This window comes from Mya arenaria, chromosome 17 (genome assembly GCF_026914265.1).
Source record: "Mya arenaria isolate MELC-2E11 chromosome 17, ASM2691426v1".
Classification (NCBI taxonomy): Eukaryota; Metazoa; Mollusca; class Bivalvia; order Myida; family Myidae; genus Mya; species Mya arenaria.
Window position 1 is genome coordinate 42982233 of NC_069138.1, and position 144179 is coordinate 43126411.

The 144179-nt window shown below is 36.5% G+C and overlaps 5 protein-coding genes, 1 long non-coding RNA gene and 1 other non-coding gene across 12 annotated transcripts; 5 read left to right on the forward strand and 2 right to left on the reverse strand.

The window, feature by feature from the left end:
• Positions 1–17604: 17604 nt before the first annotated feature.
• LOC128223510 (ribosome-binding protein 1-like) lies at positions 17605–18087 on the reverse strand. Its single transcript, XM_052932789.1, has one exon. The coding sequence runs from the start codon at positions 18085–18087 to the stop codon at positions 17605–17607; it is 483 nt and encodes a 160-aa protein (XP_052788749.1).
• A 2842-nt stretch (positions 18088–20929) lies between these two features.
• LOC128222728 (uncharacterized) lies at positions 20930–37305 on the forward strand. Its single transcript, XM_052931825.1, has 9 exons — positions 20930–21035; positions 21862–22108; positions 28576–28728; positions 32249–32328; positions 33473–33547; positions 35038–35215; positions 35559–35724; positions 36011–36142; positions 37015–37305. The coding sequence occupies exons 2-9, from the start codon at positions 21943–21945 to the stop codon at positions 37283–37285; spliced, it is 1221 nt and encodes a 406-aa protein (XP_052787785.1). The 5' UTR covers positions 20930–21035; positions 21862–21942; the 3' UTR covers positions 37286–37305.
• A 1678-nt stretch (positions 37306–38983) lies between these two features.
• Trnam-cau (transfer RNA methionine (anticodon CAU)) lies at positions 38984–39055 on the forward strand. Its single transcript has one exon. It is a non-coding gene; the product is annotated as a tRNA-Met (tRNA).
• A 2191-nt stretch (positions 39056–41246) lies between these two features.
• Positions 41247–49133, forward strand: LOC128222742 (uncharacterized). Its single transcript, XM_052931846.1, has 11 exons — positions 41247–41341; positions 41490–41547; positions 42090–42311; positions 42686–42767; positions 43611–43782; positions 44135–44281; positions 44667–44911; positions 45511–45768; positions 46109–46283; positions 46663–46808; positions 47391–49133. Exons 2-11 carry the CDS (start codon positions 41496–41498, stop codon positions 47698–47700), a joined length of 1809 nt encoding a protein of 602 aa, XP_052787806.1. The 5' UTR covers positions 41247–41341; positions 41490–41495; the 3' UTR covers positions 47701–49133.
• A 2359-nt stretch (positions 49134–51492) lies between these two features.
• LOC128222881 (protein PRRC2C-like) lies at positions 51493–91806 on the reverse strand. Of its 4 annotated transcripts, none has more exons than XM_052932049.1 (40): positions 91668–91806; positions 90990–91161; positions 90413–90553; positions 90156–90259; positions 89502–89637; positions 88964–89167; positions 88429–88751; positions 87923–88005; positions 84492–84689; positions 84015–84071; positions 83224–83335; positions 81808–81912; positions 79822–79914; positions 79060–79332; positions 78549–78680; positions 78043–78337; positions 77665–77863; positions 75791–76000; positions 74726–75072; positions 74182–74342; positions 73819–73922; positions 72851–73644; positions 72452–72605; positions 71373–71981; positions 71056–71162; positions 68396–68601; positions 67683–67956; positions 67179–67369; positions 66694–66909; positions 66151–66309; positions 65268–65536; positions 64137–64707; positions 60678–60851; positions 59424–59564; positions 59027–59156; positions 57442–57655; positions 56857–56986; positions 56031–56312; positions 55368–55647; positions 51493–55123 (listed from the first exon to the last, which is right to left on the reverse strand). In XM_052932049.1, the coding sequence occupies exons 2-40, from the start codon at positions 91099–91101 to the stop codon at positions 54759–54761; spliced, it is 8655 nt and encodes a 2884-aa protein (XP_052788009.1). In that variant the 5' UTR covers positions 91102–91161; positions 91668–91806; the 3' UTR covers positions 51493–54758. The 4 variants fall into 4 exon arrangements, with proteins under 4 accessions (XP_052788009.1, XP_052788007.1, XP_052788008.1 ...); XM_052932047.1 differs by having other exon boundaries at positions 66151–66306; positions 83137–83335; XM_052932048.1 differs by having other exon boundaries at positions 59436–59564; positions 83137–83335.
• Positions 91807–113984: 22178 nt separating this feature from the next.
• On the forward strand, positions 113985–115252 carry LOC128223677 (uncharacterized). Its single transcript, XR_008259322.1, has 2 exons — positions 113985–114068; positions 114849–115252. It is a non-coding gene; the product is annotated as an uncharacterized LOC128223677 (long non-coding RNA).
• A 2088-nt stretch (positions 115253–117340) lies between these two features.
• Positions 117341–133542, forward strand: LOC128224568 (heat shock 70 kDa protein 12A-like). 3 transcript variants are annotated; one of them, XM_052934460.1, is made up of 7 exons: positions 117341–117462; positions 117883–118029; positions 118304–118455; positions 129425–129649; positions 129868–130024; positions 131110–131244; positions 131546–133542. In XM_052934460.1, the coding sequence occupies exons 2-7, from the start codon at positions 117891–117893 to the stop codon at positions 132472–132474; spliced, it is 1737 nt and encodes a 578-aa protein (XP_052790420.1). In that variant the 5' UTR covers positions 117341–117462; positions 117883–117890; the 3' UTR covers positions 132475–133542. The 3 variants fall into 3 exon arrangements, with proteins under 3 accessions (XP_052790420.1, XP_052790421.1, XP_052790419.1); XM_052934461.1 differs by having other exon boundaries at positions 117348–117462; positions 117855–118029; XM_052934459.1 differs by having other exon boundaries at positions 117359–117462; positions 117807–118029.
• Positions 133543–144179: the final 10637 nt, after the last annotated feature.

Genomic DNA, 144179 nt, shown 5'->3' on the forward strand with positions numbered 1-144179 from the left:
ATTATTTTCAGTTACAAAACTATAAATAACGGGATTATTATGATAGGATAAATTCTTATTTAGGTTAGAAGTTTTTTTATTTATTTCATTTATTGTCATTACGAAATTGAGCAAATAAGTCATTGTGTAAGTGTTTGCGAGTCATACACGATTTTCAATTGCAAGAGCTTTTTAAAATTCCAATATTGATAATTGAAAGTAAAGCGGCTTTATATTTTTTGTAAAGAATATTCCGGAACGTACGTCTTACTTTACAGGACAATCGGTGTTCCTTAAGAATGCAAGTTTCTTAGGAATCCATCTAGACTTTCTACATGAAAAGGGAGGGGTGGTATGTGAACAGTTACATAAACTAGTACAGACAGGCATTGAACAAGGTGTCGTTAGGCCGTTAGACAGACATGTCTTTCCAGTAACACAGGCAGAGGAAGCCTTTAGGTTGATGACGAGCGGCAAACATAGGGGAAAGATTCTTCTTAAGGTATTGTAAGGTTTTGAAGAGAAAAAAATGTTTTACCTCATGGCTCGACAGAGGGTATAGGAACGTGTGTGTGTATTGTCTTTCAAATAATAATGCAATGGAAACTACATGAATATTCACTAGTATTTTCAAACGTTAAAGATGTAAGTATCAGACAAAGAGGGTGTAAGTTGTTTTGATACAATCATTTACAAAATAACATAATTTTACAATATGAGTACTATGTACATAATTATATAAAAACACATTTGTGCTCCTCGTCTCTTTTATGCATATGACCAGATAACACATTGCACAGAAAGAAATCCTGTTAACACAGAAAACAACCGTAGTCGAATTCTAGTAATCGATAATGACAGAGATTGAGTGCCCTTAAAGTTATGAGTTTCATGAATAAACATTTACCAGATTAACAGTTCAACCGTTAAATTGTTTTTAAAATTGCGGACGTTTACTTTCGTTTAAGTCAATTCATAAGTGACGTCACACAGAGTCGCGTGAATTATTTATATTCATGCGCCATTCATATTTTGTATTGTATATGACATGTATACTTTGTACTGTGTTGTCCAGTTACTTACGTGTTTGTGGGTTCGATGAAATTGAGGCGTTAACTTAGTTTGCTGATTTTATTGAAAAATAGTTTGAAATTATATAATGAATGGAAAATTATGTTAGTCGGTTGATCCATGGTGTTGTATCACTTCGAGTTGTTTGTGGAAGAATCCGTATCGCTTAGACCGAATAACATAGTATGCCCTAAGTATTTTATGATGTCGAGTGTCCGATTTTGGTTATCAAATGCTTTTTTTCCTGTAAAATATAAAAATTTAAAAAAGAATCCTACCTGTTTCACCTGCACTGATGATAAGCCAAATAACATAAACTGACAAAGCAATAGCATTTCTCGCGATTCATGCATTATAGAAATGTAGTACCCGAAATAATTTCAACAAAATATATGTCAGTTTGTTTTAATTCCGAATATAAGTTAAATGAAAACTGAGACAATATGCAGTAGAAATCACATCGTAAACACTATCCTTTTACTAGAATTTGTTTTCTTAAAAATTATGACATCCCACCTGTTTATATGACGTCATAAATTTGTAATATGATTATGGCGTCATTTCCAGATTAGTAAAAGAAAATGACGAACGTTTTAAGAATGTTTTTATGTAATCAAGAGGAAATACCAGCCCCTGAGTAACACACTTAAGGATTTTAAATGGAAAATGTAGAAATAAATGTATGATTTGATGGACAAAATATTAACAATTTAGCAATTGTTTTCAATGCAATTGTTAAAAAAAACTTACGGGGTGATATTGTTATATGACACAAGTGTTATATAGAAAATAAACATGTGATTGTTGTATTTAACCAGAATCAAGGTATGATAGAAGCTAAAATGAATTATACATTTTGTTGAAAAAAAATATTATTTTTATTTAAAATAACTGTACGATTTAACTTTACCAGATGAAGGATGACATCGGAATATTAGACAAAATACCATTTCAAGCTAGGGTATACTTTGACCCAATGAAATCGTATATTGTTACCGGTGGTCTGGGAGGAATGGGCCTAGAATTGGCAGACTGGATATCCATTAGAGGGGCACGCCATCTTGTTTTGACTTCCCGGTCAGGTGTTCGAACCGGGTACCAGAAGAGAAAGTTACAACAGATGGAGGTGAGAATTTGAAAAATATAAAGTACAAAAATCGTTAGATAATTATGTTAAGATGTAAACATCTAAGTGGCTAAACAGTTTGTCAGTTAATGTCATTTTTTTCCAAAATATTTATTATAAAAGTGTAATAATGCTTGAATAATGAAAATTGCACAAAAAACACAACATATCTGTTTAACGTAATGCTTGTTTAGGTACGAGGAACGAAAGTCGTTATTGCTGCAAATGACGTCTTGAAACTAGCAGAAGCAGAACACCTCATTGCTAAACTGACAGTACCGCTTGGTGGAGTTTTCCACTTGGCATTAGTAAGTTACTTAAGTTACTCATGAGTTGTAAACGAGGTGTTGATTTAAAGAAAGGTTTAAATTACCAGTCGAGCAAGCATGTTACCAATATATTGCATTTTGATAAGGACTTACTAATAAATATATTCGTTTATTGGCGGTCTATTCAACCAAGAAATGGTGTTAGGCTAAACACTGTGTGCATCGATGGCTTGTGTATTATGCCATTGAACTGGACGCATCCAGCACTTATTGTGACAAGTCTTGTTATTATAATTACAGGTACTAAAGGACGGTTTGTTTCTTGACCAAACACCTGAGTTCTTTAAACAAGTATGTGACCCCAAAGTTGAAGGAGCAAAGAATCTGGACATAGTCACAAGACGAAGCTCAACTGGTGTAAATCACTTTGTTGTATTTTCCACGCTCATGAGTAAGGTTGGATATGAAGGACTCTCAAACTACAGTTTTGCAAACTCGGCTATGGAGAGAATTATTGAGTACAGACGACGTGACAATCTTTCAGGTGATCTACCGTTTTATTTCATTTGTTTCAGAACAATTAGAGGCTTAAACACCAATACGGCGTACATGTACGTATACCGGTATAATGACCTGTTTATTTTCCGAGAATAATTTGTACACAAGCAATTATTTAACTGTTCGAGGAATGAAAATAGTAAACCTTTATGGAAACATTATTGAGTGCTTGCTCTTTTTTGAAGGTTTGGCCATTCAGTACGGGTTTGTCGGAGACGTAGGAGTTTCCCATCAGAGATTGAAAGGACAGACGAAGGAGATTGCTGGCACTACCTCTCAAACCATTGCCTCATGTTTGGAAGTGCTGGACCAACTCTTACTGCAACAAGAACCTGTGGTGTCCAGCTTTGTGCTTGCGGAGAAGGCAGACGCAGGAACCTATCCCACAAATATTTTCTCAAAACGGATTTTTGACATTCTAGGTACTGGTGATTGAACGGGTATTATTAGAATAAATATTGCGTCAGAGGGCACTTTGGAAATTATCTTAATACATTAAGTCATATTCCTTCACATTTAAACATTTATAATCATGATAACTTCTTAAGACAACTAGTGACAAATCCGCATTTAATTTACAAAAATCCAAAAATCAATTTTATGTTTAAACATGTCGTTATTTTTGACTAATCAATAAATTCATGTTTGTTTAGTTTCGTTAAAACAAGTTTCCTAAGAGACTTAAACATTTATTTGCTATAAATTTAACAGGTCTGCAAAAAGACCAGCTTACTTCAACACAAACTCTTGAGAATCTTGGGCTTGATTCATTCAGTGCGTTGGAGGTAAAGCAACTCATAGAACGAAAACGTAGGAAAATAATCTCTACCCAGCGCGTGAGAGATTTGACGGTGGCTGACATTTTGGCAATGGATGAATAGTGGACAACCGTCGGTTATGGCACAGAGAAAGCTTAAAGACATAACTATTATCCGATATCGTGTGATGTCATAGAATGGAGGAAAAACACTCTTGAGTCGGTACATTAATAAATAAAGCCATGGATGATAAAAGAACGGTATTATGGAACATTATATTCGAAAAGTTCGGTCATGATGCAATTAGCGTCATAACTACAGGCATCACTTCTGAATATTGCACGGGCGTCTTCAAAATGACATTGTCGTATGACCCCGGTAGGCAGAGTTACGTTAGGCCATGTAGAATAGTCTGTTTGTACTAAATAACACAATTAAACAATGTCCTATCGGTTGTATGAGAACAATAGTAACTTTTGTTATGTACTACAATATTATAATCGACTTTTATTTTTTGTTTGTTTTTCTCATCACTGAAGTATGTTTTGAAATCATGAAAGATTTTAAATTAGTATTGATAATCGTCTTTGTCGTCGTTTATGTTTTCATGACGTGTTATACTACTTATGTAATCGCAGAAGCAGATTGCAATCTAGTATTTTTATTTGAACAAGATGTCCAGACAGCTGAGACATTGCTTACTGACATCTACAAATACATCCTATACTAGTATTGTGTTTAAAAAGATAAATATTTAATGTGCACTGTGATATTTGTATAGCTGATTTTCATTACTCCAATCACATTTTAATCGAAAATCTAGAATTTCGTTTTTGTTCTAGTTTTCTCAATTGCTCTGCATTATTTAATTGTTTCTATTGGTGTAAATATAAGGAATGAAGTCAGAGTCAGAGCAACAATACATTTAAAATGTAATAAATTAACACTTTTAAAAATGTTGATTTATATTTTACGGGTCCTGCTGACACAATACATACAATAACAAGATCAATATTGTTCATGTATATTGTTATGCAATGAATTACGATCCGAACATATCCGAAGATGTTGCGTTCATCGATTGATAAACGCAATTGCCGAAAGGCAGTTCATTGAAGGAATGGAAGTTGGGGTGTAAATATTCCGTTTTGGTTTCCGATTGTCTTGTTGCTATTGGAAGGGAATCGGATTGTAGCACAAATAAATGATGACGCATAATTAACTACGATTAATTTAATAGTTGATGTTGACCTAAATCATTTGATTATGTTGGTCGGTGTATTTTTGCTGCATTATATTCAGAGTATACTATATAATTCAAATATGATTGTTTTATATACTTGCAGTGGTGTAGCTACATATAGGCATTGTACGCCTGAGCCTACAACTTTTTTGAAAAATGACAAAATTTAAATAACCCAATATGCAATAAAAACTGATAACAGTTTATAATTACTATAACAAAAGCAAGTCTGGCGTTTATTTAAACTATGTGCTGGGTGTATTGCTGAATTTTATTGTAATCATTACATAATATATTTAAGTGGGGTTTTTTAAATGTGCATATAAAATGGATGTAATTGTGCCTTTTGTTTTTCTCTTCGAATGCTCCGAAATTGCACTATTTTTCTAGTTTAGAAAGAAATCTTTGAAATGGGTATCCCCCAGCTCACCTAGAACCATCGGGCCTACAAGTTGTTTTAGGTCTAGCTACGCCCCTGACTTGTGTATCATTTATGTTCTGCTCTCCATAACAAGATATATATATCTCGTGTGACGAAATAAATGTGTCCCTTGATTGGTGTTTGTTTGGTCTTGATCTCTACATGTAACAGGACCTTGGTTAAACATCTGCTGGCTATTCGTTTGATTTAAGATGTAGTGATTTACCATAGCTACTTGGCTAAAGAAATATTTGCAAGCAGGTTAGAATACCATAACTTGGGTATTAATCTAGCAAAAACTGACTTCTTTAGATAGTTAAATATAATAATGAGCGTCCCACTGGTACTATAAATAATACTTTAGCGATGATTACGTCTGTAGCTATTCGTTTTCGATTACCCGATCAAGAAAGATAACAACCGAAACAAGAACAACAACAAAAATTATACTAATACTACTGATGCCATGTATTCCAATTCAACATTTTTCTAAGTCTACAACAACAACAACAACAACAACAACAACGATAACAACACCAAAGACAGCAACAGCAATAACTACATAAAGAGCGTGCAGCAACAGCAACAGCTGCAACAACAACATCAGCAATAGCACTAGCAATAGCAACAATGGCAGCGACTACAGCAACAAGTATGACAAATTTGAATGGGTGTTATTATTGTGCATTGTCTTTTTCTCTATCAAGATTATTTTTAAAGTCATGCCTAATTTATTCTACACATATGCTCTGGGCAAATGTATTCACTATTTATCTATCAACTTCTTTATGGTAGACTCGGCTACAGTGAAAAACACTCACAACAATTTGTTTTTAAATTGTTCACATTTTTCTGGTGTTGAGACAATATAACCACGTACAAATTGGAACAAATCTACTACGATATGCGGAAATAGATCTTAAAAAATAATCATGAAAATCATACTTTTTAATTTTTAATTTTTAAAAAGGTTTATATTTGCAAGACATTATGTTAGTTTAGTTTAGCGTTGGAAGTGTTTTCTTTCTATTTGACTATTTCCATGCATGACACCTTTGTATTTGATCTTCCTCGAACTTTCGATAAACGCTCTTGAAATATGTTGAGTTCGCCAAAATGTGTTAGCATTTAAAACAAAATTGAAACCGTTCCAGTGTATAAAGCATTTCCGAACTTCAGTTTGGTAACTCGAGCGAGTCATATTCCAACATTATAGTGGTCGATATAAGCAACATATCTCACGCCTGACACACACACATAGAATGTTAGTATTCTAATCGTGCTCTCTTCTTATGGATTTTTTGAGCTAATCTGTTTTAAGTGGGAATATAAAAATAAAATAAAGAAATACTGGTTGAATATTATGTGTAATTCAAAACCGTTTAAAACGATATTTTAGAGTGCCGAAATATCTGTAAGTTTTATTTAAATATCGAGGTTTAAAACCATTTCTTCTCGTCGGATTCATTTTTATTATTGAACAATGCGATATTATTTCCACAATATCAAGTACAGTTTATAGCAGTCAAGGATGCACTCTTACTCCCAATTAAGATTTACCGCAATTAATACTATTGTTTTAATATTCCAAAAAAGATGAATAAATGTCGAAACAATGGTTCTTACGAAGGATACTGAGTTCAATTTGAAGGAAATGAACATTACACACAGTATTTCTACCTTATGAGACTATGGTAGACCACAGTAAATCTTTTAGCTTCGCCAATCATTGAATATTTTTGCGCTTTCTGGTATTGAATTCACTGTTACAATCTTGTTATCAGTAATTAACATTTTACATAAATGCATTATTTAGTAAGAAGTTAAAGGTTTATTAGTCAAAAATGATATTTGTTATACATGTGTTTGTATTGATTTTGAATAAGAGTGTCACTTTAAAAGTCGGTATTTAAAGCGTGTTTATATTTTATAGAACAAAATAAGAAGTATATGAATATGTATTTTCCCGTACCTGAATGCCTACTTACGCCTCTTGTTTGGTTATTATAGTGTTCATTTATTACGAAAATTAAATAGAGAATAATAGGTTAGTGCCGTGGATGGAGGAAGTTTATCTGGCGAACTTTAAGACCTTTCACAGTAAAGAAGTAGTTCATACAAGAAATATATTTCAAATTCGCACGCATTTGCCTGTATCGAATTGCTCATCAACGTTATTATCTTCTAGATACAGTCAACGTGGTAAATGACATATTAATTCATTACAACATATTAAACTATAAACTATATCAAAATTCGTATCGCTTCATGGAGGCGTGGCAAATCATGACATAATTCAGTTGTTCAATGACTCGACTGATTTCATAAAAGCTATTCATCTAAAAATATCATTATCTGGATAGCAATCAACATTTCTGTACATTATTATATCAATTTTTATGGTCATGGCTTATGAAATTAGCCGTAAAATATATTCTGAACTTAAAAATATCTTTAAAAATGTGCCGTGAACATGTAAGCATGGTATTACATTGCATGAGAAGGGGGAAATGTGTTTTGTATTCATCACATCAGTTCCATATAACGTGAATCGCAAATGTTCAACTATTTTCCGTGTAACTTAATTTACCATATCGTAGATAGGTTTTGATTCAAGTGCGTCCGCTGTGATGACTTCCTTAATTTAATAAGAAATCGTGGGTTATGTCTGTCCTCTATAAATCTAATATAAGGTCTTCTCTGGGCGCCTTCATCAAAATTTTCTTACATAATTGCAAATCCTGAGTGAAAACAATCTGAAATACTTAAGTATAATAAGTACAACTAAGTCTTAAGTCGCTTAAAGCTTTTAACACTGATGAGATGGTGGTACAATTCAGTATATACTCTCCAAAGGACAATAATGTGAAATGTTACAATGCCGTTATGGCAAGAGGGACCGTGGTTCCTTTACAACATCGGAATTATCAAAAAGCATTTTTATTCAATCAGAAAGAATAATTAATACTTTTATTCCATTCTTTTTACAAATATAAATGTGAATAATTGTGAAATTTTAAGTAGAAATAAAATTCAGATTTTATTAACGATGAAAAATGAAGATTTGCAGTTCTGCCACTTGAGTCTGAACTAATATTGGAAACTGATCGTGATCATGGCTCCGAACGTCAGGCCAATTATGGCTGATTTAGTTGGTCTGTCTAATTTAGGACATACATGGTTTATTGTCAACCATTGATGCTCACTATGTAAAGGTTATTAAAGGAATTTGATAGGGTAGGTCTGTGTTGCTGTGTTCAGGGTAGGTCTGTGTTTCTGTGTTCAGGGTAGGTCTGTGTTGCTGTGTTCAGGGTAGGTCTGTGAGGCTGTGTTTAGGGTAGGTCTGTGTTGCTGTGTTCAGGGTAGGTCTGTGTTGCTGTGTTCAGGGTAGGTCTGTGTTGCTGTGTTCAGGGTAGGTCTGTGTTGCTGTGTTCGTTGTGTGTCTCATGTTGAGTGTATGTGAGGCCCTGGCCTTTAAAGCTGCACTCTCACAGATATACCATTTTCACAACTTTTTTTTATTATTTTTCTTGGAAAGAGCAAATTCTTGCGTCAATATCTGTAGACCCATGATGAAATATTGCTGACAAAAGATCAGAACGCAGATTTTCATATTTCCGTTCGAAAATTAATGTTTTATGGCTTAAATCGTTAATAACGCATCTCGATTTCTGGACCTACATTCTGAGACAGAGCACGACATCTGGGCCTATTTTTTGAGGCAGAGCTCGATTTCTGGACCTACATTCTGAGGCAGAGCTCGATATCTGGATCTACATTCTAAAGTTAGAGCTCGATATCTGGACCTACGTTCTGAGGCAAAGCTCGATTTCTGGACCTACATTCTGAGGCAAAGATCGATTCTGGATCTACATTCTGCAGTTACAGCTCGATTTCCGGATCTACATTCTGGGACAGAGCTCTATTTCTGGATCTACATTCTGAGGCAGAGCTCGATTTCTGCACCTACATTCTGAGACAAAGCAGGACAACTGGACATACTTTCTGAGGAAGAGCTCGATTTCTTGATCTATATTCTAAAATAGAGCTTGCTTCTGGATATACATTCTGAAGTTTCAGCTCGATTTCTGGATCTACATTCTGAAGTTACAGCTCGATTTCTGGATCTACATATTGAAGTTACAGCTTGATTTCTGGATCTACATTCTGAAGTTACAGCTCGATTTCTGGATCTACATATTGAAGTTACAGCTCGATTTCTGGATCTACATTCTGAAGTTACAGCTCGATTTCTGGATCTACATTCTGAAGTTACAGCTCGATTTCTGGATCCACATTCTGAAGTTACAGCTCGATTTCTGGATCTACATTCTGAAGTTTCAGCTCGATTTCTAGATCTACATTCTGAAGTTACAGCTCGATTTCTGGATCTACATTCTGAAGTTACAGCTCGATTTCTGGATCCACATTCTGAAGTTACAGCTCGATTTCTGGATCCACATTCTGAAGTTACAGCTCGATTTCTGGATCTACATTCTGAAGTTACAGCTCGATTTCTGGATCTACATTCTGAAGTTACAGATCGATTTCTGGATCCACATTCTGAAGTTACAGCTCGATTTCTGGATCCACATTCTGAAGTTACAGCTCGATTTCTGGATCCACATTCTGAAGTTACAGCTCGATTTCTGGATCCACATTCTGAAGTTTCAGCTCGATTTCTGGATCTACATTCTGAAGTTACAGCTCGATTTCTGGATCTACATTCTGAAGTTACAGCTCGATTTCTGGATCTACATTCTGAAGTTACAGCTCGATTTCTGGATCTACATTCTGAAGTTACAGCTCGATTTCTGGATCTACATTCTGAAGTTACAGCTCGATTTCTGGATCTACATTCTGAAGTTACAGCTCGATTTCTGGATCTACATTCTGAAGTTACAGCTCGATTTCTGGATCTACATTCTGAAGTTACAGCTCGATTTCTGAAGTTACAGCTCGATTTCTGGATCTACATTTTGAAGTTACAGCTTGATTTCTGGATCTACATTCTGAAGTTACAGCTTGATTTCTGGATCTACATTCTGAAGTTACAGCTCGATTTCTGGATCTACATTCTAAGGCATACGAAACAAACTTTGAATAAAGAGAATAGGATCTGTCACGACAACACTACTAATTTTTCATTTCTCCGGATATAGAAGTAGTAATTTTTGCTAAGGGGCCAAATAAAAAAACTTGTTAATAGCGCTTTATGCAACGGCTATTTATAGCTCATCAACTTACTGGAAACTATCGAAACTGATGCCTTAAGCTGATATTCTCCTTAACATGCTAAACAGTGATTAATTCAATTTCAGGGAAATAGATAGACAGCAATGGTCAATTGCTGAGACAGTAAGACAATATGATGAAACACGACATCACTCTATTATGAATCCGTAAAGTGTATTTGGAAAATGCCCTCAGTAAAATAATGAAGAACAAATTGAATTGTTGCATGTTCGGTCATAATCAATCAAAGAAGAGCATGGAGTATTCGCAAACTGGAGTTTAAAGGCAGACTATATAAACTCCTTTTGGGCGTTTGGTGTTCTTGGCATTGGTGCCGTTACTTTATTACACCATGCATTGGTGACGTCACTATAGAGTGATTCTATAAGCAGTGTTTACCCAATCGAGCTACACGAATTTATTATAAGGCCTAAAAAAAATATGTCTGTTTCGGGTAACCCGACCCTACCTATAAATATGCGCCGACCCTAACTATTTTTTCCGTTTCTGAGCAAAAAAATATTCGTTAGCGAATAGAGAGTTACGAAGGGCGGATAAATGCGAATTGGACGATCATAATTATTGTTTATGTCATAAAACAAATTCAGGCAATGACAGTAATGTAAGAAATACTGCCATATGCAAGGAAACACTATAAACTTAAAAAAATACGTAGAATATAATGGTACACTCGAGTTTTGGTGATCACATGTCTGGAAAGAAATATTTTGACAAAAGTGAAGTTATTCACGTAATTCGGACGTTGTTTATTTTCGGATGTTTGTCAATTGGAAATGAATGCTTTATAGGCTTATTTGACTTCAACTTCTCTGTGATGGTTAAAATGGGAAATTCAAATGAATAATGGAACCATGAAATTTAAATATACCACTGTATTTATTGCATGATTTGTTTGGTTGCATAACAAAAATAATGTTTTATGTTTCAGATTTCCCAGTTCTGATGTTGGAAGAAGTTTGCTGCTTAATGACTTGCATCACCTGATTTAAACATTCTTATTGACAAGTGTGTCCGTTTATTTCCATTTGTCATAAGAGTTTTCTATCTGGGTGTGTAAGCTTTCATCATTGATAACAAGCCATGTCACCCCTGTCACTCCAGAGAAATTAGTGTTGTGCCACTGATCGATTATAATCGACAAGTGATCGGAAAGGCCTACGTTGGCGACAATCGATAGTGAAATTTGAACAATCGAATTTAGTCAAATCAAGTCAAGTCAAACAATGTTTATTCTCTCATACCATAATATATGGCAAATGAGGTATATAAAAAGAACATAAATGACATGGCGGCAAATACATGTTTAAATTTAGTATATGATACCCAACATGGGTTTCGGAGGAATATAGAAACATAGGACATAACCGCTACCAACAAATTTTCTTATTTCTGGTTAATGCTAGTTTATGTTGAAATGTTAAGGTCTTGCTATGTTATGTACTCATACTCATATCAAGTCACTAGAGTACATGTACCTTATTACAAATTTTCTTTCTTTTTAAAACATGTTACCGTTTACTACTAACCATGTAAGAATTTAGTTTTTTTCTGAAAGAAACTGATCCTGTAAAACAGAAACTGTTCTTGTAAAACATATAGAATATTCAACTGCTTGTTGTACTTGATACTGACTGATTATTAAAAAGAAATTGTTATCTTTCTTTGTGTTTATTTTACACATCATCATGTATACAATACTAAATGTAAGACAATAATTAGAGCCTGTGGTCTCATGTTCTGTACAGTTTTGGCCAGACGAGCTATTAAAACTATCCTATTCCAGCGATTTGGTCCCTAGGTTGATCTCTTGGTCTGTGAATAATATAAGAAATGTGTTTAAGTATGCTACGATGCACGAAATAAGCAATAGCAGTTCCTAAATGTCGCATTTTTTTAATATTTCATACACTCCTTATAATTGCAATTGATCAAATGAGATAGGTGCATGTGAAAACAAAAATAAAATAAATGGTAACCTTAAAGTGGCCATTGGGCACCGCCATTTTTGTCCTAATGTATGTCGGTGAGCAGGAAATGTCTTCCACAATCAGAACAGGAAACTTGTGAAATCTAAAACATGCAACATCCCCATTTATTTTTTTAAGTGACCACACAAAATCATGCAATAAAAACAGTGTTATAATTCTATTTACTTGTTCCATTATTCATTCAAACTTCCCCTTTTAACCATCAGTCTTAATAAGAGAAGGTAAAGTCAAACCGGCATTTATTTCCCATTGACAAACATCCGAAAATACACAACGTCCGAATTACTTTAACTTCACTTTTGTCAAAATATTTCTTTCCAGACGTGATCACCAAAAATCGAATGTGCCATTATTTTTTATATATCAAGAGGGTGTCCACAGGGCGCCGCCATTATTGGTCTTTGTCTGACCCGATAACGATAGTGTTAGTAGAAGGAACTCCAGACTAAGGTTCCACCTTCGTCGTCCATTTTGTTGGTGTACAAAATCATAATAGTCGTAAAATCCACCAACGGGTTAAATACAACTGTAATATCAAACCGTACAAAGTGGTTCAATCATTCAATAGGTTCAAGTATTCCAAATAGAGTCAAGTATTCCAAATAGAGTTATATGAAACACAAAATTTTCAAAACGGAAACAAAATGGCTACCTTTAAAAATAGTTTCCCGAATATTTCTCATATTAGGCGAGTTTCGACAGCCAATGAAAATGGCCGATTTCTCAAATCCTATATTAGGCGAGTTTTGGAGTCAATCAAAACGGAGGAAACCTCATATAAGGCGAGTTTTGTTGATATTTGCCGAGTTTGGTCGATATCGAGCGAGTTCTGGCATATATTGTCTTCAATTGTATGGTATTGGTACAGCAATTGTCTCTGTATCTCGTCAAATACGTAATAGTTGATTAATAATCATGTTTATTTCAGGTGAATTATTTTAAAAAGAATTCAGTGTGATATAAAGATTCAAACTTTCTGCCTTAAATAAGCTAAAACTGCTAGCTTGACAGCCATTGTACATGTATTTCAGTTGTAGAATGCGTACTTTTGAAGGGCAAGACCTGGGTTCGACTCCCAGCGGTGGCAACATTATGTGCAATTTTGAGCATTGTCAGTATGTTCACCAGGGAAGCAGTTCATCTTTACACTTCGCAAATATAACCCAGTGAAAAAGTGAATCAAATAACATTTAGACAAATTTTTTTGGTAAATATTTAAAACAAAACTTTCAAAATGCATACATTTTGTAGTAATAAAACATGATATTATTGCACAAACTATTTTAAAATAGATTGTGTAATAATATCAAGTTGTATTACAATTAAATGTACATGGCAACTATTATAAACTAAACAGTTGGCTAGACACGGTAAGAATCATAACTAGACTATAAAATCTGACTAGCATCAAACCGCTGTTACAACATGAAAGTGGCAAGAATCTCCACAAAACATATATAAATCAATAATTCGAATGATAAATGACTAGAATCAATGAATAAACCATTTAACTCTTAGAGCGCTGTCAGAATTCTACAGGTCTTTGGGACCAGTGTAGGCCCATGGTCTACGCTGTTCACTGCTTGGACAAATAAACCTTACCTACTGACTCGGCAGCGAACAGTGTAGACCCTGATTGGTCTACACTGGTCACAAACGCCTGATATAGTCGTGCTTCACGCTTTAAGGGTAATACTATAAATCAATACTTTATAAAATGATAGATTGGACTGAAATAGGTTTAAATAGACTAGAATCAGTATCAAAAAGCTTAGACTGACTTAATGTCATTTTCTTTTTTAAACAGTAAAACAGCAAAACTAGTACACGTACAGTACCTTCATTAAATAGTTTCCAAAACTTAAAAACAAAAATTCCAGTGTTTTATAAAGATCTGCTGTATAAGATCCACTGTTCATTCTGTAAAAATCTCAAGCACGATGAAAAATAATCAATATAACTGTCACGTGATTGTTGTTTTTTTCCCCCGCCAATTTAGGTCATGAAAATATTGTTGTTTATAGATAAAAAAAAAGTGTCAGCGGCTGCCATCGAATTAGTAGACACAAATATCTGTAATTATGTGAGAAAAACATTTTATAACATTTTATGGTTAAATATCAAAAAACAGTGCACTAAGTGTGAGTGGTGAAATCGAAAGTAAAATTTCTAAGTTGACACCTGTGACCTAGGGCGTTTTTGTTGGTAGTAAACTGGTTTCGGTTTTATTTCGGTTTCACGAACTGTGTATTTGTTGTAACAGTTTCAAATAAAACCAAAACCAGTTTTAATCGTTTCTTAACGAAAACCGAAACCGGTTTTTGAAACTATCGAAACCCCTACCGGAGGCGGTTTCATCGGTTCGTTCCATCCGAAACCTAGTTTACTTCGAAAACAACATGGCGGAAAGTGATCAACCACGTTTGTTGAAACTCAATCTTTTAGATAACAATGCCTTACAATGGGCAAATGAGCTGAATGCAAAGGATTATATTAGTAATTGTTTGGCTCAGCAGCTCCGCCATGTTATTGATAATGTACACAAAACCATGCACTTGTTACTTTAAGCAAAACTATCAAAACCGGTTTCGTAACTGCTGAAACCATTGAAACCAAAACTGAAACTGGTTTGGTATCAACAAAAACGCCCCTAGTTTCACAAGTTCGGTAGGTGGTGTTTATGGATTTTAAATCAGAGAATGGTTTGGAAATACTTGTCATTGAGTCAATGTAAAGCTTGTGTTTATTCTAGATTACATGTTTTTCATGTTTGGGTTAATAGTAGAGTAAAAACAATGAAAGAGTTGAACACATGTGTCAATGACATTTACTAATGCCGGGAGTTGTGTGCAAAACATTTAGATAAAACAACACGGAAAACTATTTTGAATAAATCCATTTCAATTTGTAATGAAATTGATATTTCACTTTAAATGAGATTTGTTGTTGTAACCAAGGAATACTCTTTAAAATGAAAAAAACAAGCATGAAGTATAGATGCCCTGTGAACGCATGTATACATGTAACACAAAATGGCGAAGTTGGGAGAAGATGAAAATATCTGATACATAATTATGGATTTCTCTGTCAGTTTGCTGTCATTGGTACATAAAGTTAAGTCACATGCTAGATTTATTATTTTGCTTTGTGCCGGGCAGCGGTTTAATGTCACAGCCAATTGCCATTGTTTCAACTTGTCAAACCGGAAACGTTTGTAATTATGCGACGAGTTCGGACACGACTAAATTATTTAAATTATCGTTGTCGCCACAGGCCAGAGATTGCTAAAAATCTGACTTTTCGAATTTTGGGGCATAAACAAATTGCGGTCGGCGGTAAAAAATTACGGTCGGTCGGGTTACAGGAAACAGACATATTTTTTTTAGGCCTCAAGCAGAAAACCAAAACTTTTGTGCTACAGTTTCTTGCAATGCTGTGCGTTAAAAGGACGTATAGCAAGACGACCTGTGTGTGTGTGTGTATGTGTATGCTCGGTTAAGTGAGATGTTGTGAATGTGTGAATCCGTGCGTGCTTATGTGTGAAAAACAAGTACAGTTCATAATATACATTTGACTACAGTCAAGCGCCCTTGGCTTGAATTCTCATGGACCGGTCGAAATCATTCGAACCTCAAGAAATTCGAACCAAGCGGGAATGCTTACATGTTACATGCTTACATTACAGTTCGAGCAAACGAAGAAATCGAACCAAGCGAGTTCGAGCCAACGGGGTTCGACTGAATTATTAAAAATGGATTTCGAACTACCGAAGCCTTATTGTATTGATAGGCGGGCGAGCTAACATTGAAACTGTTTGGTAGCTTTAAATATAATTTGGTAACCCGCGACACTGCATCCTGCAAAAGAAAGCCCTGTCCTTTTTACAGAATTGTCGTCTTCGAATTACAACAAATCGAAGCCTAGGGTGGTCCATCAGAATTGAAAACAACATACGAAAGATACCTGCAGCTCTAACGTAAACAGAACAGAACATTTATTATTAGGTTGAACATGTACAGTTCATTGTTAATTTTAATTTTAATAATAAACACATAGCAAACACTAATAAAACCATTGTTAACATTCAGAAGTAGTGCTCTCCTATTTTGAAAACGAACTGCATTTCGCATTTCCCTCGTTGTGCTTCTCTCATAAAGTTACTTTTCCTCGTTGTGCTTCCCTCATAAAGTGCATTTCCCTCGTTGTGCTTACCTCGTTTTTCTTACCTCGATAAGTGACTTTCCCTCGTTGTGCTTACCTCGTTGTGCTCAAATCGTTAAGTGTCTTTCCCTCGTTGTGCTGCCCTCGTTGTGCTGCCCTCGTTGGGCTTCCCTCGTTAAGTGACTTTCCCTCGTTGTGCTTCCCTCGTTAAGTGACTTTCCCTCGTTGTGCTTCCCTCGTTAAGTTTGTTTCCCTCGTTGAGCTGCCCTCGTTGTGCTCCCCTCGTTAAGTGCATTTCCCTTGTTGTGCTTCCCTCGTTAAGTGCATTTCCCTCGCTGTGCTTCCCTCGTTGTGCTCCCCTCGTTAAGTGCATTTCCCTCGTTGTGTTTCCCTCGCTGTGCTTCCCTTGTTGTGCTTCCCTCGTTAAGTGCATTTCCCTTGTTGTGCTTCCCTCGTTAAGTGCATTTCCCTCGCTGTGCTTCCCTCGTTGTGCTCCCCTCGTTAAGTGCATTTCCCTCGCTGTGCTTCCCTTGTTGTGCTTCCCTCGTTAAGTTTGTTTCCCTCGTTGTGCTGCCCTCGCTGTGCTTCCCTTGTTGTGCTTCCCTTGTTGTGCTTCCCTTGTTGTGCTTCCCTCGTTCAGTGCCTTTCCCTCGTTGTGCTTCCCTCGTTGTGCTTCCCTCGATAAGTGCATTTCCCTCGTTGAGCTGCCCTCGTTGTGCTTCCCTCGTTCAGTGCATTTCCCTTGTTGTGCTTCCCTTGTTGTGCTTCCCTCGTTCAGTGCATTTCCCTTGTTGTGCTTCCCTCGTTGTGCTTCCCTCGTTCAGTGCCTTTCCCTTGTTGTGCTTCCCTTGTTGTGCTTCCCTCGTTAAGTGCATTTCCCTCGTTGAGCTGCCCTCGTTGTGCTTCCCTCGTTAAGTGCATTTCCCTTGTTGTGCTTCCCTCGTTGTGCTTCCCTCGTTGTGCTTCCCTCGTTAAGTGCATTTCCCTCGTTGAGCTGCCCTCGTTGTGCTTCCCTCGTTCAGTGCATTTCCCTTGTTGTGCTTCCCTTGTTGTGCTTCCCTCGTTAAGTGCATTTCCCTTGTTGTGCTTCCCTCGTTGTGCTTCCCTCGTTAAGTGCATTTCCCTCGTTGAGCTGCCCTCGTTGTGCTTCCCTCGTTCAGTGCATTTCCCTTGTTGTGCTTCCCTTGTTGTGCTTCCCTCGTTAAGTGCATTTCCCTCGTTGAGCTGCCCTCGTTGTGCTTCCTTCGTTAAGTGCATTTCCCTTGTTGTGCTTCCCTCGTTGTGCTTCCCTCGTTGTGCTTCCCTCGTTAAGTGCAATTCCCTCGTTGAGCTGCCCTCGTTGTGCTTCCCTCGTTCAGTGCATTTCCCTTGTTGTGCTTCCCTTGTTGTGCTTCCCTTGTTGTGCTTCCCTCGTTGTGCTTCCCTCGTTGTGCTTCCCTCGTTAAGTGCATTTCCCTCGTTGAGCTGCCCTCGTTGTGCTTCCCTCGTTCAGTGCATTTCCCTCGTTGTGCTTCCCTTGTTGTGCTTCCCTCGTTAAGTGCATTTCCCTCGTTGAGCTGCCCTCGTTGTGCTTCCCTCGTTCAGTGCCTTTCCCTTGTTGTGCTTCCCTCGTTGTGCTTCCCTTGTTGTGCTTCCCTCGTTAAGTGCATTTCCCTTGTTGTGTTTCCCTCGTTCAGTGCATTTCCCTCGCTGTGCTTCCCTCGTTGTGCTTCCCTTGTTGTGCTTCCCTCGTTAAGTGCCTTTCCCTTGTTGTGCTTCCCTCGTTAAGTGCCTTTCCCTTGTTGTGCTTCCCTTGTTGTGCTTTCCTTGTTGTGCTTCCCAGGTTAAGTGCCTTTCCCTTGTTGTGCTTCCCTCGTTAAGTGTCTTTCCCTCGTTGTGCTACCTTCGTTAAGTGCATTTCCCTCGTTGTGCTTCACTCGTTGTTCTTTCCTCGTTGTGTTACCTTCGTTAAGTGCATTTCCCTCGTTGTGCTTCCCTCGTTGTGCTTCCCTCAAATTGTTTCTCTCGTTCCGCTTCCCTCAGTGTGCTTCCCTCGTTGTGCTTTCCTCGTTAAGTATCTTTCCCTCGCTGTGTTTCCCTCGTAAAGTGCCTTTCCCTCGCTGTGCTTCCCTCGTAAAGTGCCTTTCCCTCGCTGTGCATCCCTCGTAAAGTGCCTGTCTATCGGTGTGCATCCCTCGTAAAGTGCCTCTCCATCGGTGTGCATCCCTCGTAAAGTGCCTGTCAATCGGTGTGCATCCCTCGTAAAGTGCCTCTCCATCGCTGTGTTTCCCTCGTAAAGTGCCTGTCCATCGGTGTGCATCCCTCGTAAAGTGCCTTTTCATCGCTGTGTTTCCCTCGTAAAGTGCCTCTCCATCGCTGTGTTTCCCTCGTAAAGTGCCTTTCCATCGCTGTGTTTCCCTCGTAAAGTGCCTTTCCATCGCTGTGTTTCCCTCGTAAAGTGCCTCTCCATCGCTGTGTTTCCCTCGTAAAGTGCCTCTCCATCGCTGTGTTTCCCTCGTAAAGTGCCTTTCCATCGCTGTGTTTCCCTCATAAAGTGCCTTTCCATCGCTGTGTTTCCCTCGTAAAGTGCCTTTCCATCGCTGTGTTTCCCTCGTAAAGTGCCTTTCCATCGCTGTGTTTCCCTCGTAAAATGCCTCTCCATCGCTGTGTTTCCCTCGTAAAGTGCCTCTCCATCGCTGTGTTTCCCTCGTAAAGTGCCTCTCCATCGCTGTGTTTCCCTCGTTAAGTGCCTCTCCATCGCTGTGTTTCCCTCGTAAAGTGCCTCTCCATCGCTGTGTTTCCCTCGTAAAGTGCCTCTCCATCGCTGTGTTTCCCTCGTAAAGTGCCTCTCCATCGCTGTGTTTCCCTCGTAAAGTGCCTCTCCATCGCTGTGTTTCCCTCGTAAAGTGCCTCTCCATCGCTGTGTTTCCCTCGTAAAGTGCCTCTCCATCGCTGTGTTTCCCTCGTAAAGTGCCTCTCCATCGCTGTGTTTCCCTCGTAAAGTGCCTTTCCATCGCTGTGTTTCCCTCGTAAAGTGCCTCTCCATCGCTGTGTTTCCCTCGTAAAGTGCCTCTCCATCGCTGTGTTTCCCTCGTAAAGTGCCACTCCATCGCTGTGTTTCCATCGTAAAGTGCCACTCCATCGTTGTGCGTCCGTCGTTTAGTACCTTCCCCCAGTTGTTCTTTTCTCGGTAAGTGCCTTGTTAGTCATGTTGTGCCTTTAAAACCCATAGTTAGTTTTTACTATTGTATCTGCCCCTGTATTTTCCACCGTATTACTTATATTCAAAAGTATTATATTTCAAAGCAAAGAGTAATTGATTTTTGAATTCCGGACTTCGCTTTTATTTTAGAAACGTCATGAAAAAACAAGCCCATTTCCCAACGAGTGCCATCGTTTATATAATAATGAGGAGTGTATGGTATCGAGGGAACAAAATTAGTAATTGTTTCACTCACAATACAAATGAGTAAAATTTACATATAGTGTCATAAAAGCTCCAATTAATATTCGATATGCGATGTTTACACATTTGACAAGGGCCCTTGCAAATTACAAGCACGTGTGTACCGACGTAAAAATGGTATGAGACCTGGGAAGCGTCTTCAAAATAATTTCATCACTACTGTTTATGCCATCTCATCCAAGGTTATAAAAATATGGTTAACTATTAAAATATAAAATCCAATTAGTGTTCAAGTGAACTTCAAGTGAATTTTATCCGCCTTGGTCCAGCACATGCGTGATTTGTCATTTATTTATTCATTGATATTTATTCACGGTAGCAGCTTTTATATTGTGCACCGCAGGTCCCAACGATGGCATCTCTTCAAATTATGTTCGAGTGAAGAAAGCAATGCTTGTTGCATTTCTGTTTGCAGTCAATTAGTCATTAAACAGAGATGTCACTTCTCCTATCATTTACTTTAATTTTAACAATTATTAAGACAATATCAACAAACAATTGGATAACGAAAGAAAATGAGTGTGATGTGAATATAGCTATAATCATAACACAGCCCGAGGAAATAAACATCTTAAACTCAACAACTGCTATTTCTGTGATCAGCTGTTCAAATTGGTGTTGTGGCCTCATAGCCAGTTCGTTCATCTACAAAGTTTCTACAAAAGCATGTGAATGTTGCAATGAAACATCAACGGCATTTACAGAGGACCCATCAAAGGCATCAGGAATTTACTACGGTCAAAAAAGAAACGGTATTCAGGTACATTTTGTATTGTTCTTAAAGATTCACTATTACTCCCAAATGATATTTAACACAATTAATACAATTGTTTTAATACACCGAAACGGATGAATTCATATCGACCGCAATGGTTCTTATGAAGGATAGTGAGTTTAATTTGAAAGAAAGCTGTCGAAACACGGTATTTCTACCTTTTGAGGCGAAAGTAAACCCTGGGTCCGTATTCAATAAGCATCTTAGTAACAATTTTCAACTTAGTAAAAAAATGCCTTTTTTCTAATTTGAATTTTACGAAAACGAACAAAGTTTGTACACCAAAAATATGAAAATCAGCAAGAAAATGGTCTTGATAATATATGCATATGAATAAATCTGATGAAAAGAAGCGGGTTTTTAAAATAATCGATGTAAAAAAAAAACGAAGTCCTCACTAAGTTAAAATATTCACTAAGATGCTTATTGAATACCGCCCCAGAGTTAATCATTTAGCACTCACCAATCATTTAAAAAATGCGTTTTCAGCTAGTAAATACATTGTTATCAGTAATTAAAAACATTATTTAGTAAGTAGCTGAAAGTTTATATCTCAAAATGTATGTTTTGTTATACATATGTATGGTTTAATTTTGAATAAGAGTGTCACTTTAACTTTTTATACTTTTTTTTGTAATACTAGTAATAAAAAGTATGTAGAGATTCGTTGAGTAGTCGGCTTATTTCATGATTGCGTAGTGTTTTAGATTTTTGTGACTGCAGAACAAAAAAAAACGAAATAGCAGAATTGTGCGCAATGTTTTTGATATGATATTTGTTCGTGATTTCCTATTTCGCTGTATAATTTTAGATATCTAAAGACGGGGGGTTTCTGCGCCGTCACGTGACGCCAGAGCGACTAGATTGTCAAGCTTTGTACGAGGAAGGTTTTATGACGGGCGGTGTGTACGCAATACGGCCGCCGGGAGGGGATGTCACGGACACGTGGTGTGATATGGAGGACGGTGGATGGACGGTCATCTCCTTGCGGCGAGACGGGTCTGAGGATTTTAACCGTGGATGGGAGCAATATGTTGCTGGCTTTGGAAACAGAACAGGTTTGTTTGACATATACGCGTACTTTATCATTTTTCTCTGGTATATATTATGCATCCTTAACAACTATCGATATAGGTATATACATTTATCGATGGGAAGATGGAAAGGCAAAAGGAATGTGCTTTTATACTTATGCTTCTTAACAGAAATCAAAGCAATGCTTTTTTGCATAGCAGGTTAAGTCGAAGAAATGTGGATAGTCTGGTGTTGTTCTCGATGCCACTGTGTTTCCAACTGAATCTTGACATTCGACCAACATTTCAGAAATCACAACTTGTCTAGCTTTATTGGTTAGATGTCAATTTTAATTTTTAAGTAGAGCGTTGATGTATGTGATCTAGGTTTTTCTCACTTGCTAGCCATTCGAAGCTCCTCGGCCCTTTTTACCGAAAACAACCTCGGTTGTATATGGACGGTTTACAATGTTAAAAATCAGCACACTTTAACTACGCTGCAAGCAATATTAATTTCAATTTAGCAGTTGAACTTAATGACTTAACTTTTGGGAATCTTAATTATGTTTGCGATGATACACTTCACTGGCAATCAATTTAAAATAAGATCTACATATACAAGCTAAAACACTTCATTTAAATAATAATATAAATCAAATTTTTACGAACTAATTTTACTGATGTACCGGCAAACGGCAGGTTTTTTTCGTATAAAATGGCCGGGGAGTTCCAAATGATGTGCAAGCATACGCCGGGGCATATGCACCATATTTCGCAAATTGCATATAGTCCTTTTAATTCATGACTCATTTTATTTAATTAAAGGCGAGTTCTGGCTTGGCCTTGAAAATATACACCGGCTTACACTCCTCAATACATCTGTGAGAGTCTACGTGGACTCGCTTGGTGATAAGTCACCTAGCGCCGTGAATGCCATTTACAGCACATTTGTCGTCAACGACGAGTCTACCAACTACCGGCTTGAGATTGGCGGCTTTACGGGCAATTGTGGTGACAGTATGGCTTATCACAATGGAATGCAGTTCACTACTTTCGATAACGACAATGACAGGAGCTCTGTCAACTGTGCCGTAAAGTTCACTGGGGGAAATTGGTTTAAAGCCTGTCATGAAGCACATCCAAATGGGTTGTACCTTGGAGGTGCACATGATCAGGACGGAAAAGGGTTGTCGTGGAACACATGTTGGAAACACAACTATTCAGCTAGGATTTTCATTAACAAAATTAAAAGAAACTAAAGAAGGGAATCCTTTTCAAATAATCAAAATGTGACTTATTAAATAAGCCATCGGTTTGATTCATTAAAAATGCACTCTTACTCCCAAATAAGATTTACCACAATTCATAATATCGTTTTAATATTCCAAAATGAATGAATAAATGTCAAAAACAATGGTTGTTGTAAAGGATACCAAGTTCAATTTGAAAGAAATGAGCATAGTGCACGGTATTCCTTCCTACTGAATAGTAGACCATAGTAAATTTTTTAGCATTCACCAATCATTTAATATTTTGCGCTTTCTGCTATCAAATACACATATTTTACAAGTGTATGAATTGATTTTGAAACAGAGTGGATAATTTCTACTATAAGTTGTTATCTTAGTATTTGTAGCATTGCAGAAATATGATTTTCCTGTTCTCAGCTCATCATCGATATAAGACGTAATGTTCGTGTTTTTCGTGTTTTATGGCTGACTGTGACAGTGTGTGTATACCACGTGATAAATTGCGTCATACATGCTACGTCGGAAGGCAATATTTTGATTCGATTGAAGACTTTACACAAAGATAACTTTTCTTATTCTTTACCATTTTAAATGAAACATAGCGCAGTTTACGCAGCTTACGGAGCCCCGCGTTCGGTCTTTTACCAAAGTTTGATTGAGAGTTTAGTTTCTTAAAACACTTCGACAAACCTTTTCACAATACGGCCGTCTGACTGAGCACTGTCAAAACATCGTTTGAAAACAGGTTTGTCGAAGTGTTTGATAAAACTAATCACCTTATCAAACTCCTGTAATAAAACGAAGGTGGGGCTCTTTAAGCGGCATAGTCTGACCTTTGTTTTATTTCAAATGATGTAGTAAAAGAAAAGTTATCTATGATTTAAGTCTTCTTTTAAAGCAAAATCTTGCCTTCCGACGTAGCATATATGACGTAATTTATCACGTGATATACACACACTGTGAGGACAACATAAATGTAAACAATACTTTCAACGCATTCTTACCGTCACGACTTAATTATTAATGGCCGTAGCAACTTCAGATCTTCTTTCGAGCCGATGGGAAGTCAAAGAGATGTGGCAACATGTCGCCTGAGGTTGGACCCATGTCATTTCTCGAAGTTCTTCAAGAGAACTCTCAACCGTTATTCGTACTACCATTTGAAGAAATTTACAGTGTTATACACCATTTCATAATGGTTTTGTTTATATACATGTTGTACGCTAGTATGTCTCTAATAGTTATATAATGGCTGTGTACATGTTGATTTTTTAAATATGTGAATTATATATGAATATGCATGAATGAGACATTAATAAAAACTTAAGCTGAAATTTTAGTCGAATTGGGATACTGTTTCTATAAAGCCATCAATTTTGTTCTTGGAACAGAAATGTAAAGGTTTTGATATCGATGTCCTGTTTTGTGATTTCAGTGGCTGGTGTTTCACGTTAAGTGTCGGTTTGGATTTGTTTTTGTGAAACTTAAATTTCAGGCCCTAGGCTTGTCTTTGTATTTTCCATAAACAAAAAAGTATCATTCTCTTTCCCCGTTTGATCGCTTAAAGTACATAAAGGTATCCGATGTTGTGTCTGAAGATGTTGCCATTCCAGGGGCACACCTGTATGGACGCAGGCTTTATGGCATGTGGTGTACCGGGATAAGGCATGTTGCGGAAGCTCAAGCAAGTAGGAATGCCTGGGCAGCTTCTGAATGGATGTCGGCTCAACTTATATTTGCCAACCATTTTATGTCGGATTTGTAGAAAATATGCGTTTAGAGTACTTAATAATTCACCAATTTAGATTAATATGTACAGCAATTATTTTGGGTGGTATACAAAATGTCCACATTTCTATTAAGACTTCATCTCAATAACGACCTATATATTCATATATTTAAGAGTTCCGATCGGAGTGTGCCATATTACGCCCACCCTGACGCTTGGATATTCCCCTGGGGCCGTATTCAATATAGTTCCTATCCTTAACCTTAGACATGCTTTAGAAATTCCATTCAGTCAAATGGTCAATTATTTTTGTCCAATCAAAACACGCAGATTTTACTCTAAAAATTAATTGAAATCTAAGGTGGTTATTGAATTTGACGCCTGATCTTTATAGTTGTTTGACTAACTGACTTAGATGTAGCAGCTTAAAGCTGCACTCTCGCAGATTGAACTTTTTTTTTTTTTTTTAAAAAACATGTATTGAAACGAGTCAATTTTTGCAAACACCTATGGAAACCAGTGATATCAGACTGCTGACAAAAATCAGACCGCAGCTTTTCATATTTATGTTCAAAACTGGATGTTTTATGCATATTTCCCAAGCGTTAGTAACATTATTTTTCAAATAGAAATATGAAAAATTGCGATCTGATCTTTTTTCAGCAGTCTTTATATCAATGATTGTTAGATAGTTAGACAGTTACGCAAAAAGTGGCTCATTCCAAGACAAAAAATAAGTTGTCAAAACGGTAAATCTGTGAGAGTGCAGCTTTAATTGTCATGTTAAGCGACATTTTCACACAGATCGAGTCAGTGCCATTATATGCCGAATGTCCTCTGTTGTGATAAAATACTAATTTATCAACATCCGAATATGTCGTCACCAGCAGTTCTTTTGAACAACGCAAAGACAGAAGCTGACAATATGGTGGCTTTTGTAGTAAAAAAAGTATGTGTGTCAAATGACAGTCGATGATTGTCCGATAATTTTGCACAGAGAGCTCTGGCCATATTGATACACTTTTTATTCAATGGGATTTCTCTATTTATCAGTGTCTCCGTAGCAGAACAACATATATCATATATAATTACACATATACATAAAACCTTGGAAAACTTTAAAAACACAAGTCCTTTTTGCTAAATGAAAAATGTCCAACCCAGTAAATTCCTCGTGAATTAAGTTTTATTTAATGTTTATTTCATTTTTAAAGCTTAGACTGGAGCTCTTGTTATGATTTGTGTATTGCATGAAACTCTTTATTCGCGAACAACATAATGTAGACCATCTCTGACGTTATCTCGATGGTTTGATATGTACTGATATAAATTATGCATATATATATATATATATATGTGTGTGTACACGCTCCTTTCGTAAGCAATATCTCGCTTTATCAAAGATAAGACTGTATTTAGTTGCACAGTATTTCAAGTTTGCCTTAAAGATGGAACGGACTGTGGTTACGTTGAAATTGACAATTCGTACGTAGAATCAATATTATTATAATCAATTTATATTATATTGTATCCAGTATCGATCAAAATGAAACTGATTAATGCGTTTAGCAATGGACTTACAACACACGAGTAGATATTTCTAAAATAAGAATCATATCTCAATATTATTCATTTAAAGATGCACTCTTAGTCCCAAATAAGATTAACCACAATTAATACAATACTTTTAATATATCAAAACGGATGAATAAATGTCGTAAACAATGGTTCGTATGAAGAATATCGAGTTTAATTTGAAAGAGAGGTGCAGAAAAACACGGTATTTTTACCATACGAAACGATAGTAGATCACAGTAAATCTTTTATCATTCACCAATCATTTAATATTTATGTGTTTTCAGCTATTAAATACACGGTTAAAATCTTTTTATCAGAAATATTTTCCACAAATGCATCGTTAAGTAAGTAGTTAAAGGTTTATCACGCAAAAGTTATTTTTGTTAAAGTATTAATTTTGAATAAGAGTGTCACTTTGATGAAACTATAAGAACATGCTCAGGAGCAATACTCTGCTGTCGAACACACTGGCACCGGATTTTCAAACTTAATCATTTTTTTAAAAACTCAAAAAAAATCTTATATTTCCTTACTAAAAATTATAATACCGAATATGTGAAAAAAAATTAATTAAATATGCACTGTATAATATACTAACGTGAGTAATAAGATGATTACGTGACCCGGGTAGAGAAACGTTCAATACCATGTTAGTATATTATACAGTACAAAGTGCATATTTTATTATTTTTTTTCACATATTCGGTATCATAATTTTTAGTAAGGAATTATAAGATTTTTTTTTGATTTTTTAAAAAAAATGATTAAGTTTGAAAATCCGGTGCCAGTGGTCGAACACAATGGCATGAACCTGAGGTAGAAACTCATGAGACAGATAAGTCAAAATTTCATAGGCATACATATATATAGAAGAGTACAATGTTTTTTTTAATATAAAAGTTTGTATATTACATACAATCAATGAATGTATTTAAGATATTCTTAAATAGAGCATCTGTCACGAGTCGTCAAATAATACAAAATGATTTATTCAATTATTCCTTTGGGATATGAGTCAAAACATGTACTTTTTTGAATTACCATAGGCTGTTAAGTGGTAAAATGATTTGAGCATCTTAAATAATTTCTTCTGCGCATATGATATAATAACACCCAATGCTTTTGATTAAAAGTGAAAATAGAAAAATCGTCAGACTTTAAAAATTTGAATGGATCAATGAAGTGTTATTACGTAGTTAATACTGCACTACATCCATTTTCATTTAAAAGCGCAAATTGAATTCACGTGTGAACGTTCCAAACGATAATCGACGAGTATAATCGCAGAAAACCCGTACAAGTGTGTTATTATGTTTAGTAACATTAATAGTTTTTTTTGTTCAAATTAATTTTATCGTAACGTTTGTTATTGTTTGGATAGGAAGCGTGTACTGCAAACGTGCGTAACTAACATTTGCGAAGTAAGTATGCCGCTGAAATTACCACGCCGGTGATTCGTCGGGGGCATTCATACGTCACTTCATTTGTACAGAAGAGTACTTGAGAGTGTAAATATATTATTAATAATCACATGCAAGAAACAAATCATGCGTTTGGCATGAAACACATGAATTTACCATCATGCAAATCAAGTGCACCGGAAACAACGACCAATGATGGGCATCGAAAAATTGTTTGAGTTGATTTATGAGAAAGTAAGGTTCCTTGGGGATCATTTCTATGATTGTTTATTTTTGTTTATAATATCGCTAAGGCCATGGCGCAAGTTGATATAATGCTACACTTGCAATTGCTGCCACTGAGCTATGTCAATCAAACTGAGACAGCTTTCTATAGGTCTTTGGTGTTACCATTTTGTGCCTGTTTCAGAATGCCCCCCTACCCCAACACCCTCGTGTTTTTGCCCGATCGTGCATACGTCTGTATTTCTTTGTATACCTTAAGACCAAAACGGTATTCTTGAGAGTTTAAAGTGCACATTGTATGTATTACAGTGTTGGCTACTTTCCTGATCGTCACTGTATCCTCTCTTAGTACGGGTCCGCCGTGCGCAGATATTGACCAATCAGGATGCATCGGAAATCCGAATTTGTGCGCCGATCCCCTTCTTTCGCAAACCGTTTGTCCACGCACGTGTAATAAATGTCGTAAGCTTGATTATTCGTATTTACATTTTACCAGCCAATAAAAACATGCGCGCCCTTTAAAAATATAAAGAAAAGCTAACTCCCAAGAGGTTTAACGCGCATTTGACTTAAGTAAAAATACATTTTCTCACAGATTACAGAATACGGTCGAACCCCGTTGGCTCGAACTCCTTGAGACCGGCGAAAATACGTCGAGCCTTGGAAATTTCGAGCCAAGCGGGAATGCTTACATTCAATATAAAGAAATTGATTCTTTACATCCAGTTTGAGCCAACGAGAGAATCGAGCCAAGCGAGTTCGAGCCATCGGAGTTCGACTGCATGTTCAAATTAAGCTATTATATTTATTGTAATGACCAATGAGTGTTTTCATAGTACACAAGATTACATTGTTCAATGTTCGATGTCCGGCCACATAATGCAATGGCACAATGACTACAAGCAAGTTGACAAGACAACAAAGTTTACATGCATATGATTCAACGTAGTTCTAGACTAGGTGAAAACAGATGAAAACTACCCTCCTCTTTATGGAGGCTATTCGTTGCCAAAAGTCCAGACGTGTATGTGTGTATTTTAGGTTTGTAACATTGATGATTTACCAATTTACATTTTACAACCGCCAACTCATCGGTTGTATGTTTACATTTTACACTGCACATTTTCATTTTTCATTCAGTTTTAATCTCGTTGCATCTATTCAACAGACGATTCAGTCGTATTTATAAAGTTGTGTATGTTAAACACACGTCATTCTGTGAAAGTCACATGCCGGGTTTTACATTGCGGTGTGTAGAAGACAGATTTCAGTTCGTAGTTCTACAAAGTACATTGTATGGTGGTGACTTTTCATTCGCAGTTGAAAATGTTTACGAGATGAATTTAATTTTATTTATAGATAGCTCCGCCTTAACCATGTCTTAACTCCGCCTTAACCCTGTTTTAACTCCTCCTTACGTCTTTCGGAAATTTCCGCTATCACTCGGCTCTATTTAAACCAATTATGAATACTTTGGACCATGGACATTGCGAACGTTATTATGGACATTACGAATCATCTATATTATGACATTATGGACTATGATTTGGAAACAGGATGGATTATAAATTATTTCATGTCGAATAAAATAATATATGATATTACAACATGTTTTTGTCTATATAATAGTAATTAATACGCACATATGACATGAAATGAGATGTATGCAAAATGATACTTGACTTAAATACAACAAAATGTAAGTCATTAGCATTGAATTATACTTCAAGAATGAAAAGTCCCATTGTCTTATTTTTCTTTTAAAGCTGCACTCTCACAGATTGACCGTGTTGACAACTATCTTTATTTTTTTGTTTTGGAATTAGCCAATTTTTGCGTAAATGTCTGGATACCAGTGGTATAAGACTGCTAACAAAAGATCAGATACAGTTTTTCAGTTTTACGTTCGCAAATTGATGTTTTATGGCTAAAAGTGATACTACAGTAACGTTTTAAGAAAAATGAAAAATGTCGGCAGTTTTCCAAACAATTTAGATCTGTTTTAGTGTAAGTAATATTATTATTTGTATAGAAAGCATTGCTGCCAAAATCAGCCGAGTCTGGGATAAAAAAAAGGTTGTCAAAACTGTCAGTCTGTGAGAGTGCAGCTTTAAATTACTATAAACACTATTTTAAATTATACCATTAGAGGACACTTTCTTGCCTTTTTGCTATGTTTAAGATTGCAAGTAATTTAAAATAATTTAAAATTTACGAAGAAAAAAATCTAAATTTTCATTAAGTTGAAATTATTCAAGATGCCCCAGGTTTCTTACCTGGTAGCTGGAACTGTATGGATAAAATACACTTAGATTACAACTTCATATAACTCGTACATAATACTGTAACGAATATTATTTTATAGGTAATTAATAAAGTATTTTAATGATGAAGTCAATTTATTGCCAATAAACAAGTATTACTTGCTGCTACCTTTTATACCCCACCCACACTCAACAGTCAGGGCTTTTTTCACATTTAGGTGAAGCGGACCTAGCCCTTTTGGAGGGGAAAAATCGCGAGTTTGTTTTTCTAATCTAAGATTCACAATATCTATTTTTTCATGTTCTTTAAATCCCCCACTTGATTGTTATGGTTCACAGTGGCAGATCCCCTAATTCATAACTGGGGAACACAAGTGGGTTGGAGGGTTGTTCTTCCATCCACATGGATATTTTGTTTCAATGATGTATTGAAATTACACGTTTACACCATACATGCTTATTAAGATAGTAAATGTATAACATCAGACAAAACTATGTGGATATCATTATGATGTCCATCAAAAGTTTCGTGGGTTTGCTTGAGCAGGTTTTGAACAAGGACTTACGTTAGAGGGGCGTTACTTAGGGGCACAACTTTTTGGACATGATCCCTCGAGTGGGCATGACATTAATATGTTTAAAATGTGGGAAGTGGGGTTTAGGGGTACTCCCCCTAGAATATTTTAAATATTTTTAGTCTGAATTGGTGCATTGTGGCGTAATTAAGTATTTTTTTCTGAGAAATATTGACAAAAAAATAACCTTTAAGTTTACTTGCGGGCCAACTGGGGGGGACACAGGCCCTACAGCCCCACCCCCCACTGAAAGACCCGCCCATGGTCCACTTGTAAATAAAATAAATGAACAATTTTTGCTTGCTTGGGTATATAAGTAAAAAAAAAACACTTAACAGTGGCAGTATAAATCTGGATCCGTGAGCCCAGCTCAGATACACCCAACTGCAATTGACTAAATAATATGGTGATTTATAACCCATTTAGGAACATTGATCGTCAAAATAAAAGATAAAGTTAATTTTAGTTTTTATTGTGAAATAAAGAGAGAGTACTCGGACTTACAACCGGGAATTTACAGGAGGTAGGCGAAGATGTTATCTCTCTTGAAATAAAGGAAAGAAAATCTGATTCGTTAGCTCCGCCCATTCACCTTCGTTTCTTCCGGTGACATTTACCATATAAGGTATAGGCGAAATCGTCTATCCTTGTAATTCTGAACTTGTCAATTGACTTTTGTAAACCGGGACTTGTTGGACTGCAAATGTTCATTTTACGAATGCGAGTGTCGACTGTAGGATTGCAGTTTTACATATGCATGATTCGGCTTTCTAAATTACATCATCATATTGTTAAAGGCAAGTTATACGATCTCTGTTTTAGTGAGTTTATACAGGGTCGATCTGACAAATATACATTAATGACAAATGACAAATCAATACGGAACAACTGACGAATAGAAACAACAGATAGCACGTCTACATTGACAAATGTAAGAGATATTTAGTATGATTAAGAAGCACATTGTGGGAATTACACGTCTGGACTTTTGGCAACGAATAGCCTCCATACCTCTTGTGGTGTCCTTGATCTAAAGTTTTCCTATTAGTAATGACAGATATATATGTGATGTTGTGTGACCTAGTTTTGAGCCTTCTGTTTGGATGCAAACATATCATTCAACTATGAATTATTGGCTTACAGCGGTTTACTGTTTCCACTGTAATGCAACAGTCGCAGATTACACGCACTGTAAGAATATTGTAGCCTGTCCTCACAGTCAGGTAAGATTATACATGTACGAAATTTGTCAATACATGGCGGAGCCGGACCGATGCTTGATAATTGACCCGAGCTATCCATAACGGCCCAAGAAGTAGTCAAATGGACGATTGTCAATTGTAACGCAATAGGCCGACTGCGCTGTGTGTTTATATACTTCATACATATGTTGTTGTAGATGTCCCGTTTTTAGTCTACTATAATCGGCAAAAACAAGTATAAACTAAAGTTCAGTTTTAATGTCCAGAATGGAACTCGCAGCGAGACAATATATCGAGCAAGAGGCTCTATGTATAGGATAGATCCCGAGTAGCCGTTTGATATGGAATTTATCAGCGAGCGTAGCGAGTTGATAATTCCATATCAAACGGCTACTCGTGATCTATCCGACTTAGACAACAGAGAGTGTATTGCTTGTTTCTTAGTCCGATACCATACATTTGTATGAGAAAAATGTCAGGAAAGCACACGAAACAAACATTTCTGTAGTATTAAGAACGTCCTTGTAACATAAGTAGGTGCACGATTTGCACGAGATTTACCAGTTGAAATATCCGACAGAAAAACAGTTGTGTGTGAGATTTATCAAACACTTTTGCAGGCCTATGATTGGCCGGCTGGAGGTAGCTGTTGTCTAATTTCTGTTGAGCACCGAAATTGAACGCGAATTTAGTTTGTGTTCGTCGCAATGACTCCGCCCCTCCCGACTCAGTAGCAATGCAGTCTCGTGACATTTGGCGCGAAAGTTCAACAACCCATCCACTCGCTTCATTTGATCAGGGTTGGTGGCAGTGGATAGTAGTGGACTTAACCCATATATATTAATTAAGGATTCAACTGGAATTGATTTATGTTTTTATAAAAAGAACATAAACACCTAAACGGCGTGGTGTTTTTTAGTCAGAAGCAACAAATTGTTGACATGCTCATCCATATTGACCGTGCTGGAATCATTATTTTCGCTAAAATGATTGTGATTCGCTTTTAAAAAGTGTATGTACACAAGTGTTATTGCGCAATGAATATCACTTGGTTTTGTTCTGAATCGCTAAAAACACCCTGTTCTATTTGTTTTGCTACATAAAGTAACATGTGTTTGAGTTTATATAAAATTACGATTATTTTAAACGTCTGGCGTTTTTTCAGGTCTGCATGCTGAAGCGTCATGTGTCTTACGTCGATGGACACCAGGATTACATCATGCAGTGTGTGGATGTGGCTGTAGGTGCTACCGCTTTCAGAACTTTTAACCCGCAGTTAACCCCAACCCATGCCAGTGAACTCCTTTGTTTAGCTTACCATTCCAAGTCTGTGACCGTAACTTTGATTGATTTATATCTTGTATGAGTACTGTGTTTGTTTTATCGTGTATCGTGAAGTTTTGTGATGTTGTTCCATGTTTCCGGTGTGTGATGGTTTGTTTTGTGTTCTATGTCATTGGCGTTGACCCTGTGCCAGTAAACGGGGTTGTGATTAAACAACTGGACTTGTTTCTGTAGTTTTTCATATAAATATTGATATTCTGTTCGACTCTGGCCAACCAATCGTGTGGCATTAAGATACCCGATGTGCATAGCTTGTCATGTCGTCGAGTCATTGGCAACAAGGTTCAACTGTGATGCCTGATGATCCCATGAAATTTTGTTTTCATTTGGAAGGGTATTACTTATTACTGGTAACAATTATGTAAAAAAAAACGACCAAAAATGCATAACAGATAACGGTATTGCAGTATGTATTTCTTTTCTTTTTTAACTGAAATCTGACGTGAAATGAATTATTTTGCAATTCAAGGCCAAAATGCATGTTTGCAACACGTGTATCGGTAAAATAGTTATATGCTTTTCCTCTCAACATTAAACCCTTTAAAATGATACCAAAGTAATAGTGATACATCACGTCAGTGCGCTGGCACCGGATTTTCAAACTCAATATATATTTTTTTAAATTGCAAAAAAAAATCTTTTAATTCCGAACTAAAAATTATAATACCGAAAATGTGAAAAAAATATTGAAAAATATATTTATTTATTTTTATAAATATGCACCTGGTACCAGTACTGTATAATATACTATACAGTACAAAGTGCATATTTATAAAAAAAATCAATATTTTTTCACATTTTCGGTACATTGTATTATAATTTTTAGTTCGGAATTATAAGAAATTTTTTTAAATTTAAAAAAAAAAATGATTTGCGTTTAAAAATCCGGTGCCAGTGAGAAACGCCAGTAATATTTATTCATTCAAATACGTCCTGCTTTTTCTCAAAAACGAATAAATAAAAAAAAATCCTGCTATAAATTGATCATTAATCTAAGAAGTTAATTACAATATTTCTGAATTACATATCAGTTTATGTAAACGAGCTAATCTAATTTAATTGACAAACAATGATTTATCTGATATTTACCATCGTCTCACAATGCTAATAAAACATCAATCTACAAACAGAGTTGTCGTTCGTTATTTTCATTATTTCATTTAAGTATGCAGAACTGCTCGAACTCGACATTTCCAATCTACTGACTCAGTTCAAACCTAAACGATCACAATCCATATAATTGCTAAAATTTCGCCTTGTTCTGCTGATGTGTCCTTGTTGTTGTTCATGCCACAGTCACATACAAGCAAATTGCTATGATGGAATACATTGGTTTGTCCGTGTAGTTTCAATTCATTCAATTTCATGTCAAACGTATTATTGAAGGTTTGTGACACCAAGAGGTCTGTTCAGCCAAGAGACACGACGACACATTGCTGCAGAGATAACTTTTGCAACAGCCCTGAATATTTTCAAACAACAGCTACACCTTCAACTACACTCTCGACACCAACAACTGTTCTGACAACGCTGTACCACAAGATGACAACTTCCACTAGTACATGTACGCTTAAATTTTCAACTTTTCTATAATGTGTTGCTTACTCCCGCTCGCCTATCATTTCTACCAAATCGAGATATACAATATAAAGATATAGCTATATTCGATTTATAAAAAACAACAACCAATATATGATTGGTCCACCAAGAAAGCATGGTATTTGTGTATGTTGTGTAAGTTTGTCTGTGGTGTTTGTATTTGTGTATGTGATGTTAATATGTTTGTGTCTTATAATAGTTCATGTCCTTTGGGCCCTTTATTTGTGCCCCTAAACAGGGTTTATGTTTGAATTCTCGACTACTGGGCTTGTCCCTGTATTTTCAATGTATTACTTTATTTTTTTCAGATTGCAGCAAAGATGTTGTGTTCATTTTGGACGAGACTATTGACATCCAACCAGTGAAATACTTCATGCGCAGTGTCATTCATACCCTAAAAGTCGGAAATTCGAAAAGCTTGGTTGCCTTGTTTAACACTAATTCACACCACCAATTGGTTTGGCCTTTGAACGGGTAAGAGGTCACATTAAACATTATACATATATAGCTGTTGACTTATAGTACGAAGGTAATGTATTCTGAATTCTGAATTATGTCCAAATACTAAGAGTTCAAGAGTTTGACTTTAGAGGTGTAAGTGAAACTTTGTAAAGTGACCCACATTTCCCCCACTCCCGTCTTCACCCGGAATCGAAGTAAGTCAATAAACGTCACATATTGTTGTATGAAAGATGGGTTACTTTATCGAACATACAAACTGTACATCTGTGATACTTGACTTCTTTCTCTTTACCCACAGCCATACTAGTAAGGAAAGCCTTGTATCAGCATTGGACAACTACCATGGCAATCCAGATTTGATGATGTCGGATCCGATGTACGGGATCCATGCTTATCTTGGAGATATCGAGCAGAACAGTTTCGCAGACAGGTATGGGTATATGTGGGCGTACAAGTGAGGGGTGTATGTGTGTGTGTGTGGGGGGGGGGGGTGCGGGATGTTATATATAATATAGTATCATGCATACCATTCTAGCTGTAAAATTCACCACCATGAGCCAATATTGCAACTAATCGGTAAATTTCTATCAATTCTAACACAAAAAAGTTAAGGGTAAAGTATTTAAGCGAGTTATTGTAACCAACGTCTATCATGTCCTGTATTCTATTGTGTTACACATGTGTACGCTTTCATGGGTTAGTATTCGGATATCGTATTCGTGGCAAATTTTAAGTTGAAAATGGGTTAAAGCTATGCCACGAATTAGTACGGCAATCTGAAGTACTACGAGGATTAACGCTTCGTCAACGATGCGAATGAAAAATTACTTTGTGAATAACTGAGCAAGGGAAGGACGTTAACATAATAAGCTTCCAGGGAAGACATTCAATCCTCTACAAGGGGAACCAGACCCGTTTTAGAAGTACACCAAAAGTCAAGTAACCTTCCGAAGTGAAAAGTGAAACCAGACACTGTGATGACCAGCGGGAACCTGGGTGTAAAATATAAATATAATAATAATATACAGGGCCATCATCGACGGACCGACAACCTACACGTTTTCTCATTCACTCCTATATACTTATCCCTCCACAAACATGTTTTGTGTGTGTGTGTGTGTGTGTGTGTGTGCGCGCGTGCGCGTGCGCGTGCGTGTGCGTGTGAAATATAATTTCTTGTTTGAAGCGTGATGCAATTTTAGCTACATTTCTCATTTCAATTGATTGGTTGATTCGACTGGATTAAACTGTCAGCGTGTATCACTGTTATTTAGAATCGATGTTTGGTCCTTGTACTTTCAGAACTTCGCATAAAGATGGTGTGATTTTAATAACATCAAGACCATACCATCCAACCATTCACTTCGCCATGACGATGTCCTGGCCAATTGATGTGTTCCAAAGATTGCATCACAAAAGCGATGACGTAATTGCAATTGGCATAGGAAGTGACGTCAGCCAGGCGCAACTTCTCCACATAGCTACAACGAATGACCATGTGTTTCAACTAAACGGAGTGAACGCTCTCTACAACATGGCTATGATTAACAAAATTGTGCAGTTAATTTGTTAGTAATAAATTAAAAACGTAAATTCAGTGTCAATATCAATCAGAAAATACCTTAACCTCCAATAAATTGGAATAAAGTTATTGTTCTTACTCTAAGTATTCAAACAGATGTAAGCTTAATGTTACACCACTGTAGCGCCACCACTACTCAACAGCGCAACCACTAGTGCAACAGCGCCACCACTTTTATAAATATGTGCATTTTTGCTTTTTAAGAAGTGCTTATTAGTTTTGTTGTGTTCCGGCATAGGTCCTATACATTACAATTATGTTTGCATGCGTGAGAATGTTCTTACGGGGTGTGTAAGCACCGAAATATACTTGCTATGCAATCAGATCTCAAAACATGCACAAGTCCGATTCGGGAGAAAAGCTCCTGGCACCACAGTTTGCACACTATTGAAACGAAATAGTAACCAGCCTACAGTAGAAGTGTTCTTACACGGTACCACATTCTTCGATTTTCGAAATATGTCCGTTAAATGAAATTATCAAATAAAATATAAATCATACTCTCGTTTGTTCATGTAAACATAGGGCACAGCTCCACCACGGAAGTTTCGACAGCTCTTTTTCTTTGCACCACCGTAAAGTGGTGGAGCTGGCGTTTAGAGGCCGTGTAGTATATAATAAAATAAATAAAATGAAACCCGATATTGGCTGAGGATGTTAGACTATTTGTAGACGGTAAAGTAAGACATTCATTTTAAGTTTAAGTTTATTCAATTTTAAGATGAATACATTGCACACAATTTAACCCTTAATAGAAAAGGTACAAACATGTATAACTAACCTTAAAATGTCGATAAAAGATAAAACATAAAAAAGAGTACATGTCATGGTGTTAAAATACGATGAAATTGGTATTTCTTCTTTCGTATTATACGCATTTCTGGATCACGTGACAAAAATGTTCATGTGTTTATATTCAAATACTGACTTGTTAACATACACTCCGAGTGGGTTGTTTAATATTTAGAATAAATATGCATTCTAAATCGGACCATGGTGAAGTTCAAGTCCGTTCCTGAAGTGAAAAAGTCGTTGACTTTATAAATGATACACATCACATACCAAACTGATAGACTCGTGATCATTAGCGATTCCCAGAATAAGAAAAGTATCCTCTGAAGGCTAAACAATTTTGCAGAAGTTTGTTTGCATTTCACCAAAATGTGGGTAATGTGCTTGCAATAAACAAAATGGGGGGGGGGGGGGGTTAAGGAACAAAAAAATCGGTCAGGAAACTTGTACAGTCGAGTAATAATCATGCAGTTTGGAAAATAGGAATATATACATAAAAGCACAGTTACAACATAACAAGATATGCCATATTTGCCGAGAAAATACGAAAAAATGTGGATAAAATCAAAGCGTTTAATTGTAAACATTGCATCCTCAGCCTCAATCTGTTCAATCACTTTTTTATCTTTAAAATTATGATACCAAACTAAAATGTCGACGGAAGACTATGTTTTTCGCCACATACTGGACTCCACTTACCAGGCAATAGTTGATAGGTTAATCGGTACTTTTCATTCTAAATCCGCCATTTTGTTTGCCATGCAACATATTTCTCACTTCATGTTTGCATGAAACGAATACGTCCTCCCCCTTGAATAGGGCAATAAATTTGTTTAGTGGGGATATACAAAAATGAAATTGATTGTTTTTTATTTGCCAACATTTATGAACTAGCGAAGCAGAGTGGCGCAGTGGAAGCGTGCTGGGCCCATAACCCAGAGGTCCGTGGATCGAAACCACGCTCTGCTACATTTTTTTAAATAATATAGTACATAGATTAGACGAACTAATGCCGACAATGCAAAATATGTGAAGCATAACACAATATGACCGAACGTTTTTTTTCATACTTTAAATTGCGTTAAAAAATATATTTGATAATGTTCACTGTTTTGAAATTTTAGCTCGCTCTCACATCAAAATCAAACGTCAGCGCTCACAAGGTCGGGACATAATTTTAACGACGCATTCCCGAAATGATGTTAGATAGATAGATAGATTTATTTCAGTAAGGAATGCACAAACATGGACATTTAAAATAAACAACATGTATAGTAAATAACATTATACATATATGATATTATCAATAGCCATGACAGGCACACCGAACCACGGATGACACAAAAAAGAGAAAACTCTTATTTCCATTGTGATCCTTTATCATTTTGTTACGTACGCTTCCATTTTAGCGTTATTTAAAACGCGTTTTTTCTCATAAAATGTCGTAATTTATTTGACGTAATTCTAGTGTAAAGAGTTCTGTATAGTGACTTAGCGAAAAATAGTGCGTATGAATATTTATTAGCGTAGTTTGCGTTTTCAGATGCTTCATCAATTCAAAAATAAACCCTGTTTAGAGGCAAAAGGCAAGCGCCTTAACGACAATGAACAAGAGACACAAACGTTAAAACACCAGATACACAAATACAAATACCACAAACAGATCAGACACACACACATAAGACATGCGTCAAAAGAACTTTGCCATAAATGATGAGATTACCACTTTTGAATGGTCAGAAAAGCACGAGTTCACTGGAACACGAGTCTCCGCCTTGGAATGGTCAGAGACACACGAGTTCACTGGAACAGGAGTCTCCGCTGTGGAATGGTCAAAGAGGCACGAGTTCACTGGGACACGAGTCTCCGTCTTGGAATGGTCAGAGAAGCACGAGTTCACTGGGACACGAGTCTCCGTTGTGGAATGGTCAGAGAAGCACGAGTTCACTGGGACACGAGTCTCCGTCGTGGAATGGTCAGAGAAGCACGAGTTCACTGGAACAGGAGTCTCCGCCGTGGAATGGTCAGAGAAGCACGAGTTCACTGGGACACGAGTCTCCGTCGTGGAATGGTCAGAGAAGCACGAGTTCACTGGGACACGAGTCTCCGTCGTGGAATGGTCAGAGAAGCACGAGTTCACTGGGACACGAGTCTCCGTCGTGGAATGGTCAGTGGTCTCCGCCGTGGAATGGTCAGTGAAGCACGAGTTCACTGGGACACGAGTCACCGCCTTGGAATGATCAGAGACACGCGAGTTCACTGGGACACGAGTCTCCGCCATGGCATGGTCAGAGAAGCACGAGTTCACTGGGACACGAGTCACCGCCTTGGAATGATCAGAGACACGCGAGTTCACTGGGACACGAGTCTCCGCCATGGCATGGTCAGAGAAGCACGAGTTCACTGGGACACGAGTCACGCTTGTGAATGGTCAGAAAAGTACGAGTTCACTGGGACACGAGTCTCCGCATTGGAATGTGTTCTGGTATATGTCTATAGCTGTAAATGTAATATGATCTGCATGCTCAAAGATATATACTCCACGTATAGCCATACATGTGTATTCAGTCGCTATAATAAACTCAGTACAGAAACATCTCTGTTGTTTAATATACTTCATTAAAGAACTCAAAAAAGATTTAGCCCTTACGTAAGAACGTTATTGTCATCAATGAAGAACGACAACAAACACGATTACCTAAATTCTACGATCTGTCCCTGCAAAAGCATGCAAACTACAACTATACATCTAGGACGATGAATTTGGTGCACATATAAAGCTCTGTATGAACCCGAAAATTGAACTAGTGTTGTGTCTTTACTTATTTCATTGGTTTATGAAATTATTTCATTTGGTCACAACTAAAATTAAACCTGTTGGAATATTCTGGTCGAACTGTACATTTCTGATGAAACCGTTGCGCAAAAGGAAATATTTTAGACCGTACCAGAAACGGCGGATTAATATATTCCTGTACAGATAGATAAATTCAATAAAATATGACATTTTACGATTCTGTTTAGGCAAATTATTATTAGTAGTATTCTCTTTTATCACCCTTTAGTTAAATAAAGCGTCTTAATTTACTTAGTTATTTTGAACATACGGTTTACTTTTTTCAATTTGCTGGCGAATGTATATCCGCCTGGCGGTTCAAAGGCCTCTGTTGACATTTTGTGGTGCAATACACGGGTTTACAAACTGTGTATATAAGCAACAGTCGTGGCTTGTCAGCATAAACATGCATTAAAAGGAGTTAAGTCAAGAGCTAAATTATATTGAAAAAATAAATTGACACCTAGAATATTCTTCTAGGCCACATATATCGCCGTTGAAATCGCTTGACAGCTACATCGTTGTTAGAAGTATTTCATCAATAATTTAATTGTTTACATTGTTTCCAGCATCATGAGAGGACGAGGTAGAGGACGTGGTCGTGGCGGACGGGGAGGTGGCAGAGGTTTGTTTAAATTAATCAATCATTTTACATTTGCATGTATCTCTGTCTGATTAGCCCAGTGTTTAAACCCGTACAGTATATATATTCTACACAGGCAAATTGTTTGATGATAGTCTCACTGGTTAGCGGACGGATAAGCACACTTTTAGGGTTAGGTTCTTATAAAACATAATTCGCCTTGCGTCCGCCCTGTAGAAAGTACCTGACGGTTAGAGTGCTAGCTTCCCATTAAGGTGTCGCAGGTTCCTTTTTTTGTCATGGGCGTATGTATCATCAGTAGACTACATGTCTGGAAATGCTTTCAGATTTTTTTTGATTTTTTTGACTGAGCAAATATCGCAACATATTTTATACATCATTTTTATACATGGCACTAGCCAAATAGTAAAAAAATAGTAATAGTGTTTTGGGGCTTGTAGAAAATTTAAATATTCCAGTTGATTATATATAGTCTGGATTGAATAAGTTTTCATAAAAGTATAGAAATTACGACCAGAGCTTAAAAATCAACATTTTTAAGACTGATTGAAATTATTTTGCAGGACGCTCCAGAGGTCAAGGTGGGTATAGGGCTGCTAGGTCAGCTTCCAAGGACAAAACAGAGGAGGGTCCAAAACAGGAGTTAGACGTTGATAAGAACGTCACGTCATACTTTGTTGGCAGTGTGTCCACTGATGAGCACTTTGAAGCCCAGAGTAAAAACAGAGACAGATATGCGGCAGCAATGGCCGTGCTACAGAAGAATGGGGTGGACATTGCTCAAAGTAAGTTTGGTTATTGCATTAATGGTCCATGCAATGATTACTGTTATAGGTTAGACAAATACAAGTGTTAAGTAGTACATGAGAGACTTACATAAATATTTAAGTATTATTAACGATAATATTGCTTTTATTGAATTGAGCTATTGGAGTGAAGAAATTATCTTTTCTGATAAATTAAAATTATGTTTAGTAGATGAATTTTTAATCCTTATCATAATATTGCAAATGCAATGTGTAATTGGACAAAGCCAAATAGTTCTGTATAGAATTTGACAAAATATAAACTACACAAACTTGAAGACTGATACTTCCACTGCAAGATTCAGAAGTAAATTATTTCATTTCTCTTCTGATGATATTATATTATATTTTAGATGCTAGAATCCGAGCACTAGCTGCTGCCTGGGCAAGGCACGATTACAGTCTGGCAGAGGCTTTCCTGCAGGATAGAACCAGGTACATATTGCGGGGATTATTTACCTTTTTAGTTTGTCTATTTGTCAAACAAAAAAAGTAGATGAAATGTAGTTGTTGTCAAACTTCAAAAACGTCCAAGATGTTTAAATAAGACTTGGTATGCATGTTTCCAGAGACAATATGGTTTGGTATAGCAATGCTCATAACTCTAGCTTAAATAAGTTTTTAGTTATGCTCCTAGCTTGTAGTGGGAAAGTTTAGTATTTGCTAGATTGATACAAATTATTTAACCTCATTGATAAAAATGTCTTCTTTTTTTTCAGAATTATCTTTTTTAAAAGGAATCTTTTAAAATGTTATTTTATTAGTTGCAAAAGCTTTTTCAATCTAAGGCATTAGATTAAGAATACTTCATGTAATATATGCTTTCCGGTAGTATATAGAGATTTATCAGTGAAATAAAAATGATACTTCACTGTTTCAAACAGTGAAAATATCAAAAAAAAATTTTTTCACTAGTTTGAAAGATTTGCCTGTTCTCACATTCAAATCAAACATAGGGCTGGGACACATTTACAAAATGCTGTTACGTGGGCATACAAGTTGGCGTGTTTTTTTCTAAAATGTGTAAGATAACAATATATTTTACCTCATGAACACAAAAAGTGAATATTTCACTTATGGCTGGGCCACTCTTGTAATATGACTTTTGGTTCTCACTCAGTAAAATATATTACAGTCTTACACTAAAACAAACCATTGTTGCTTTGTATTGATAAATTATTATTTATTTTTCTTAATGAATCATAAAATTAATGCTAAAAAATCCTTCCTTAAGGTCTTCACCATTTTCCAATATTTAATGAGTTGTCAAATCCCCAGGTTTGGACTACTGGAGGTTCTAAAGGCGGTCACACTGCTTGACTCTGGCAGGCAGGTACGAGTTCTGGAAAAGAAGCTGAAACGCCTGCAGACATCTGCTGGGAAGGCGAAACCTCACACACTAGGCAAACTGAAGTCAGACATTGATAACCTCAACACGAACAAACCACTGGTTGGTTGCCTTGTGCATCTTTTCACTCCATTGCTCTGTTCGTCAGAATACCATTTGTTTCCTTACCCTTACTTTTTAACCTTTTAGTGTTTTTTCTGCAATACCTTTCTTTATTTTTGATAATTCTTTACAGTAGTCATACTTCAATAATGAAAAACATGTTTTCAAGATGATTGAATCTAGCATAAATTCAACTGTTTGTCCTTGAACAGCAACAGCATCAAAAATATACTATCAGAGGTATTTCAAAGATGTTGCGTTCTTCAAAATATGTATGCAATTGAAAGGACATACTTTAACATAAGGAAGTGCAATAGGAGTGTTAATATTAAATGTTTATCCCCTATTGCAGAATGGCACAGCAAGTGGAGCTGTGTGTAAGCACATCAGGCGGTGGGTGAAGAGGTTTACAGCGGAGGAGCTCGAGTTCTATGCCATTCACTTCCCCAAGGACCCATGGAAGAAACTAGCTGACATTGTCCATTTCCATCCAAAAGAGGTATTGTTTGCATTTTTAGAAACTATTTGTTGGATCCCGACTTTTTTTGTACCATTGGAATGCTTCAAGTTGTAATTACCTTTATTTTTGTGTATACATAAAATACTTTTGCAAATATGAATGAAATGACATTGTCTAAATCAATAATTGATTGACAAAAATAAACAAAAGGTGTTATGGTTCTATAAAGTTGGAAATGCACTATTAAAAATAATGATGTGAAATGTTAATTTAAGTATGTGTATTTTCTTTTTTGGTGTGTGAATTTGAATATCATAACAACAGCAAAAATCAACAAAAAAATCACAACATCAAAGATAAGATGCTTTTTAATGTAGCTTTAAGATGTGCCACTATTAACATGACAACATGAATATCATTCCAGGACTTTACATCCATGGACTGGTTCTTGCCATACTGCTTTGGAGGTGCCGCACCGGAGGGATCCATGGTGGAGAGATGTCAGGCCCTTGTAGCAAAGAACTCCACCGACACTGACATGGATATCAATGCGCTAATCAAGGAGTTTCCTATTCCCTACACGGTGGTTAAACCTCATCTCTCTAAGCTTACAGATGACTCAAAGGCCAGGATCGCATCGTGTGAGAAGAAGCTTGATACCCTTCTGTGGTAGGTTTTGTTCACTGTTCCATGTTTTGTTTTGCCTGTGATGATGGTAGACATAAAGCCAATACTTTGTCCGGCAGTGTCATCACGCTTTTGTTACCAAATTTGAATCACATTTCAACGACTTATTGAACTTTATATGCACATTGGTCATGGTCAGTAGAAGACCCCTATTGTTTTGAGTCAGTAGGTAAAGGTATTGTTCACCAGGTGACCTTTAATAGAAAAAAATAGGCTCTTCCCACAGGCAACACATTTTGCTTTGCAAAATTCTAGTTTGTATCTCTTTAAAGAAAATTATTTTACTGTCATAACAAGATATCACAATATTACCAACGATTTAAAACCAAATAAGAATTGATGATTTGGCTGTGAGACGAGGCACTTGTTTACCTGCAGTTTTTAGATAGTATTTGTGCCTGCCTCTCTTCAAAAAGTTTACTGTAATGCTGAAGGAGGGATTATCACCCAACCAGAGGCTTCACAAACTGGTCTCGAGTACTGAACTCTACAAGTTATTGGCTTTTATCACAATCAAGCTGATAGAAATGTGTATTATTAGAGCAGTAAATTTAGGACAAAACCTTATTCCTGATTTACAGGTGGTATGAGGATCTCAAATGTGCAGCTGTTGATGAGATTATTCTGAAGCGTGTTGAGGGCGGGGAGGAGATCAACCTACCCAATGGGAAACTGCTGGAGAGACTATTGTACTTGAAGATGCTTCGGGAGAACATATCAAACCAGCGCTGTTACTATGGTTCAGATCCCGCACCCGAGAAGAGGACAGCTGATGAGACAATAGCCCCATTCTTCAAGTACCTCATTCCACCATGCCAGAAGAAAGTGGATGCTATCAGGTGAATACTGCTTTCCATTCTTGATACAGTGTTTTAAAGTTAATTCTTATCTATTATCATGACATTGCCCTTTTTATTAATTTTACTGATAAAACCTCCTGTTCTTTCTGTGTTTAGAAAAATTACACAACAAGGAGATGTTAAAGCATTTGAAGTGATTTAAGTAACCATTAATATTTCATATTGGATACCACCCACTTTATTTGTAGGCTTAAAGCTCAATACAGCATGATTCATGTAAGGTTTGAATTACTATAAGTGATTTATACTGGTTCTCTTTATCTTTGCCCGATTTTTTATTATTTTTTTTTTATAATAATCATTTTTACGCTTTTTGCAGCCTCTCCCTGGAGACCCCCATTGTGGTTATTGGAGATGCGTCCGGGTCAATGGAGGTGGCCATCCGGACTAGCTCGATCATTGCAGGACTGCTAAGTGCCATCTGTCAGGCCAAGCTTGTATTTTTCAATACAGAGAACAGACACGCCCCCTATGTTCCCAAGAATATTGAAGAGGTATAGAATAATGCATTATATACTGTAGTTACTGTAGATTTTCACTTTAAATTTTAAAGTTCCTTTAGTTATGACTTATGTTTTGACACTATTCTAGAGGTTTAGTATCTGCAATGCCATGATCATTTGGAATGCTTTTGTATACCCAAAAGGTAATTTATGTATTGTTCAGCAGAGCTTTAATTTTTTATTTGTTTTATTAACAAAGATAAAAAACGTTTCAAAGCTATGCAATCTACAATTGTAGTAAGTCTGGTCATTGTGAAAATGAAGCTTAAATAGATTAATGCAAATCTAAAAAAACAACAACAGTTAATAAACTTATCAGAAAAGTGGATCCAAATAAAATAAACTAAGTCTCCATGTGTTCTCCCACTAGGTTTTGCAGCTTGCAGTAGACACAAGGGCGGGTGGAGGTACAACGCCCGCAGCCAGCCTCTGGCCCTTCTACAATGAGAAAGAGGTTGTTAAGACGTTCATCATTGTCACAGATGAAGAGGAGAATGGAAAGTGCCATGACATGTAGTAAGTCTCCACTTTGTCCTCCTGTTTATTAGCCTGTCTGATTGTTCAAAAAAAACAACAACAAGTATTGTGCTAGCTTTGGTTGGATCACATTAATGTCATGCAAAACTGTTATGGTAACCATGGTTACACCTTATACATTATTCAAGTTAGTCACATGAAACTTGCTATGCATATTGCTGAATAATGCACCATTTTGAATGTAAAAAATAAGATTGTTGGCATCTGGTTGCATTCGTCTCTTTGAGAGCATTTAGAGAGAAAGAGATATTTACTAGTGAATCGTTAGTAACACTAACAGTGTCAAAGAAATTAATAAAACCTCAACAATTTGTCATTTGGTTGTATTTTGCACTAAAACATGTTTTACCTATAAATACTATAAGCTAGGTACAAGCTTGTCTTTGTACCTTGTTGTGTTATGATAACCTCTTTTAAAAAACACATGATTGTAGACTTGAGAAAATATTTATATCAGACCAAGAAACAGACCATATTTAAAGGTATATCATCAGGTTCACTTTCTGATATTATTTTATGGCATAATTCATTGTATTAAGATTCTCATCTCCCTCATTTCAGTTTTGATGAGATGTTCCAGAAGTACCATGACGAGGTTTTCCCCGTGAAAATTGTCTTTGTCTCATTCTTCTATAACCAGACTAATCGCGGACACATGTTGCCTAAATTGGAGACCCGGGGGTTCAAACCCATGAGGTTTGTGTTTGACACAAGCAGGCCGGACCTGACGAAGCTTGATAAACTGTTTGGAATGCTAGCAACTGGGTCCTCAGGGTTCAATAATGAGATTGATGAGATGGAGGCTGTTATTAAACAAGATGGACTAACAAAGGCGTTTGAAAGAATGGAGATAGAGGGAAACATGAACTGACATTCTAGCAGAGATTATTTGTTTAACTTAGGCCCCCAAAACATGTTTCCTATTTCACTGTCCCCCAAAATACATGGAATATATATAAAAAGAAAAAGTCTGTGAGTTTTATCTGAATACCATTGTAACACTTAAAACTTTTGCCATTTGGTCTGAATAAACGCTAATTATGAATGCTCTTTTAAAGCAATACATTAACGCATCTTTCTAAAGCCAGTAACTACTGATTATATATTACTAAAAGAAGAACAAATTAACAAGCAGATAATCAAAATACAATATAGGGTTAGATGGAAAAAGGTAGGTCTGGAAGCCAGAAACATTTTTGATACCCATTATTTTAACTTTTAACTTTTTATGTCATTGTAAAACTTGGTGTGTAATACTCAATCGTGACATGTTTTCTTTTGTTCTGTTTTTATGCCTATTGATATGAAGCATTTTATCCAATTTTAGTACTTGAATTTTTTCAATTTATTTTAGTATGATAATATTGTGAGATTTTGTCCATGGTGTAATTAAGGTATTTTATTTTTTCATGTTACAGGTTAAGTTTAATATACATATGTATATATTTCTGTACATGAAACTGTCTGTGATATGTTTTTATATGTGAACATTATTTAAGAAATCTAACACACCACTGAGGTTCATATGACATTATAAGGACCGGCCAGTCAGCCACCAAAAGTGTATATGGACCGGGGGCTGATTGACTGGTCCTTATAATGCCATATGGCCCAAAGTGGTGTGTTATATTTCTTATATTGTACCAAACACTTTTCATTACAAGACTATTTTTAAAGCGATTTAAATGTGTCTTATTTAACAAACCTGATAATGTTTACTTGTGACAAGTTTTCGCCGTTGTGAAAATAGCAAGCCGCACTAACAAATTGTATGACGTCACCGGTCCATATTATATTTTTGGCGAGGTCCGGACCGGCCAAAAATATAATATGGACCGCTTACGTCATAAAACTGGATTTTCATCAAAATACAATGGTATACGGACCGATCGAGATTATATATTTAAAGAAGGGACAAATTTATATGAGGTAACCGTATAATATATATATATATGAGTATGAGTGTGTGCAATTACCAACCAATAACCACTATATACTTTTTGGTGGTTTTAAACCAAATTTTGCTGTTATATATGAAGACAAGGACATTTTCTGTATTCTGTTTATTAGTAAAATATGTGCAATCTTTATTGTAAAACAATTGTTCTGTGATACATGAGTTTGTTTTGCATAATGCATTTATTTACAAAATGTAAAAACTGTTTACAAGTATTGACAATTTTGTTAAATATTGTTAACACTAATTTGTAGGACACTTTATTGACATTAATTATTGTACTATCCTTGTTAAACACTTGCCCCCTTGATTTGGGCAGCAAATTACTAATAAAGTATGGACAAGTTTGACTGTTATTGTTATTGACAATATAAGTATTATATATTCAGCACATCTATTTTACGAAGAAGTCTTTGTGTTTTAATTTTGCGGGTCGGGCAATTTTATTTTCCTTGGCCATAATAAAAAAAAACTAAAGAAATTTAATGAAACTTGGTACACATGTTGCAAGACATTGATAGATTCAAATGTATAGCAAGGTAGATCACTCTGGCTTTAATATTTGTTGAGTTATGCCCCTTTCTTTAAAAAACAATCAACAAATTTGGCCTGAATGTGCATGGCCATAATATCTCAGACATATTTGAAAAACAGCCATATCACTCCGGCCATTCAAGAGTAATCACCCATTAATTATAGAAATTACCTATAATCAGTCTTGTCCAATCAATAACTTTCGAATTCTTGAAATCATCATCAAAGAATGTGTATGGGCATATTATCCAAACAATGCATATCGCTTTAGTCACTAAAGAGTTATCCCCCTTGAATGATAGAAATTTCCTGAAACCAGTCCTGTCCTATCATCACTAAATTGGGTCATAATGTAAATGAGCTTCATATCTCGGACAAGTTGCATAATGAGCCAAATTGCTTAAGTCACTCAAGAGTTATTGTACTTTAATTAAAGAAATTACCTAAAATCTGTATTACCTGATGAACAACTTTAGTAGCCTTTATACAACCATAACAAAATTTAGAGTGTGTATGAGCAGAATATCTTAAACTAGTCATTCACGAGTTATCGCCCTTAAATGATAGAAACTACCTACCTGCCTTGGTCATGCGACTCCTGACTAATCAATAATTTTACAATGCTTGTCCAATGATCACCAAATTTGGTCAGAATGTGCATGGGCATCATAATTATCTCAGATAAGTTGGATAACCAGCCATCTCATGGGTAATCGCCCTTTAATTAAAGAATTTACTTAAAATTGGTGTTGTCCGATCAATAACTTTAGTAGCCTTTGTCCAACCATAACCAAATTTGGTCAAAATGTGTACGGGTATATTATCTTGGATAAGTTCGTAAACCAGCCAAACCGCTCAAGTTATTCAAGAGTTATCGTCCTTACATTATATAAACTATATAATATCGGTCTTGACCGATAAATTATTTTGCAATCCTTTGTCTAATTATCACCAAATTTGGTCAGAATGTGTATGGGCATAATATCTCTGACAAGTTGGATAACCAGCCGTATCGCTCAAGTCATTCGATAGTTCTTGTCTTTTAATTACAGTAATTATAGAAATCACTTAAAATTGGCTTTTTCGATCAGTAACTTAAGAAGCCTTTGTCCAACCATAACCAAACTTTGTCAAAATGTATATGGGGATAATATCTTGGATAAGTTTGTTAACCAGCTATACAGCTTGTGTCACTCAAGAGTAATCCTAGAATTATATAAATTACCTAAAATTGGTCTAGAGCTTACATTAGAGGCCCTTGTCCAACCATCACCAAATTTCATAAGAAAGTGTGTGGGGAGAATATCTCGGTCAGGTTCCATAACCAGCTATGTCGCCGCAGTCAATCCAGAGGTATAAACCATTAATTAGCAAAAACTGGATCAACAGTGTCAGCTTTCTTAAAATGGCTTAACATAAAACCACTTGTCACCGTACATGGTGTCCTTAAAAAGAGGATGGGCATATTTTGTGATAGTTGCTCTTGTTTTTATGTAATTATGGACTTTTGACCAACATACATTAAGTATCTAAAGTCTTTCCTTCTCACCATCAGTGATTTTCTCATCAGTGATGACCTAAATGTAGGCTCTATAAAACCTAGAAGCTTCAAGGTGGCTTGCCTAACAGTAAACCGCTCCCATTGACCCACTAAGGGGGCTTACTAGGACCGCTTGACCCATACATAAAGATGCGGCAACCTGCCCAATAAGTATCCAGAAATGGTGTCAGACAACAAGAGCAGTACTGAACATATACGTAAATATGTATTTGAATCATTGGAAACCTTTTGGTAAAAGGCCACTAAAAAAACATTTAGCAATTATACATCATTCTGAACTATTTATAGTACCAAGTGTCATTGACCCCAGGTTCGTCTCTACATGACTTTACCATATACCAAGTGTCAATCATAATTTTTGAAGTTATTGTACAGAAGCAACCAGTTTGATGACCGGTGGCCCAAGGTCATCGTTCAAATAATCCATTCGGTCGTCAACAATTGTAAAGCAAATGTATGCGACTGTCCACCATTTAAAACTATACAAAATTATATGGTCTGCACAGCTCATACTTATTTGTGTCGATATATAAATAATAATGTACCGTATATTTAATTCTCAGCCGGTCTACACTGTCCTTTATAGTTTGGTAGTTGAAAACAACTCTGTATGATATTGAGCCCTTTTATTTCAGAGAGCGTGAATAGATTTCTTGGAAGAAAAAAACTGTTAACATGATACCAAGAAGATCACACAAACATACAATGGCATACAGAAATTGCTGTTGAAATACACTTGCTCAGGTTTCATGTTATAAATCTGGTAAAAAAACTGGCACTTCTGTACGTGTTCGGAAAGAGGTTTTGAAGTAAACATTTATCACTTAAATATATTGCTGTACTTAAACGAAGTCATGCAAATCAGTATCATTTTCTCTCCAAATTTAGAACAAATGTAATGTAAGCTCAAGGTAAAGTAAACAATAATAAATATGCCAATTTTTTTATTCAAACATTCAAGCTAGCTATACAATATACAGCTATTTAATAAATTCTTTACTATCACATGACAAAACAGCTATGTATATTTTTCATAATAAATACAGGATTGATTATACACAGCTTCTTAAAAATAACTGACAATTTTGACCAGTATAAAGATGCTGGTAAAATCTCAGCATATCACTGTCAAACAGCTAGTAACGATGCTGAAAACATCACCGCCACTTGTCATCATCTGGTAGAAAAGAATAGTAAATATCTTTGAATGATAAAAGGTTAAACATAAATACATTGTCCTTTCTGAACATTGCTACATCTTGAAATCATTGATGAAAAATTATAAAATGCAAGTACATAGAATGTTGGTGGACCAGTAATTTGTGAGGGTGCAGGTTATGCTGAATATTAATCAAGCATTGGAAATGCGGCTGTATGAAGATGGAAAAATATGTGCAGATGTCCGGAGGTACAAAATGAAGGGATGCATTCGTATACCTTACTACAAATCCCAGCAAAATGATGTAAATTTGTACAGCAATGAGAACTGTTCTTTGAGGAAACACAAGAAAACCATTAAACTTCCCATGTAAAAAATATTACTGGAGTAATCCTTCCAGACAGAGCTTTTATAAGATGCCACTTTCATCACATGTCTACAACTGTGATTTCACCAGATTTCAGCAATATCAATCCTAAACAAAGGTCAATATTTGTGAACAAATGTGTACCAACATGAATGAAACTATATAATGATCTACAACAAATACAGTCAAGCCTCAGGATGACCACAGCCAGTTATGACCTCTGGCTTATACATGACAACAGCAACAACAAACACCTGTCTAATGCCTGTGAAAAGAATAAAAACAACTAGAATGCAACCTAAAGTACACATGATATAAATAAGGACATAGAAACACTTAGTAATAGTTAAGAACTACATTTACAATAACTCAACACAAACCACGACCTTGACCTCCAAGGGGCATATGAAGGTCAAAGGTCAACACCTCAAAAGGTCACATTAAAACTGTTGGGGCAAACAGTTTCAGTGTACCTAGTGTAAAACTGGATAAAATTGTAAGTAAAAACATGGGCTCATTTTCAAAGCTCTCTGCTTCCCAGACCTGTGGGGATTTCACACAATTTGTGAAAAAAAAGGTTTCCTTAAGCTTACAACTAAACTTCTCGAAAACCTCTGTTCTATTCTCTCCTCCCTGGAGATGGGGTTTTCTTTCATGTAAATCACCCTTGTAAACCATCGTTGCATATTCAACCTTATATGCTTCAGCCATTCTAGGTTCCATTCTATGGAGATAAGATTCAGTTATTTCTAGTCCGACATCTTCCAATCCTACAACAACTAGAGATTACAATCTCACTACCACGTTCTGTGGCTGTTGCCAAACCATCACAATGTAGCATACCTTTCAGTTAACAGGTCTAAACATCAGAACCTGACCAGCAGCCTTCCTGCTAATGCGGTCATATCAGTTATAAATTGCAGTAAAACGCCACCAATCTGACAACCAAAATGTCTACCTTCCCATGGGAAAACAACAAACATGCAATAATTGCCAATTATGCGAATTCTATTAGTAATGCCTATATGTATTGACATGAAACCTTTTTACTTTTGCGTTTCCAACTCATAAAACTGCAGCTAAATGCTGTTCTTTTTAACAAAGAAGTAAATTCTCAAATTGATCCATTATCAACAAATAACCCCAGAGAACATCAACAAATACCTTGCAATCAAGTTGCTGATTCTTCAGACAGCTGCAACCATCAATAAAGATATATATTAAGATACATTTATGTTTGTAAGCATCATAAAAACGTATGTGTATTTATTAAAATATGCCAAATGTGCAGTGTTAGTGTGAACTATGATCTATGTACAATCTGATATGAAATAAAGATTATTAACAAATGGATCACAAACATAAGGATTATGCTGAATATTGATCAATTTCCAGAACATTTAACATAATACACACTTTCAAACAGAATATATTGGCAGCAACTAGTATCTTTTTTAAAAAGCAAAGAATATAAACAATTTCACATTGAAGAATCTGTGGATTAGAGTTATCCATGCTTCATTACTTGTAAGCTTCACTTCGACTACATTTGTGCAACACACAGGACAAGGAAAATGGTTCAAGTTTTCAAACATACATTGTCATATATTTGTGGGTAAAGCCAAATGCAAAAGTATAAATGTACAAATGTAACAGCTGGTTAATATTTACAGAAGTATAATATACCCTTTGTACAAAAGTGATGGTATTCGCAATGAATTGATAAAAAACACAGGGGCAAATATTACTGATGGCTGCAGCTGAAAGAAATTAGAATCCTTAAAATACAACATGCTCTTTCCAAAACCAACACAAGTTTACACATTTGCATGTTACAGTCTTCAAGGGTCGAGACCATTCAAACACAATGTGTTGTCCCTGCTCAAATGGATATTTACAGTGAAATAAATAAAATACCTAAGACAGCACACTGTGTCTCAATAGTTCAAGTCCCTTCACAGCACATCAATCCATTCAACTTCCACATGAAAGTTCAATTCCATTGGAGGTATTGTCAATTTTCTAAGGTTGTGTTTCCTTAAACAGTTGCTACTTATTTCTCTTTTAAAGTCCATGCAACTTTCTGAGTGATTTTGTCACTTCAATTAAAGAATTTAATCTTGTTTTTAGCCTTAGGCTCAATATTTTTCGTCTCTTTCTTTTAACTGTTTGTTAGAAATTGTCGAAGTATGAATATTCACTTTTCATGTAAAATACAATTACATTTTTGTCCCTTATTACCGTGGGCATTTAACTAACTCTAAAACACATTTTACTAGTTATTTTCCACCACTAATATATTCTCAAGATTATAAGACTACCACAATATTTCTACTTTTTTCATTTTCCTCCTATTTCTTGCCACTATCGCTGCCTGTTTCTGACACAGTGGTGTCCTCCGTCCTAACTGTTGGCAACTTCTCATCTTTAGCAGACACTTCAACCTTAGATTTCCTTGGCTTATTGTTGGGATTCAGGAAGCTCTGTGTATGGGCTAGCAGGGCCTGTCGCTGCTTCAGCTTCGCATCCGTTATAGACTGGTTCCCCTGGTTCTGACCCAGGCTTGGGCTGGGTACGGGGACAGTCTGGGGTCTTACTGGACGTGTTTGACGGGTATTCTGCGGTAGACCCGGGCGCTGGATGGGGTTTGGGAACGATACCTGGGGCATTCCGGGCCGAACCATGTTTCCCATTATCATCTGGGGACGTATTGTTCCTGTGGACATAGAAATAATTATGGTAAATCTTTTCAGATAACGAGAACTCATGTTCTTCTACTACATCAAATTTACATTAAGTATTTGTAAAAGTAATAATGGAAACATCTTATGGCTCAACCTCAAGTACCTTTTGAAGTCTGCAGATCTTTTCCCCTTTTTTTAAATTTGCAAAATCTCAAACAGAGCTAGAAATAAAATCCAAACATCATAAACCTGCAAATAGTTTGGGAAATGATATACCTTGCATTGGGAAGTTGTTGAACTGTTTGTTGAACTGGCCCTGTTGGGGCATCGATGAGGGCGGGATGTTAAATCCAAGCCCTGGACCTAGGGTTGGGAACCTCTGGGTGCCTGGGTTTCCACCAGGGTTCATCGGGGGTTGTGGCCCCTGAGGTGGGGGCTGGGCGGTCATAGTGCGCTGGGAAGTGAATGGTTTTGAGTTGACATTCTGGCCAGGAGGAACACCCCCCATGTTGGTGTTGCTGGTGGAGGAAGCAAGGCTGTCTGGTGGAGACTTCAGCTGTGGGTGAAAAAATATTTTGTTTCAACAAGTTAAGCATGGCAAAAAGATAAAATTAATTTTACACATTTCGATTTATCAGTCGGACAATTGTTTCACCTTCATCCTTTCAATGGCATATTAAACTGTGCATTCCTTGAATCAGCAATACAGTACTAGACTTTTTGAAGACATCAGGTTTGGTTATGAACATCATTCCAACTCAGTCGAAAGATGGTGATTTATGTATCATCACAAGTCTTCATTAAGATTTCTAATTCATTCAATTAACATCATACATCCATTTAGAATACACTGCCATAATTATGGTTTTATTGCTTTTAATTATAAAAAGATTTCAGGAGCTAAAACTGTGTTGCATGAACTGGCTTTCAACTACTTACTGTGGGTGGTATGGGAGAGACTTGTGTCTGTGAGGAGTATGGTTGAGCCTTTCCGTGGCTGTGTCCCATCTGCTGGTTAGGGGCCATTGGGCCGGCCTGCTGGAGTAACGCACTCAAATTCTGGCTTGTCTTGAATGAGAGCTGGTTGAATGGTGGGGGGCCTGTTGGTGTGGCAGTGGGATGCTGGGCTCCACCAGTTTGACCTTGGGAAAGATTCTGTACCACTGACGGCTGGAAGGTCATGTCCCCACCTAGCTTGATAGTTGTATTGCTTCCAGGAAACTGAAATCAGATCAAATACATACAACAGGCTGCATACTTTCCACCACATCATAACACCAATTGGTGAAAAATGTCTACATGATAGCAAATGATAAACATAAAATTCAGCTAAAATACAAGTATATGAGGTGAAGACATCAGCTTTAGTAGTGTACATCACAATCAACTCAGTCGAAAGATGGTGACAGGAGTAATCATCACAAGGTTTCATCCAGATTTCTTGCATCATCATACAAGTTACTGTAGAAGATTTCTTAACAGGAAAGATTCAGTTTGAATATCAAACAATTTTACAATAGAAGTGCATTTTATCAGTCATTGAAATTAGACATTTGAGTGAAGAAACCCAAATTCTAGTGCTTGGCATCAAACTCTTTAACAAGCCCTGCTATATCAAATAAAGAATTTAAGCAAGCCCACAACCAATGCACTGGTCAAGTTCTTTCTGGTCTTGTTCAAATTCTTGATTTCATATAGCAGGGCTTGTTGAAGATTTGTGCTACTATTGACCAGTTTTCAAGTGATTACACACCAAGTTATGTACCTGTAAGTTGGAGCTGGCCTGCTGTTGAGGGAAGAAGCCTGTCTGTTGTAGTTGGGAGGGTGGCTGCTGTAATGTCTGACCACCCTGCTGGTAGAATGAGGATGGGGTCTGGATCTGCAGCCCTCCTTGCCTGTGGGGTAATGAAGAGGTATGGTCTTAATAATGGCTGGTGAGTGCAAGATGGACATCATTTTATGAACATGACTGCTTAGTGGGTTTCTTAAATGGTATTTTACCTGTCTTAAAACATGTATTTACTGATAAACAGATTTCAATTCAATATACCACTTATTACAATATTTTACCTCTTCCAACTTCCTTGTTTTTGATTTACTGTTTATTTCAAAGAGTACATAACGATGTGTGTCAAATTTAGTTTGATGATCTTCAATGAAAGAAATATTGGCCAGTATTCAATATATAAGACTTATCCTTAGACATGCCTCAGTGATTTTATTCAGTCTATTGGCCAATTAATTGTTCAGTCTAATCAAAACATTCTGATTTTACACTAAAATTTAACGCAAATTGATGTTTGTTATAGAGTCAGGCCAGTGAAGTAGTCAACATCCAATTTAAATTCACCTCTGAGGTAACAATGATCCCAGTATCTGACTGTTGTTGACATTCTGTGTCTGAGATGAGCCAAGTATCTGGTTGACCCCTGTGCTTCCAAACAGCTGACTGTTCGGGTCAAATGGGATGAAGGAGAGATGGGAAGGCTGTAAGCCTGAGCTGTTTAAGCCAGACTGCCCATATGCTATATTGCCTGGGGCCAGGTTCTTGTTAGTAAGGTTGCCTGTAATGATAAATATCATAACAGTTGATTAAACAGCAATGGTGAATTAATGCAAACAAGAGATGTTTGTCAAACATTATGCCCCTTGAGCGCCAAGTTGCCAGAAATATTTGGACAATTGAATGAAATATGCATGGACTGAAATGACAGCTGATTTGTCATTGGATGCATATGAGGCAGGTCATCTACTGGTCATACCTAATTTTTATGTCAAGTTTGATGACCATAGGTCCGGGAATTGTTGAGTTATCACTCGGACAAGCTTTGGTCTTCCAACAGACCGACCGACATGTGCAAAGCAATTATATAACCCCTCTGCTTCGAAGGGGGGCATAATTAAACTAGATGTTCACTGAAAACTGATACTTCAACTCATGCATTTAGTGACATATAAATTTCTACTGTCTACTATATAAGAAAATAAAATATGGACAATCAGAAAACCTTTTTTCAGCTTACAGTCACACTGACCTTGACCTTTGACCCACTGACCTCAAAATCAATAGGGTTCATCTGCTGGTCATGACCAATAAGCCTACCTAGTATGAGGTCCCTGGGTCAAAGCGTTCTCAAGTTATTGATCGGAAACCGTTTTTCATGTTAAGGTCACACTGACCTTGACCTTTGACCTCAAAATCAATAGGGTTCATCTGCTGGTCATGACCAATACACCTACCAAGTATGAGGTTCCTGGGTCAAAGCGTTCTCAAGTTATTGATCGGAAACCGTTTTTCATGTAAAGGTCACACTGACCTTGACCTTTGACCCACTGACCTCAAAATCAATAGGGTTCATCTGCTGGTCATGACCAATAAGCCTACCTAGTATGAGGTCCCTGGGTCAAAGCGTTCTCAAGTTATTGATCGGAAACCGTTTTTCATGTTAAGGTCACACTGACCTTGACCTTTGACCCACTGACCTCAAAATCAATAGGGTTCATCTGCTGGTCATGACCAATACACCTACCAAGTATGAGGTTCCTGGGTCAAAGCGTTCTCAAGTTATTGATCGGAAACCGTTTTTCATGTAAAGGTCACACTGACCTTGACCTTTGACCCACTGACCTCAAAATCAATAGGGTTCATCTGCTGGTGATGACCAATACACATACCAAGTATGAGGTCCCTCGGTCAAAGCGTTCTCAAGTTATTGATCGGAAACCATTTGGTATTCCGACCGACCGACCGACAGACAGACAGACCGACCGACCGACCGACCGACCGACATGTGCAAAACAATATACCCCACTTTTTTCAAAAGGGGGCATAATTATTGTTTAACTTCATCATTTTCTGTTTGAAAAGTCAAAATTACACATTAATATACAGGTATTATTTATTGTCCCACTGCACCCACATAGTCTGTACTCACCAAATGCAGGTTGACCAGGTGCCTTGATGGCGGAGGACATTTGTGAAGTGGTTGCCGCGGAGACCATGATTGTGTTCTGCTGGGAGTGGGACTGACCATATGGCTGGGCCGGAGTGTGGAAGCTTGCAACCTGCAAACAATACATATAATAGATTGTAATCGGTCAAATTACGTTTTCCAAGCATTTTCAATATTATTTTGTTCACTTCTTGATGTTTGCCAAAAATCTTCCTCAATTACTCTAAAAATTGTTCTGATCATTCTTATGACTACAAATCTGTGATAAAAAAGATCTATAATCCTATGTACCTCTATTACCCAAAGAATTATCAAAACAAGTGAACCCAAACATAGAAGTATGTGGATGAATTTAACACAACCTAACATGAATGCTCACTTTTATACCAACCTGTGATGTTTGGTATGGGTCAGGCTGGGTGGGTGTGGTCGGAAGGAACAAGTTCTGCTGGGTGAAGGAGCCGCCCAGGGCTGACTGTTGAAGCTGGGACAGGTTGAAGCTGAAGCTGGTTTGGTTCATCTGGAGAGACATAAAAGTTGGAATAAGATCAACAATCTGTGTAACCAGTTACCTTGAATAACAAATATTTGTCGATTAAGAATGAACTTCATTTTAAGCAGTGGTCAAAACATCGATAACATTTAAGTGGGAAATGAGAGATTAAACCTTTGTACTCAGTTTTACATAGAGGGCTACCAGATTATGATATGATGTTAGGAAAACTTCAGAAAAGATAGTGTGGCATCATTGTTCTCAGCCGAAAGATGGTGAGAAAATCATCATCATAGTTTTCCATGTGCTGTATTCAACAAAGATGCTTTTTCCTAGCTTTTTTTTAGGTATTAAATATGCACAATGTTAGCTAACCTTCAACCCAGCCAATTGTATACAATTGGTCAATTCTTTGGATTGGTAAAAGTTAGCCAAAAATTGGTAAATACTTTTTCAATAATGACTTAATTGATTGACCAGAGACATCATTATTATGTGCAAACTAGCCAAGATAACCTTTGTACAAGTTATCAAAGTCTTATGCAAATGACAGCAGTACATATAAGTTGTATTACTACTCTCAGCAGTGGATAATGTTTTTCTTGCACTTAACTCATCTTAGATGAAATAAACAAACTTTTTTCATAAAAGATGAACTTTGTAAATATGATGGGGAAAACTTCAGAAAAGTAAAGTGGCATCACTGCACTCAGCCGAAAGATGGTGAGATTAAAATCATCATAGTTTTCCTTGCGTTTAACTAATTATAGTCCTATGAAATACCTTATTTCAGGATAACCAGGCTTAAATTAAAAATATTTGTAAACATTTGCACAACTGCACTCAGCCGAAAGATGGCGAGGTTAAAATCATCATAGTTCTCAGACTTAAAATAATAAATACTAACAGTCTGAATAAGCCCTGCCGCAGCACACTGTTAACGAGGCTTACTCAAAGAAAGGATGGCTACATGATCTAAAGTGAAGGTATAATGTAAGGACTTTCAAGTCTTATTTCTATGAATGTTTAACTTATCATTTGTTTTTGGTTTAATATATCTTATATATACATAAAACGGAGTTACTTTCTTTTCCATTTTACGTCGGTGTCAATGAGCAAGCAGTTTTTCCTTGTACTTACTCTTGGTTCCTGTGGAGTTATGAGCTGTGTGCCCAGCTGGAAGGGCTGGAACGGGTGCTGCTGGCTCTGTATCATGATCGGAGGGCTCGGGTCTGAACTCATGGCTGAGGAAATAGACTGGCTCATGTTTGACAGGCTGCCCGAGTTGGCATATTGCAACTGCTGGGGCTTCACCTGGAATGTAGAGACCTTTATTCAATGATTGTGTATTTAAAACTCATCCCCCTTCAACAAGTTCATTATCGTATAGGTGTCACTAAAGGCAGCTTGCTTGATTTCTGCAGAAACTGAATCATCATGCAGCCTGCTTTAGCTTAGTGCGCCGCTTACATCATTTAAAGAAAACATGAAAAAATAATTGTTTCCATAAAAAAAGCCAAATTTGGAAATTTCTCACTAGGCCTAAAAAAAAAAAATTCTTGTTTGGAGTAACGCGACCGACCCATAAAAATCGTTGCCGACTCCATTTTTTTTTTGGCATTTTGATCCGCGAATTTTTTTTTCAACGCCTTTCCGCTACTATTTTCTGTTTCTGCTCTTTTCTTCTGTTTCGGTTCTTTTCGATTTGTAGACACACTCGTAGAGCTTCGGTTTTTATCGCTGATCGCAATGAGCGGTTCGAAAACATGGCTGACTGCAAGTTTGTCGAACGTGAACCGAACGAAATTACGTTTTGTGTGACAATAAATTACTTAAGCCATATATACTGTATAATTAAGCATACAACCCCTTGGGGCAGGCTCATTTCATCAACAGACATAAGTTTAACATACTAGTTTTTAAATATTATTCATTGCAAATATTATTTATTGCAAATATACCTTAATGATTGTGAAATAGCTAACACAAAATTCCGATAGAATTGATTTTATTTGGTAAAACATAATGAAACATTTTACAATGTAAAATCAAGTGAACTACAAGTACACAAAGCCATTGTATGATTGTATGTAAACCAATTTGTTTCACATTTTCGTTTGCTTATCTTGAGTGTCATAAGTTTGTTTTGTTGAGTTCATCTCTGTGTCAGTCTTAAGTAGATTGAAATTCTTTGAAATTAAAAAAATAAAGGATCAGAAGTTAAGATGTTTGTTGTTCAAAAGTTTATTACAATGCCTTGAATAACTAGTGTTATGTAGTGAATGTACTGTACACAAGATCCAGTTGTCGTTGGAGAAAAAAAAACAAGAGATGTTTGTCAAACATTATGCCCCCTGAGCGCCAAGTTGCCAGAAATATTTGGACAATTGAATGAAATATGCATGGACTGAAATGACAGCTGATTTGTCATTGGATGCATATGAGGCAGGTCATCTACTGGTCATACCTAATCTTCATGTCAAGTTTGATGACCATAGGTCCGGGAATTGTTGAGTTATCACTCGGACAAGCTTTGGTCTTCCAACAGACCGACCGACATGTGCAAAGCAATTATATAACCCCTCTGCTTCGAAGGGGGGCATAATTAAACTAGATGTTCACTGAAAACTGATACTTCAACTCATGCATTTAGTGACATATAAATTTCTACTGTCTACTATATAAGAAAATAAAATATGGACAATCAGAAAACCTTTTTTCAGCTTACAGTCACACTGACCTTGACCTTTGACCTCAAAATCAATAGGGTTCATCTGCTGGTCATGACCAATAAGCCTACCTAGTATGAGGTCCCTGGGTCAAAGCGTTCTCAAGTTATTGATCGGAAACCGTTTTTCATGTTAAGGTCACACTGACCTTGACCTTTGACCTCAAAATCAATAGGGTTCATCTGCTGGTCATGACCAATACACCTACCAAGTATGAGGTTCCTGGGTCAAAGCGTTCTCAAGTTATTGATCGGAAACCGTTTTTCATGTAAAGGTCACACTGACCTTGACCTTTGACCCACTGACCTCAAAATCAATAGGGTTCATCTGCTGGTCATGACCAATAAGCCTACCTAGTATGAGGTCCCTGGGTCAAAGCGTTCTCAAGTTATTGATCGGAAACCGTTTTTCATGTTAAGGTCACACTGACCTTGACCTTTGACCCACTGACCTCAAAATCAATAGGGTTCATCTGCTGGTCATGACCAATACACCTACCAAGTATGAGGTTCCTGGGTCAAAGCGTTCTCAAGTTATTGATCGGAAACCGTTTTTCATGTAAAGGTCACACTGACCTTGACCTTTGACCCACTGACCTCAAAATCAATAGGGTTCATCTGCTGGTGATGACCAATACACATACCAAGTATGAGGTCCCTCGGTCAAAGCGTTCTCAAGTTATTGATCGGAAACCATTTGGTATTCCGACCGACCGACCGACCGACAGACAGACAGACCGACCGACCGACCGACCGACATGTGCAAAACAATATACCCCACTTTTTTCAAAAGGGGGCATAAAAAAAAAAAAAAAACCTACCTACCTACCCACCTTAAAAAATCTGGGTAGGGTTACTCCAAACAAGAAATTTTTTAAGGTTGGCCCTATTTCTCCGACAATGGGGATCACCAACAACAGACTATATACTTTCTATAATTGATTTGTGTTTGCTCAGTGCCAAAATATGTTAGAATCATTTTGCTTTCATAGGATTGACAGATATGACTAGCATCATTGCAAACAATGAAAAAATGATCAAAAACTTAAATCATCATGTCCAGTAAATGCTGTATAAATCCAGTTCTATAAAATGAAGAAAAGACCTGACCTAGATGGACACAACTATTAACATTCTTCTATAACACTAGAACTCTGCGAGTCGGATGTGTCGCCTGACGAATTATTTACTGTCGACATTATAGCTGTTAGAGCAAAACAGGAAGTCGGCCATTTTGTTGTTGTTGTTGTTAATCAATCGTAACCCCTTGTTGTATTTTTGTAGAGGGACACCCAAGGAAGCTTCCTGTCCATTCAGTTTCATTGAATTTGGCCAGGTAGTTTCAGAGGAGATGTTCTTTAAGCAATTGTTGACGGACAGACGACTTTAAGCAAGAAAATTAACAAAGGGCAATAACTCTACAAATATGGCAGCAAGAGTTACGGTTCTTGTGCACTGCACTTGCCCTCAATTAGATCTATCTAGCTATGAAGTTTAAAGTTGATACCTCTTATTTTCTTCAAGATATGCCCCGGACAAAACTTTAAGCATGAAAAATAACAAAGGGCAATAACTCTAAATATATGGAAGCAAGACCAACAGTTCTTGTGCACTGCACTTGCCCTCAATTAGATCTATCTACATATGAAATTTCAAATTTATACCACTAACAGTTTAGGAGATATACCCCGGACAAGCGAAAATGGGATGCGGACGCATCTTTATATGTCATCTTTTCAGGCGACACAAAAACCAAAGGTGCACAACTTCACATGCTGCTTAATGTCCAAGTTCTATCAAAAAGTGGGGGCATAACTATTAAATCTAGAATTAAGGGTTTGATAGAAATGTTCAGCCCTCTTCAGCCTTACCGTGCAGATGTTGCTCTTCTCCTGATTGTGAGACTTGAGGTGGATCATATTACTGAGGTTGGTCTGAGCAAAGCTGGAGCTTCCCATGTCTGGCTGGACGTACGTCTCGGAGTTGGACGAGAACGACTGGCTGTACGATATTCCCGTGGAACTGGGACCTGTGAATACTTGAGAGTATGGCTCTGAACATGAAAACCCCTCCCTGTAGCTGGAACCAACTTCTGACCCTGTTGAGAAACCATCAATAGTTCTGGGGATAGAGTACTGTTGGCTTTCTGTGTTGAACACCTTTCCCATATCTGCCTGAGCAAATGTGGATTCCAGTGATGGCTTGAATGGGGACACATCCACAGAGAATGATGTCCTCTTTGAAATATCCGAGTCAAACATGTCCTGACCTCTAGGCGAGATGTTGGAGTTACTGCTCTTGTCCATATCGGATACTCCCATGTTGTCATTGAGGTCAATGGAGCGGCTATCTACGTTCATGTCCATCTCTCCAGAGTTAAACGTACTGAAGGACTCAGATACACTTACACCAGCTGATGAGCCAATCACCTTCGTTGACATGCTGCAAACAGAAACAGCTAATTTGAATACTTCAGCCTTCTGTTTAATAAAATTGTACTTGGAAACAGAATAGAATTAAGAAACAAAAATGTTATTTCAATGATATCAATATTAAAATACTATGAAATCAATACATAACAGACAACCCCATATAATCAATATCCCAGTGGTCGAAATAAGCACAAGCCTGCAAGCCCGAGACTGGCAAAATGTCTGTCGTGAGCTTGTTCATTATCCAATTAAAGCAAGCCCTATGGGCTTGTCGACTTGGCTGAGAATAAATTAACTATTATAAAATGCGGTGATTTCCCCCAATTGAGTAATAAACTTTTCCCAAAATAGCTGGGAAAAAAATCGAGTTGTTTAATTTCTTGATACAACTTTTTCTATAAAACTGTTTAGTCTTTCAGCTTCTCAAATGTTTTTATATTTTTTGGCATGTTCATTTCTGTTCACACTTGTTTGAAATTCATGATTTCAAGCCCAAAGGGATTGCTGTTAAAAATCCTTATTTCGATTTCAATGGAAATAAGGATTATTTTCAACTTTATTACTACTTACTTGTTTTCAAACACATTATTCACATCTGGAGCGTTGTCCCAGACCATCTTCACTGACTGTATCTTCATGTCAAGCTCCTGTGCACTGGGTGACAGGGGCTGGGCAGAGGCCATGTTGGCAGTGCTGGTGTTCACAACCCCAAGGGTCATAGCAACCGGGGAGGCAGTGTCGTGCATCTCGATATGCTCCATCACTGGCTTCTCTTCAGCAAACTTGGCCAGCTCAGCATCAAACGTGAAGTCCAGCTTGATCGCATCAGAGTCGTCATCCTGTTAAATTCCATGAGAGAGGTGGAATTTTAGATATCAATATTCCTCTACAAAATGATTTAGTCAGAAAGGACGGTTTATTCAAATGCACTGCTTCTTTTGATGTATTAAAATAGATTACGGTAACTGAAGAGATTTATTTTGCTCTGCATCCACCGTTTTATTCTTTCAGTGCTTACTAGCCTAGGACAGATTGTTTTTCATACATATATGCACATTAGCTGAGAGCTTTATTATAAATTTGTGTTCACAAAACTAAGCCAAGTGATCCAACTCACTTTTCATATGGAGTTCTACACTCATCATTTTTTCTCATGATATTAATCCTGAATATGTGCTTACAGGGGATACACAGTTTTTGAAGTAATATGTCCACAAAGTGATGCTTGGGAATCCCACATTTTTGCCCAAGACCCAACATAGTGAAATGATGCCCAAGGGATGCACCCGAGCAGATTTGAAAATGAGAAACTGTATAATGCCTATGATCTTTTTGGTTCTGTAATAATGATAGTAGAAAGTTTAAGTTCAAGAAACACATTGAAGCCAATTTAAAAAAGAATCACTGTTTCTGAATCAGTGACAAAGCAAATAGCTTTAATGTTATCTGGTACCTTGCCAAAGATGGGATCCTTGAAGCTGGGAGGTAGCTGTATTGGCTGGGGCTTCTCCATTGAGGAGCTTGGGCGAAGTTTACCCTCGGGCTTCTTCACGGTCTTGTCCAGCTTGGTCAGGGGCTCCTTCACGCTCACCTTCTCACTGCGGATTGCCTGCTGGGAGGGTAGTGACAGTGACATGTTAAGTCTGATAAAATTTGAAACAAGTGATGATACAAAAAAAAAGATTTATCAAATTTAAGATTTAAATCTCTATAGATGGACCAATTAACAATTGTATTTTTGTACATCAAATTTAAGATTTAAATCTCAATATATGGACCAATTAACAATTGTATTTTTGTTCATCTTAAAACAGATGTTGATTTAAACTGAAGTAATAGTAAAGCAGTAGTACATTATCTTGACTATTCACTTTTAAAGAAATTCATACAGCTCATGTCAACCCAAGACACTTCTTTCTGTTATTTTATACCCTTTGCATAAAAACTGTCCTCACTATTTTACTTTCAAACCCTTAAAATTTTGCCCCGTTCTCACCTTCTGTTGTCTCCGTGGTTTAGGCGAGGCCTCGATGGACTGTTTACTATCCCCACTGCTAGACTTCTCGCTGATCTTCTCCAGCTTGGGAGCTGCAATCTTATTTTCCGTGCTCGGGGAACTCCGGGTAGAGGACCCTCCACTGTTTGGATGGTCACTTACATCGATACCACTGTCATGCTGGTCACCCTTGTCAAACTTAGCATCCTGACCAACCTGGAGTAAAATAACACATCAAAATCTGTATGTAGTGTTAAGATTTGTGTTAAAAGGTAGTTGTGTTCTAGCAACAATGAAATTAGTTCAAAAGAGACCTGATCAAATGTAGTGTTTTGCTCAAATATTTTACAGGATACAACGGACAGCAAAATTGCAAACAATGACATCTGATTACCTTGTTTTACAACCTTATTTGTACTCATATTTAGAATTATTAATTATGAAATATACGAAATACACACTATCAACACTGTACACACATTTACCTGGACTTGAATTCCAGAAACAGCGGCAAAGTTTATTGGTTTGTTCCAGGCGTTGACACTGGGTACAGGTGCTGGTGCCAGGGCGGGGCTTCCAGAGCTTGGGGCAGCAGGCTGCTGGGCGGGCTGGGAGATCTGACCCAATGCCTGCAGGTTTGCCTGACCAACCACAGGGTTGTATGTGCCCAACATATCTGAAATTGTAGACATTTCATAATACATAAAGAAGACTATACTTGATATTCATTATAGCAAGCTCATCACAACACAGATACACAAATGCTAGCAAGAACTTTCAAACTAGTTCTATGTCTCACTAAATATTTTTTTAACTATAACGATGCATAGCGCAAAAAAAAAATCGAAAAATTTGAAATAAAAAACAAATTTGATTAAATTTTTAATATTCTGTCCAAAATCATGAATAGTCCAAGTAAAACATATACAGAGAAAAACACTAAATGTGGTGTTGTTTTTCATGAGTATATTATGAATCAATGTTCTTACTCTTTGAGATGTCCATATCCTGCTGTTTAACATCGGGGTTCACGGTCTGCGACATCAATGGAGGGATAGTGTTGGACATTTCATTGTCCCAGTTGTCTATCTTGGTCATAAACCCATCTCCCTCTGGAGCCTCTTCCTCCGCATGAGGTTTAGTGACGACCTTCTCTCCACGTAGCTGTTCTCTCTGCCGGGCAAACCGGGGAGGCAGCTTGGACAGTTTGTAGTTCCGGGGTTTGTCTATGGCCGTGTGCACACCCTTTGGCTTGGCTACAACCTATTTGAAGAAGAAACAATATGTCACTGTTGGAATCATAAATCAGTGAAATATGGAATACATGGAAGTATAGAGCATTTTTGTGCAGGCATTTTCATTTTACTAAATTCTGATATCCTAGTTGTCTGATGCAACCCTCAACGGCATACTCACTTGAGAATACATGCGAGTTCCTAATAAAATGCACATGTGTATTCCAATGTTTGATTCGTGTTTGCTCAGTGCCACAAAATGTTTGAATCATTCTGCTTTCATAGGATTGACAGATATGACTAGCATCATTGCAAACAATATAATCAAGGTCGCCTAATCCCACGTCTCTACTGCTAGGTAGGCAAACCTCATGTCCAGACATGCTCCATGATTTGTACAATTCAGAGCATCTAAAACTGTCATATCACACCTGAACATGAGATTTATGAAACACTGTTCCACCAACCTTGGATATGACCTCCTTGGCCTTCTTTGGGGCAATATTCTCTTGTTGACCCTCTGACGTCAGTTTCCTAGTCTCAGCTTCCTGCGCCTTCTGTTTGATCTTCATCGCCTTCTTGCTCTGTACTTCCTGGAAACCGTCGTTGTTCTCGTACAGGAAGTTAGGGTCGTCAATGGTTACCTCAGGCTGGTCATCTATCACTACCACACCTGGAAATAATAAAGTTTTTCTTTTAGTTCATTAATGTTACTTGACGTTACTAACACCAAATTAATAACCAAAGTTACATCGTCAAGACATGTTTGCAAGTTTTCCGAAAGGCTTCACAGGAGTTTTTCCTCAATTCACGCTTTCTTCTTTCAAAGCATTTATATTAACAAGCATGTCATTTAAACCGGAGAGCACATTATTTAGTATATATGTAGTAAGTAAACATATTGTACAAAGTGATCTAGTCTATTCCCCCCAAAAATATTTTTTTATTTCGGGGGCTAGTCACCTCAACCCTGCCTGGGGATATGGCATGAAGGCAAGTTTCAACTATTTTTTACATATTCATGTACATCAATCATGCCTTATTGTATAAAAGGTGCTGCTGAAATATTAACACTTTACAACTATAATACAAATGTTTTTAGCTGCAATTTATTAGTTTTACCCATGACTTTATCTCAGGTGGTATATGCATGGGTTTGCTCAGTGCCTAAAAGAAACTGAATCACAAGTTGCTTCATAGGATTGACAGATATGCATACATCATAGCAAACTTTCACACCCATGTCTTGTCTCGGACTACCAGAAACAAGATAATGGTTGTCTGAATTCTTTTACTATTGCTTGGCATGAAAGCTTAACAAACTTTCCTAATTTAAAAACCAGAATTTGAGCAAGTGTAGAAAGCATTTTACCATTGTAGGGCTTGTGGGCTTGTGCTAATATAGACCACTGGTCTCAAGTTTTAGCCAAGAATAAAACTTTTATAAGACAAGAAATAAACTGACAAATATCCCTTCTTTCAAATGTTATTATGTTTGCTCAGTGCCTAAAAGAAGCTGAATCAAAAGATACTTCATAGGATTGACAGATATGCATACATCATAGCAAACTTTTACACCCTTGGCCAGTCGCAGACTACCAGTAACCAGGTATTGTTGTCGGAACCATGTTTACAAAATGGCCTCACAGTCATCAAAATTAAGACTATTCGATAAACAAGCATTAATTCTTAAACAAGCATTAATTCTTAAACAAGCATTAATTCTTATAATTTGCTTATAAAATCCAGAATTTGAGCAGGGCCAGAAAGCATACAACTAGTAATGGGCTTGCGGGTTAGACAACTTGTTTCAAAACGGAGTTTAGAATAAAACCTGAACAAGAAAATAATTTATTACAACAGATTTCCCTCCTTTCTTTCATTAGCCTAATAGGTTTATGAAATTCAATCCAACATGGCCTAAATGAACTTTGAAGCTTGAGTGAACAACAAATTGTTATTGTTTGGTTTGCTCAGTGCCTAAAAGAAGCTGAATCACAAGATACTTCATAGGATTGACAGATATGCATACATCATAGCAAACTTTTACACCCTTGGCCAGACACAGATTACCAGTAACAATATAATAGTTGTCTGAATATTTTTACTATTGCTTGGCATCAAATCTTCCTATAAATAACCCAGAATTTGAGCAAGCATGGAAAGCATTTTACCAGTGTATGGCTTGCAGGCTAGTGCTAATTTAGACCAATGGTTCAAGTTTGAGCCAAGAATAAAACTTGGACAAGAAAAAACTATTACGACAAATATCCCTTCTTTCTTTCATTATGTTAATGAAATTCAGTCCAACATGACTTAAATGAACATTGAAGCTAAGCTTGAGTGAACAACAAATTGTTATCAAGTGTAACGTTTGCTCAGTGCCAAAAAGAAGCTGAATCACAAGATACTTCATAGGATTGACAGATATGCATACATCATAGCAAACTTTTACACCCATGTCCTGTCTCGGACTACCAGTAGCTGGATGACCCATCTATAAAATGGCCCCTCAGTCATCTAAATTAAGACTGGATAAACAAGCATTAATTCTTATACTCATTGCTTGAAGTTAAATTTTCTAAGCCCTACTTTACTAAATCCTGAAATTGAGCAAGCCTGGATAGCAGTCAAGGGCTTGTGGTAATTTTGACCACTCAGTCCGAGTCTAGAATGACAAATTTCATCTTTCTTTCATTACATTTCTGAAATACAGTCCAACGTGGCTGAAATGAAGTTTGAAGCTAATTGAACCACAATATATTAATGTCATTAATGTTTGCTCAGTGCCTTAAAGAAGCTGAATCATGGCATACTTCATAGGATTGACAGATATGCATACATCATAGCAAACTATTGGTATAATATTATTGAAACAATGCAGCGGTTGAAATTATAACCGGCCCACAAGACCTGCACTGGAATTCTTTTTTTTAAACGTTACTAAGGACAGTTTTACTGGAAATAAGCGGTTTTTTTTCGATAACACCAATTCTTCCATACCATTATGGTCTAGAGGTAAAAATCTAATTTTTCACTTTTCAGGAAAAAAATGTTTGAGCATTTGGAATGGGGCTAATGTTCATCCCCAAATTAGTCACAAAACCCCCACTGTAACCATACTCACTAGCGTAGTTGTTCAGATCAATATTTGCCAGGGCATCCTCCCTCTTCTTCTCCGGCTTAAGGGGCTTGGAGACATCAGTCAGGTCTCCTTTCTTCACCAAGCGATTCCTGTAGACAATACAAAACCCTCAAGTAATGGTCAAAATCTTGATACATGAGTGATGCTCATCAGCAATGCATTTACAAATATTTAAAATGGTGTTATTTTTCATTTAACTACGCAAGTTCAGATAATTCTGCTTAGCAGTGCAAGTCAGGCAATCAATCAATATGATGTTTTCACTCCCAAGTTCCATTATTTTAAAATTGTGAACTCACTTGTCGTTGTATGTCCCATTAATGGCACTGTCAATAGCGTTCTGGTCGTTGGGGACAACTCCTTCCACTCTGTACACCTGGTTTCCTCCTCCATTCTCCTTCTTACCAGTCTGGGGGTGTGGGGGTCGTTTGCCCCCACCCGGCCCGTTTTTTGGAGGTGAAGCATACCCATTTTTTGTCTGCGAGGTGTGGGATATCCTCTCTTTATGGAAGTTTTTTGGATTGTCGTAATTTTTATTATTATTTGTATTACCACCATTTCTTTGATCTGTGGAATTCACTCTCCTATTTTGTCGATCATTTTGCGGCCGCTGACTAGAAAAGCTTTTCTTCGGATCACGTTTATCTCGACCGTCCTTTAAATCGTTTTTTGAATCCCTACGATCAATTATATCACTACTCTCAGAGGCAGTTTCCCACTCCTCATTCGCCATGTCAGACGAGTTCTGCTTGGTAAGCTGGGGTCCCCTGCTTCCACCTCCGTTTGGGGCACTGGCCCCTCGACCGCGGCCTCGCCCCCTACCACCTCCTCGGTCAAATGCTCCCCTCTCACCACGACCTCTTGCAAATCTGGGGGGTGGGGATGCTCTCTCTGACCTACGGTCACGTCTGAAATCGTAACAACTTGTGTTAAAGCAACATCAATGTCCACTATGAATTTAACTTAGGTTTCATCTAAAATTGAACTGATAAATGATGAGTTTTGAAATGCCTAAAATCGTAAAGGGACAGGAAAACTTCCAGCTGCTACAACTCAGTTCACAGCGTCATTGTACCAACATTTCTAATTCATTCAAACATTCTCATACATAGGTTTGTTTTTGTATTCTGGGAGAATGACCTAAACTAGTGTGATTGGGAAGTTTTATTGGAAAATTAGCTGAAAAAAAAGAGATACTTTCGCCATTTCTCACATGACCTAATACCGGCTATAGAAATCGCCCAGAAAATCCCTGACCCATAAATCTTAAGTACACATTTCTTGTAATTAGAGTTAATATTGAAATTGCAAAGGCAGAATAGTCAATCCTGGAATGTGGCTTCAGTGAAGCTTTTCCTTCAGTATTTTCCCTGCCTACCTTGGCTCGTTCCTGGGCTGGTCCTCTCCTTGACCTCCTCTGTACTCCTTGTTAGGGGGTCGACCAAACCCACCTCGGACGGGTGGGGCAGAATTGTACCTCCGATCATCCCGGACTCGCCCTCTACCTCGATCCCCTCGGAATGAGGAACCTCCTGGAAGGTATCGTTTTACGATATTATAATGGATGACACACTTTTCTTCTAGTAGTAAATAACTGGTATTTCAACCATTTATCCAACCTGGTTTCGATGCTTTAATTTTCATCTCAAATGTTAAATTGGTAAATCATCAAGTCAAATGCTTCAAAAATAAATAAACTGACACATTTTAAGAAAAAGATAAATGTGATATTAAATGAAACTTGTCTCTATTATTTTTAATCCTGGATTACAATTACCTCTGCCTCGGCGAGATGGCTCTCCTTTTGGAACAAACTGGTCATCTCTCGGAGACCGAGGCTCTTTCCCATAGTGATCATCATTAGCATCCTCCATGCTTCTCCGGCCTTTGTCTCTCCTGTCACGGGGTTTCCCACCATCACGCCTGACATCTCTAACTCCACCCGTGCCATCTCTTACTCCAACTGGTCTTGTTGAGGGTTCAGCCCTTGCACCAGTGGATTCCTCACTAGCGGAGCTTACCTCTTCAACAGACAGGTCGCTATCATCATCCTTATCCCTTCTCCTTTTCTCCTCTGCATCTTCCACCTGTTCATTGTCATCACCCCATTTGCCCATGGTGGGGAAGGGTTTTACTTGTTCAGCGTATGTTGGGGGCCTGCCCAGTCCACCTTCCCTCCGGGGGGCATTTGTGTTACCATCGGCATGATTCTCAAACTTGTACTCCCTTGAGCTGCCTCTACCCCCACTGCCAAGCCCTCCTCTCCTTTCACCTCGCCCAAATCCCTTGTCACCTCCACGTGACCCACGATCAGTGCGAGGGTCACCGCGCCCTCTACCTCTACTTCTATTTCCCCTCACAAACTCTCTGCCCCCTCTGGGTGCACTACGGGCTCTGTCTCTGCTATCATATTTTTCTTTTTCATCCCTCATACGTTTGGCAGGTGGGTGGGAACGATCTCCACGTTCCCTGTCACCTCTGTCTCCCCTGTCTCTGTCACGGCGATCATCCTTCTCTTTCCTGTCCTTCTGTTCACCTTTGTCTGCTTTCTCTCCTTGTTCAGACTTTTCACTGTTAAAGAAATCAAACAATAAATAAAATTTTGAGTATACAAATATTATTACAAAAATGTTGGTAGTTCATTGTAAAATGATTTCTTTAACAATAGAAGCATACAGTAAAACCGCATGTATATGAAACTCTTTTAAATAATAACTGAAGATTATATCATTTCTTTCAACTTACATAAATTCTTTGCGTTCTGCTGGCTGGTCAGGGCGCAAGGTCTCTTTTTCTGGAGTCTCCTTCATATCCTTGGATTTAATAGGGGTCTTGTCCTTAACAGATTCCTGACAACAAACATTGGTATTATTAATTGCTAACTGGTGATCATAATTGCTCACTTTATATTCTTTTAATTCAAATCTTGTTTTAAAGCTATCAAGTAAGTTACAACGATTGTAGATCTAAACAAATCAATCTTATTACATTTGTTACAGTAGTTCTGAACAATTCTGCAGCTTTTACTCTAGGTAATTTTGGCAGCAAATTTTTGCACCGTAAATTTTCCATTTGGGAATAGGTCTGAATATCTCCAACTTTGATTACCTTGTTCTCCTCCGGTTTATCACTGGCTGGAGATTCCCTGGAGTCAGATTTCGACAGAGTGGATGCAGACCTCTTTAGGGAGACAAAGTGACTGCGTGGCGGTGTGTTCTGCTGTGATTCTCGCAGAGTGATTGGTGGTGGGGCATTATAATGGTCTCTCTCTGGGAAAAGGGGAAAAGTCTAATCACAATTGACCATAATTTATTGGCAAAAATTCTGTTACTTGGTGGAGAGTTGGAAACATATTTCATAATTATTTCTATATTTCATACATGTCTAAGTGTTTGCTTTCAGTTCGGCGAGTGAAATAATGTCATCATTACAGTAAGAAGTTTCAATCATCATCAAGCAAACAGTCATCCATTGATTCTTGTTTAAAAACAAAAATGATTATTATCATTGGACAAAAACACAGAACTACACATGTAGCTAATCAAGTCTTAAACATATCCCTAATAGATATAATTGTTTTCCAATCACAACAAGGCAGAATTTTGTACCCAAATTGTTGTTTAATCAAAGAAGTTTGATGAACTTCACTTACTCTGTTTATGGTCGTCCTGTTTATTCATGCCCCAAACATTATCAGGGTCCCTCTTTCTGCGGTCATTCCTGCCATCCCGTCGGTCTCCTCTTCCCTCCCCTCTGTTTCTATTATCCTTCTCCCAGTAATTGTCCCGAGCTTTTGGCTCCTGCTTCCCTCTCGAGTCCCTTGAATCCCGGGTATCTCTATTGTCGTACTTGTCCTGTCGATTGTCTCTCCTATCATAGCCGTCGTCTCGTGATGGTTGTCGGTCAGGTTTTCTGTCCCGAGGTTTAATTTCACGAACTGGCTCTGCCTCTTTGGATTTACTGTCAATTTTCTCAGGTCGTTCTTCCTTTTCATTAATCCTGTGAAAAAAAATGATATCCAAACTGAGTATGCAAAAGTGAAAACAACCTTCATGGTATTCAAATTATAACTGAATCTTGTTTACAATACCTGTCATTAAAATAGATCCATGCTTCAGTTTTCTTCAAGGATTTTTCCAGACAAGTCTACATGGACTGCTGTTATTGTATACAGAGCTTATTGAATGTCTACACACATCATAAACTTTCCATTTTTCTTAATCATTGTTTGACATTTCACATAAATCAAGCTTGCTTGTCCTTGCAGGACTTGTTACAATTTTTAATATTCTTAGAAGCAGGGGTTCCAACAGCTGATAATTGCCATTCTGGATAAGATAGCAGATTCATGCCCAAAGCAGGCTAAAGAGTCTTAGAACCCTTTTGAAATTATTTTCAGTTCTTTTGTCAACCTTCTTGTGAATGGGGCTAGAAGCCTTTGCAATTGAGAAAAAAGCAACAAAATGCCCACAAATTACCATAGTATTTATTGAACAAGAAACAAAGCCAAGTCCAAGACCCCTTTAGATCCTGGGTTTGAAAATTAAGAGAATGAATGCATTTAAACATATCTATACAAACTGACTTGGTAATAGTTTGGCCAAAAAGTTTTTTTTAGCTTGGTTAATCTTGACCTTTAGAACTCTGAATAATTAAACTGAAGACTTCACGCTTGTTGATGTAACTTGATCTGAGTAGACTATATACACCAACATACCTGTCTTTCTTGTCACTATCAACCTTCTCCCTCCTATCTTCCCTCTCCACCTCCTCAAATGGATCCTTTTGTACAACAGGGGGCCGTGGTTCCGGCTCGGTGAAGTCTCCCTCGCTCTCCTGGTCTGAGATATCCTCGTATAGGTCTTGCTTGCCACCTGGACCATGCATGAAGTATTCCATACCAGGACGACCTCCCTTCTCATATTCTCTACAACAAGTGAGACACGGTTGTAATTGACCTTACGCCATGGCTCGATAGGCCACGCCCCCGATAATCTGGGGAAGTTACTCTGCTTATGTCCGACACTGACCAAAGGTGGCGGATAAACAAAGGCGTCTCGGTCTCAGGGATATTCCTGACAATATCAGCTTAGAATACGTAAAAGAACAAATATCGCTAAAGAAAAAACAGAAAGCTTCTGCTTTTTTATCCGGAAGCTACATTAGAGAAATACAAGTATTTGAGGGGAGTGAAAATTCGGTCCTGATTCGAGGTGAAGTACACCCGAGTCAGCAGAAATCTGATCCTTGCCATGTAGTTAATCTGGAAGTTGACACTTTGAAAAAACTCCTACTAGACGCCCACTGCAAGTGTCAGCAAGGGTATTTTTTTTTTTCATTTATCGTAAGTATAATAACCATTTAAGACTATTGGAATCTTCCCTCTTGAAACAAAGGATGCTGTACACTAAGTGAATATTAATTTATTTTTTTTAAGATCGATATATCTGTGTGTTATTACTTTTAAATTAAAATATTAACCTTTCAGGAACGATGGATGCATACATTTAAATGTATATATTCCTCTGACTATAAATACAGTCGTAAACAAAACTGCTCCTTTGAACAATCTCAGGCCATACCAAATGTTTAGCGTCAACCCTTAGTACGAAAGCCTGTCTAGCTATCCAGAAACAAGAGGAGTCGTCAAAGAAGATACTTTCGGCCGTGGTAAACCAGCGGGAGGACTATGAACTAATGGTTTGACTGTTCGACATGTAACAGAGATTGTTTTTGGTTAAATTGTTGTTACGTAATTCCTGAGTATTGCAATGTTGCATAAACATGTGTTATTTCACAATACAGAAATGTTTTCACCCTTAAAAGGGTAATGAGATGCCATGTGTTGTATGCAATATAATTTTAGATTTATTTTAGGGCGTCAATATATATGACCCACAAGAATTGAGGTATTGAGAACGTTCGTTTAGACTATAATGATCGACCTTGAAGGTAGTAAGCTAGTTGCTTATGGTTCGCAGCTAAACACTCTTATAAAATATAAAACATCAACTTCAATATACATGTTATATCATTTTAAAATTAATATTTAACACACTTTATATTGTTCTCAAGTCTTTCAGTGTATCTGCTGTCAGTGTTGCAGGTTCCATAACTGCATCTTTTAACCATTTTTACAGCGGAAAAAACATTGACGACTATAACTTGTTTGTCGGACAAAATGGCGGATAGTAACAAAGCCGATGCGGGCTTATCAGCGCGGCTATCTGATTGGTCAGTTGACCTGTCAATCGAATTCCCGGCGTAAGGTTAATTCATACAGGACAAATCTAAATGAAAGGAGGTTGAAATTGACAGAATTAGTACTTGACAATAATCATTTAAGTACTATTTTAATTTTTTATTGCTTGATTTCAGTTCGGCGAGTGAAATGATGTCATCAAAGCTGTACTAAGATAGTTCAATCATCATTAAGCAAACAAACTGATAATAACTAGGTCATGTGTTCAAATATTTGTCTTTCTTTCTGATTACCATGATTGACATGTAATTAGATTTTATAATCCATGATTGTTCCTTGATCTGGTTTATACAAACATAACATAGACAGTAAATTTCTTAATATCTTACCTCCTATACTCATCAAGTTTTTCAAACTCGGGGTACATTCTCTGGTCGAAGTATGGGCGCCTGTATGCCTCCTCATACCCTTGAAACCCAGCAACCCGGCGGACTTCTTCCCGCTCCCTTTCTTCTACACTCTCCGTGCCAGACCCGTGACTGTCTGTACGATTGCGCCGAGTCTGCACCTGCTGGTACATGTGCATCCCTGATAAAAAATAAAATGTTAGGTATTACAAAATGATAAAGTCGATATACTATGTAATAATGCAATTCTCATAATTACAGTGAATAGCAACACATTTTACTTATCAAAAAAAACATTTCTTTACAACATGTTTTTCAATTAACAATAACCGGTAAAAAAAATATCACAGGAATGTTAACCTTGCATATCCATGGGTGGTCTTGGACCATAGCCCATAAATGGATGGTGGGGATGCTGCATCCAGGGGTAGGGCCCCCACGGTGACGGAGGTCCTTGTCCAGGTCTCATCTGGGCAGGGTGAGGCTGTGGCTGGGGTGATGTTGGTGTTGGTTGGGATGACTGGGGGGAGTGGGGCTGGCTGCTCCGGGGCGGGGCCGCCACAGTCGTCTGGTCACCACCAGAATGCTGCTTCTGGAACCTGGGTGGGATGCCTGAGCCCCGAGAGTAACCCTTGTTGTACTGGTTCTGAGAACCCTGAAATGGTATTTTTCTTTGTAGAACTTGCATGGGAAAGATGCATGTCTAATCAGTGGATTTAAGTTAATGAATTTCAAATTTTAGTCTCTCACCATATAAAAAGACTTTGGCTGTGACTTTTGTACTTGCACTACTCTTGCAATTTCTTTAACAAGCATCCGATATAAAAAAAACTTGGTCTACACATGTATAAGTATGTTCTCCATACCTGTGGATATTTTTGTCCATCCCTGGACTGGGGCCTGTCCCCCTTGTCACTTTCACTCTCGCTGGTTCTGCTGGAGCGTGTCTCCCCCCGACTGCCTGTCTCACCTTCATTCTCCACATCCTCTACGTCTCCCTGGTAGACAAAATATAATGGTGGAATAGTTCAACTTGGGTTCAACACAAAAGATTTAAACCATGTAATTTCATAGGTGTGAGGAAGGTTATCAAACAAAGAATAACTAAATAACAGGAAACACTGAGAAAAATCAATTAATATTAGACTGTTCAAAACAGTTTAACTTTGATAATTTCTCGAATAATTTGAGAAAATATTTATCTTTTTTAAACATAACTGCTTCTATACACCATCCATTCTCATTCAAACACATTTTATGCAACTTGTATGTATTTTATGACATAAAATAAACGTACAATCACAAACCGATAAAAAAAAGCAATTATTTCTGACTCAAAGTATTAAAGTTCAATTAAAGAGCAGTACTTGTACACACCTTATCATCTTTCTTCTTAGCCCTCTCATCAAGCGCCTTCAGTTTCTCCTGTGCAGCCTTCTTGCGTTCATTTTCGATTTTTTTCTCCTCCTCCTCTCTTCGCCGTCTGGCACGCTCAATAGCTGTATTCACTTCCTGGTTAGTATCCTGGCGTCGCTGTCTCCACATTTCATCATCATCGTCCCCTTTCTTCCCTGATGCTGATCCCGAGCTGCTGGATCCACTACCAGGAGTCACTGGTGCCTGACCAGGGTGACTCGGGAATGGGGGCCTCTGAAATGTATGTGCAATGGTTAATTAACATAACTATAATTGCCTTTTCGTGAAGTAAAGATAATGGATCTTTGAAATGGACCGGACAAATAAGTACAAGCCCACAAGCTCTGTACTGGTAAAATGCTTTCGGGGCTTGCTTGCAATCCAGATTTTATATAACAGGGCTTGTTGAAAGATTTTGATGCCAATCAGAAGTGTAAAAATTTCGGCTTGTTCATCTTGAAACTTGAATATTGAAAACTACATATAATGTGAGGAGACAATCTCAGAGAGAAAAGAGAGGGAACCACATATTAATGGACAACAGAAATGTTTTCATAAAATTGAGTGTCCCTGTCTATTTATAACAATTCTTATCCCAGTCTGCTTTCAGTTCGGCGAGTGAAATGATGTCATCATAACAGTAAGACATTTCAATCATCATCAAGCAAACAGTCCTTCATATTAACAGTAGACAATGGTAACACTGAACAGTTTAATAATTACCTGTGCAGGTCCATGAGGGGGCACGCCCATTCGGTAGTGGGGTGGGAAGGGTCCTCGTGCTCCCATAAAGTCAAACGGTGGCATCCAACCACGCTGAAACAGCAATAAAAACAATCAATCAATATTTATTCTTTACCTTTCTTTTATGTTCCAACAAGATATAAAGTTCCATTCTGTTTATTCTTACATAATTGTAAAAATGTGTGTTTTATAGTGTGTGCTTGAGTTTCATATTATTTCTAATGGTGAAGACAATGAAAAGTAGCATTGAGACCAGTTTGTTATTTAGCAATGGCTCAGAATCCGGTAAGTATCAGCATGAAATATGGTGAGATGTTTTCCTCACAGCCATTTCAATGTGTTGTTTCCTCACCTTTTTTGAAGTGGGGCTGTGGCTTTCTTGTTTGAGGAGGACGCAGGTAAAAATTCCATTATGGTAATCTTGACACGATCATAAAAATGTGCATTTGGCTAGGGGAGCTTGAGATTCCAATTATTTCTTATAGTGAAAATACTGATGATTAGCATTGAGATTGATGGTTGATTAAAAATGGCTCAGAATCCGGTAAGTATCAGCATGAATTATGATGAGATGTTTTCCTCACAGCCATTTCAGTATGTTGTTTTATCACCTTTTTTGAAATGGGGCTGTGGCTTTCTTGTTTGAGGAGGATAAAGGAAAAATATTTTGTATATTTGTACACAAGCATAATATTGTGCATTTTTTTGTGCGAGTGCTTGAGATTTATAGTATTTTTACTTGAAAACACTGAAGATCCGCAATGAGAGAAGTTGGTTTAATTACAATGGCTCAGAATCCGGTAAGTATCAACATTAATTATGATCAGATGTTTTCCTCACAGCCATTTCAGTGTTTGCCTTTTTCTCACGATTTTGGGAATGGGTGAGTTTTGGGAATTTTGGGAAAGCCGGGGCTTTCTTGTTAGAGAAAGATGAAGAAATAATTTCTGATGTTTTATTTAACACAATCATTATAATGTGCATTTGATAGACACTGTGCTTGAGTTCAAATTATTTCTTATAATGAAAATACTGAGGATAAGCATTCAGATAAGTTGGTTTATCAACAATGGCTCAGAATCCGGTAAGTATCAGCATAAAATATGATCAGATGTTTTCCTCACAGCCAACACTCCTTCCAAATATAACAGATAAAAGAAGGTGATTAATTTCTTTTAATAAACTAATTCTTCCTTTTACATTAAAAAAAATTGTGGGGGGAAAAAAGTTAATGTTTTTGGCCTGTAATTGGTCAGAAAAACAAACACTGTAATTTCATATCATTCTTCGATTGATCCAAATTGTACATTGTAATATAGTAAAAAACAAAGGCTCAGAATCCGGTAAGTATCAGCACTAACAAATATGATAGGAATATTTTCCTCATAGCCTTTTTTAATTTAATTCTGAACTGTTCTAACCTGAACATTTAAAACAGATGAAACAAGGCTTAGACTCAAGGAAATGTCGGCTCAAAGTACAACAACAATCTCTTCCTCATGGCTTTTTGTATCATAAGCTGGCTGCAATATTAACTTAAATCTATACAATAACACTGTATAAGGCTATCCAAATTGTTTTTTTAACAACTCGGCAGTCATTTTTTTCATTTTGGAAGAAGTCTGGTTTTTGAACTTGAATTAAGGTTTGTATATTTGCCACCGACTCTATTAATTTGTTTTCAAAGGACTTAAGATTCTTATATAGTGGGTATTTTTTTTAGACAATCAGGAAACGCCAAACATCTCTTAGTTAAAGGAGTACATAAAATTGTCAGAAAATGTTAATTTTTCAGCCTAATCATCTACTGGAAGAAGCGGTGCATGTGATGCACCAGTGAAATGATATTTGACCACCAAGCCCAAATTATTTCAAAGTTCAAAATTTGTTAACTGCATTCATGTAAGAAGTTAAAGGACTGTCTATACAATAATACAAACATTCTAGAACTCTAGATCTACTCACAGCATCCATGCCAGGGTGAGGGTGTCTGCCTCGGAACTGGGGTAGCATTGGCCCGCCCGGCCCCCAAGCCTCTCTGGCTCCAGGGGACTGGCCTTCTCCACTCACCTACACAATATGTCAATACAATTGATAAATTAAACAAAGATGTGGATTGTATTATAACAAATCCAAAAATCTCAAATTAAACTAAAACTTGTCAACTAAAAATTCATTTCAACAAGTAACAATTTTGAATCTAAACATTATTTTTAAAAATAATAAGTATTTAAATTGAAGGAACATGTGGTAAAATACTATTTACTTTACAATGAAAGTCTAAAATGAATGTACCACTAGCAAGCCTTTTGAGGTTAAGAGCAGCAATAGTTGATGAAATGTAATAGAAGATGGAAGTAATAAATGTTACTTTCTTGTTTACATGTCACTAATAAAGAGGTTTGTTAAAGTGTTATGGTAACAGTGCAACACCCACACTTTTCACACAGTTTATGAAATGTAAATGATGTACCACCAGACGCATCTTTTACTTAAGTCTTTGTGAAAAACATAAATTAGCACTTGAAATAAATGAAGAAGAAGGAATTAGCGAGGATTGAGGTAAATGACAAATGTAAATGATGATCAAATGATCAACTGCCTTAAAATTTTCCTCTATATAGAAGGGATGCTTGTACGCAGGAAGTAATTGTTCATATGCATATTAAGATATTGCTATAATGGGCTACAGTGCATGACCAGAAGCGTAAAGATTCAGAGTACATACTGATCGGATGATCTTTCAAAGCTTAAAAAACTGCCTGTGTAAGTAGAGTGAAGATGCAATCATGTTGCATATTGCAGGCTTGGAAAATGATTTACAGATCTATTTTACCCCATCTTTCATTGCTTTACAGATATTAGTGTCTTTCCTTAGGGTTCCAAGAAAATATGGATTCTAACAGCTGATAATTAACAATCATGAAAAATACCCGGGGGAACTTTTCAAGTTTATGCCATAAGTGAGGTAAAAGGGTTACCGAGTTATTTTTATGCATTTTAAGGTGCCTTCTAGTGTTTTTGATGGAACAGTCCGAGCATATAAAATCTTTAAAGCTGTACCAAAGTCTGGAGAAAAAGCTCAAATTCCTGATTTTAGGATTAATCCAGAACCTCTGCAAAAATGTCCTTTTAAATCAGGGAATGCATTTCCCCAAGATCTTCCTCATACATAAAGAAACAAAAGAATAAAGACAATGTTGATTGGTCAGTAATTGGGTCAATTTCCAAGCCTGGTTGAAGTGGTGTGTGATATAATGCCTGGGTTAGATCAAAACAGTTGCTGCTCTATACCTCTGTGTGCCCTGGCTCCTGACTTTCGCCATTCTCAAGCTGCCTCTCGGCAATAGTCTCGCCCTGCCCACTCTGGGTGTCACTTGCCTTTCGCCGGGCCTCATGACGGCCTTCAGGCTCCTCTCCTTCATAATGGGGCTTCCCCTCCCCCCTAGCACCACCTGCAGAGCCTGCTTTGTTTTCTTTATCCTTGGCTCGCCTGTAACACAAAACATTTCTGTGCTTTATTTAAACCACAATATAGTTACATCTTAAATGTACATCTGGGTATAAAATGAAAAGTTATTTACTTCTTATAAATGAAGGAAAAACAGACAAGACAACATTTCTGAAAATGATCAAGTGAAAAAACAAACTGAATATTTTAATGCAGGGGATTGTAAATTTGATCATTTTGGGCACCAGTTTGCCATTTTATTGTTGAAGGACTGTTCATGGAGTAAATCCTCAGCTTCACTCAGCTTCGAAACTTTCTTACAATGGACATACTTATTGAGCACCTGTATTCATCTTAAACCGGAACAGTTGCTACTTAGTGATGGATTTGGACGAGACTTTATTACCATAACAAACCTGAAAGCACTTATATGACTAATGCAATTTTTGGTTGTTAAAAATTGCAGTCAGCGGTAACATTTACAGTCAGTCAGCTTATAGGAGAGTAACATTTTGAAAAAAAAACTTTGGTTGCATTCAGTTCGGCGAGTGAAATAATGTCATCAATTGAACTCAGACATTTCAATCATCATTAGCAACCACAATGATCCTAAAGGCCGTGGCAATTACTTTCCAACATCAGTAACAAGATATGCAATGTAAACTTCATATTTACTGAATACTAGAAATAGAAGTATACTGTACAATCAAATCATGTTTACCTTCTTTTGCCTGGTTCTCCAGATTCATCCTCCTCATCACTGAACACAAGCTTCTCACTGAAATAGATCACAATCCGGGTCAATGAGGAGATGGCACAATAAATTAAGTTAATAACTGTAACATTATTGAAATTCATGGTTTGCTTACAGTTCCATGAGTGAAATAATGTCATCATTGGTTTATGTCATATATTTCAATCATCATAAAGCAAACAAAATATTATCAGTTCCATTTTTTTAACATTCTACCTTTGTCATGATGTCTGACACTTACATACAAATATATATAAAGAAATTAACACTGCATATTTGCTTTCACTAGTAAGTACAATTTTTCAAAAACATATATACCTATTCAAAAGCATCCCTATCTATTATCAACCTTTAAAAACTCTGTGATACAATCAAACTTGATGTATGATTCCTGTGAAGAGTCTTCAATAAAAGAAGTACCAGTAATCCATTCAAAAATCATACCTGTAGTCAATTTCCCCCTGAGCAGCTGCCCAGCCACCATTGTTGTCAAGATGGAGTATTTCATCAAAGTCCTTTATGTCCTTATCCGTGATGATTGCAGGCCGCTTATAGTCTTCCCGCTTGTCATCATCATCTCCTGGCTTCTCTCCGGCGGCTCGCTGGGGACCCCCCATGTGGGGTGGTGGGTGCCGGGGAAACCTGCAGGTGTAAGAGAAATAGTAGAGAGCTGCTACAATATCTAAAATACATAAGATGTATCCTTACAATAAAATATATTTGAATTTTCACTATTTTTATTGTCACCTCCTTTGAAATTTGACAGCAAGATAAGTGTTCTTAAGTCAATTTTTGGCACAGTTTTGGATAATTTCATTCTTCTCCAGGAAAGTGCACTTGGAGAAAAAAATAAGTTTAGGTGTTCATGCAGTTTCTTTAAAGCCATCAGCTCGGTGAGTGATATTTTTTGTCATCCAAGTCTGGTGAACTATGACAATAACTTCTCATCATGTGGCTTACCTATTACATTACTGGTCAACTACATGGAGCTTGATCAGTTATTCTAGTAACTTGGATGATTTTATTTCTAACATTTATGTATAACATACAAAAGAATTATTTCATAATGCCTGCATAAAGCCATCAGTTCGGTGAGTGATATTTCTTGTCATCCAAGTCTGGTGAACTATGAAGCACAATTTCTCATCATATGGCTTTTCAAATCAAGTTGCAAGCTCATCTGTTACTGATTTTGATGATGAATATCATTAAGATTTCATTGGTTGGGCCTAAAAACGAGTGACAATCAATTGTATTTGGTCATTGTTGATAATCGATTCAACTGAGTTGGTTTTCTACTTTCTTCACGATAATTGTGTTTGATTCATTACCGCCAATATTCTCAATCGAGTTCATGTATAAATATATTCAGAAGTGTTAAGTTGTTTTCATTTACAATAAGGCTGATAGCAGATGAAATATTTCGTTACCCTATCGCCAGTCTGGACATACTTGGTCTTTTACAAGAAAAGGCCAAGACCAGCTACGAAAGAAAACGTAGGAATGAGTTAAGAACAAGAAAAATACAAAGGTTAGTGGTCATATTTTTTTACTTCAGTTGTTTTGAATGCATACTTTTAGTTTCAAAATGTGATTGACACATTAAATAATTCAATCTGAGCCTCAAAAAGAATGTTAGCTTTGATATTTCAGAAAATTAAACAAAATTGAAATATGAAGAATGAAAGAATGAAAAAAAGCTGATATCTTGTTCAAGTTAGCAAATATCTTGAGAAATGAACCAGTAACCAGGATAGTGCTTTAAGCATAGTTACTTTCAGTTGAGAAAATATAGAATTATGCTTGTATTGCTTTATATATAAATCAAACATAAACATAACATAAGCCATATGTTTGAAGTTAAACCCTACTAATCATTGTACAAGATAAAAACTACAAATAAGTCATTGTCAGAAACAGATAGTACCATTGATACTCAGTTACTTATGTGGAGCCCATTGCCGAGAGTCTAACTGGAACCAATTCCCAACACTAGTCAGTGTGCAGAACTGAGGGAAAGTATTGTTGCAATGGTGATTGGACTTCCTTTACACTTCTTTTGCAATCGAGAACCTTGTCCAAATTTGCCACAAATGTTGACAGACTTAATTACCAAGCAAAGGACCTCCAGTTTTAAAACCTTCTGTGTAACACTAGGACCCAGAAAGTAAACTGTCGAGTGAAAACCATATATTGGGGGCTTATATAATTGACAGACCCCAAACATATCAGACTGAAATATCCCAAGGTAAAACATGACCATGGGTAAGTTCATTGAGGGCATTGTAACCATAAAAGATAGGAAAGTGTTTTCAACCAACAACGAACACACAACTGTGAAGCCATCTGTTCGGTGAGTGATATTTTTTGTCATCCAAGTCTGGTGAACTATGACAACATCTTCTCATCATGTGGCTAACCTATTACATTACTGGACTTCTACAAGGAGTTAAAACAGTTATTCTAAGGAATTATTTCATAATGCCTGCATAAAGCCATCAGTTCGGTGAGTGATATTTCTTGTCATCCAAGTCTGGTGAACTATGAAACACAATTTCTCATCATATGGCTTATCAAATCAAGTTTTAAGCATGATCAACACAAGCAAGATTGTCCTGTGCTTATCAATGTGCAGAACAGAGGAAGAGTTTGTCTTTCCTTAATATTTCCATTGTCACTGTCATCTTCATAGATCTTGCCTCAGATGTAGGCAGACTCAATATGTAAGGCAAAGGACCTCCTGTGCTACTGGGATCCCTTACAGTAAACTTTCATGCACAAAACCATATATTTGGTCCCTTAATGTTTGCCAAACATGTTAAGATGAAATATCCTAAGGAACACACATGGTTTCAAAACAACAGGCAAGAAAGTCATTGAGCGCTTCATCAGCATAAAAAAAAGTAATGTGTTTTGAACGTAAACCAGCATTCAGATGATTTCAAAATGTCTGTTTGAACTATGAAGCCATCAGTTCGGTGAGTGATATTTCTTGTCATCCAAGTCTGGTGAACTATGAAAAACAACTTCTCATCATGTGGCTTATCAAATCAACTTGTAAGCAAACTCAACACATCCCAGCTTGTCTGTTACTGATCAATGTGCAGAAACTATGTGCAATGTAACGGGAAATATTTTTGCTTAACACTGACTGTCAAACTGATTGATCTGGAAGGCCAACATTTTTTTGTGTCATTGGGGTTACATCTTGTACAAAATCAGACAGGGTAGGTATATATGAAACAGTAGAGTCGGCGCCTATGTAGTATGTAAGGTTGGGTAACTGGAACCAGAAGTATTTTATAGCTCCAACATGCCTCACATGTTGCCCGGCCTTATTGTCAAACAAAGAACCTCCAGCACTTACTGTGCATCACTGTAAATTTTATCAAGTGAAAGCCATATATTTGGGCCCTTAAACATAGCCAGACTTCAAAAACATATCAAAACAAAAACACGGAAGATTTTTACGGCATTTGTATTCATTAGGCCACAGACCTAAGAATTGTGTAAATAAACACAAAATTCCTAAAATACAGCAAAAACACTCCAAGGCATAGTCGTGTTGCATACATTACTTTAAAATGGAGGACAAACATCACAAAATAAGATGATATTAAAGCTAATGAACAATTAACAATAAAGTGAACACTATTTATTAAACTTATAAAGCCATCAGTTCGGTGAGTGATATTTCTTGTCATCCGAGTATGGTAAACTATGAAACACAACTTCTCATCATGTGGCTTATAGTATTAATGACATAGAGCTGCTTTACATTTAAAATTAAGGCAAAAAAGTAGAAAATCAAGTGTAACATTTCAACGCCCTGCAAACAAATAGATAAGTGTAGCAAGTTAAGTTTGTAAACTAACCTTCCATCATAGTGAGGTCCATAAGGAGGTCTGTGCATGCCTTGGAAGTTTGGTGGAGGGTAAGGTGGAAATCCTCGGTACATCTGTAATGGACAATATTCAATTAATGGTAAAATTGCATTGCATAAAATACTTGGCTAATATGACCAATAGTAGAAATGAACACAAGCACAGGCCATAACAGAATCCTAAACTGGTTATATGCTTTCTCTGCTTGCTCGAATTCTGAAGCTTAGAGAGCAAGGTTTGTCAAACAAATTTTTATTCCATGCATTAGTGTAAGAATTTGGGCGTATTCAACAAAAAGTTGAATTTCAACGACTATATGCTTCTGCAAAATGGTATCTTTACAGCTAAGAATGACTGAAATTGGATACTCTTTTCCCCACCCACAGTATAATATCTAAGTTTTTTTTAATTGGGATTCGCTTAAGTGTTTCTCTTTCAAATTATTTTGAAGGATGTCTTAAATAACCAAAATAACATCAATTGTATGTGCAACTCACATAGGGTGGCATCATTCCCCTGTACCCTGGAGGCATGCTATATGGAGGGGGTCCAGGTCCCATGTGGGGTCCCGGGCCCATATGGCCACCAGGCCCCTGCATCCCGGGCCTCATTCCTGGCATGCCAGGACCTCCGGCCGGCATCTTCTGACCCCCTGTAGAGTCCACGCCGGCGACGCCACTTCCAGCAGTTGTCTGGAGGCCACTCTGCAGTGTTTCTGTCGGGATCTCCGCACCAGAAACGGTGGGCGACTGTACATCTTTGCTGGGAGACGTCTGCAGCATAGCGCCACGTCCACCGCCTTCCTTCCAGTTCCCGACATCTGAAATGGTGTTATTAAATTGGTTTTTCGCATTGTTAAATTTATGTATGCACATTATCTGCCACAATGGAAAGATTTTGCTACTTAAATAGCAATTTTTTTTAATTCCTAACGCTAGTTAAACACAGCAAATCACAAAACAGCTAACCATGGATAAAATGATGAACCAACACATTTTTAGCAATAGTGATTTTCTTCCATAAAATACTTACTTTGTGGACGCAAGCTTGGCCCTGGTCCATACTGTGCCTCCTTTGCACCTTCTACATCTTTTTTGTCTGTACCCTCCTTCTCGGAGTCTGGTCCACCTGCTGCAAGTGAGGGGAACTCGTCTTGGAAGTATGGCGACTTGTGCCCCACAATTCGCTTTACCGGTTCCCCTGATGTAACACTGCTCCATGACTTTGTCCCACTCGCTTAAAGAAGAGATACAAGTTCCATTTAAGCATAGATTTCACAGGAATACAATGGACAGTAAAAGCAAATGAAATTTTCCCAACTAAGTTCACATTTAAAGCCATCAGTTCGGTGAGTGATATTTCTTGTCATCCAAGTCTAGTGAACTATGAAACACAACTTCTCATCATGTGGCTATGAAATCTTTATCTTTTTCTAAAAGCTGCTGAACTAAACATACTTATTGACACAAACCTTATTTCTTGAAGACAGAATAGCTTCTGTATACATCAAACATTCCAAAGGAAACAACAGTTCCCTAACATTTCAATCTTCAAAGACATGACAAGATACCTGTTGGGGTCTGTGTGTTTGCCCCTGTGGATACAGGAGTTGTTATTGTTGTCCCCTGCTGACTTGATGTCTGTAACGTCGGTGTCTGGTTTATTGCCCCACCACTCGCCGCCGTTGCTGGCGTCACCACCACCACCTGAAAGAAGACATTTGGATAAAAAATATATTTTAAATTTAATAAACATTTCGCCAGTTTTTACCCAGGCATTCATCTGACCAAAATGAGGCTTATATTTTGTCAATACATTATAGCAAATGGTTTAAATAATGATGGATTACTTTCACCATTTCTGACAACCAAACCCCGTCTGTGTAGTAAAGATTCGTGTTATGTTGAATTCTATATGGTTCAGACACTCGTCATGGAAGTTTTAAATAATGTTAAATAAAGTGTGGCAGCTTTTATAGTGCAACAACTTTGTTACAAGTATCCAGTAGTTGCTTTCAGTTTATTGCAGTTTTTAAAAGGCGAAAATTGTTTGAATGGACAAAAAAATAATACTTAACATCGTAGGTTCACAAGGTCTTTATTCTAGGAGTCTGGGATACTTCATTGCAAGAAATTTTGAATTTTAAATGGAAATTATAGTTTTATGAGGAAATTTTCATTTGTAATGGTTCTAACAACTTACCCCAATAAAGCAGGTTCATTACCTTGTTTGTTTGCCCCGATGATTGCGGTGTGGTAGCCGGCTGCTGCTGCGAGGATGGCTGCGGACTGCCAGAACCCTTCTCTTCCTTCTCCTTGCTGCCCCATCCTGCACCAGAAGCAAACAAATACTTATTACATGAAAAACTTAGGAAGTATCCAATTCATGCCTTGTCAAAATTGACATGGAGAATGAACAAATCACCATCATGAAAAATTATCATTACCTTGCAGAGTGCAACGCATAGACTTTTAACCTTACCTGAACCTCCTGTAGGGACGAGTGCTATGTTAGGATCGTTTCCACTGTTTTCGCTCTTCAGACTTGGTAGATTGGCCGGAGGCGGCATACGCCGGAGGCTTCCCACTTTACCCAAGCTTTGTAACCCATGTTGACGTACGACTGAAAACAATTTCAAAGGTAAAGACATCATATTAATTATTATTTTCAATATAAATATAGAAATGACTTTTTCAAAACATACATGGAAACAAATAATTTATTGTGTTACTGTGTATAATTGTGCACCAGACAATTGTTACCACAGCCCACCAGATCCGGGGAATAGTGAGATAAACTTTCGATCTAGCCATTCCCAGGTAAAATAGCCGCCAAGAACCACAAACTGCGGGTAAAATCCCAGCCAAGTGCCCATGCACCACCAGGACATCCTAGGTAAGGCACATTCGCCCTATTTTCGGCGCAAAAACAAAACCACTGCATTCAATAGGCACTGCGAGCCACCAGGTAGGTAAAAACACAGCCCTTTTTCCCACTATCCCCCAGCTGGCTATCCCTGGACCTCGGGGGCCATGGTTACAATTGACTGGTGCATTACCTGGAGTCTTCTGTTGTTCAACACCCTTTCCTTTGTATATATTATTGATATTGATGGACGTGAACTTTCCTTTGTTCTTGTCGGCCCTATTGCCTATCCCTGAGAAGGACATTTTTCCAAGATATACATCAGAGATACTGTCTGCAAGTACCCTATGAACGAACCGTTAGATCTGAAATCAATGGACAGATTATTTTACAAATTCATGTCAGTGTTAAACAAAGAAATGAATCATTAATGAGCAAAAATGGGTTACATGTATCTTGATCACCATCAGTTTATTCCCAAACAATATTCAATGTAAATATTTATAGTACATATATCAGCAATATGCAAGGAACCCATATTCAAAAATATTCAAAGGAATTATGGATACGGTTTCGCCAAAGACAATGTTGAAAAATTAAAATGGAAGATAAGAAAAAGTCACGTCCTTTCTCAACCGATCTTTGAATGTACCAACGCAATGCAAAGGCGAACATTTTAAACTTCCATTATAATGACTGAAAATGCAAAAGAGAATTCATTTTGTTCGGACAATAAGCACTTTGCCTTGATCTGGGTAACGACGCATTTTTCACCTAAACAAAAAGCGTCCTCAGTGAACCCCCGGTCGACATAAATAGGTCATTTCAATTGCATAATTTACGAACTATCAAGGCAAAATAAAACACTTACACCGGTCCGTTCTATTGGGTGATGTTTAAAGACAATATATATTGCAAAGAATATATGCTTAACACTAAGATGTTCTTGATTCCCTTGGATTCAGTCGCCTTATTCTTGGTTGTCAGATATCCAAGATGGCGTATATGCAAATAATGAGTGACGTCACGCTTTTCGTTCCCACAATCCCTTAAATAATGGTTGCGTCCACATTCATATCCGTCTATGCTTCGTTTCGCATCAATGTATTTATTGATGGTTAAAATTTGTGCAAATTACTTGTACGTATAGGAAATTCATTTCTTGTATTTGGAAAATGTTTTTGAAACTGTTTGTTTCAAGTGTAAAAAAACATGTCCTGAAACTGTACACTCTATTTTCCAAATAAAAATGATAGTATGTTGAAAAAGCTCTTCAGACGAAACACTAGCAAAGGTATGGTTTATAAGCAGATTGAACCTCAACCATTGTATGAACAACGGTCTGCTACCAGGTGGCACTCCCTTGATTTACTGATACACATCCAGCACATAAAAGTCGGAAATGATTTAGACGGCATTTATTTATAATAACATATTTTGAAATGCATGCATGAGAATTGACCAGTCGCCATGCAAGTAATGCACCAGTCAATTGTAACCACGGCCCCCATGTCCGGGAAATAGCGGGGACTTTGACTATCGGTCCAGCCAAGCCCGGGTAAAATCCCCGCCCTGCGGGAACGGACTGCTGGTAAAATCCCCGCCAAATGCCCCCCGGCCCTCCCCGCACCCCAGGGACCCTAGGTAAGGACCATTCCCCGCTATTTTTGGTGCGAAGACAAAACCACCGCGTACACCCGGCACTGCGGGGCCACCTGAAAGGTAAACACACGGCCCATTTCCCCCGCTATCCCCGGTATATCCCCAGACCTGGGTGGGTGGGGGGGGGCGTGGTTACAATTGACTGGTGCATAATTATAACAACTTGTCGAGATCAATTGGCGGAGAGTTTCCGGTTAAACCATGTGTTTATATTTATTTACAAATTATAATCGCATTATTGGTCACCCGATTGTTTAAGTGACAACTGGCAACTGGTCAATTGATTTCAAGTTCCGCTGCATTGAACAACCATATACTTGTAAAATATAAGCTTGCTTCTGTTTGAGGTTGGGAGCGGAAATATTTTTTTTACTATTTTAAAAGGTATGATTCCGGGCCATTTTGGGCGGTATAACGGATGCCAATTTTGAGTACTCCGGATTCCGCTAACTGGATCTGAATTATATAAAAGAGTATCTTATCAACATAAATAAAAGTAATGATAATATGACCTTAAAATAATCCAGCGATATTTCACTCTGTCATAAATTTTCTTTATAAAATAATATATCTGTCCACTCCACAACGTACGAACAGTATGCATTGTAATGGATTATAAGAGGAGTAATACCAATACGGACTCGTACCACTAGTCAAAATTTCGTACGACTTCAAAGTGGTAGTGAGTGGGAGTTAGTATTGGTGTGACTTTTCCTTTTCACGAAGCAAAGTTACAGAACATTTTGTAAGCTGTAAATGGCAGAAAACTTGAACCGACCAACACTATCTACGGTTGTTTATTCATTTTTTAATGTACAAATTTAACGCTAAACATCATTAAATATAAAAAAAATGATTAAAATCCCAAATACGCACATCTTTATCACATTTATTTAAATTGAAATACCTGAGTGTCAATTTTTTGTTGTAAACCGCTCACCCCAAAACTCACCAACACGGATACTTCTGTAACATAATGGTCGACATGACCAACATTTCGGAAAGAGTCACGTCCATACTTGCACTGGAAATAACATACGGAACTTTTTCCATCGAAAACCTCGGATGTACGATTTACAAATTAAAAATCTTTACATGTTTTCGATTGAAAATGGCCGAGGATTTGTGGAAATAACATATTTATAAATATAACGATGAATTGTTAATCAAATTTTATTTGATGTATTATGTCAATACACTATTTTTTTAATTTAGCTATAAATGTTTATTCATAAGAGAGGATTGTTGGGTTGAAATTTACCTTTTAAAAGTAAAATCATATTTTATGACCAATGTCCAAGTTATATGAAGGATAATTTTACAAAATGTACTCAAGTTCTCTCATATATATGGAAGTAGATCTAATTATTTTTAGTGATTGGTTATGAAATCCTTTCTACGACCATTCGCACTGTACCACTGCCCCTGGCATGTACAGAAGTTGTCAGTTCCTTGCAGAGATGAAGGCACCTAGTACTGGTTCTGCCCAGGATAGGTGTGCGGTGGTCGAACTGTCACTCTGGGACCCTTCAATGTGCTCACGCCGGGACTCGGAGTATAAACTACTAACACCATAACCCGTGAAAATGCAAGCACTTAATTCCAACGGGGTCCTTTGTTTTTGCTGAAGGGACAGCACGCGGAAGAGACAGTGGTGGGATACAAGGAAGTCGGGGTGCGATACCCTAGCTCTTTTTCGAAGAGACCCCTTGGTTCTTTTACGTGCTAGGTGAAAGGCACCGATAAAAGGGGTACACCTTTCCTGAGTTAAACCAGTACAGAGAACACCACTTTTCCAAGCACTACCCTTTAAATACCGAGCGCCAGGTAAGGGAACTAATTGTACCAACTTTTAACGTCTTCCGGTATGACGCGGCCAGGGATCGAACCCGCGACCTACCGCTCCGTAGGCGGACGGAAACGGTTAAGATACTTCCGGTTTGAGTTTATTACCTTCTAGAAAACTTGTGGTGAATCGGGTTGGTGAAATTACCGGAAAACCGGAAAACCGAAAAATGTTCATAATTATATACACTAGAGTATGCGAAGGGAGTTGGTGCTGATTGGGTTCATACTATATTGTGTTGGAGGGGTGTATAACGGATACCAACATATTCACATTCTTACACAATGGAAGGTGCTGATACTGTCAGAACAGTGACCGGGTAGAGGTTTGGGTGGTTACCTATATTTTAAAAATTAACAGTTTTTGTCGAAGTGATCTTTTCATATCAATATGGTATGGAACCACTCCCGGATGAAAGTTGTTGTCGAAGTGATCTTTTCTTAGCAATATGGTATGGAACCACTCCCGGATAATGAATTTTCGACCTTCAGGGTCAATGTCATGGTACCCTTAAGATAACCTTCAGCTGAAAGTCGGTTTCCGATCAATATATGAAAAACGCATAGGCCTAGAGAACTCGAACTTGGTGGAGATCCATCAAACATGACCAGTAACTTTTGTTAGGTCAGTTGGTCAAAGGTTAAGGTCGTAGTGACCTAAAGCTGAAAATCCGATTTCGTTTAATAAGTGATGAATGCTTTTATCCACTTACCTCAAACTTGATATTCTGATTTAATGCATCGCCTTCCCATTAGCATCATTCGCGACATCTTTGATATTTTGCATCAAAATTAGTCTTGTTTTTACATTGGAAACTGCTCAATTTACACATTGGTGAGAAACACTCATAAAATATAAAGTATATTTTGAATCACATTATAGCTTTTTGCTGATCCGTGACCTAGTGGTAACACCCTTGACTGTCAACCAAAGAATCGCAGGTTTTGCATAGACAACATATACGATAAGAATGAGTCCTTATTTAAAACGTAAATAACATGGGTTAATTGTCTTTATTATATGCATTCCGATGTTTAATAGAGATTTGTCGGTGAAATAAGATTGATATGTCACTGTTTCACACAACGTTAGCGCGTACAGGATTGGGACAAAGACGTCAGTTCCGAATTGAAGTTTTCGCGCTGGCTGTGCAATAATTAAGGTAGTGGATGAAGTAACTATTACTATTTACATTTGCCTAGTCCTATAGATAAAACTTGACGTTCATAATGTATAACACGCAAGGAGTTAAGACGTCATTGAGTATTGCGCTCCGATTAGCGCGATGTCATTCCACCAATGATATACGACGTTACAAAAATCAGGTATTCTTTTATACAAACTGTTTTTATCGGTTACACTTCTTTAAGAACAGATACTCCATTGTAGGAGATACTGCTAATTATTAATCGTAATGATTTTTTAAAATGAAAATATACGTATTGATCGCATTTTTTTCTTTCGTTTATGCTATATAAACGCAATATGGCAAGGAAGCGAACGACCAAGAAGCGCTAGCTGGCGCGCTTTATGGATTTTGCTCGCGTGACCTACTGCGTTCGTACAACATAAACGCAAGAAAAAAAGCAAACAATCCTTAATTAATTTGATCGCTTGTCTGTGCGCTAGTTTGTTGAAATTTTTGAGGAAACAATAGTGTAGGATAACCTAAATTAAGAATTAAAACGTAAGCCGATTGTTCGAAATAGACAATCTACATTCGATCACGTCTTGCAATAAGTTCTACGATTATTATACTTATATTTTACGAATGACATGGCAAAAAGGGATATTGCTTGAACATGTTAAAAATACAAAGCATATTGGAAGTACGAATATAACGCTCAGTTTCATTCAGACACATACCTACTTTGGCTTTGATTTCGAAAACGGAAGTAAATTCCGATTAAATTAATCAAATCACCTGAAAAACGATTCAAAATCAAACAAAACTATGGGGAAACTTAAAATAGTTTCGTTTTTTAAAGCTGTTATACTATGGACTTTTGTCAAGGGGCCACTTTATGTTTGGGAGTTCATGAGAAATTATCATGCAACAGCAAAGATGAAATTTCAGCACAGGTATGAATACGTTGTTGGAAAAGAGCTTGATAAGAGCAAAGAAGAAAACGATAAACTAGAAGAACATTCAAGGACACTTGAGACGGTTATAACAAAGAAAGACACGGTAATATCTGCGTTGAGGTCTGAGAACAATGAACTGAAAAAACAGTTGAAAGTTTGCGAATTGGCAAAGAAAGAAATTGAACAGCACATTGATTTTCTTGTGAGTGAAAGACAACGCTCTTATAGAAAGCTAACCGGCGCTCTATTTAGTAACAAAGACGAAGTAACAACGATGGCACATGCTTGTGACGAAGACAAACTATACTTTCAAAGTAAGGCTTTTGACCCACGGTTGGAAGAATGTTAGGAATTCAAGGAGCACGAACAACCCTGCTTATACCAAATACATTCAAATTCATGGATATGATAAAGGTGGAAAGTTAAACTGAGGAATCAAGCAAACTTGTAGATGTTATAAATAATGAAGTGTCGTGTGGTTGTCAATTACCCAGTCAAGTCAACACGTTTATTATTGTTTCAATTTGTTTTCTGCATTATGTAAACTGTGATTAACATGTCATATAGCATGACCCATGATTGGAAATAAAATTAATCTTATCTTATCTGTAGTCCGTACTATATCATTATCTTTGTTTGATCATAATGTATTGTGCATATTAACATGACAAATTATGTATTCTTACTTTAACATTAATTTGAGAAAATTATGTTATTATACTACTATGAGCAGAAGGTCTCTGTATAGAAGCAATAAAGCATATTGTGTTTCATTTCGGCAAGGTTTATATATATTCTTACTGTGTTATAGTATATGAACATGTAAACTATTCTTGTTTAATGCACATAATATAACTCTTCGATTCAATACCTAGCACCATTATCTAATCCAATAATATATATACATATAATATATAAGTTTATATTTCATGTACCTTTTCATGTATTTTGTGTGAATTTGTTGAATAAAAAATTGAATGGTCGAACGTGTTAGGATTACTTTTTTCTGTTATTTTAGAAATGTATTTATTCAAACTATTGCTACCTTTTCTAAATATCAAATCATTATTATTGACTTCTAACGTGACGTGTTAAGTTTTAATCAAGAGTAAGCAACTAAATTTGATTTCAGAAGTATTTCTTAAAGTTGATAGTTTCACTCATTAGTTTGCAGTGTAAATATCTGATGTTATTTCACTGATAAAACTCCATATTTATTCGAAAAGCATGAAAGAAACTGCGTAATATAAAAACATCAATATGACTTTTTTAATGTCACGCAAACACTTTAAACGTGTATAACTACTATAGCTCAGAAGGTTCATCGTGTATTTTTCTTCTGACATTTTATTTGATACCAAGATAATTAAAATCAGTTTAGGCACATAGGAGATATCAAGGTTTAAAGCAATTTATATTAAGGTAAGATAATTGTATAACAGTACATAATTCATTTACATTTAACAAACAAACTAAAACCGTCATATCTTAGAAAAGTTTGGTCGTAGACGATAATTTTTATTATTATTTTTTTGGATTTGAACACAGTGCGAGAACTCTCTTTCTCATTGGACACAAATAATAAATTATAAAAAAGATAAGGAAAACCAATAGTTTAGGCTTAATTAAGATACCTACGCAACCAATATAAAGACAGAATATATTATCGGGTGTTCAAATTAAAGTTGTGTTATAACATAAAATTGAAATGTGGTAGCGTAAAAATAAATAAATCGTGTTTAACTGTTAGTAACTCATGTAATATCTACATGTAATAAACTTTAATGTTTATGTCATACTATGGCCATTGTCTTACGAAACAAAATGAAATAATGTACATAGGTTGTCTATAAAAAAGGTTTGAACTGCAAAGCAAAGTTGAACAAGAGATGTTTGTCAAACATTATGCCCCCCCTGAGCGCCATGTTGTCAGGTTTATATGGACAATTGAATGAAATATGCATGGACCGAAATGACAGCTGATTTGTCGCTAACATTGTATGCCGTTGAGGCAGTTTTAAGATTATGACCATTCAAAGTTTGAGGATAGAGTGTGTTATGACCATGACCTTTGACTCTATGACCTCAAAATCCATAGTAGTCATCAGCTGGTCACCAAAAATCTAAATGTTAAGTTTGAGGGCCATGGGTGCAGGCATTGACAAGTTATCACACAGACAAGCATTTTTCGTTCAAGGTCACTGTAACCTTGACCTTTGATCCAATGACCCCTTAAATCATAAGGGGTCATCTACAGGTCAGACACAACTCCAAGTCAAGTTTGAGGGCCATGGGTGCAGACATTGTCCAATTATCGCATTCAAGGTCACTGTGAACCTGACCTTTGACCCAATGACTCCTAAAATCAATAAGGGTCATCTCCTGGTCAGGCCCAACTTACATGTCAAGTTTGATGATCATAGATTCAGGCATTGTTGAGATATCACTCGGAAAAGATTTGTTAACTTTTTGCGTTAAAGGTTACTGTGACCTTGACCTTGGCCTGATGACCCCCAAAGTCAAGGAGTCATCTACTGGTCAGGCCCAACCTTCATGTCAAGTTTGTTGACCATAGGTCCAGAAATTGTCGAGATTGCTTTCAAGGTCACTGTGACCTTGACCTCTGACCCCTTAAATCAATAGGGGTCATCTACTGGTCAGGCCCAACCTCCAAGTCAAGATTGAGGGCCATGGGCGCAGGCATTGTTGAGTTATCACTCGGGCAACCTTTTATCGTTCAAAGTCACTGTTACCTTGACCTTTGGCCCAATGACCCCTAAAATCAATATGGGTCATTTACTGGTCAGGCCCAACCTCCAATTCAAGTTTGATGGTCATGGGTGCAGGCATTGTCGAGTTATCACTCAGACAACCTTTTACCATTCAAGGTCTTTGTGACCTTGACCTTTGGCCCGATTACCCAAAAACAATAGGGGTCATCTACTGGTCAGGCCCAACCTCCAAGTCAAGTTTGAGGGCCATAGGTGCAGGCATTGTCGAGTAATGACACAGACAACCTTTTACCATTCAAGGTCACTGTGACCTTGACCTTTGGCCCGATGACCCCCAAAAACAATAGGGGTCATCTACTGGTCAGGCCCAACCTCCAAGTCAAGTTTGAGGGCCATGGGTGTAGGCATTGTCGAGTTATCACATGGACAACCTTTTACCATTCAAGGTCACTGTGACCTTGACCTTTGGCCCGATGACCCCCAAAAACAATAGGGTTCATCTACTGGTCAGGCCCAACCTCCAAGTCAATTATGAGGGCCATGGGTGCAGGCATTGTTGAGTTATCACTCAGACAACCTTTTACCATTCAATGTCACTATGACCTTGATCTTTGACCCTATGAGCCCCAAAAACAATAGGGGTCAGCTACTGGTCAGGCCCAACCTCCAAGTCAAGAATGAGGGCCAAGGGTGCAGGCATTGTCGAGTTATCACATGGACAACCTTTTACCATTGAAGGTCACTGTGACCTTGACCTTCGGTCCGATGACCCCCAAAAACAATAGGGTTCATCTACTGGTCAGGCCCAACCTCCAAGTCAATTATGAGGGCCATGGGTGCAGGCATTGTTGAGTTATCACTCAGACAACCTTTTACCATTCAATGTCACTATGACCTTGATCTTTGACCCGATGAGCCCAAAAAACAATAGGGGTCAGCTACTGGTCAGGCCCAACCTCCAAGTCAAGAATGAGGGCAAAGGGTGCAGGAATTGTTGAGTTATCACATGGACATCCTTTTACCATTCAAGGTCACTGTGACCTTGACCTTTGGCCCGATGACCCCCAAAAACAAAAGGGGTCAGCTACTGGTCAGGCCCAACTTCCATATCAAGTTTGATGACCATAGGTCTAGGCATGGTTGAGTTATCACTCGGACAAGCTTAAAATTATTTTATTATTAAAGGTCACTGTGACCTTGACCTTTGACCTGATGAGCCCTAAAATCAATAGGGGTCATCTACTGGTCAGGCCCAACCTTCATGTCAAGTTTGATGACCATACGTCCAGGAATTGTTGAGTTATCACTCGGACAAGCTTTGGTCTACCGACGGACCGACCGACCGACCGACCGACCGACATACCGACATGCCTGTGCAAAGCAATATACCCCTCTTCTTCGAAGGGGGGCATAAATATTATAACAAGCATATTTTTGTTTAATTATACATGCATTCTATAACTTTTACAATTTAACAGGGTTTACTTTGGAAGCGCATCCATAAAGGATTGAAACCCGTCAAACCAAAACAATAGCTTTTTAGATCACCTTAGCCGTAGGCTGAGGGTGAGCTATTAGGATCGATGAATGTCCGTCGTCCGTCGTCTGTCGTACGTCTACACTTAGTTTGTTAACACTCTAGTGGTCACATTATTGCCTCAATTGTCTCGAAACTTGTTCAGGATGTCTGTCCCAGTAATTACTCGGAGGAGTTCGAATATGGGACATCTGGGGTTAGAAACTAGGTCACATGACCCAAAAATCTCGTTAACACTCTAAACGAGAAATAGGACATGGTCAATCATGGTTCAAATATAAGTTTTGGTAGCTTTGTTTACGCCAGTTTTCTGCCATTTACAGCTTACAAAATGTTCTGTAACTTTGCTACGTGAAAAGGAAAAGTCGCACCAATACTAACTCTCACTCACTACCACTTTAAAGTCGTACGAAATTTTGACTAGCGGTAACATGAGAATAATTCATAAACGTTTACAATGGGTATACAATGGGTTCAAGTCAAACACAATATTATTGATATAGTAACGACGATTGCAGGAATATATATTATAAACATAACCAACTTACGTAATGCATGCACAAATGGCAATGTTTCAGTATTATTAAAACACAAGCGAAAGAATTGTATAAATATAATGCATCTTCATTTTGTATGTAATTGCCCCCTAAAACAAATTATCTACAAATGGTCGATTCGTTTTAGCCAATTCGTATCAGACATTTTGAACATGTTTAGATCACTCTAAAAACGTTCACGTAATGCAAACTGTGTACGGACAAGCAAATACAATATGTTCGGTTTTGTCAAAGAAAACGAGTTTGCAAATTAAATGTACGGCGTGCAATAAAGATATCTCGTCTAGCCACAAATTAGCAGTGCAATACGCACGTTTTAAGTCCGAGCGATTATTTGCGGACTGCCACAAGGTAATGGTTCAATTTATTTGTGGAGATTTTTGAACAATAGAAAATCCCTGTCACTTGTAAGTCTTTCGCGTCAGAAGGTAAATTCTATCTGTTTAACGATTTTATGGACAGTGCTTTTTCAGCTCGACTTCGAACGTGCGCGTAAGCGGTATTTATTTACCAAAGCGCATATGTAAGGCATGAAGCAAAGCATTGGATATCTTGTTTAACAATTAAAAGATGTTTTATATATCCTTATAAATAGATGTCGTGTCAAACTATCGGAAGGCAACGTCATTATCATTTGCAGAAAATATAATTTGCGGGCCCTAACTAAGCTTATTCGACGATATAGCCCCTCCATTTATTCACACATGTCGGAACGAGTGTTTTTAATAAAGCCTTCGATCATTTTAACAACATACTGTTTAGTTATATTGATGATATCAAGATCCGATACCTTGATATAATTCCACAATTCGCATTCATACAAAATAGTTTGAATTATGATTTTACGATATATGCTAGCGAAGTAACTGGACTAAGACCCTCGCAATGTAGTCCATAATCTTTCATAGCGTGGAATAAGTTTTTGCCACTTTGGCACCGTTCTTTTATACGTGTTGTAGCCCGCATCCCAAAGTGTCAACTTGTATCTCTAAATGAGTGGAAGATTCGACATAATTAAGCAATTGTCCGGCGAATGTTACAAATAGTGGTACTGACAAGCGTTTTGTGGAAAACGACAAGCAACAATATTTCGTAATATTTATTTCAAATTTGTGAACGATATCAATCTTATGCTAAAAACCAGAGGGCCATTTTATATATTGAAATATTTTGTCTACAGAAGTGATTTACCATAATAAAGGTCGGTTTAGTACAGAATCCCGGTTCTCCCAAAACAAAAAGATTATGCCTACCTTCTTACCCTTTTTCTTTCAAGATGTAAGTGGAACAAAATAATTGTTTTTGTTTTGCCTTACTAGCTATTTTTTGCATGTTTTTAATCAGCCGCGAGTGCTCAGACTGTCGCTTGTCTCACTGATATAGATATGACTGCTGACAATTTGTAAACGCATTTCTTCATTATGGCTTAGAAAACGATATTTGTATGTGCTTTGCTTATATTCCACCTGCTAATTCTGTGTATTTTAAGTCTCATAGCACTGAATATTATGAAAAGCTAGAAAAAGATATACGACTTTATAGTGAATTTGGTCAAGTTTGTATTATGGGCGATCTAAATGCCCGAACAGCAAATTTTAATGATTATTATTAGACAATTATTTGATAAATATCTAAATACTGTAGATGGTGATGACGAAGAAATTAACATTGTTGATAGGCATAGTGAAGATAGTATTATAAATTCATCAGGTATAAAATTGCTTGATATATGTAAAAGTACAGACCTAAGAATTGCCAATGGCAGAATTGGTGATGATAAAAGTATTGGTCAATATACATTTATGTCAACGATTGGTAAAAGTGTAATTGACTATGCGGTTATATCTGCTGTGTTGTTTAACATTATAAGTAATTTTATTGTACATGATTTTTACACTTTTTCTAGCCATGTACCTATACAAATTAATATTCGTTGTGTATACGAAAATACAAAGAATGAAGACGCCCCTGCTACTGAAAAATTAGCTTGGAATAATAGTAGTATCAATATGTACAAACACGCTGTTGAAAGTGAGTTAAATAATCTTAACAATATTGTTAATAATGTATTATGTTCTAATGATACTATTGACAATGGTATAATTACTTTTGGAAACACCCTGTATAAATGTGCACATGCAGTGTTTGGTTTACAAAAACAAACATATAGTCATGATAATCGGAGAAATTGTAAAAACCCGTGGTTTAACAATGATTGTGATACAGCTCGGCGTGAATTCAATAAAGCGAATAAAATGTATAGGTTAAATAGGTCACCTCATTTGTCAGCTGTTGTTATAAACAAAAGACGTTGTTATCGGCGAGTTAAACGAGTATCGAAACAGAAATTTAATTTAAGAAAAAAATCACAATTACATGATTTGTCTAAGCAAAATCCAAAGCAGTTTTGGAAGGAAATTAAGAAAATCAAAAAGAAAGCTGAAGATTTTTATTTACATTTTAATCAACTTTTTTCGAGCGATGAAGTGTATAAGGACGAGTATATAGAAACTGTCATAAACGATAATATCGTATATGACAACATTGTTAATACGTTGGATTGTGATTTTAGTGAAACTGAAGTTATAAAAGCTATAAATAGATTGAAACGTCAAAAGAGTCATGTAGAAGATATGCTCATTCCTGAATTATTTATAGATAGTAAAGATTCTTTAGCTCCATTGTTATGTAAACTGTTTAATTATATTTACACTAAAGGTGTTTACCCTATATCATGGACTAAAGGAATTATTATTCCTGTGCCAAAAAAGGGGGACTTAAATAATGTTGATAACTACAGAGGAATTATGTTGACAAGTGCGTTTTCTAAAATATTTTCATTGTTGTTGGACAGCAGGGCTCGGTCTTTTGTTGATAATAATAATTCTTTATCCGATTTGCAATTCGGGTTTAGGAATAAACGTAGTACTGTAGATTGCATATTTATATTACAAAATATAATTAACAAGATAATAGAACGTGACAAGGGTAAGCTTTATTGTGCATTTGTTGACTTTAAAAAAGCTTTTGATATGGTGTATGGAAATGGTATTTGGTTCAAGCTTTTATTTCAACAAAAATTTTCGTCAAAATATGTAAATATGTTAAAATCTATGTATGAGTCCGTTAAAATTTGTGTTAGAGTGAACGGAAAGTTGTCAGATTCGTTTGAAAGTATATGGGTGTGAAACAAGGGGAAACATTATCCCCATTGCTATTTATTATGTCCATTAATGATATGGAGTCACAGTTAAAAAGTGTTAAAGATGACTTTGTATATTTATGCTTCTTTTTGCTGATGATACTGTTTTGTTCTCTAAATCTGTGGAAGGCCTTTAATTGTTATTAAATAAATTACATGATTATTGTTTAAAATGGAATATCACTGTAAATACTAATAAAACTGTTGCTATGATATGCAAGAAAGGTACACGGAATATTGTTGGATATTGTTAATAAATTTTGCTATTTGGGAGTAATGTTACCATCCAATGGAAAATTTTCAGTGGCCCAGAAAGCTTTATCTGAACAAGCACTACGTGCAATGTTTTCGTTAAATTCATTGTTTGAAAAGATACCCTTAAATGTACATGAAAAACTTAAATTATTTGATTCAATGGTTTTACCAATATTAACATATGGTTGTGAAATATGGGGATTTCATTCTGCTCCCGATATAGAAAGGGTTTATTTGAAATTTTTAAAACAATTACTAAATGTTAGATGTCAAACAACTAATGCTACTGTTTATGGTAAACTTGGCAAAGTGCCATTATATGTTATACGCCAAGAGAGGATATTGCAATATTGGTATAAGCTTGTAAATTCAAATGATAAACTGTTGTCTAGATGTTTTAGATATTGTAGTTCACTTAATATAAGCAGCTCATGGTATTCTGATGTTAAACAATTGTTAAATGATTTAGGATTTAACTGCCTATAGGATAATATGTCAGTCACTAAATTACAGTTGTCAAAAGTTATTGAAAGATTATATGATCAGCACATACAGAAATGGTATGCGACTTTAAATGATTCGTCCAAACTTTGTACTTATAAAGATATAAAAACAAGATTTTGTTATGAAAAATATCTCGATAGTGTCACTAATGTTAACCATAGAGTATCTCTAAGTAGAGTGCGATGTTCAGCACACAAGTTAGCTATAGAAGAAGGCAGATATAGAAATATACCAAGACATGATAGAAAATGCATATATTGCAATATGAATATGATTGAAGATGAATATCATTTTATTCTTGTATGTCCATTTTATAAAGATAGTAGACAAATGTGCTTACCACGATATTATTGTCATTGGCCAACCAAGAAAAAACTATGTAATTTGTTAAGTTCTGAAAATGCAGCATTATTAAGGAAACTTGCTAAATTTGTTGATATTGCCACTGAAAAGCGCAAAAGTGCTTTAATTTAATTTAATTATTGCTTATTAGTATTTGAATAGCTATATTTATATTTGCTCTTGAATTTATGCTCTTCTCATACAACATTAATGTCAATACTGTTTTATATTACCGCCGTGAATGTATATATATGCATTTGGCTACGAACATGTTAATGTTTATGCCTAATAAAAGTTCTGTTCTGTTCTGTTCTGGCTGCAAGATATTTTACGCTTAATTTAAACCGCGGATTAAGTGTAAGTCCTTTCCGGCAGAAGAGTGTATATGCTGATTTTAAGAACGTGCACAAAGACTATGATAAATACAGAAAACCGTTGGGCAAAGACCTGATACTCGGAATGATCCAATACTTCACCGGAAAGAGATCTGAGATGAGTATTTCATTTTATTAAATACCATTTTAGTTAGAATTTCTGATGTACATACACCCACACCTATAAAGAGTTTAATTCTACGGATTTACTGCACCTTTTCTTCGATAACAGCGTTTTTCCATGAAGTCATTTCTCTATAAGCAATGCAAAAAAGATACAATTATGTATATAATATATAATATATTATGTCTCTGAGAACATTTGGAATACTTGAACAGGTATTTAAAATAAAAATGTCATATAATGTTTCCTTTAACTTCACATAGAAAGGAAAATAATGCTTTAATTGTTCAAGAATATCATTCTTAGCATTAATTTAGCATTTTATAGAAACAGTTGGGGCATTGGTTTTGTTGCCGACAGCAGCTGCGTTGACATTAGCCAAAGCTCAAACACGGCTAAATATGCTTTAGATAAGTATAAGCATATTCACAATGACAAGGGGTATGAGAACGTTCCAATAATTTTTTATTAATACGCGTAACACAGAATTATTTTCCTTTTATCACGCTCGTCTGCAATGGGTAAATATATATTAAACGTTGGTTACTTCAGTTTAAATTTAATGGCATCATGCAGTCAAGAACTACCAATTGTCAAGAAAAAACCGAACTGAACAGTACAAGACATTTATTTCCAAAAGGATCCATTCGGCAAAACACAATTAATGCAAATAAGAATAATATGAAACTTTCAAAACTTGGTACGATACCACTAATAATGATGATAATCCTAACCTCATGAGAAATATTAATGATGAATACATAGACAACGAAATAACATTAACATAGTTAAAAGAAGCAGTCTTCTCACAGAATAATAATACAAGTAGCGGTCTAGATAATATAATCGCAGAAATTTATAAAAATATATTCACCCACATAGCACCTTTCTTTCGAAACTATATAATCATATCTTTATAAAGGAAAGTCGACGATCGATTGTATATATATTCTACACTCAATTATTGTCAAAACCCTTGCTTCGAAAATGAAATTATATTGTTGTTTTATCGATTTTGACAAATGTTTCGATAATATCATTAGATCACATCTATTCCACAAACTTATAACTGAAAATATAAGCACGCGGTTTATAAAAGCCATTCAAGTAATGTATAGTTCTGTCAAAGCATGTGTACGATATAAAACAAACCTGACTCCGTTCTTTACGTCAAACATCGGGGTGAAACAGGGGGACCCCAGTTCCAGTCTGATGTTTTTATTTTTCGTGAACGATATATTATCAAACAATAATCATAATATAGATGGTGTTTGTAGTATAAATGATGTAAAATTATACTTACTTTTATTTGCTGACGACGCAGTCATTTTTACCCAGACACCCACAGCCTTACAGAAAATCCTTAATGATCTACAAGTATACTGTGCCATATGGGATTTAAAAGTTAACACGGCAATAACTAAAATAATGATATGTGAGAGAGGTAGATAATAAATTCACCTTTAATAATACAAAGTTAGAAATAACTGAAACCTTCAAATATCTAGGTATAACTTTATTTAAGAATGGCAACTGGAATAGAACACAGAAACATGTAGCAGATTACTCCATGTATGCCTTACATAATTTGTTTATTGTTCTTAATCAACTAAACCTTAACATTAAAGATATATGTAAACATTTTGACAGTCTTATTGGCTCCATTCTAATCTATGGTGCAGAAATTTTCGGATACCATCCGTCAAAAGACATTGAGTTTATTCATTGTAATTTTATTAGGAAAATTCTTACTGTCAGAAAATGTACCAATTTATCTGCATTATATGGAGAATTAGGCAGATATCTAATGGTAGTAGAGCGTAAAATAAGGATTATCAAATACTGGATAAGAATATTGAATTCTGAAAATAACTCCCTTTCCAAGCATACTGATACAATGTTAAAGAACAATATCGATAACAATAATAACTATAAGGGATAAATTTGGGCTTCCCATGTAAAAACTATATTAGATGAAATTGGAATGTCTGATATATGGTACACTCAAGATATACAAATAATCCCCATCCAATTAATAAAGCAAAGAATTATTGATATACTCGTGGAATACAGATATTAACGAATCAATCAAATTAGAAACATACTGTTGGTATAAAAATGAACTTAAGCATTTTTTTTACCTAGATGCAATACAAACGAACAAATTTAGAATAGCACTTACAAAAAACTTTGATGTCATCAGATTCAAGAAAAAATTTACGAAAAATTAGTAAATTTATGTACATGTGTACTTGCATTTATATTACGATAACGAAATTAACATGATGTGATAACTAAAACCATTGTTACAAATATGTTAGAAATTATACAAAATCTCTCTATTGACCATGCCTTTGCCTTTTACGACAAAGTGATATTATTTATTGGCTATGAATGTTGTAAACGTTTAATGCTGAATAAATGTTATGCTATGTTATGTTAAAAAGAATAAAGTAAATAAATTATAATACATAATTATGCAGACATAGATAGGTGCACTACTAGTTTATATTTGTTTATGTCTTCATAAGAGTACTTGATTCACTTAAAGTTATTGTGTAGTTCTTAACAAACAAATAAATGACAATTCCACCAAACCTACAGATTGCATGGAGTATAACGTAGTGTTACCTAGTTCAAATGCTTTAAATATATACACGCTATAAACATTTTTCAAAATAGCTTCATTTTCGATATTTAAGAGTTCCACTAATTTATGCAAACCGGGACGTTGTGTATATACCTAGGTAAGTATGTAACTCTAAGTTCAGAATCCAATGTGCACTCGAAAACAAAATGATATTTGCCTTTTAATTAATTACAAATGGTACAAATACGTTCGTTTGAGGGTGTTGTCTGTGGTCTATTCCATTTACATGTTTCAATGCTTAATCTGTTGGAGGATAGCCGCACTTTTGGCATAGACTTACGGAACTTTTTAATATTTTGAGGTATGGCTGATGTCTAAAACTTGATAAACATGGATAAAAGCTAGTTTACTCGATTCATTTAGTCTACCATTTCAATATTGGATGAAATAATATTTTAGCCGCTGTTTCACATATGACTAAAATATTTCAACATTACCTATTTCTTGATAAAACCATGCATCAAATAAACCTAAACTACAAATAAGATCTTTGGTAAGTGCACTCCAATTAGATTTGTTTGCATTTCGTTCCATGTCAGTTGTAAGTATACTATATAGAGGATTTTTGTTGATTTCAGTTTAAGATTGTATTTTATTTCACGAGTGTCATAGAACGTAAAGATTTACTATGATCATAAGTTACTTTAAATCATTTCTCAACATCCCTGCCTTACTAAACATCATACTTTTTGTTTTATCTTTTAAAACAACTAATTTCCATTTATTGCAATATTCAAGCAGAATATCTAAACTTAACTGCAGCTCATATGCTGAGTTTGCAAATATAGCATTATCATCAGCATATAAAATAAGGAATACCTTATACATATCGACATCAATCATCCGATCTAACCCTAATGTAATAAAAATATATTCTTTGTCATTAAGAAACATCGATAAAAGGAAAGGCGACATATTTTCTCCTTGTCCTACACCAACAATACATTTAGATCCATTGCGTAATACATCACTTTGTTTCACCTTTGATTTGACTAAATCGTACATAGATTTAATCTTATTCAACATACTGCCCCTAATTCCAAGTTTTATCAATTTATACCACATATTATCTCTTACTACATGATCAAAGGCTTTTTGTAATCTATAAAAGCGATGTGTAAACGTTTATAAACGTGTGCTTGGATTCAACATAATTATGAGTAATAATAACAATAGTTCCCATACGTGATCTAAACCCCGCCTGTGCTTCTATATATACATTATATGTTCCTGCCCAATAAGTCAATTCATTTTTAATACTCTCGTAAATAGTTTACCAATAGTACTCAGCAATGCGATTCCTCTGCAGTCTACAGTTACAGATAAGCTGCGTATTTGCGTAACTACGCAATTAAAATCATTGAAAAGTGTCGTCATTCTCATCATTAATATTTCTTTTTTTATCTAACTGTATAATAAAACACTCAGACCATGCCGGTGAAAATACCCTATGTCAAAAAGCTTAATAACAAAGATGTGGCAAGAAGACGGACTTCCCATGAATGAAAAAATCATTTAGATACAAATCTGGCCCTTCAACTTTTGTTACACTTAGTATTTAGTAAACAATCAGAGCTGATGCGCGTATTGAATTCTGCCATTATAATATCAAACTCATTTGTTTCTCATATCTGTCTATAAAGTCAACAACATCCTCGTCTACGCGCAAAAAGGATAAGTAGGATTATCAACACTCTTAAAATAATGTTCAAAGGTATCTATTGATGTATTTAATATTCTTGATATAAGCACTACCTTTTGACATATTCAAGTATGTTCTTGCATTTCCAAATCTAAATCTCATTTATTTTAGTTGTTTGTAATTTATCATAATATAATCTACTTTGATGTACACATCTCATTTGTCGAATTAGCATCTTATATCCTTTGATTACACGATAGTTAGTTATCTAGTTTATCCTGGTTTGATAAGTTATGAACAAGCATACGGTTGTCCGAAGGAATCAAAACGTGCCAAGTACATTCACAAATATACCTGGTATTGTTAAAGACGTGCCCTAGATAAGAAGGAAATCATGACACTGAATATGAATTATCTCATGACGTTGAATTGGCACATATATGGATAAATCATCACATTTAAGCTGATGCAGTTATTTTGTTATTTACAACAGCAACATCAGCAACAACATCATCAACAACAACAACAACAATAACAACAACAATAATAATAATAATAATAATAATAATAATAATAAAAATAATAATAATAATAATACAACAATAAACCACAACCATAATAATACTTTCTACAGAAATAGGGATCCAGGCTTAAGCAGGCTGCTAATTTGTTTGCATAAGACAATTTGCTCAGACTATTTAAAACGTTTAGTGCAGCTCTAAAAATATTATTCATTAAAAGGGGATACCCATGAATTGTACATTTCATTTTGTAAATACGTTATGGTCTTATTGCTGGTGAAATATAAAAATATATCGGTCTTTTCCTAGTAAAAACTTTTTTTTCTAAAATGTTGACGCAAACGTTGTACCGGTATTATTGTACGGTCCAGCAAATCTGGGTTTACACAGATAGGAAAGTAAAGAAAGACACCATACCATGCCTGCAATGTTTTTATCAGGTTCTCAATTGACATGTTATGCTCCAATTTGAGGTGAATGTCATCGTTTCCCATTGTAAATATATTCTTATTAACGTGCTTTATAATACTGGTTAAATATTTTACGTTTGCCAAAATACAGATGTGATTATAAATGCTATGCAATGTTAAAATTCCTAGACTTTGTTGACTAGGTAATCCACTTATGAGTCATTTAATATCAAATGGTTTAAATGTTGTTAAAGAAACTCAGCCTACTAATGGAAACTGTTTTATAATAGAATACAAACAAGGACTTTACTATTAATATATACAAATATGGATGGGCATCGTATAAATAGTGATTAACTGAAAATGAATGCAGGATATAAACATAATTTTGAGACTGATTCTTAGGTTAATTATCTCTGTAAAATAAAATGTCTTTATACAGATGTTGAAAAACAATCAAGATTTTGTCAATATTGTAAATTTTCTGTTGGTATATTCTTTATATAACATTATTAGACAAGAGTACATATATAGCATATATTTGAAATTTTGAATAGTTATGTGAAAAACTACAGAAGTGTGCACAGTAGTTGAAAGTTAAAATATAAACCCTGTTTTATGGCACAGGGTAAACGTCAAAGACATAGAACACAAAAACAAACAATCACCAACCAGAAACACGGAACAACATGAAACCAAATATAAAACAGATTGAAATATTGATATTGAGTAAGATTGAACATGCGAATATGGAACGGCAAGTTTTATTTTCATCATTTAAGAAAATAAAAAAATAGCTTTTCAACAGTGAACTTTATTCCCTAAATTTCAGTGACAATATGAGACCCTTTTCTTGATATTATTTTATATTACGTTTATATATCATATTACTTTATATCAGTTCCATACTCACTTATTTGCAAGTGCAATATTGGAATATATGCACTGTTCAATGTTCGCATGGCCCGGTTACCATTGTTTGTTCACCATTGCATCACCACTGTGAAATGTTGTTCTACTAGAACAGTTTTTAAGGTGTTTTGGTACATAATTTTATTGTATGTATTGCCCTTCAATCAGGCTTGCTGTTCCTGTAAATCAGAAAAACACAAAGCCGTGCAGTTAACACTTTTGGAACATGTCACTTGACCATCTTTATTTAATATTTGTGTTCATTTGTATTTGCTTGTCGCCATGAATATGTCTGTAACATATAAATTTATTCCGATTAGCCATTTAACTTTGGAACTTTGACAATCACTTTTGCAAAGTTCTTTAATACTTTCGCTCGTTTTCCGTTTTGTACGTTTATGAACTCTGCTTAATATGCAACTTCTAAGCGTTTGTACTAGAGTTTCTGTTTCGTTTAAACTCAGTTCGCAATTATTTAGGAAAGCACCTCAAACTCTATCCATATTCATTTGCTTATCATAACAGTGAAATGTGTTTAGATACATGAGTATAATAAACTAAGTTGACTGCAATTGATCCAATATTGTACATTCGTAAGAGTTTTGAGTAACTTAGTAGCACCTTGTATATACATGTATTCTAATAAAACGACTATTTTGTGACTTTTAATCCAACAAAATGCATGTAGTAATGTATCTAACGAATGTTAAATAAGGTTATATGCTATACACGTATAATTAATAGGTTTATTAATATTTCTTTAGCTTTTACACTCTTTAATGATATTAACGATACAATAGATGTATTTGTTTATCTCATAAACCAAGAAGTGTTTGTGAAACGTTTAACGCACTAATGACATTATTTCTTTACAACGATGAATGACATATTACTGCCGTAAGATAAACTGATAGCTTTCGCGTATTCTTTCGTTTTTACCACTTACTTTTCGCAATAATTTTCTAGCTTTCTAGTTAATATTCGCGATACTTTTTAGGTAAGATAAATATCATAAGACTAAAAACAGTCTACGAATCTTATCTAGTTAGCCAGTTAGTAAGTTAGCTACTAAGTGGAATTCGAAAATCATATCTAGTTAACCAGTTACTGCTAAAAGCCAAAATTCCATATATAAATAAGCGGTAACACGAATGTGAATGTTAACAGGCTATCTTACGGCAGTTATATGCCACCATACATATGCAATATTGTGTCTTAGCTAATTTAAACTAAATGTTAAAGAAGTTCATGAATTCTTTTAACAGGGACATTTCAATTATTTACTTATTTACAAGCTAGGTAAATATTTTATTGTAACAATATAGTACACATAAAAATAACAGGTATCACAAAAAACATGTTCATGTATACTAAGCTGTGTTATGTTTATTTAAGCTATAATCTTTTTAAGATCTACATATCTTGGACGCTGGTTGCGGAACAGGGCTGTATTCCCGGGCAATGCTCGACATGGGAGTTGGAAAAATGTCCCTACTTGATGCTTCTGAAGATATGCCTACAGTTGCAAGAATTAAACTTGCGGATGAAATAAAAGATGGTATGCAAAAACGGACCTTCATCCAACATTTTCCAACAATTGTTTATATATATAATGTGGTAATATCAGCTAAGTAATTGTGTTCTGGGGTTGGAGAAAGTACAAAATACATAACGGAAAAGAATGGACATAGAATTGAGATTGTTCATCGCCTCTTATACCGGCTTCAGTGGTATGTTATATTCAATGTTACCGAAGGACCAGAACGAACTACACTTTCGCGACTGTGGACGAATATTTAAATCCAATATTATAGTTTCTACTTTTCTGTTTCAGGAACAGTTTCGGAAATTGTGAACGACACCATGCCGTGTTTACCGTTTGGCGACAGAACCTTTGATGGCATTCTTTTAAATACGGTACATTACCGAATTACTTTAAGTTGACACGTGTGTGTCTTTATTTATGTAACATTTTATAGGAAAACTATTCGGTATGACCATTTTCACTTTAGTATCTGTTTATTCTTTTTATTTGTCAGAACTTGTTTGTCAACAGCATTTCCCCCAAAGTGTAGACCTAGTACACATGTTAGAAAATGCTTCCATCTCCTGTGAATAACTTTAATAGCTTTTGTTTGCAACGTTTATGGCCAAAGACAATATGTCAATTTGCCAATTAGTTGTTTCTTCTTCAATCGCCGTTATAACACATGCATGGAAAACATCGTTGTACTGTACCCGTCTGGTGTGTCAGTGTCACTCAAGGATTACAACAATTGTATTCATGCATTATTCAATGAAACTACAGGGTTAAATGCAGTATACAATGAAAACTGCTGGGACAAATGTAGTAATACTATGAAAACTACAGGGGCAAATGAAGTAATACATTGAAAACTACAGGGGCAAAAGTAGTAATACTATTAAAACTACAGGGGCAAATGAAGTAAAACAATGAAAACTACAGGGGCAAATGAAGAAATACAATGGAAACTACAGGGGCAAATGAAGTAATACATTGAAAACTACAGGGATAAATGTAGTAATACAATAAAAAATGCAGGGACATAAGGGACATAAAACATTAGTTAAAAATAAACCCTGTGTTGAGGCACAAGGCAAGAGTCAAAACGATTGTGAGCTAGATACACACACGTATAGTTATATGTAATGCAATAAGCACCTATGTCTTTTCAGGTACTACACCATTTACAAAAGGATAGAAGTTTTTCTACTGCCGTCGATACCCTTAAAGAAGCCCACAGGGTTTTACAGATTAATGGCGTTATAGCAGTGACCCTTGGTTTTCGATCGAACATGGCGAATACATGGTTTTCTCAGCTTGTACCCGAGTGCACAAATCGAATAAGCGACCTTTTGCTATCAGAAAATGACTGTAGACAATTATTTTCAGAAGCTGGTTTAAAATGCTTAGTACATGTAAATTTCCTAGGATTTGGAATTTTCAGTGACAAAGACTACTATGATTACGATGGGATTTTAAGTGATGATTGGGTTAACAGTACCGTTATGTTTGATGAACCATCTAAAGATGAGCTTGAGAAGGTCAGAGAGGAAGTGAAATTTCTGAGGATGAGGGGGGGAATAAAGGAATGGATCGAAGTGCACGACCAAACAAAACGATATGGATTCATGTCTCTCTTTCTATACCAAACAATTTAAAAGGACAAAGATAAGCGATGCAAAATTAGAGAATCTTTTGCCCACATATGATTCGTTTGAACCATAGACACTGCCTTCCACAAACAAAACTTGTTACATATATGTTTAACAATACACTTACAGCTAAACTGTGAACAAGCAAAAACATGATGCATTTTTCATTTAATAATCGTGACTTTTAAAAATAAATGAAGAGAAAACATTCCCTATGGCAAACTATTCGAAACAATCCGCAATATTTATATATATAAATATACGTGTTGCCAAGTAAGAAAGCACGTGTATATAGCAAAAACAAGATCGTATTAGTAAGGAGAGAAACAACAAAATTAATCTAACGATGCTTAAAGTTTGTTTAAATATGTTTGGGTACCTAACTTGTGCTACGGAACAAGGTTTATATTACATAAAATGCTAGTGGGCCTGTCCCTGTAGTTTGCATTCTGTTATCTTGTTACTTTATCTTAGCAAAATAATTATTTATTATTTAATGTTTGTTCAAAAAAGAGAGACGGAGAAATGCCATATTTGCAGTAATCAGAAGACCAAAATGTCAACGAACTAAACAGTTAGGATACCAATATCAATGCTACTATTGTTTCTTGAAGGCTATGTGAATCGCGCCATTTTGTAAAAGATGAACAGTAATTTCAAAATAATTGAATCAGCGATACAATTGACAAAGTTAGTGCCAGGATATTTGTAGTTCTATTGAACTTTTTTTCACAGTTAATGGCAGATTCTCCAGCACTCTTTAAATGATATTTAATTATGTACCATCTACATAAATCTGTAAATAAATTGCTTATCAATACGGTGACCACATTTGATACAAGCGCATTTACCTAATGAAGGGACTATACATGCTTTTGTTTCGTTTCAAAGGTTAACTGAAGGAGTACCATAATGATGAATTTGAAGTATATTCAACAAAACAGAACATTTACTTACCAGGTCTTATATACTCATGTGGCCGAATATCATGGAAAATGGCGACAAATCCAAACATTCATACATGTGTACAAAACAATCGAGATTTCGAAATAATATACAAGCTAAATAAATATATGTTTAATTCATATACTGTAAACTTCATACGTGTCTGTTAATTTTAGCGAAATGAAGTTGAAAGTATAATATACTTGACAGAAATCGTCATATACTTAAATACTTTGATTTGTTTGATTGATTTGTTCCATTTGCTCTAATTATGTAACTAGGATAAACATTATAACCAAATATATTAATGTATCATTCACATTTGTAATATGCAATTGTAACAACTGTCCTGCTACCTAGCCTATAAATAAGATAAATCAATAACGAATGAATTTCGTACTGAAAGCCAAATTAAGGAGTATAATTTATAAAACGATAAGATAAATCTTAACAGCCGTTTGAAACACTTTTTTAGTTTTATAAACTACATACTGTACTTTACAGTATCTGCAGTATAAATGTATACGTATACATATGAATGTTAGCGTTCATTCATCCTCATTATATCAAACGTATATACAAATGCAAGCACAAATGTTTATTTTTATATTATTATGATGTCTCTTGATATGCAACTCTTTAAACCGAAACTAGTAGAGGTTATAGTTAGTGTTTATCATTTTCGGAAAATCGCCAATATATCTTTTTAAAGATGCACTATTACTCTCAAACAAACATTACCACACTTAACACAATTATTTATATATACACGAATGTTTGAATCAATGTCAAGGAAGGATTCCGAGTTAAATTTGAAAGAAATGTGGAGAAAAAAGGGTATTTATACCTTATGAGACTAGTGGATCAGTGTAAATATTTTAGCATTCACCAATCATTTAATATTTCTAGGTTTTCAGCTATTAAATACGCTGTAAGAATCTTGTTATCAGTATTTAATATTTTCCATAAGTGCATTATTTAGTAAGTAGTTAAAACATTATCGCTCAAAATTCATGTTTGTTATGAAGGTGTATGTATTGATTTTAAATAAGAGTGTCACTTTAAAGGCCGATAAGAACCAGGTAGTAGATTCACGCTGTCATACGCCCATTTTGATTAATTTAAACAAAATGTTGTCGTTTTGGAATTCTGGACTGTTTTAACCCGACTACAGGACTGTCATTTTGAGGTACTTTGTCTGCTTTTTTTAAAAATGTGACAGAAATGAAAAAAACATATATTCATTATTACAAGAATACACTTCGACAATTTAGTTTCGATTTGTATGTAAGAGTTATGCAAAAACAAACTTTTTAACAAAGCTATGAAACACGAGTATATAACAATGTTAACATAATAGGGAACGTTTCTTGATTATCAATTGAAAAGAAAGTTTGAAATTATATTGCCAAATATTAAACAAACACAACTAAGAAACCCCGCATAATTTACTTCCTTGTTTCGTCTTTTATGTCAATTTATGTCAGTGTTGGTACGTTATGAACTATTGATTAAAATCAATTTCCTCTATAGTGTTTTCTTCAAAAATCAAAACGTTTAACTTTCTTACAAACTACTAAGAATGATTTCCCCACTATCTTGACGAAAGGTGCTACAATGTCGTTACTTGTGGCAAGTATTGACTTCGGCACTACATTTTCGGGATGGGCGTACAGCTTCAAGCATGAGTACCACAATAACAAAGATAATATACACACGAAGAACTGGCCCGCAAGCTCGCATATTTCACAGAAAGGTACATTTAAAATATAAACGAGTATCGATCAACATTTAATTTCGTATATTTAGCATATATTAGTCGAGACGATTAAAAATTTCTAAACTTACAAATTGCATCAGCTCAACAGGAACGTGTTATTAGCACACTCTCCTACATTTCTATTGCCAAGGCAAATGGAAGCTGGGCGAAGAACTCATTTACATTTTCCTTTTTGATTTGAACGTATAGGGTTTAGGTCATGCACAACGCGTCCAACGTTTTTAACTATTGAAATGCCTTTGTTATCCAGCACCGACGGTGGTGCTTATTAAACCTGATGGCAAGACGCTTCAATCGTTTGGATATGAAGCAGAATCCAAATACGCTGAGCTGGCTGAAACAGGCGACCACAAGGATTGGTACTACTTCAGACGGTTCAAGATGCTTTTGTTCGATGAAAAGGTACATCTATACGTCTCATAACTTAACAAGAACATATAATTTTTTATTTTGGAAAGTATTTGTGCGAAACCTGTCCTGTAATATGTTCGAGGGTAATTGTCCGATTTGAAAATTCGCACATGAGCGCTTACAATAGAAACCGTAGCAATACAATCAACTACTCCATATGAAAAACGTGTTTGGTAAGTTATATAAACATATAAAACAAAAATGTGTACTTTCATACTGGCCATTGTGAGTAGTAGATTATTGCCGGATCTGGGCCAAAAATCTGAAAAACATGAAAAAACTTGAAAAACATGAAAATCGTTCAATTCTCCATTGAGGAATTGAAAGAATGACCATCGTCTCAAGGTAACGGTTACATTAATGTATGATTCTACCCAAATTCGCTCCCCAAATTCCCCAACGGCCAGGTAAGAGTGCGAGAGATCCCTTAAGCCTCAAGCGCCAGTGTCCATAGGCCAGCGTGTGCACCCCATCCTCCTGAATGACCCGCTTTTCATCGTTTGCGCTCAATGCTATCTTGTTTACCTCCTCCGTGAATATTTCATGACCGTGGCTGCGTATTACATTCATTTTTCGTATCTGCTCTTTTCGACTAAACAGACAGGTCTTGTAGTCATCAAAGCTAATCTCCTTTTTGACCACACTCTGCTTAACACCCTTGCACCGTTTTTATTCGTTAGGCCCCGCCAGAGGCTCGCTACCTTCATACATCCTATAACTGTAAAGCTTAGCTCTTAGGCCTACAGACTCATGCATAATCTTTCCCCCACATTCATCCTTAAACATTCCTACAAACATTTTGTTCACACCAGACTTGATACCAGATGGGTGATCAGCTGGGAAGTTGCTGGTATCAAACATTTGTTCTACATTTTCATTTATATCTGCGTAAAAGTCCTCAGTTTTTATCTCGTATGCTAAACTGTCAGTGTCAGTAAACAGGGACGAGCCCTTAGCGCCGGACGTGCCATAAGCGTCCAAAATGTAGTTAGGTTTGATATAGTAGTAGTGAAATTCATACATCAAGGTTTTGCTCAGGTCAAGAATACACATCCCCAAGTAAACCGGCTTGTCAAACCTAATCTTTGTCTTTTTCATATGTACCGCTACAAGGTTTTCATCGAAGATGGTACAATGTTTGTAGTTTGGCTTTGCAGATAATTTTACGGCCTTTGTCTCGTTGTTGACTAGCCTAATGTCAACCCTGTTTCGGATGTTTTCCATAGTTTTTCCAAAAACAGAGTTGTTCATGAGCTTAAAAAAGTCCTTTTCAAAGTCATTGGTTGCTTTAGCTCGAAGAGATGTGTTGAGTTCAATGTACTGTCTGAGCCAAGTACTTTCGATAAATTTGATACCTCTATGGATCTTTGTTATTTTAAACCCAAGCTTTCATAGAGCTTAAGATTTTCGTAAAGCACTACGTATTTAGTTTTGTTATTGAGATTAGGAATTAGTTTTTCAGCCTTATTTACAGTGACTCGTTCTGGGGCTAGAGGGTAGTCGTTATGTAAATCATGTAAGTCTTCGGGATACTCTAAATCTACTTCGAGGAAGCATGTCTCCTGTTTCCAATCCTCGAGTTCGCTTTCACTCATCCACTTTAAACCACTTGTGGGTAAAGGCTTGCTCATGGCCCATCCATACAGATTGTTTGCATCGAGATAATGTAGATACGTACTATCCTTTTTAGGGTCAAACTCATCCCCCATGCATTTATTATTGTCGTTTCCATACCCTGTCATGATGGTTGAAACGCCTCCTGTAATCCCCTTTCCAATCATGAGTAACATGTCTGGATCGCTTATCAATTCTAACTCAACCTCAGTCAATTTCAACGCAGCGTCCTAAGCCAAACCTGGTGCTGTATAATACCAGGCTGGGTCTAGGTTATAGTTTGTTAAGCATACATCACGGAAGGTCTCAAATACATCTGCCAGAAGCAATACATCTGACGTGATATACATATTGTGATAGTCTCCCATCGTCTTACATTCAAACTCTTTCCAGACCTGTTGCGCGTGTACATAGTCTTCGTCCGAAATGTCATCGCCACTCAGCTTGGAATAAAACTCGTTTTTTGGTGGTAACTGCGTTTCAGCCAACTTTTCAAGACCATCGACGTAATCATAGGGATAGACACTCTTACGTTTTAGCAGCGCTTTGTGTGTCAAACTCAACTGCTTACCTTTATATTTACCATTTATGCCCGATGCTCCGCATTCCAAGTTTACAAATTGATCTTTCTGAAGGTTACCGACCAGTTTATCTAGACTAGAAGCCATGAACTTGAAGCTGTCAATAAACCGCAGCTTATGCTTTACTTCCTTCTCTTCCCCCTTTTTTGTCAGTATAATAGTCAATTACATACTGTTTGGTGAATGAGATGTATTTTTCTTTGTTGTTAGGGACGCAGTTAATATTACCCTCAAATTTGCCTTAAGTTCTTAATGAAAAGGTGGGAGTCATACCCACTCAGGTTGTGAAAAACAACGGGGGTTAACTTAGGTTTTCTGTACTTGAGGTTGCAATCGTTGTGAGCAGCTCCTCTGTACTTACCAGAAAAATGGCAGTGATCTCTTACCCTCTTATCATTTTTATCAAAAACTCCTTGACATATCCAGCATACTGTTTCCTTCTCGAAATCTCTTTGCTGTTTTTGGAGATGATCATCTTAGCATGTCCACATTTTGTTCCAGGCTGTGAACAAAGATCTGAGATACATCCTCATCTTCAATTTGCTTCGTGTAAATGACTGGATTTTGCTTGTAGTAACAAAACCCACTAGGTGTATGCTTTTGATACTGTTTGGTGTAAGAATCGTAGGGGTAGGGTTGAGCTGTATCCAACTTTTGTGCGAAGCTTTCAAAGTCAGCATACACAATAAAGGGCACCCTCATTGACTTGAAAAAGTGTTTAAAATTTAAGGTTGATCCTTTTTTCGGCATTTCAATCTTTACAGCATCATTGGAGTCGCAGTACTCTTTATGCTTACTTAAGAAATCCTCTGAGATGAATGAGTTAAGGCAACGGAGACAGTCATGTCTTGTGTGTTCGTTTTTACTCGATTGAGCGGACAACAATCTGTTCATGCTCTTAATGAGACAGTATTTTTTTCCCCATCATCTATAAGTAAAAGGTTAACGCAAGTGTTATGCTCATGCTTGCTAACTCTAAGAGGATAGATGTCTCCATTTTCATAGCCGTAGACATTGACAGAGATGGTGGCATTTTGTCTTTCAAACCTATCTATCGCCTTTAGGGTAACCGGATACTCAATACCATTCATATTTAAGAGATCTTTATGATCCTTAGTGATTTTTGATACGTTCTGCATGCTTTTCGATAGGTTTCAACGCTCGCAATACACTCCACATAAAGCACATGTCATCCTCGTTTTTCATGTTTGTGATTGCCTTTTTCGATGCAAGCTTTTGGGGGAGTGGAATATAAGAGTTACCTCGCAGTGGTTCATACTTGACTGTATGAATCTCCAGACTGATGGTCTCTTTGAAGACCCAATTACTACCCTGTCTTTGAAAGTTTGATATTGCTTCCATAATCCTATCAGTCATTGTGGTATACAGATCGCTCGCATCTGTTCCTTCTAGATTAACCTCAATATTAGAGTGAAATGATGCAGGCTCTGATATAGCATCACCCGTTAGTATACTAGTTCTCTCCATCCTACAGTTAAGGATTACTTTAATTTTTGTCATACGGTTCGCGGAAATAAGTCTAACAACATCGGGTCTTACAGCATCTAAAAATGTTTGTGGGATGTACTCGCTTCTTCCTTCAATCTCGTATTGCGTAGGAAATCTTCTTAAAGCCGACCTACTTTCCTTAACTTCGAAAGGTTTCACTTTCTTGTATGTCTTTTTCACATGCTCTTTGACCTCATCCAATGTTCGGCTGAGGTTTGCGGCTCAACATAATCACTAAGCCATTCAGTAAATTATATTGCCTTGTTTTTAATAAACTGAGGCGTCACACGTGTTGCTGCCTGTTTGATAAACTGAGGTGTTACATTCAATACAGTATTCAAAGCTGTAAGTCATTTTCATAAAATTTAATTTTTTCATAAATTCATCAAGATTGGCAAGAAGTGCTCCGCATTACATATGATGAATATATTTCATCATATGTAAATAACCTATTCCGATTTGGCATGAAGTGGCATTTAGTCTTTATCCTCCCCCTCCTCAACTTTAACTAGGTACTTTTTATTCCAAACCCTATTATTCCAAAATGTTATGGTTCTTGGTGACTTTTTGATGAAACGAGCTGCCTTGTAGATGGATGGAAATTTATACTCCTTATCTAATGTGACATCCGTTAATGTCACATGCTTCGGGTTGTTTCTGATTGTCTTTAGTTGCGTCTGCGACTCCATAACCTCCTCAGGTAGAATACCTCTTTTTCCAACAGCTCTATCAATTGAGGTTTGTTACAGCGAAAGTAGCCTTCTGTTTTGTTGTCTTTCAAGATCTGTCTTAGTACTGATAGTTTGGTTGCCATTTTATATATAAATACATTTTCTTTAAGTCATTTTCAAGATTTGTTTGGTTTGGCATGCTCCCTTAATAGATAACACTCATCTTCTCTCCGTCTGACTGAAATGAGAGCATTTTATCCGAGATGACTAGAGCAAATGCTTGTGAATCCGCGCGTACATTTGCATTGAACTGCGCTTTGACCTTCATGTCTGTCATAGAGGTCTTTAGCCTCTCATTCTGCTTGCTCACATCAAACACAAAGAGTGGGTATAAATCCTTGTAATCGCTCGGAGTGATGTTCTGATTACTCACCAACTCATCCATGTGAAAAAAGTTGGATCTGAATGCCGCAGCGTCACCATATACCCGACTACTGTTGCTTAATAAATGAAATATTGTAATCAATAGCGGGGTACTGGTTTCATTTAACGTGACGTGCATGTTACTCACATTAACGTTGTCAAAGATAGCCGGATTCTTCGTCTGATCGTTATCTATTGCAGTCTGGAATCCAACAATAATCCAACGAGGTTTTTCTGGTGAAGACTTGACACCCAGTCTCCAGGTAAAGCTGGTGCTCTGATGGACGGTGATGTTTTCACATTGTCTCATTCGGTAACCAACTGGTAGAGTCACCTTAGATTGAATCGTCTTGTATAGCTGAAACTTTTCAGCATCAGCTGGTGGCACGTGTGGCATAAACCATGAAAGCTTATCAAGTGTTACTTTACCAACCCCCAGATTTGGTTCCTCACCTGCTAATCGGATATTGCATCATTATTACCCTTTCTGGTGAGAGTCAACGTTTGCCTCATCCCATACAGGATTTTATTGTAATCCTCACAAAATCCGAATATATGCTTGAGAGGTATCCTGAAACAAAAGGTTCTTTTAGGATTTGGAAATTTAATGATGTACTGATGTCGAATAGTAAGCCCTGTATTATTTTCAAGAGTGTGTTCATCTAGAGCAGCCGCCGTGTCTTTAAACCACAGCTGATTTAACCCCTGACTTTTGCTAAAGTCATCTGGATATTTTAACAAACCTAACATGGTAGTCCCCTGCCCCGGAGAATTGATAGATTCACTATCTTGCGAAGAGATCTGATATTTGATGTTACTAAACAAATACATAATTGCATTGCTTGTTAGAGAAACGACATCACCATTAGCATATGCTGTGCCATCAGCCTTTGTGAGTCTACCTTCGACAAGGAGATAGGACTCACTCGGATGTGTGAATATATCTTGCGTCTCGATGCTGATTCTGATCTCAATACCAGGATTGTTTAGACTTGCCCCAGTAACAGGTTCATACTCTTTGTGTTCGTATGGTTCAATACTTTCATCTTTTATAGATGCCTCAGTAAAATTTAGAATGTCTAGATTACTCATTTTTTTAAATAACAAGATATTTTTTTTCAACTCATTTACGAGAGTAAAACAAATTTAATCACCATATTCAGATTTAGTTGTGGGGTTGCCTTTGCACCTGCGAGGTATATGCTCCTAAGATTAAAGTATTTTACCCTATTGACCTTAAATCCCATATTTTTCTTAATCTTTGGATAAATCCTATTACCATATACAAGCGTTACCTTATCCAGACCTTCCTCATCTACTAGGTATTCATTTACCTTTTCCTCTATTTCTTTCATCTTGTTCACATGCTTTTCTACCAATGTGATATGAACTGGGTCGGTGCCATACTTACCCTTTTGAACAGCTCCCGTCTCATCTTCACCACTCAGTTTTATCACCGCATTTTAATGATGATAAACGCAGACTGATGCTTGGGATAGTCAACTCTTTTGAAATCTAGATAAATCATGTTTTTAATAGAATTTTGATTTCTTTAACTCATTTTAAAACTTTTCAGAATCTACCATTCAACTTTCGAACAAGATCTTGTATAGCTAAGGCATTTTGATTGGCCCCTGAACCATTAATTAAGGAGTTGATGTTTTCCGAACGCAAAGCGTGGCTTTGACGGGGTTTGTAAGTTGCGTGGTGTAGAGCACCCGGCGCGGAGCTCTGCATCACCGTAAAAAAAATACTTAAGATTTCATTTGCCCTTTCTTTATGGTTTTGTTTTGGGACAAGCATTTTAGTCACCCCCCTTTCAACAAGTTTGGTACCCGCATCAATAGCCGCTTTTTGTCCTATCTGTAAAGCCTTCTTTGACCCTTCTCTAGCAATACCTAAGCTGACATCTCCTATAGCTTTTGCTGCTGTAAATGAAAACACTCTTGAAAGCATACTCGCAACAGAATCAAGGATTCCGGAGCCGCCAATAACATACCGACGTTTAAATCCGCGATTTTTTATAATCAACATGCTGTTTTATAGTTGCGAAAAAATCTTTTTAACTGTATCATTGTTTACTTTTTGACTCTTCAACTGATTTAAAATTGATACTATCTCATCCTTTACTCCGGTATTTCCCGCCTTCATGCTTGCCAACAGTAGTTCAACACGGTCTAGTAGTACGTCTGTGGATGATGGATATCCCACCCCTTCCCCAAACTGTTGGTCCTGCAATCGTTCTGCCCAAATATCTTTCAAGAGATTCCACTTCCAACTCTTACTCGCTATTGGTTGATTTACATTAGGGTTATTTCCTCTGTGTAATGTGTTCGTGTTGTACATTATATCAGCATACGTCTCATAGTCTTGATATGTGTAAACCTTATCACCCGGCACTTTACTTATCAATAATTCCCATAGAACTGGTGTTCCATCATACTCTTTATCTCCAATAACTATACTGTCATCGACTATCGCTATAGTTTTATCACCAATGAAAAAGTTTCCATGTTTATCATATATCCCGTACGTATTGTCAACACCATCCTTTGATGCAAACTTTCTCAAGTACTGTTCCGCAATAGGACCAATAAAGTTGGTTTCTTGAGTTTGAGAGACTTCAGGCTCCTGCATCTTGATACTCGGAAACTGAGGAAATGAGAAGGACTCGTTGCTCGCTATCGCAGTTGGAGTATCTTCAACCCCCTTTTAATAGGTTAAAGCTTACTAAGAATATCCTCAGTCATCTCCCGCTGAGTCGATGTCACGGGTTTAAAAAACTTAGAGAGTTCACCTTGCATATTTCGTTTATCTACACGCTCGGTGATATAGTTTTGCTGAATGTTTCGTTTGGTTTTTAGATACTCTTGAACAATAAAGTCCCTCTTCTTCGGGTCTGTTATTTTTAGAAACGACATTTTTATAGGGCTAGATTTTTTTTCTTACTTCGAATTTTACCGAACTACCACGGAAATAAAACGGGCTTTAGTATCCGAGCAAAGTAGAACATAGTCATGTATATATAGCCCGCAATAGACATAGAGTTTTTGCAACTGTTAATTAAGTTGTGTAATGGCGGTTTGAATGTTTTTACTAGCTTAGTATGCCAACAAATTGCTTGGTAAGTAGTACCAAAAAGAAGGGCTTGAAAAGAACCGGAAGCTCTAAATAAGTTTGATTTGTATGCGAAATTCGAGCAAGCCAGACGAAGAATGTTTGTAGTTCGTCCCCATATTTGGTCGTACCTGTTATTTCCATGCATTCGGCTTTATATATCAATGTGTGCATAATTACGTCCTAAAGCATACCGAAAATGTCCTATTAAACGTGCCAGGGCTCTTTTTGGTCTATTTTCTGAATCTGTGACATGGGCAATGCTAACCTTAACCTAATACTTCCGAGAAAAAAACATTCATACGGCTGTCAATTTATAGCATCTGCTGACATCACGCATATGCATATGCGGAAAGACCATACCCTATTGTCTCGTTTGAAAGGTGGGATGAAATTTCTGAAAGATGTGTATTGATATATTGACGCCATATGTTCAGTAGACCATTGTATTAATTTATACAGTAGGGTATGTATACAGCTACGATTCATCGGATACTGATCGGTATTTCGAGATTTCGACTAAAATTTTTAATAATTCAAAAAGTTGCTGATTGAGGAAAAAAAGTTTTTTCAGCGCCCATGGTTCTTAATGACACGGCTTATGCCCGTTCAAAAGGACATAAACGGTTATTTCCTAATTTAGTTGGATGGTGGTGTTATTTTCGTAAGGCCTAAAATAGTTGTAGTTCCGGTTACCCAACCCACCGTCTTTAAAAACTGTCGACAAAAATAGTCGATGACAATACTATTTTAGAGTTATATACTTTATCATTGCTTAGCAACAATGACTTCCGTTTCAAATTGCGTCGAAATGCAATTTCGATAGCCTTTACTGCATGCTACCAGCAAGAAGCTAAAAAATACTTAAGCTTATTCCACAAAACAAGTCCATCAGCAATCCTACCTATCTCAGTGAATAATAAAGTTAAATCAAATTGATGGTTTCAACAATCAGCTCACACTAAATACAAAAAATCCCTACCTACCGACCATATTTTTGAGCCCGGTAGAGGGAGCATAACTGTCTTGTTTTAGGGCTAACGTACATGCTTGTTTACTAGCAGAAATTCTACCATCATTTGATTGACGAACACAGACATGTTATTATAATTCGTCACGCGACCTGAAATACCGAAACTCTCCGACGTTTTACGGAAGCACTGAAAAATGGGCTATTGTGAAGAAAGTTATGTAAACATAAAATGAATATATTAACTTTTTTCACAAAATTTAAACTTAGCCAATCAATGAACGTGAACCAAGGTTGGCACTGATTGTAGAACATATGGATTTCCATTGAACATTTTGTAGAAACATTATTATTTTTACCTTTATTTTGCGCTTAAAAACATGATTCCTTTGAAGACATCATTTCATGCGAACTTTGACAGACCATTTCCGAACTCTAAACAGTCCTTATAGCTACTAGTTAGCCCCTGCATTAGTCCAAATACTTGTACGCGGGCGGATTTTTTATATGGCAAATCGTTAAGGGATAAGAAGAATCTCGTATTTAGCGTTTATTATTGTAGACTAGCCTCTGCATTAGACCGGACTATCAATAATCTAGTGAATGTCATTCAGGCGCCAATGGCAAATCTGCTGATGATCAGAGAGTAATAAAATTTCTTGGTGCCGAAAACACATACTTTAAATAAATTACTTTAATCTTAGTATGTTTGGCTTATATTATTCATAGTTTCTTCCTGCAAATTTTTTTATCATTATTCCGTTTGATGCAGCGCACCTCTGGGCACACAACTATGAAACATTTTACTGTATGTAGTAAATATGGACTAACTCTGTAAATGATAACTATTTAACAAATGTTTAGTAATTATTTTAATAAGCCTAATCCGGGATCACTTTTATATGTTGATATTTGAGGTGCTTTTGTACACATTCATAGATTGGGCTTCTTAGAGTTAAAAACCTTACGAATAAGTATGTGCATATTTTAAATATATTTCTATTTGGATTGCGTTGGCGTTGCAATGATGCAATGAGATGCCACGAAATTGTGTTGCATGAAATATTTTCTGTCATTTATTCCATCACGGTTAGCGGTAAATTAATGCACATAATGATGTAAATCATTCCACTGAAAGCCTTACTCAGTAACTGGTATTGCTAAAAAGCTAAAAAGCTTCACTTGATTCTTGAACAATCATATAAAAAATAAATTCCTATTGTGTTTTAACGTAATTAACTAATTGGTCATTGCACAACCCGATTTTGCAAACTTAATTGACTGTTTTTATGGTTTGTTATCCGTAAAGGTATTTTAATTGCCTTTAGTTTATTTGGATTTCGTAAAATCCAACATGGCATGTGCCTTAAAATATTCCGGTGCCAGGAACAAGTCCATGAAACTTCTGAAGTCGAAATAGACTGGTAGCCTGATTTTGTTTTCGATACTTTTTTAAGAAGTGATCGTAGGCACGTCGATCTGAACAGTTTTGAAACCGCAATATCGTTCATGCATATGCTATATAATCAACAAATGTGTTCAATATCGAATTAATTTAAAATGCGAACACCATAAGCACAATTACTTTTGAACAATGAATATTTCGATAATGTATACTTTGGAACTCTTTTTAGGTAGGATTCACACTTCACTTTTTCTAAAACGATTATTTGGCTTTACATAAAGGCGTGGAATGATATCTTAATTTCAATTTGTGCATTCCTTGTACTTTGAAATTGATGTTTTTAAAGAACATACTGCAATTATTGGTGGAAAACATTGGCGTTAACAATTTAAGCAAGAACAACCATAACTTATGAAAACAACCCTCATCAGGCCCATGTAGTCATTAAGAAAGCGACATTGCCACAAAAACGTTATGGCTCGTTTTATTCCTAGTAGTGCTGAATTCGGTTACTATTAGCCCCCCAAATAAGGTTCATCCAGTCTCCGGTGTAAACCGCACCCGGCTTATTCACGGCAGTGCAGAAGTCTGCCTTAAGCTATCAAAATGCATTACTGCTCAAGGTTTCTTAAATATCTGCATTTTTTTATTTTTTAAATATACATTTTAGGGGGTTCAAAGGAATGTAACAATCGAGGAAGTCGGCGGGAAAAAGCTCAATGCTATCGACGTATTCTATCATGCCATCAAGTATATCAAAGACGATCTTGTTCAAACGATTAAACAGCAACTTACCGGAGAAGAATTTCAGGAGACTGACATAGCTTGGGTTATAACTGTACCAGCCATTTGGAATGATGCCGCAAAACAGTTTATGAGGACCGCTGCAGAAAAGGTATACTAGTGATGTACATAACGAAGGAGATTTAATAGTCATTAAGGCATTAGTATGTTATACATATCTGAAACATAGTCATATATCAAATTAGATATGTAAAGCTAATTTAAACAAAAATCATCTTATACTTAAGCAAGTGTTTATGATTAAAGTTAATGCTATCTGATATCTTTATGGCTAAACTTAAAGTCGGATGGAATATCGTTATATTTCAGGCTGGCATTGGGAAAGGCAAACTTACACTAGCGTTAGAACCGGAAGCGGCATCGCTATATTGTCGGCATTTGCCTGTAAACAAAAATGTTGGACACTCGGATGCCAGTCTCTACAGTTTTCCTGAGGGCACAAAGTATATGGTTTTGGACGCAGGAGGTAAGCCTAGATATAAGATATATAATTAATTGACAATTCTAAAAGAAAAGAATAACCCTCTAGTAGCAAGAAATTGATTCATTATATATTTGTCTCTCAACGAGACTTGTTCAAGACTTAGAACAGTTCTAGAACTTTTTCACAACTTGAAGAACTGTTCTAGAACTAACCTCCTAGTCCTTGAACTTGGTTCGGAGAACTTGAATATTTCCTAAACATTTGTACAATTATTTGAAAAACTACAAAAACAAGCTCAGTAGCAAAACGTTGAAACATAAGCCCGGTTTAATGGCACGGGGTAAACGCCAAAGACAGAACATTAAATAAGTTATTTATTTCTAAAACCATTTTAATAGATACATGCATGCTTAAAATTACAAAGAGATCAAGGATTTAAATATTTTTAATAGCTTTTGATAGATTTAAACATAGAAAAAGTAGTTTTTTTAGTAAATGAATACATTGTGGTGTACACTTTAATGATTCTAAAGTATTCATATGTAAGATGAAATTTCTCCGTTGATATTTCATTTGCCAGTAGCTTTTAAATTCAGTACAGAAGGACATCTCAGTATTTCATTTATTCTAATGTCATGGATAGTCGAAATTGTATTAAAGTTTAATTAGTTTAATATAAATTATAAGAAAGTATCATTGCACAACTGTTAGGCAAAATATCGTAGCGTTTCTTTCTGGAATACAATCACAGACATTTGACTTATCGAAAATTCAAATGAAATTTAAAAGTCATTTTTTGACATAAATATGTAAAACTTTGGACTGATGCATACTTCCTTAATATACTGTAGAATAATAATTGCCGAGGGACAAGCCCAGTAGTCCAAAAATAAAATGAAACATAAACCCTGTTAATGGGTACAAGGTGAAGGGCTGTTTGTAAACTAAAACAAATATTGAACTAGCCGATTATTACTTTATGAATCACTTAATAGGATACAATGACTCAGAACAAATTAAAATCGATAAGAACATCTTATTCAACCAATCAGTATTGATCTTAAGCCGCTTGTATGTTCTTAGACATTCATGTATGCACGCTACTAAACGTGCTTATTTGTTTTCAGGGGGTACAGTTGACATTACGGTGCACGAAATAGTAAGCGAGAACACAGTCCGTGAATTGCACAAGGCCAGTGGAGGTGCCTGGGGAGGAATCAAAGTGGACGAGGAGTTTGAGAAACTTATTGATGAATTGATAGGTATAAGACAACGCATTATCTAAACAGTATGCAAGTTGCATGGAGCGAGATGCTCATGCATTTAAATCAGAATATGTCCGTTTCCATTTTTCGAACGTGTTTGGCGTGGTAAAGTCTACTATATAATATCTACCAAGATAAGCTCATCTGTAACTTAATAACTTAATAAGTTTGGTCCTTTACAACATGTTGCTGTAAAATATTAAGCTCCCTATTTTATTATTATCATATTTATCCGACCTTCATTCAAAATGCTAATGATATTGTTCGACTTAATGATAAATAGGATTGCTCTTTATAGGGCCCGGTTCAGTGGATGACTTGAAGAGAGAGAGTATGGAGGAATACCTCGACCTGACTCAAGAATTCGAAATTAAGAAAAGGGAAATAGACCCTACCTCTGAGAAACAGGTGTCAATACGAATGCCTTCATTATTTCGTCATTTTGCGATGATTAAGAAGAGAAAGACCTTGGCTGAATTGGTTACAGAGAGTAAGTACAGCGGAAAAGTAGGCGTAACGCGGGACAAATTCCGTCTTGATAAAGATATATCACTTTCGCTCTTCGGCAGCACAACGGAAAGCATAATTGACCATATACAGAACCTCTTAGAAATTCCTATTATATCAGATTGCTCGGCTATACTAATGGTTGGTGGTTTTTCAGAATCCCGTGTACTACAGCACCGAATTAAAAATGCCTTTTCACAATTGCATATCATAATTCCTCAAGATGCAGGATTAGCAGTAATGAAAGGGGCCGTTAGTTTTGGATTCAATCCCTTATTTATAGGAGAGAGAATAGCCAAATATACATACGGAAAACAAGACACACATCTTCAAACTGAAAAATGTTCACACGCACCTACTGATCTACGTACACACTCAGATGGTATTATGTGCAGGAAACTCTTTGAAGTACTTGTTGAAGAAGGATCGTCGTTAAAAATCGATACAGTTGTTGAAACAAAACCTTCTGCACCAATAAAACGAGGCCAAACCTCCATATCAAAAAAAATATATGCATCAACAAATCCAAATGCAAAGCTTGTTACAGATCAGGGTTGCCGAAAAATAGGAAAAATGTCGTTCCCAGTAGATCCGCATTTGTTTGACAGGGGGCATATCTACACAACTTGTTACAAATTTGGAGGCACCGAAATTGAAGTCAGGGTTCGAAACGATGTGACAGGCGAGCTCTACACTTCCACAGTAGACTTTCTTGGATAAAAATATGTAAAGAAGATGTGGGCGGTATTGACTATAAAAACGTTTCGTCCTATGAGCAAGAGAAAATTATTTTCGGAATTAATATTAAAAATAAAAAAATCAAAAAAATCATTGTTTAACTTAAACATTCTTCATCTTGATTAACTGAAATGCTGATTGAATGATTTATATAGCAGTTGAATGTCCATAAGCGAAACAAGACAATACATCAAATCAAAAACGAAGCATAAACTTTAGCAATTTGACGTCATACATAGTAAGCGAAGTATAGAAATAAACGTAACATATCTGAAAATACACCGTACACATTGTGTAAAATCCAATTTGCAGATTATGTAGATATACAAAGAAAGAAAAAGGGGTAACGAGAATTTAAAGTAAATGTGACATGCATTTTAATTAAAAAAAATCATCCTACTGTCTGAAAAAATCTACTTAACTCATTAATGCAGGCATGTTAACAATGCATAATAATTATGACAATACAATTTATTATTCTTTTAGACATGTTATAAATGTGTTATCATCATCAGTGAGTTACTTAGTAACCGCTGTTATTAAAGAAGATAATTTCCCCCACACAAGTTATGCATGGTAAATTACACAAAACTAACATAAATTTGAAGAAACTTTCACTGTTGTATGAATTTAACAAAGTATAACCTGTAATTATTCATGTGATTGTAAAACCTATTAATAAACAGGTAATGTAAGATGATGATTTCAGTAAACTTTGGTTTAAACAGTATTTATTTAAAAAAAAGCATTATAATAATATACAATTTATAGCATACTCAATAATAAATGGTTGACGGAGGTAATAAAACATGGAAGGTAGACAAATGAAAAATGCACAAAATAATTTCGACAGAATTGAGAAGGAAGCTATGGTAGCTTATACTAAGCCCCCCTTCTGTCACTCTTTCAAGCTGCTTGTAATGGTGTTAATGTTGTAATTATTTGTTTATTTATGTAATCGTTATAATTTGATGGATAATTTGAAAGGTGAATGTCAAATAAATAAATTAGTAGGTGGTAAAATGCGCTTGGAGTATGAAAGAGAGTAACGTAAAGAGCAGAGGGGGGGGGGGGGGGGGGAGGGGCTTGGATAGGTCAGGTCAGTTGTTTAGTCAAGGTTGTTCTAATTAATCTTAAGGAAATTATAAACGTTTAGTTTGGCAAATAAAGTGTTGAACGTGATTGAATATCGTTGAGTTTATCTGGTCCGTGGCGTTTTTTCGATCCAACCAATAGAACTTGAAGTGAAAAATAGGCCTAATAGCAGGTAATTGGTCGAATAGGTAGGTGATTCCTTTGTGCATGATACAGGGGACAGGTGAAGAAGAAATCGTAGGTGTCCTGAATTTCACCGCATTGGCAATTTGGGCTATTGATATTGTTTTTTAGAGAACAAATGTACATTAAGATTACTACAGTGCATCCGCAGCCTTGCATGTGTGACACTCAATTTGCGTTCACCCTTATAGTAGAATTGAGGAACTGTTTGTTTATTCTTGTTAAGGTTGAACTTGAAGGAGGGCAATGATGGAGAGGAACGAACTGTTTCCGGAAGTGCATTCCACGACAATAGTAGTTGGTAGAAAATGAATTCGATAACAATTGAGTTTTACAATAAATAATACGAATGTTAACAGAATTCCGAAGATTGTAGGAGGTTGTATCACCAACTCGGGACGGAATAAAAAGAAGTGAGATAGGCCGGCGTAAGGAGATGAAACATCTTGTAAAAAAGGTGTGAGGTTATCCCTTCTCTCCTTCAAAGGTTCAAATCCTGTTCCAATATAAAGATTAGAAATAGGAACGAGCCGTGTTGCTCCGGAGATGATCCGCGCTGCCTCATGCTGAACCTTCTCTAGGTCTTCTTCATCAGCTTGCGTAAGATTATCCCAAGCCACATATTCTAAAAGTGGCCGAATAAATGTTTTATATAGTACTTTTAGCGATTTGCGATCAAGGACATATTTGAATGATCGAATGAGGTAAATACGTTGCCAGGCCTTGGTTTTGACGGACTGAATATGTTCGTTACATGAGGAGTTATTGGAGAGTGTGACGCTCAGATGTTTATAACTATTTGAACATTATCCATAACGATGGGTGGATGTGCCTGTCTGTTTGTTTTTCGGGAGATGAGAAGTGATTCAGTTTTCGCTGGGTTGAACGATACCAGCCACCTTTTAGCCCACATATGGATCTTTTCCATGTCACCATTTAATTGCTGAGCAGATATCAAGGGGTAATCGACAATGATATACAGTTGAACTACGCTATTCCGAACACCGTTTATCCGAAACTATCGCTATTTCGAAATTATTTTTCGGTCCCGATTTTACTCCTTCTTTATTTAACTAAATTTTTGGTCTTTAATCCGAAATCGCTTGTCCGAAATGTACATGGTAGTATTATCTGCAAAAAAGACGTATGGGTGAATTGATTTCACGAACGATATCTTTTATGTAGACAAAAAAGAGTAAGGGTCCAATGATTGAACCTTGCAGAACTCCGGCAGATATTGAAACCGTATCTGACATAGTACCAGACATGACAACGCACTGTTTTCTATCACTGAGATCGAAGTGTGAAAATGAGAGCTTCATGCCATACGCGATCGAAGGCTTTTGAGATGTCGCAGAATACTGCTCGTAATTCTTTACCCTCATCTAGAGCGAGGCAGAATGAATGATAAATAGAGACGAGCTGATAAACAGTGGAATCCTTAGGAACAAAACCTGAGTGAAATTGTGTAAAAAGTCGTTATGACGGAACAAATTGAACATGTATTTATGCAAAATTCTTTCTAGAACCTTACTTATAATACTCAACAGGGATATTATTGGACGGTAATTACTGACGTCTTTGGAATCTGCTTTTTTAAAGATCGCACAGACTTGAGCCAGTTTCCACTGGCTAGGTACCTACCAGAACGAAGAGAGTAATTAAAAAGGTATCGAAGGGGCTTTGAAATTTCGGTTGCTATCTCCCTTAGAACATAGCTGTATACAGGGTCCGGTCCTGTTGCTTTACCAGTATTCAGAACCTTGATTGAGTCAAGAACATCTTGATTGGAAATATCAAAATCCTGCAGGGAAAGGACATCAGAGACAATAAGAATAGGTCTGTTAGGTATAGTTCATGGGTCTGTGATTGGAAAAAGTTATTCAGAAGATTTGCCTTGTCAATGTTTGATTCGCAGACGGTGCCATTGTAGATGAGAGGGGGAATGTGCTGGGATACCAACGTAGGAATAGTAAATTTTTTAATAGTTTTCCAAAAGTCTGTCGTTGAGAGGGTATTAACCCGAAGTATCGAGGCACGTTTTTCATAATGTGTTTGCTTGGCAGTTCTTAAAATATAGTTGGCATGATTGCGTATCAGCCTATAAGCCCGCCAGTGGTGTTCATTGTTCGAGTGTCTGGCTCTTTTATATGCGCTTTGTCTTTGACGGACCAACTTACGAATTTCATTATGAAACTAGGGGGGGGGGGGGGGGGGGGGGGGGGTCCTGAGTGCGAATCGCAATGAACTTATGCGGTATACATATTTCACAAAAGGTTATAAGTTGATTAGTGAAATTTTTAGCGTACATATCGATATTTGTGTGGAAACATGAACTCCAGTCAAAAGATGGCACAAGCGATCGAATTCGACTTAGTCCCCTTGTGAAAATTTTCAGACGTTTAGTTTGAATGTTGATCCAACCGTTTTGTTAAATTTCAATATGCAATAAATAGGGCAGTGATAACGAGCTAACTGATCGAGACATGGTTCCCCTATACCACATTTTAAATTGGCCCATAAAATGAGAGCTTCGAATGTTGTAACCCTTCTCACGTTATAGCTACATGGGTTACAGGCATAAAAACATAACATATGATATATAATGAAAACAAAATCAATGTTCAACCCCAAAAATCGAGTTTTCAGGTTCACATCTGATCAGAGTTATGCGGTTAAATAAGTTACAATGAGTTACAGCAAAGTTTTTGAAAAGTTTGAAAAAGTGTGTTTTTCTATCTGAAATATCGGGTTACGCGGATACATTGGTTACAAGCGGTTACATCGGTTACATCAAAAATTTCCATCAAAAAACGAGTTTCCAGGTCGACATCTGATCAGAGTGATGCGGTTACATTAGTTACAATGAGTCACAGCAATTTTTTTGAAAAGTTTAAAAAAGTGTTTTTTTTCTATCTGAAATATCTGGTTACGCGGTTACATTGGTTACAACTGGTTCCATCGAAACTTTTCAAATTTTAACATCAAAAATCGAGTTTTCAGGTCGACATTTTATCAGAGATATGCGGTGACAATAGTTACAATGAGTATCAGCAAAGTTTTTTAAAAGTTTGAAAAAGTGTTGTTTTTCTATCTCAAATATCGGGTTACGAGGTTACATTTGTTACAACAGGTTACATCAGTTACATAAAAAATAATTTAAAGTTCAACATCAAAAATCGAGATTTTAGGTCGACATCTTATCATAGTTATACGGTTACAATAGTTACAATGAGTTACAGCAAAGTTTTTGAAAAGTTTGAAAATTATTTTTTTTCTATCTGAAATATCGGGTTGCGCGGTTATATTGGTTACAACCGGTTACATCGAAAATTTTCAAAGTTCAACATCAAAGATCGAGTTCTCAGGCCGACATCTTATCAGATTTTGTTTCTTTATATTAAACGAGATTATGATTTTTTTTAAAGGATCTTCTCAATTATTGGGCTTTCTCAAACCATGCCATTTTCTCGTATTTAAACGAAGATTTCACTATTATTGCTTTTCATTTCAGGAAAAGGCAAATTGATATCAAAGATCTTTACCATACCAAAGAATGACGTGTCATGGGTTTTGACATTGAGTGGCATAGCAACCCCATGGGTTATAATTAAAAATAGAACATAGGTCTCATACACTAATAGAAGATGAAATGAACATATAAGCTTACAACACATGAGTTTATACGATTTTATAAATAATTCCGGTTCAATAATTTTTTAAATTGTTAATCATGCCTATACTTGTTCAACATACGTTTAGAAACCATACATTAAATACAAACTTAAAAAATAATAAATATATATATATATATAGTGAGTGATATACGCCTATTTTCTACGGGAGCCGGACCCCCCCCCCCCCGGGACAAAGCACCTCCCGCACATTTTGTTTAGGTCGACTAAACAACCCTCATCATTTTACAAGGGGAAAAATACCCCCTAGGGTTTTTAAAACATTGGACAAGAGTTATTTTTGAACAAGTTTAAGTTAAACAGAAAATAAAATATTCATCAATATTGGTATAAGGGGTGTTTTGATAAAGGAGAGTTACATCCATCCTTTTAAAAACCCTTAGACAGTGCTTTGTCCGCCTTGAGTTGTTTTTGGTCCACCTATACAAAAATGAGGAGCAGGAGGTGTTTTATCTCCGGGGGAGGGGGTTGGGGGTGCTGAGAAAGGGAGAAGGGGGGGGGGGCAGTGCAATCAACCGCATTCCCTTCAGAGCCGTCGTCACTTCTTCAGCTGGTAGATTAAATCAAATTTGAAAATAGAAAATATAAGGCCCTCGATATCACCAGTGAGTGAGTGAGTGAGTGAGTGAGTGAGTGAGTGAGTGAGTGAGTGAGTGAGTGAGTGAGTGAGTGAGTGAGTGAGTGAGTGAGTGAGTGAGTGAGTGAGTGAGTGAGTGAGTGAGTGAGTGAGTGAGTGAGTGAGTGAGTGAGTGAGTGAGTGAGTGAGTGAGTGAGTGAGTGAGTGAGTGAGTGAGTGAGTGAGTGAGTGAGTGAGTGAGTGAGTGAGTGAGTGAGTGAGTGAGTGAGTGAGTGAGTGAGTGAGTGAGTGAGTGAGTGAGTGAGTGAGTGAGTGAGTGAGTGAGTGAGTGAGTGAGTGAGTGAGTGAGTGAGTGAGTGAGTGAGTGAGTGAGTGAGTGAGTGAGTGAGTGAGTGAGTGAGTGAGTGAGTGAGTGAGTGAGTGAGTGAGTGAGTGAGTGAGTGAGTGAGTGAGTGAGTGAGTGAGTGAGTGAGTGAGTGAGTGAGTGAGTGAGTGAGTGAGTGAGTGAGTGAGTGAGTGAGTGAGTGAGTGAGTGAGTGAGTGAGTGAGTGAGTGAGTGAGTGAGTGAGTGAGTGAGTGAGTGAGTGAGTGAGTGAGTGAGTGAGTGAGTGAGTGAGTGAGTGAGTGAGTGAGTGAGTGAGTGAGTGAGTGAGTGAGTGAGTGAGTGAGTGAGTGAGTGAGTGAGTGAGTGAGTGAGTGAGTGAGTGAGTGAGTGAGTGAGTGAGTGAGTGAGTGAGTGAGTGAGTGAGTGAGTGAGTGAGTGAGTGAGTGAGTGAGTGAGTGAGTGAGTGAGTGAGTGAGTGAGTGAGTGAGTGAGTGAGTGAGTGAGTGAGTGAGTGAGTGAGTGAGTGAGTGAGTGAGTGAGTGAGTGAGTGAGTGAGTGAGTGAGTGAGTGAGTGAGTGAGTGAGTGAGTGAGTGAGTGAGTGAGTGAGTGAGTGAGTGAGTGAGTGAGTGAGTGAGTGAGTGAGTGAGTGAGTGAGTGAGTGAGTGAGTGAGTGAGTGAGTGAGTGAGTGAGTGAGTGAGTGAGTGAGTGAGTGAGTGAGTGAGTGAGTGAGTGAGTGAGTGAGTGAGTGAGTGAGTGAGTGAGTGAGTGAGTGAGTGAGTGAGTGAGTGAGTGAGTGAGTGAGTGAGTGAGTGAGTGAGTGAGTGAGTGAGTGAGTGAGTGAGTGAGTGAGTGAGTGAGTGAGTGAGTGAGTGAGTGAGTGAGTGAGTGAGTGAGTGAGTGAGTGAGTGAGTGAGTGAGTGAGTGAGTGAGTGAGTGAGTGAGTGAGTGAGTGAGTGAGTGAGTGAGTGAGTGAGTGAGTGAGTGAGTGAGTGAGTGAGTGAGTGAGTGAGTGAGTGAGTGAGTGAGTGAGTGAGTGAGTGAGTGAGTGAGTGAGTGAGTGAGTGAGTGAGTGAGTGAGTGAGTGAGTGAGTGAGTGAGTGAGTGAGTGAGTGAGTGAGTGAGTGAGTGAGTGTCCAAAAATATATTCAAGCACGCCAATGTTGGAAAACAGCGGCCGAGGAAGTGGGTGTACCGTGAGCTGGAGCAAATGCTGCAAACTGGCCATATGGATATAACGACATATGTCAATGTTGCTGCCCATTTAATAAAACCGAAGTAAACGTGTGTGAATAGGTAGCATAAACGTTTTGTATAATGAGTTAATATGTTTTAATTTCATTATCAATCAATACATAAATTATAAATATTTGAATATGTGCTATTTATTTATACTGTTAAAATGTGTACTTAAAGAATATAATTACATCTATAGTGTGCTGAGTAATCATATATTCATAATTTAATATAATTTCTAATGTTTTTCCATATATGCATTATATTCTTGCATTTTTAATTATATTAACTTTTATGAATTGCAAATAAAAATCAGCTCTATATTTGTGTTATTTTAGGAAATTTAAGACAGACAGACAGACAATTTATTTTGACTTGTACAATGTACATCGTCAACAACACATAATGATATAATATATGTCAACGTGTATGTAAAGTAACAGATAATGAAAACAAATGAGTATATATATACAAATATATATGCACAAAAGTATTCAATACTTCTAAGTGAGTTTCTAAATAAACTAATATATATATATATATATATATATATATATATATATATATATATATATATATATATATCAGCGGATGAACATTAAATAGAATTATGTTCTAACATTAATCAAAGCGGATCTTTCTTTGAGAGCATTTTTAACAAACAGACATAGTTTAATCAGTTCAGCTCTATTGTTAGATTTCAACAGTTGCATATATTTAAATACAGAAGGTTTTATAAAGTAACAATTACTGATATATTTCTTTCCTAAATTGCTAAAGGATTTATAAACACAAATAAAATAATATTCATCTTCGATGTCATTAGAGTTACAACACAAACAATATATTTGGTTGCGTGCAACGTTATTTCTATTGTATCTACCAGTTTGAATATGAAGTGGGTGCACTGACAGCCGTAGCCTACAAAAGAAAAAAAACGTAAACTCTTTGGTAAAATATCTATAATATATAAGTTTCATATTCCAGACAGGTTTTAAAATGTTTATACACATCTAACACCGTGCTATTTTCGATAGTACTATACCAATATTGTTTAAAAGTATCGTGAATTCTACATTTGAAATTAAATTTCCAGTATAATTAAACACAACACCCAAATAATTAAAATCATCAACAACTTGTATATCATGGCCATTGTAAGTCCATCTTTCATTGTGAAATAATCCGCCTCTATTACGAAACACCATGATTTTAGTCTTATCAATATTCACCTTTAATCCACCTTTAGGTATTACAGTAATTTGACAAATTGTCCAAATGGGTTTGAATTTCTTCAGGAGATTTGACTACAATGGTCATATCATCAGCAACTTTTCAACACGCTTATTTATAACAGTGGTGAATAATTTCGCTAAACAACTAACTAAAGTAATTCCCCTATAATTATTTACATCAGAATATGGTCCTTTTTTATGTAAGGGGATTATAATCCCTTCAGTCCATTGTTCGGGAAAAGAATCCGAATTTAATATATTGATAAACAAATCACATAGATGTGAAGCTTAAATGTCTATAGTTGCAATAAAATATTCATTCAACATATTATCAGTACAATAGGCTTTACAACGTTTTAATGACTTAGTAGCATTTATTATTTCTTGTACAGATATTGCCTCGTCAAGTTCTGGAAAACTATTATTTGGTGCATTTAAATCATAATTAATATGAAAATCCTCTGCGTCATGATTAAGACTGCCAAAGGCAGAAAACTGAGATTTGCGAAATATTCTCGAAAATTATCGAGTGGAATTTTATTTGAATTGTTTGTAATTTTAGACTTAAAATATTTCCAGAATTCTTTAGGCTTACTCTTTCTGAAATTTTCAATATCTTCCATTCTCTTTCTATAATCAATATTATTTATCTTACAAACTATAGTCTTGTACTGTTTTTTTCGCATTACATAATAACAATCTATTTGCATCTGACTTATCAGTATTAAAATTTCTAAGAGCATCTAAATACAAATCACGTGCTACAGAACAATCATGATCGAACCAATTCTCATTGTCATGGGTATAATTCTCAAAATATACATGATCTGAATAAAAACGTTCTTTTGCAAGAACTTGGCTGCAGTTGTATGCGCATTGGCGGTTGCTGTAGAGATAGTTGTTTGACATTTTTATGTTGTTGCTGTACTAGTGGTATTAGTGGTATAAGTAGCAATAGTATTGGTTCTTGTTGGCACGGTAATAATAGGTGTATGCGTGGAAGTGGTAGATGGCATTGTCGTTGATGTTGTTGTTGTGAATTGTGTTGGTATGGACAGATGTACTGGAAAAAGTATTTCCAACGCTTTCAACGGCTAAATTTCGTGCAAGCAGTGAATACCGCAGTGCCAGCAGAGCTTTGGTTTAAAGATTGTTCTCTTCCGAGCTTGCCTGATATGGTCGAGCATTAACGATTTTGTAACAATTCACACTCGGGGTCACAATCCAACTATAAATATAGAGAAACTTTTATTTTTAAGAATTGTTGTTGTTGTTGTTGTTGAAGGAATGTTCATGTTCGGAACTGAGAAAAAGATAGTATAACAATATATTAAAAATATGTTATTTTCAACTAGCACTTTAACCTAAGTTAAGCCGTGTAGTGATAATGGCCCTTCAATATGCGCCCCGCAAACTTTCCAGCCCTCTATATACGACAATTACTATTACGACTACTACTACTACTACTACTACTACTACTGCTGCTGCTGCTGCTGATATTACCGCCTCTGCCACCACCAGCACCACCTGCTGCTGCTGATCCTCACATAATATTAAGTTTTAGAATATATGAATATATATAATAATAGTACAGAAATAACATCATGATAAGGTATGTTTCATTGTTTGTTTTTCCTTGATGATTTAAAATGATATTTTATTTGTAAATGTGGATGAGATCTCGGCGAATTGGTAGCATTAATTTAACACCGGTTTAACATGAAGGCCGGCAAGAGAAAGGTGTGCAGTCTCACGGCTATTTAATGAACTTGCCGGAGATGGACTAAAGGTTACGATTCTGTGGTGTCAGTGCTGACATTTTGTCATTTTAAATATATGTTTATGTATGTCTATGTTAATACCTGTTTATGTATGTACGAAAACACGCGCGACCCAAGCTCATATACGCACATTATACACAATGCATATGTGTGTTCAAATCCCCTTAATACGTGACAAAATCGGCAAGGTATGCATAAATGTAACAACAAAGACAAAGAAGCTTCTTTAATTAAGTAACTGCAAACTAACAGCTGAAATGTAACAGATTGAACATTTTGACAACTTTTTTTTTATTTTTTGTCCTGGAACGAGCCAATTTTTGCGAAAATCCATGGAAACAAGTTATATAAGACTGCTGACAAAAACTAGATCGCGGATTTTTATATTTAAGTTCAAAATTGATGTTTTATGTAATTTTTCTTAAACCGTAAGTAACGGTTTAAGCAATAAAACATTAATTTTCGAACGGAAATATGAAAATCTACGGTCTGATGTTTTGTCAGCAATCATATATCATTGGTTTGCAGATATTTATGCAAAAATTTGCTCTTTCCAGACAAGAAATAAAAAAGTTGTAAAAATGGTATATCTGTGAAAGTGCGGCTTTTAAACGGTGAAGTTTCGCATAACAGGGATATAAAAACATATCTCTTCAATTTGTTTAGTCATTAAAGTTTATATAGTGAAAGTTACTTGTTCTTTTGCAGTGTACTGCAAGTATACAATCGTTTCTTTCTGTTACTGAAGTGTCATTTTCATGTTTTATGCATGAATGTTAGTTAGAATGCCCTATGACTATTAAGCAGATGCCCCCTCATGGTATTGTTAGTTTGAGATATATATTGCATTCCATGGACTGAACACCGAAAAAAGGACCTATCAGGAATACTATTTAATATGTCAAGCCCACAAAATATATTGCTAACGTCACGTCATTCCTAAAATAACACCATTAAGTGGTCCACAGGCTAACTGCGACCTGACGTTTCATTTGGAAAGATCACAAGGATATACCCATTTCATGTAACCAATGTAACCGGTTGTAACCGCGTTACCCGATATTTCAGATAGAAAAGAACATTTTTTCAAACTTTTCAAAAACTTTGTTGTAACTCATTGTAAATATTGTTACCGCATAACTCTGATCAAATGTTGACCTAAAAACATGGTTTTTGATGAAAAGTTTCGATGTAACCGATGAAACCGGTTGTAAACAATATAACCGCGTAACCCGATATTTTAGATAAAAAAAAACACTTTCTCAAACGTTTTATATATTGGATCTTAATATTACATGTATTTGTATTCATGTTGGTACAGTACAAAATTTCGAGAGCTAAAGAAAATGAGCGTTGGTGCGATCATCTATCGGTATAGTGTGGTCTGTGATTGGTGTATATATTTGTGTATGTGATGTTTTTACGTTTGTGTCTCTCAAACAATGCCGTTTTTGGCGCTTGCTTTGTGCCTCTAAACAAGGTATATTTTTTTAATTTCTTGTCCATGCAGTTTATATTTTATTGTTTAGATAAAACCGGACGTTTGTATCACGGAGCTTTT

Coding starts and splice junctions, on each gene's coding strand:
- LOC128223510 (XM_052932789.1), bottom strand. CDS start 18,087: ATGCACTTAACGAAGGAAGCACAACGAGGGCAGCTCAACGAGGGAAAT.
- LOC128222728 (XM_052931825.1), top strand. CDS start 21,943: ATGACGGGCGGTGTGTACGCAATACGGCCGCCGGGAGGGGATGTCACG. Junction 22,109..28,575: donor TGGCTTTGGAAACAGAACAG/GTTTGTTTGACA, acceptor TATGTATTACAG/TGTTGGCTACTTTCCTGATC. Junction 35,216..35,558: donor GACAACTTCCACTAGTACAT/GTACGCTTAAAT, acceptor TATTTTTTTCAG/ATTGCAGCAAAGATGTTGTG.
- LOC128222742 (XM_052931846.1), top strand. CDS start 41,496: ATGAGAGGACGAGGTAGAGGACGTGGTCGTGGCGGACGGGGAGGTGGC. Junction 41,548..42,089: donor CGGACGGGGAGGTGGCAGAG/GTTTGTTTAAAT, acceptor ATTATTTTGCAG/GACGCTCCAGAGGTCAAGGT. Junction 46,809..47,390: donor GGAAAGTGCCATGACATGTA/GTAAGTCTCCAC, acceptor CCCTCATTTCAG/TTTTGATGAGATGTTCCAGA.
- LOC128222881 (XM_052932046.1), bottom strand. CDS start 91,101: ATGTCCTTCTCAGGGATAGGCAATAGGGCCGACAAGAACAAAGGAAAG. Junction 90,554..90,989: donor TGAACAACAGAAGACTCCAG/GTAATGCACCAG, acceptor AATTGTTTTCAG/TCGTACGTCAACATGGGTTA. Junction 88,752..88,963: donor GCCAAGCTTGCGTCCACAAA/GTAAGTATTTTA, acceptor ACACCATTTCAG/ATGTCGGGAACTGGAAGGAA.
- LOC128224568 (XM_052934460.1), top strand. CDS start 117,891: ATGTCGTTACTTGTGGCAAGTATTGACTTCGGCACTACATTTTCGGGA. Junction 118,030..118,303: donor CTCGCATATTTCACAGAAAG/GTACATTTAAAA, acceptor TTTGTTATCCAG/CACCGACGGTGGTGCTTATT. Junction 131,245..131,545: donor ACTTATTGATGAATTGATAG/GTATAAGACAAC, acceptor TGCTCTTTATAG/GGCCCGGTTCAGTGGATGAC.